Source organism: Meleagris gallopavo, unplaced genomic scaffold (genome assembly GCF_905368555.1).
Source record: "Meleagris gallopavo unplaced genomic scaffold, MGAL_WU_HG_1.1 scaffold_7, whole genome shotgun sequence".
Lineage (NCBI taxonomy): Eukaryota > Metazoa > Chordata > Aves > Galliformes > Phasianidae > Meleagris > Meleagris gallopavo.
This window is the reverse complement of record NW_028147021.1, coordinates 6477-143438: the sequence shown is the minus strand read 5'-3', so window position 1 is coordinate 143438 and position 136962 is coordinate 6477. Positions and strand designations below refer to the sequence as shown.

The 136962-nt window shown below is 59.3% G+C and overlaps 11 protein-coding genes and 2 long non-coding RNA genes across 19 annotated transcripts in view; 8 read left to right on the top strand and 5 right to left on the bottom strand.

Annotated features, from left to right (window-relative positions):
- Positions 1-30364, top strand: part of STAG3 (STAG3 cohesin complex component) — a 47509-nt gene extending 17145 nt beyond the window's left edge. Inside the window, 23 exon segments of the mRNA XM_085215150.1 lie at positions 91-214; positions 769-867; positions 3557-3636; positions 5013-5120; positions 6107-6182; positions 6897-6996; positions 7803-7906; positions 8855-8932; positions 9944-10033; positions 11231-11431; positions 13075-13151; positions 14437-14524; positions 14616-14696; positions 16219-16311; positions 17046-17202; positions 17832-17965; positions 18990-19091; positions 20645-20687; positions 20690-20789; positions 22382-22510; positions 27992-28082; positions 29440-29478; positions 30255-30364. Of these exon segments, the coding sequence (XP_085071276.1) occupies positions 91-214; positions 769-867; positions 3557-3636; positions 5013-5120; positions 6107-6182; positions 6897-6996; positions 7803-7906; positions 8855-8932; positions 9944-10033; positions 11231-11431; positions 13075-13151; positions 14437-14524; positions 14616-14696; positions 16219-16311; positions 17046-17202; positions 17832-17965; positions 18990-19091; positions 20645-20687; positions 20690-20789; positions 22382-22510; positions 27992-28082; positions 29440-29478; positions 30255-30260 (2200 nt within the window). The 3' untranslated portion in view covers positions 30261-30364.
- LOC146541982 (uncharacterized) lies at positions 9701-17195 on the bottom strand. The gene is made up of 3 exons (XR_014880794.1): positions 17067-17195; positions 11281-11433; positions 9701-9990 (listed from the first exon to the last, which is right to left on the bottom strand). It is a non-coding gene; the product is annotated as an uncharacterized LOC146541982 (long non-coding RNA).
- Positions 30365-31059: 695 nt separating the features above from the next.
- LOC146541980 (uncharacterized) lies at positions 31060-46145 on the top strand. Of its 2 annotated transcripts, XM_085215160.1 has the most exons (13): positions 31060-31214; positions 32917-33395; positions 33498-33990; positions 34078-34185; positions 35918-36036; positions 37216-37274; positions 37970-38109; positions 40100-40165; positions 42726-42888; positions 43479-43640; positions 44576-44682; positions 45471-45526; positions 46029-46145. In XM_085215160.1, the coding sequence occupies exons 1-13, from the start codon at positions 31160-31162 to the stop codon at positions 46065-46067; spliced, it is 2046 nt and encodes a 681-aa protein (XP_085071286.1). In that variant the 5' UTR covers positions 31060-31159; the 3' UTR covers positions 46068-46145. The 2 variants fall into 2 exon arrangements, with proteins under 2 accessions (XP_085071286.1, XP_085071285.1); XM_085215159.1 differs by having other exon boundaries at positions 32917-33990.
- Positions 46146-47009: 864 nt separating this feature from the next.
- LOC104916926 (uncharacterized) lies at positions 47010-60168 on the bottom strand (the record flags this gene model as incomplete). The annotated part of the gene is made up of 13 exons (XM_085215156.1): positions 47010-47221; positions 48170-48231; positions 49178-49269; positions 50285-50437; positions 51311-51473; positions 52174-52233; positions 53464-53600; positions 54645-54703; positions 55932-56047; positions 57493-57600; positions 57697-58855; positions 59205-59967; positions 60017-60168. Coding segments are annotated over 13 exons (3090 nt in total), but the record flags the coding sequence as incomplete, so codon positions are not given.
- A 1820-nt stretch (positions 60169-61988) lies between these two features.
- On the top strand, positions 61989-64516 carry LOC146541979 (uncharacterized). The gene is made up of 4 exons (XM_085215155.1): positions 61989-62019; positions 62096-63225; positions 63364-64398; positions 64487-64516. The coding sequence occupies exons 1-4, from the start codon at positions 61989-61991 to the stop codon at positions 64514-64516; spliced, it is 2226 nt and encodes a 741-aa protein (XP_085071281.1).
- Positions 64517-71423: 6907 nt separating this feature from the next.
- LOC146541978 (uncharacterized) lies at positions 71424-82691 on the bottom strand. Its single transcript, XM_085215154.1, has 10 exons — positions 82546-82691; positions 80587-81840; positions 77997-79844; positions 77390-77497; positions 76240-76355; positions 76084-76142; positions 74832-74962; positions 74002-74067; positions 72606-72768; positions 71424-71595 (listed from the first exon to the last, which is right to left on the bottom strand). The coding sequence occupies exons 1-10, from the start codon at positions 82610-82612 to the stop codon at positions 71424-71426; spliced, it is 3984 nt and encodes a 1327-aa protein (XP_085071280.1). The 5' UTR covers positions 82613-82691.
- An 8877-nt stretch (positions 82692-91568) lies between these two features.
- LOC146541977 (uncharacterized) lies at positions 91569-99361 on the top strand. Its single transcript, XM_085215153.1, has 4 exons — positions 91569-91617; positions 92825-95151; positions 95259-95333; positions 95713-99361. The coding sequence occupies exons 1-4, from the start codon at positions 91569-91571 to the stop codon at positions 98728-98730; spliced, it is 5469 nt and encodes a 1822-aa protein (XP_085071279.1). The 3' UTR covers positions 98731-99361.
- Positions 99362-99889: 528 nt separating this feature from the next.
- LOC104916025 (acetylcholinesterase-like) lies at positions 99890-109711 on the top strand. 5 transcript variants are annotated; one of them, XM_085215163.1, is made up of 6 exons: positions 100527-100971; positions 102025-102056; positions 104953-105164; positions 105355-107483; positions 108648-108811; positions 109527-109711. In XM_085215163.1, the coding sequence occupies exons 1-6, from the start codon at positions 100841-100843 to the stop codon at positions 109646-109648; spliced, it is 2790 nt and encodes a 929-aa protein (XP_085071289.1). In that variant the 5' UTR covers positions 100527-100840; the 3' UTR covers positions 109649-109711. The 5 variants fall into 5 exon arrangements, with proteins under 5 accessions (XP_085071290.1, XP_085071289.1, XP_085071291.1 ...); XM_085215164.1 differs by lacking the exons at positions 100527-100971; positions 102025-102056 and adding an exon at positions 99890-100062; XM_085215167.1 differs by lacking the exon at positions 104953-105164 and having other exon boundaries at positions 100922-100971.
- A 1497-nt stretch (positions 109712-111208) lies between these two features.
- BACC1 (BPTF associated chromatin complex component 1) lies at positions 111209-116661 on the bottom strand. Of its 2 annotated transcripts, XM_085215171.1 has the most exons (6): positions 116307-116658; positions 115543-115634; positions 113761-113862; positions 112478-112650; positions 112027-112127; positions 111209-111343 (listed from the first exon to the last, which is right to left on the bottom strand). In XM_085215171.1, exons 1-6 carry the CDS (start codon positions 116325-116327, stop codon positions 111215-111217), a joined length of 618 nt encoding a protein of 205 aa, XP_085071297.1. In that variant the 5' UTR covers positions 116328-116658; the 3' UTR covers positions 111209-111214. The 2 variants fall into 2 exon arrangements, with proteins under 2 accessions (XP_085071297.1, XP_085071298.1); XM_085215172.1 differs by lacking the exon at positions 113761-113862 and having other exon boundaries at positions 116307-116661.
- LOC146541975 (uncharacterized) lies at positions 116359-117007 on the top strand. Its single transcript, XR_014880795.1, has 2 exons — positions 116359-116498; positions 116819-117007. It is a non-coding gene; the product is annotated as an uncharacterized LOC146541975 (long non-coding RNA).
- A 172-nt stretch (positions 117008-117179) lies between these two features.
- RNASEK (ribonuclease K) lies at positions 117180-120647 on the bottom strand. Its single transcript, XM_085215173.1, has 3 exons — positions 120388-120647; positions 118455-118534; positions 117180-117515 (listed from the first exon to the last, which is right to left on the bottom strand). Exons 1-3 carry the CDS (start codon positions 120463-120465, stop codon positions 117377-117379), a joined length of 297 nt encoding a protein of 98 aa, XP_085071299.1. The 5' UTR covers positions 120466-120647; the 3' UTR covers positions 117180-117376.
- Positions 120648-121516: 869 nt separating this feature from the next.
- LOC104916152 (solute carrier family 2, facilitated glucose transporter member 4-like) lies at positions 121517-132647 on the top strand. The gene is made up of 11 exons (XM_085215168.1): positions 121517-122522; positions 125713-125832; positions 126416-126576; positions 127070-127194; positions 128079-128194; positions 128558-128717; positions 129235-129416; positions 129937-130041; positions 130721-130822; positions 131506-131706; positions 132243-132647. Exons 1-11 carry the CDS (start codon positions 122484-122486, stop codon positions 132480-132482), a joined length of 1551 nt encoding a protein of 516 aa, XP_085071294.1. The 5' UTR covers positions 121517-122483; the 3' UTR covers positions 132483-132647.
- Positions 132648-134110: 1463 nt separating this feature from the next.
- Positions 134111-136962, top strand: part of WRAP53 (WD repeat containing antisense to TP53) — an 8735-nt gene continuing 5883 nt past the window's right edge. The window contains exons 1-5 of the mRNA XM_085215169.1: positions 134111-134252; positions 134873-134971; positions 135077-135185; positions 135576-135664; positions 136634-136724. Of these exons, the coding sequence (XP_085071295.1) occupies positions 134170-134252; positions 134873-134971; positions 135077-135185; positions 135576-135664; positions 136634-136724 (471 nt within the window). The 5' untranslated portion in view covers positions 134111-134169. The remainder of the gene's footprint in view (positions 134253-134872; positions 134972-135076; positions 135186-135575; positions 135665-136633; positions 136725-136962) is intronic.

Here is a 136962-nt window from a genome sequence, read left to right as displayed (position 1 = left end):
GGGGCGTTGTGGGGCGCTATGGGGTGGTTATGGGGCGCTGTGGGGCGCTGTGGGTGCCGTGGGGCAGAGCTGTGGGTCGCGGCCCTGCAGGGACGTGGTGGCGGACATCAGGGCCGCCTGCATGGAGGAGCTGGGGGCGTGGATGCGGAGCTGCCCGGCCACCTTCCTCACCGATGGGCACCTCAAGTACCTGGGCTGGAACCTCCACGACAAGGTGGGGCGGGGGGGACATGGGGGCGGGGGGGGGAAATGGGGGCAAAGGGGGGGAAATGGGGGTCTGAGGGGGGGAAATGGGGGTCTGAGGGGGGAAATGGGGTGAGGGGAAATGGGGGTCTGAGGGGGGGAAATGGGGGCAGGGGGGGGGAAATGGGGTGGGGGGAAATGGGGTCTGAGGGGGGGAAATGGGGGCAAAGGGGGGGAAATGGGGGCAGGAGAGAGAAAATGGGGGCCCGTGAGGGGGAAATGGGGGCAGTGTGGGGCAATGGGGGGCAGTGGAGTTCATGGGAACATTGGGATCAGTGGGGCGCTGTGGGATCAGTGGGGCGCTGTGGGATCTATGGGGCGCTGTGGGGCGCTGTGGGACCAGTGGGGCGCTGTGGGATCTGTGGGGCGCTGTGGGATCAGTGGGGCGCTGTGGGATCTATGGGGCGCTGTGGGATCTGTGGGGCGCTGTGGGGCGCTGTGGGACCAGTGGGGCGCTGTGGGATCTGTGGGGCGCTGTGGGATCAGTGGGGCGCTGTGGGATCTATGGGGCGCTGTGGGGCGCAGGAGGCGGCGGTGCGGCTGCGCTGTGTGCGGTCTCTGCGCGCTCTGTACGCCCTGCCAGACAGCGCCGCACAAATGGAGCTTTTCACCGGGCGCTTCAGGGTGAGACACAAACAGCCCCAGACCCCAAACCCAAACCCCAAACCCCACAGCCCCAAACCCCACAACCCCACAACCCCACAGCCCCAAACCCCACAACCCCAAACCTCAAACCCCAAACCCCAAACCCCACAGCCCCAAACCCCAAACCCAAACCCAAACCCCACAGCCCCACAGCCCCACAACCCCAAACCCCACAACCCCAAATCCCAAACCCCAAACCCCACAACCCCAAACCCCAAACCCCACAGCCCCACAACCCCAAACCCCAAACCTCACAACCCCACAACCCCAAACCCCACAACCCCACAACCCCACAACCCCAAACCCAAACCCCACAACCCCCAAACCCCACAGCCCCACAACCCCAAACCCCAAACCCAAACCCCACAACCCCACAACCCCACAACCCCAAACCCAAACCCCACAACCCCAACCCCACAGCCCCACAACCCCAAATCCCACAGCCCCACAACCCCAAACCCCACAACCCCAACCCCCACAACCCCACAACCCCAACCCCAAACCCCAAACCCCACAACCCCAGAACCACAGATCCCCAAACCCCAGAACCGCAGCCCTGCCACCCCAGAACCCCAAACCCCAGAACAACAGAACCCTATAACCACCTCATAACCCCATAACCCTGAAACCCCATAAGCCCATAACCACAGTCCTGCAACCCCAAAACCCCCAAACCCCAGAACCACAGCCCATAACCCTGCAACCCCATAACCACAGCCCCATGACCCCTAAACCCCATAACCACAGCCCTGCAACCCAGAACCCCAAACCCCATAATCCCATAACCCCATAACCACAGCCCCATGACCCCATAACCACAGCCCCAGAACCCCAGAACCCTATAACCACCTCATAACCCCATAACCCCGAAACCCCATAACCCCATAACCACAGTCCTGCAACCCCATAACGCTGTAACTCAACCCCGTAACCACAGCCCCATAACCAAAGCTCCATCACCCCATAACCACAGCCCCATAACCAGAGCTCCATCACCCCATAACCACAGCCCCATAACCTCAGTCCCGCAGCCCCACAGCCTCACAACCCCAAACCCCAAACCCCAAACCCCACATCTGCGTTTCCGTATTTCACGTCCTGCATCCCGATGTCCTCATCTCCCACATCCCCAAACCCGCACCCCACACCCCGGCCCCATATCTCGTATCCCAAACCCCAATTCCCCCATATCCCCATCCCCCACGCCCCGTATCTTCGTACCCCGTATCCCAATGCCCCCATAACCCCACCCCATATCCCCACCCCATATCCCCACCCCATATCCCCACCCCATAACCCCACCCCCATATCCCCACCCCATATCCCCACCCCATGTCCCACACCCCATATCCCCACCCCGTATCCCCACCCCGTATCCCCACCCCGTGTCCCCACCCCGTATCCCCACCCCATATCCCCACCCCATATCCCCACCCCATATCCCCACCCCATATCCCCACCCCATATCCCCACCCCATATCCCCACCCCGTATCCCCACCCCGTATCCCCACCCCGTATCCCCACCCCATATCCCCACCCCATATCCCCACCCCATAACCCCACCCCACCTATCCCCACCCCGTATCCCCACCCCATAACCCCACCCCGTATCCCCACCCCGTATCCCCACCCCATATCCCCACCCCATATCCCCACCCCATAACCCCACCCCGTATCCCCACCCCGTATCCCCACCCCGTATCCCCACCCCATATCCCCACCCCATAACCCCACCCCGTATCCCCACCCCGTATCCCCACCCCATAACCCCACCCCGTATCCCCACCCCGTATCCCCACCCCATATCCCCACCACATAACCCAACCCCATATCCCCACCGTATAACCCCACCCCATATCCCCACCCCGTGTCCCCACCCCGTCCCCACCCCGTATCCCCACCCCATATCCCCACCCCATATACCCACCCCGTATCCCCACCCCATATCCCCACCCCATAACCCCACCCCACCCCATAACCCCACCCCATATCCCCACCCCATAACCCCACCCCATATCCCCACCCCATAACCCCACCCCATATCCCCACCCCGTGTCCCCACCCCCCACCCCGTATCCCCACCCCATATCCCCACCCACTAACCCCACCCCATATCCCCACCCCATATCCCCACCCCGTGCCCACCCCATATCCCAATGCCCCCATATCCTACACCCCACACCCCACATCCCCACCCCCATATCCCACACCCCATATCCCTCTTTCCACACCCCCCACCCCACCCCACACCCCACCCTACACCCCCCACCCCACGCCCCCCACCCCACAACCCCCACCTTCCACCCCCACCCCACCCCACCACCCCCCCCATATCCCACACCCCCCATCCCACACCCTACACCCCCCACCCTACACCTCACATCCCCCACCCCCCACCCTACACCCCACATCCCCCACACTCCCCCCATCCCACACCCCACACCCTCCACCCTACACCCCACCCTACACCCGCCATCCCACACCCTACACCCCCCACCCCCACCCTACACCCCACCCTACACCCCACATCCCCCACCCCCCCCCATCCCACACCCCCCCCCTATACCCCACATCCCCCACACACCCCCCCACCCCCCACATCCCACACCCCCCATCCCCCACCCCACACCCCCCACCCCACAACCCCCCCCACCCCGCTGTCTGTAGGACCGCCTGCTGGCCATGGTGTTGGATAAGGACCCCAAAGTGGGGGTGGAAGTTGTGGGGCTGCTGACTGAGATGTTGGGGTGAGTTATAGGGCCGGGGGGCTTTGGGGGCATCGCAGGGGGACCTTATGGGGTTATGGGGACGTTAATGGGGCCGGGGGGCTTTGGGGCATCGCAGGGATTTGGGGACCTTATGGGGTTATGGGGTCATGGGGTTGTTGTGGGGTCATGGGGACGTTATGGGGTTATGGGGACATTATGGGGTTGTGGGGATGTTAATGGGGCCGAGGGGTTTTGGGGGCATCGCAGGGGGACCTTATGGGGTTATGGGGACGTTAATGGGGCCGGGGGCTTTGGGGGCATCGCAGGGATTTGGGGACCTTATGGGGTTATGGGTCACGGGGTTGTTGTGGGGTCATGGGGACGTTGTGGGGTTATGGGGACGTTATGGGGATGTTATGGGGTTATGGGACGTTGTGGGGTTATGGGATGTTATGGGGATGTTGGGACATTATGGGGCCGTTATGGGATCATGGGGATCTTGGGAAGTGGGGACACGGGGACGCTGTGGGGTCCTGGGGATGCTGTGGGGACATGGGGACTTTGTGGGGCCATTATAAGGATGTGGGGACATTAAGGGGTTGTAGAGATGTTATGGGGTCTTGGGGACGTTCTGGGGACGTGGGGCCGTTATGGGGTCATAGGGCCGTTATGGGGTCATAGGGCCGTTATGGAGTCATAGGGCCGTTATGGGGCCGATCTGGGGATTGGGGAAACAGGGACATGGGGACATTATGGGGTCACAGGGATGTTATGGGGCCGTTCTGGGGTCATAGGGCCGTTATGGGGTCATAGGACCGTTATGGGGTCATGGGGCTGTTCTGGGGTCATAGGACCGTTCTGGGGTCATGGGGCTGTTATGGGGTCATAGGGCCGTTATGGGGTCATGGGGCTGTTATGGGTCATAGGGCCGTTATGGGGTCATGGGGCTGTTATGGGGTCATGGGGCCGTTATGGGGTCATGGGGCTGTTATGGGGTCATAGGGCTGTTATGGGGTCATGGGGCTGTTATGGGGTCATGGGGCCGTTCTGGGGTCATAGGGCTGTTATGGGGTCATGGGACCGTTCTGGGGTCATGGGGCCGTTATGGGGTTCTGGGGCGGTTCTGGGGTCATGGGGCTGTTATGGGGTCATAGGGCCGTTATGGGGTCATAGGACCATTATGGGGTCATGGGGCCATTATGGGGTTCTGGGGTGGTTCTGGGGTCATAGGGCCGTTATGGGGTCATAGGACCGTTATGGGGTCATGGGGCCGTTATGGGGTCATAGGGCTGGTATGGGGTCATGGGGCCGTTCTGGGGTTCTGGGGCGGTTGTGGGGCGGTTGTGGGGCGGTTCTGGGGTGGTTGTGGGGCGGTTGTGGGGCGGTGCCGGTGAGGCAGGCGGCGCTGCCCCCAGGACGCTCCCCGAGGCGCTGCCCCCGTCGGACCGGCACCGCGTTTACCCGGCGCTGTTCGGCTCACACCGCGCCTTGGCGGCCGCTGCCGGGCTCTTCCTGTACCGCAGGTACCGGCAGCACCCGATGGCTCCCATTGGCTCCCATTGGCTCCCATTGACACCCATTGGTTCCCATTGGCTCCCATTGACACCCATTGGCTCCCATTGGCTCCCATTGACACCCATTGGTTCCCGTTGGCTCCCATTGACACCCATTGGTTCCCATTGGCTCCCATTGACACCCATTGGTTCCCATTGGCTCCCATTGGTTCCCATTGGTTCCCATTGGCGCCTATTGGCTCCCATTGGCTCCCATTGACACCCATTGGCTCCCATTGACACCCATTGGCTCCCATTGACACCCATTGGCACCCATTGGCACCCATTGGCTCCCATTGGCTCCCATTGACACCCATTGGTTCCCATTGGCTCCCATTGACACCCATTGGTTCCCATTGGCTCCCATTGGTTCCCATTGGTTCCCATTGGCGCCTATTGGCTCCCATTGGCTCCCATTGACACCCATTGGCTCCCATTGACACCCATTGGCACCTATTGGTTCCCATTGGCTCCCATTGGCTCCCATTGGCTCCCATTGGCACCCATTGGCACCCATTGGCTCCCATTGGCTCCCATTGGCGCCTATTGGCTCCCATTGACACCCATTGGCACCCATTGGCTCCCATTGGCTCCCATTGACACCCATTGACACCCATTGGCTCCCATTGGCTCCCATTGACACCCATTGGCTCCCATTGACACCCATTGGCACCTATTGGTTCCCATTGACACCCATTGGCACCCATTGACACCTATTGACACCCATTGGCTCCCATTGACACCCATTGGCACCTATTGGTTCCCATTGGCTCCCATTGGCTCCCATTGACACCCATTGGCTCCCATTGGCTCCCATTGGCTCCCATTGACACCCATTGGCTCCCATTGGTTCCCATTGGTTCCCATTTGGCTCCCATTGGCTCCCATTGGCTCCTATTGTCACCTACTGTCCCCCCTTGTCCCCCATTGTCCCCCCTTGTCCCCCCGGCCCCCAGCCTCCTGCAGCCCCGCCATGATGCTGACAACCAGAGCTTCCTCCACGCCTTGCTGGACTTCTTCATCAGCAGCCAGGTGACGGGGGGGCGTGGGGGGCGTGGGGGGACATGGGGTGATATGGGGGGACATGGGGGGGCGTGGGGACATGGGGGGGCGTGGGGGGGCGTGGGGGGACATAGGGGGGCATGGGGGGACATGGGGGGACATGGGGGGGCGTGGGGGGGTCATTGGGGGGACATGGGGAGACGGGGGGGACAATGGGGTGACATTGGGGTGAGATGGGGTGACGTTGGGGTGACATTGGGGTGACAGTGGGGTGACGTTGGGGTGACGGGGTGACAGTGGGGTGACGTTGGGGTGACGTTGGGGTGACAGTCGGGTGACATTGGGGTGACATTGGGGTGACGTTTAGGTGACAGTGGGGTGACAGTGGGGTGACGTTGGGGTGACGTTTAGGTGACAGTGGGGTGACAGTGGGGTGACATTGGGGTGACGTTTAGGTGACAGTGGGGTGACAGTGGGGTGACATTGGGGTGACAGTCGGGTGACAGTGGGGTGACAGTGGGGTGACGTTTAGGTGACAGTGGGGTGACAGTGGGGTGACGTTGGGGTGGCGTTGGGGTGACAGTGGGGTGACATTGGGGTGACATTTAGGTGACGTTGGGGTGACATTGGGGTGACAGTGGGGTGACATTGAGGTGACGTTGGGGTGACGTTGGGGTGACATTGGGGTGACATTGGGGTGACATTGAGGTAACGTTGGGGTGACACGGGGCTGCCCCCCCCCAGCTCCATGAGCACAGCGCCTACCTGGTGGACAGTTTGTGGGACTGCGCCGGGGAGCGGCTGAGGGACTGGGATGGGATCAGCGCCATCCTGCTGAGGGACGGTGAGACTGGGGGCACTGGGACGGACTGGGAGGGACTGGGATAGCGCTGGGGTTTACTGCGCTGTGCTGGGAGGCGCTGGGATATACTGGGATGGCACTGGGAGGCACTGGGATCTGCTGGGATGGCACTGGGAGGGACTGAGGTGTGCTGGGATGGCACTGGGAGGGACTGGGATGGCACTGGGAGGAACTGGAGTGTGCTGGGATGGCACTGGGAGGGACTGGGATATACTGGGATGGCACTGGGAGGGACTGAGGTGTGCTGGGATGGCACTGGGAGGGACTGGGATGGCACTGGGAGAAACTGGAGTGTGCTGGGATGGCACTGGGAGGCACTGGGATCTGCTGGGAGGCACTGGGATATACTGGGATGGCACTGGGATACGCTGGGATGTACTGGAATGTACTGGGATGGCACTGGGCGGTACTGGGATGTACTGGGAGGCACTGGGATGTACTGCGATGGCACTGGGATACGCTGGGAGGTACTGGGATGTACTGGGATGGCACTGGGCGGTACTGGGATGTACTGGGAGGCACTGGGATGTACTGGGAGGCACTGGGATGTACTGGGATGGCACTGGGCGGTACTGGGATGTACTGGGAGGCACTGGGATGTACTGGGGCGCTGGGAGGGGTTGGGGCGTCACTGGGACGTCAGTGAGAGATACTGGGGTCTCCAGTCCCCCCAGTTCCCTTCTGGGTCCCCTCCCCGTCCATCCCAGTGCTCCCAGTCCCTTGAAGTCCTCCCCCAGTCCATCCCAGTCCATCCCAGTCCATCCCAGTCCATCCCAGTCCCCCCCCAGCCCTCACTGACCACCAAGAGAAGGTCCTCCTGGAGCTGTTGGCCGCCATCGCCACGCGGGTGACGCAGGGACGGCCCCCCCCGGGACGGAGGAACCCCAGGAAGGTAGCGGGGACAAACTGGGGACACCTGGGGACACCTGGGGGACACCTGGGGACATCTCAGGGCAACCTTGGGGACACTTTGGAGGCACTTTGGGGACACCCTGGGGACACCTTGGGGGCAGACTGGGGAAGCCCTGGGGACACTTTGGGGACACTTTGGGGGCAGAGTGGGGAAGCCCTGGGGACACCTTGGGGACACTTTGGAGGCACCTTGGGGACACTTAGGGGACACCCTGGGGACACCTTGGGGACACTTTGGGGGCACCTTGGGGACACTCTGGGGACACCCTGGGGACACCTTGGGGACACTTTGGGGGCAGAGTGGGGAAACCCTGGGGACACTTTGGGGACACTTTGGAGGCACCTTGGGGACACTTTGGGGACACCCTGGGGACACCTTGGGGACACTTTGGAGGCACCTTGGGGACACTTTGGGGACACCCTGGGGACACCTTGGGGACACTTTGGGGGCAGAGTGGGGAAACCCTGGGGACACTTTGGGGACACTTTGGAGGCACCTTGGGGACACCTTGGGGACAACCTGGGGACACCTTGGGGACATTTTGGGGGCAGACTGGGGAAGCCCTGGGGACGCTTTGGGGGCACCTTGGGGACACTTTGGGGACACCTTGGGGACACTCTGGGGCAGAGTGGGGAAACCCTGGGGACACCTTGGGGACACTTTGGAGGCACTTTGGGGACACCTTGGGGACACCCTGGGGGCAGAGTGGGGAAACCCTGGGGACACCTTGGGGACACCTTGGGGACACTTAGGGGACACCCTGGCGACACTTTGGGGACACCCTGGGGACACTTTGGGGACACGTTGGGGACACCTTGGGGACACCCTGGGGACACATTGGGGACACTTAGGGGACACCCTGGGGACACGTTGGGGACACGTTGGGGACGTGGATGTGGCGGTGTCACCGCAGCCCTTTGTCCCCAGCAGCCGCAGCCCCAGGCGGAGGAGCGCGCGAGGCTCAGCCACTGCATGGCGCCCGTCCTGCCACGGCTGCTGGCCAAGGTGAGGGGACACTGGGGGACACGGGGGGGCCTTGGGGACAGCTGGAGGTGACGCTTTGGGAGGACACAGAGAGGTGACACGATGGGGGCACTCGGAGGTGGCACTTCGGGGACACGTTGGTGACATTCTGGGGACACGCTGTGACACTTTGGGGACACAGAGGTGACATTTTGGGGACACATTGGTGGACCTTTGGTGACTCATTGGTGGCCCTTTGGGGACACGTTGGTGGCCTTTTGGGGACTCATTGATGGCACTTTGGGGACACATTGGTGACATTTTGGGGATATGCTGTGACAGTTTGGGGACACATTGGTGGCAATTTAGGGACACATTGGTGGCACTTTGGAGACACATTGGTGGCACTTTGGGGACATGCTGGTGGCACTTTGGGGACACATTGGTGGCACTTTGGGGACTCATTGGTGGCACTTTGGGGACACGCTTGTGACATTTTGGTGACTCATTGGTGGCCCTTTGGGAAAATGTTGGTGGCCTTTTGGGGATTCATTGATGGCACTTTGGGAAAATGTTGGTGGCACTTTGGGGACACGCTGCTGACCCTTTGGGGACACCTTGGTGGCACTTTGGGGGCACATTGGTGGCACTTTGGGGACACGCTGGTGACCCTTTGGGGACACATTGGTGGCACTTTGGGGACACGCTGGTGACCCTTTGGAGGCTCATTGGTGGCACTTTGGGGACACGTTGGTGACATTTTGGTGACTCATTGGTGGCCCTCTGGGGAAACGTTGGTGGCCTTTTGGGGACACGTTGGTGGCACTTTGGTGACTCATTGGTGACCCTTTGGGGACACGCTGGTGACCCTTTGGGGACACATTGGTGGCACTTTGGGGACACGCTGGTGGCACTTTGGGGACTCACTGGTGGCACTTTGGGGACACACTGGTGGCACTTTGGGGACACGTTGGTGGCACTTTGGGGGTTCATTGGTGGCACTTTGGGGACACGTTGGTGGCACTTTGGGGACACGCTGGCGCCGTCCCGCAGTTCTCGGTGGACGCCCACAAGGTGCTGGCGCTGCTGGAGCTGCTGGGCTGCATGGAGCTCAGGGTGTTCAGCGCCGCGCGCATGGAGCGGGTCAGCGGGAGCCCCATAGCGACCCCACTGCCCCATAGCGACGCTACTGCCCCATAGCGACACCACCGCCCCATAGCGACACCACCGCCCCATAGCGACACTACTGCCCCATAGCGACACTACTGCCCCATAGCGACGCTACTGCCCCATAGCGACCCCACTGCCCCATAGCGACGCTACTGCCCCATAGCGACGCTACTGCCCCATAGCGACACCACCGCCCCATAGCGACCCCACCGCCCCATAGCGACCCCACTGCCCCATAGCGACACCACCGCCCCATAGCGACACCACTGCCCCATAGCGACACCACCGCCCCATAGCGACACCACCGCCCCATAGCGACACTACTGCCCCATAGCGACACCACCGCCCCATAGCGACACCACCGCCCCATAGCGACCCCACTGCCCCATAGCGACACTACTGCCCCATAGCGACACCACCGCCCCATAGCGACACCACTGCCCCACAGCGACACTACTGCCCCATAGCAACCCCACCACCCCACAGCGACCCCACTGCCCCATAGCGACCCCACTGCCCCATAGCGACACTACTGCCCCATAGCGACACCACCGCCCCATAGCGACACTACTGCCCCATAGCGACCCCACCGCCCCACAGCGACACCACCGCCCCATAGCGACCCCACCGCCCCATAGCGACCCCACCGCCCCATAGCGACACCACTGCCCCATAGCGACCCCACCGCCCCATAGCGACACCACCGCCCCATAGCGACACCACTGCCCCATAGCGACACCACCGCCCCATAGCGACACCACCGCCCCACAGCGACACCACCGCCCCATAGCGACACCACTGCCCCATAGCGACACTACTGCCCCATAGCAACCCCACCGCCCCATAGCGACCCCACCGCCCCACAGCAACCCCACCACCCCATAGGGACCCCACCGCCCCACAGCGACCCCACCGCCCCACAGCGACACCACTGCCCCATAGGGACCCCACCGCCCCACAGCGACCCAACACCCTACAGGATCCCACTCCCCTATAGGGCCCCACACCCCTATAGGACCCCACACCCCTATGGGACCCCCCACCCCACGGACCCCACACCCCTACGGGTCCCCCCACCCCACAGGACCCCCCACCCCACAGGACCCCCCACCCCACGGGGTCCCGCACCCCACATCCCCCCCCACCCCACGGCCCCCCTCCGTCCCGCAGGCGCTGGCTCAGACCCTGGCGCAGCTGCAGGAGCTGCTGCTCAAACACACCCGGCCGCAGCTGCTGAGGGCGGCCGCCCGCGCCTTGGGCTCCTTCTGCGACCCCCAGCTGCCGCTGTGCGGGCGGGGGGATCTGGTGCGGAGCCGCCTGGTGGACGAACTGAGCCGGAAGTGGGAGCGGGACGGCGGGGAGCTGCTGGGCGTCTGTGGGGCGGTTATGGGGGTTATGGGGGGTTATGGGGGGTTATGGGTGGTTATGGGGGTTATGGGGGGGGTTATGGGGGGTTATGGGGGGGTTATGGGGGGTTATGGGGGGTTATGGGGGGTTATGGGGGTTATGGGGGGTTATGGGGGTTATGGGGGGTTATGGGGGGTTATGGGGGTTATGGGGGGGTTATGGGGGTTATGGGGGGTTATGGGGGTTATGGGGGTTATGGGGGTTATGGGGGGTTATGGGGGGTTATGGGGGGGTTATGGGGGGTTATGGGGGGTTATGGGGGTTATGGGGGTTATGGGAGGGTTATGGGGAGGTTATGGGGGGTTATGGGGGGTTATGGGGGATTGGAGTATGGGGGTTATGGGGGTTATGGGGGGTTATGGGGCGGTTATGGGGGGTTATGGGGGGTTATGGGGGTATGGGGGGTTATGGGGGGTTATGGGGGGTTATGGGGGGTTTATGGGGGTTATGGGGGGTTATGGGGCGGTTATGGGGGGTTATGGGGGGTTATCGGGGGTTATGGGGGGATTGGAGTATTGGGGTTATGGGTGGTTATGGGGGTTATGGGGCGGTTATGGGGTTGTTAGTGGGGTTATGGGATTCTGATCGGGGTTATGGGGTCATTGGGATTTTGGGATGGGGACATTGAGGTTGGGAGGGGGACACTGGGGTGAGGACACCAAAGTGGGGACAGTGGGGTTGAGTTGGGGACATCGGGGTGGGGGACAATGGGGAGGGGACACTGATGGGGACATCGGGGTGGGGGACAGTGGGGAGGGGACACTGATGGGGACATCGGGGTTGGGGACAATGGGGAGGGGACACTGATGGGGACATCGGGTTGGGGACAGTGGGGAGGGGACACTGATGGGGACATCGGGGTTGGGGACAGTGGGGAGGGGACACTGATGGGGACATCGGGGTGGGGGACAATGGGGAGGGGACACTGATGGGGACATCGGGGTGGGGGACAGTGGGGAGGGGACACTGATGGGGACATCGGGGTGGGGGACAGTGGGGAGGGGACACTGATGGGGACATCGGGGTGGGGGACAGTGGGGAGGGGACACTGATGGGGACATCGGGGTTGGGGACAGTGGGGAGGGGACACTGATGGGGACATCGGGGTGGGGGACAGTGGGGAGGGGACACTGATGGGGACATCGGGGTGGGGGACAGTGGGGAGGGGACACTGATGGGGACATCGGGGTTGGGGACAGTGGGGAGGGACACTGATGGGGACATCGGGGTTGGGGACAGTGGGGAGGGGACACTGATGGGGACATCGGGGTTGGGGACAATGGGGAGGGGACACTGATGGGGACATCGGGGTTGGGGACAGTGGGGAGGGGACACTGATGGGGACATCGGGGTGGGGGACAATGGGGAGGGGACACTGATGGGGACATCGGGGTTGGGGACAGTGGGGAGGGGACACTGATGGGGACATCGGGGTTGGGGACAGTGGGGAGGGGACACTGATGGGGACATCGGGGTGGGGGACAATGGGGAGGGGACACTGATGGGGACATCGGGGTGGGGGACAATGGGGAGGGGACACTGATGGGGACATCGGGGTGGGGGACAGTGGGGAGGGGACACTGATGGGGACATCGGGGCGCCCGCAGCCGCAGTCGGCATCCCTGGATGAGGAGGAGCTGTTCAATATGGCCGCCACCCTGCGGCGCCTGGCCGCCATCTTTGCGTGAGTGTCCCCAGTGACGTCCCCAATGTCCCCAGGGGTGCTGTTGTCCCCTCTGCCCCCGCAGGGTCCTCTCACCGTGTCCCTATGATGTCCCCACGTCCCCTTATCTCCATTGTGTCCCCACCCTGTCCCCATGTCCCCACGCTGTCCCCATTCTGTCCCCACACCGTCCCCGTGTCCCACACTGTCCCCAACTCAGCCCCATTCTGCCCCCATTCTGTCCCCATGTCCCTCACTGTCCCCATTCCCCACACTGTCCCCACTCTGTCCTCATGTCCTCATGTCCCCATTCTGTCCCCATTCTGTTCCCATGTCCCCATACCGTCCCCATGTTGTCCCCACACACCGTCCCCATGTCCCCCACTGTCCCCATTCTGTCTCCATGTCCCCCACTGTCCCCATTCTGCCCCTTTGCGCTCCCATTCTGTCTCCATGTCCCACGCTGTCCCCACGTTGTCCCCACACTGTCCCCATGTCCCCTACTGTCCCCATTCTGTCTCCATGTCCCACGCTGTCCCCACATTTCCCCACGCTGTCCCCATGTTGTCCCCACACCGTCCCCATGTCCCACGCTGTCCCCATTCTGTCCTCGTTCTGTCCCCATTCTGTCCCCATGTCCCCATTCTGCCCCCATTCTGTCTCCATGTCCCACACTGTCCCCATGTTGTCCCCACGCCGTCCCCACGTCGTCCCCACATTGTCCCCACGTTGTCCCCACACCATCCCCATGTCCCTCACTGTCCCCATTCTGTCCCCATTCTGTTCCCATGTCCTCACACTGTCCCCACGTTGTCCCCACACCGTCCCCATGTCCCACAGTGTCCCCATTCTGCCTCCATTCTGCCCCCCTTCTGTCCCCATTCTGCCCCCCTTCTGTCTCCATGTCCCACGTTGTCCCCACGCCGTCCCCACGCCGTCCCCACATTGTCCCCACGTTGTCCCCACACCGTCCCCATGTCCCTCACTGTCCCCATTCTGTCCCCATTCTGCCCCCATTCTGTCCCCATTCTGTCCCCATGTCCCCATTCTGCCCCCCTTCTGTCTCCATGTCCCATGCCGTCCCCACGCTGTCCCCACATTGTCCCCACGTTGTCCCCACACCGTCCCCATGTCCCTCACTGTCCCCATTCTGTCCCCATTCTGCCCCCATTCTGTCCCCATTCTGTCCCCATGTCCCCATTCTGCCCCCCTTCTGTCTCCATGTCCCACGCTGTCCCCACGCCGTCCCCACGCCGTCCCCACGCCGTCCCCACGTTGTCCCCACGTTGTCCCCATGTCCCCACAGCTCCCACAACCTGACCCCATGGCGTCTCCTCCCACGTCTCCTCCTCCTCCTCCAACGTTCGGCCGACACGGGCGAGGTGCCCCCTCAGGTGACACCGGGTGACGTCACGGTGACATCACGGTGACATCACGGTGACATCACGGCCGCCCCGGGTGCCACCAACCCCCCTCCCCCCCCAGGTTGTTGTCCCCGCCATCACCTGCGCCCACCTGCACCTCCTGTGGCAGCTGTCACAGCTCCGCGCCAGCGCCGCCACCGAGGTGCGGTGACAGCAGGGGGGACGGATGGCCCTGTCACCTCTGTCACCATCCCTGTGTGTCACCTCTGTCACCTCTGTCACCTCTGCCACCTCCCTGTGTGTCAGCTGTCACCTGTCACCTCTGTCACCTCTGCCACCATCCCTGTGTGTCACCTCTGTCACCTCCTGTCACCTCTGCCACCATCCCTGTGTGTCACCTCTGTCACTTCTGTCACCTCTGTCACCTCCTGTCACCATCCCTGTGTGTCAGCTGTCACCTGTCACCTCTGTCACCTCTGTCACCTCTGTCACCTCTGTCACCATCCCTGTGTCACCTCTGTCACCTCTGTCACCTCTGTCACTTCTGTCACCATCCCTGTGTGTCACCTCCTGTCACCTCTGTCACCTCTGTCACCATCCCTGTGTCACCTCTGTCACCACTGTCACCTCTGTCACCTCTGCCACCATCCCTGTGTGTCACTTCTGTCACCTGCCACCTGTCACCATCCCTGTGTGTCATCTCTGTCACCTCTGTCAGCTCTGTCACCTCCCTGTGTGTCACCTCTGTCACCTGTCACCTCTGTCACCATTCCTGTGTGTCACCTCCTGTCACCTCTGTCACCATCCCTGTGTGTCACCTCTGTCACCTCCTGTCACCGTCCCTGTGTGTCAGCTGTCACCTGTCACCTCTGTCACCTCCTGTCACCATCACTGTGTGCCACTTCTGTCACCTGTCACCCTTGTCACCTCTGTCACCATCCGTGTGTGTCACCTCTGTCACCTCTGTTCCATCTGTCACCATCACTGTGTCACCTCTGCCACCACTGTCACTTCTGTCACCTCTGTCGCTGTGTGCCACCACTGTCACCTCTGTCATCTGTCACTGCTGTCACCACTGCCACTGTGTGTCACCATCACCATATGTCCCCGCATGTCCCCACGTGTCCCTATGTGTCCCCATGTGTCCCCGTGTGTCCCCATGTGTCCCCACGTGTCCCCATGTGTCCCCACATGTCCCCATATGTCCCCACGTGTCCCCACATGTCCCCGTGTTCCCCATGTGTCCCCACGTGTCCCTACGTGTCCCTACGTGTCCCAACGTGTCCCCACGTGTCCCCACATGTCCCCGTGTTCCCCATGTGTCCCCACGTGTCCCCACATGTCCCCGTGTTCCCCATGTGTCCCCACGTGTCCCCACATGTCCCCGTGTTCCCCATGTGTCCTCATGTGTCCCCACATGTCCCCATGTGTCCCCACGTGTCCCCATGTGTCCCTGCGTGTCCCCATGTGTCCCAACATGTCCCCATGTGTCCCCACGTGTCCCATGTCCCCACCTGTCCCTACGTGTCCCCATGTGTCCCCGTGTGTCCCCATGTGTCCCAATGTATCTCCATATGTCCCCACGTGTCCCCATGTGCCCCAACATGTCCCCATGTGTCCCCCCGTGTCCCCATGTGTCCCAACATGTCCCCACGTGTCTCCATGTGACCCCCCATGTCCCCCCGTGTCCCCGTGTGTCCCCACGTGTCCCCCGCTGTCCCCAGGAGGAGCTGCAGTCCCTGCGTGGCACCACGGGCGCCTTCTGTGCGCTGTGTCAGAGCGCCCTGAGCGACGGCGACGCAGCCGTGAGGGAGGAGGTGGGGACAGCGGGGGACAGCGGGGGACAGCGGTGACGTGGGGTGACATCACTGGGCGGCGGTGGGTTGGGTGACGTTGGGTGACGTTGGGTGACATTCGGTGACATGGAGTGACCTCGATTGATGTTGGGTGACATTGGGTGACGTTGGGTTGGGTGACGTTGGGCGACGTTGGGTGACATTGAGGGACATTGGGTGACATTTGATGACCAAGTCACCTTGGTGTCCCCACGTCCCCCCACCCCAAAATGTCCCCAAGTCCCCTTGGTGTCCCCATGTCCCCCCACCCCAAAATGTCCCCAAGTCCCCTTGGTGTCCCCATGTCCCCCCACCCCAAAATGTCCCCACGTCCCCTTGGTGTCCCCATGTCCCCCCACCCCCCAATGTCCCCAAGTCCCCTTGGTGTCCCCATGTCCCCCCACCCCCCAATGTCCCCACGTCCCCTTGGTGTCCCCACATCCCTCCACCCCAAAATGTCCCCAAGTCCCCTTGGTGTCCCCACATCCCCCCACCCCCCAATGTCCCCACGTCCCCTTGGTGTCCCCATGTTCCCCCACCCCAAAATGTCCCCACATCCCCTTGGTGTCCCCACATCCCCCCACCCCAAAATGTCCCCACGTCCCCTTGGTGTCCCCATGTCCCCCCACCCCAAAATGTCCCCCCACCCCCCAATGTCCCCACGTCCCCTTGGTGCCCCCACGTCCCCCCACCCCCGCTGTCCCCGCTGTCCCCAGGCCTTTGTGGCGCTCAGTGACCTCCTGCTGGTGCTGGGCCCTGCGGTGACACGCGGTGACGCAGCTCTGATGTCCCCTCTGCGCATTGTCCCCGACGCGGCGCTGCGGGCACAGCTGGCGGCCTTCCTGCTGGACCACGTCTTCACCCACAGCGCCGGTGGGGGTCCCCTAAGTGTCTCCTAAGTGTCCCCAAGGTGTCCCCAAAGTGTCCCCTAAGTGTCCCCAACGTGTCCCCAATGTGTCCCCTAAGTGTCCCCAAGGTGTCCCCAGGGTGTCCCCAACGTGTCCCCAATGTGTCCCCTAAGTGTCCCCAAGGTGTCCCCAGGGTGTCCCCAACGTGTCCCCAAGGTGTCCCCAGGGTGTCCCCAACGTGTCCCCAATGTGTCCCCAACGTGTCCCCAAGGTGTCCCCAAGGTGTCCCCTAAGTGTCCTCTAAGTGTCCCCAACATGTCCCCTAAGTGTCCCCTAAGTGTCCCCAGGGTGTCCCCAGCGTGTCCCCAACATGTCCCCAAGGTGTCCCCTAAGTGTCCCCAAGGTGCCCTAAGGTGTCCCCTAAGTGTCCCCAAAGTGTCCCCATTGCCCCCATTGCCCCCAATGCCCCCAATGCCCCCATTGCCCCCATTGCCCCCAATGCCCCCAATGCCCCCATTGCCCCCATTGCCCCCATTGCCCCCATTGCCCCCAATGCCCCCATTGCCCCCAATGCCCCCAATGCCCCCATTGCCCCCAATGCCCCCATTGCCCCCAATGCCCCCAATGTCCCCCTGGTCCCCATTGTCCCCGCAGCCCCCCAGGACCCCGAGGGCCGCCTGGAGGCGCTGCACCGCCGCCGGACGCTGCTGGCTGCGTTCTGCAAGTTGGTGCTTTATGGGGTCCTGGAGCTGAGAGCCGCATCCGACGTCTTCAAGCACTACGACAGGGTGGGGTGGGGGCGGGGGGGCGGGGGGGCAAAGGGGGCAGGGGGGCATTAGGGGCAGAGGGGGCAATGGGGGGCAGGGGGGCACTGGGGGTATAGGGGGCAATGGGGGGCAATGGGGCATTAGGGGCATAGGGGGCAATGGGGGCAATGGGCATGGGGGCATGGGAGGCAATGGGGGGCAAAGGGGGGCAATGGGGGCATTAGGGGCAGAGGGGGCAATGGGGGGCAATGGGGGACATGGGGGCATTAGGGGCAATGGGGGGCAAAGGGGGGCAATGGGGGCATTAGGGGCAGAGGGGGCAATGGGGGGCAATGGGGGGCATAGGGGGCACTGGGGGCATAGGGGGCAATGGGGGCAATAGGGGCATAGGGGGCATGGGGGGCATGGGGGCATTAGGGGCATAGGGGGCAATGGGGGGCATGGGGGCAATGGGGGGCATGGGGGCATTAGGGGCATAGGGGGCAATGGGGGGCATGGGGGGCAATGGGGGGCATGGGGGCATTAGGGGCATAGGGGGCAATGGGGGGCATGGGGGCATGGGGGGCAATGGGGGGCATGGGGGCATTAGGGGCATAGGGGGGAATGGGGGGCATGGGGGCACTAGGGGCATAGGGGGGAATGGGGGGCATGGGGGGCAATGGGGGCATGGGGGCACTAGGGGCATAGGGGGGAATGGGGGGCACGGGGGACAGTTGGGTGAATGGGGGTCAATTGGGGTCATTGGGGTCATTGAGGCCGCAGTGGGGTCAGATGGGGGTCAGATGGGGGTAAGTTGGGGTCATTGGGGTCGTCGGGGTCTTTGGGAGGCAGTGGGGTCAGATGGGGTCATTGGGGTCATTGGGGTCGTTGGGGTCGTTGGGGTCGTCGGGGTCTTTGGGGCGGCAGTGGGGTCAGTTGGGGTCGTTGGGGCGGCAGTGGGGTCAGTTGGGGTCATTGGGGTCGTTGGGGTCTTTGGGGCGGCAGTGGGGTCAGTTGGGGTCATTGGGGTCATTGGGGTCATTGGGGTCGTTGGGTCGCCCTGCAGTTCTACGGGGACTTTGGGGACATCGTGAAGGCGGTGCTGGTGGCGGCGCGGAGGATGGACAGAGCGGAGTGGGCCAGAACCGTGCTGCTCTGCCTGCAGCAGGTCGGCCCTACAGCGGCCCTATAACCACGGCCCTATAACTACGGCCTTATAACACGGCCCTATAACCACGGCCCTATAACCACAGCCCTATAACCACAGCCCTATAACCACAGCCCTATAACCATGGCCCTATAACACGGCCCTATAACACAGCCCTATAACACAGCCCTATAACACGGCCCTATAACCACAACCCTATAACATGGCCCTATAACCACAGCCCTATAACCACAGCCCTATAACCATGGCCCTATAACACGGCCCTATAACACAGCCCTATAACACAGCCCTATAACACGGCCCTATAACCACAACCCTATAACATGGCCCTATAACCACAGCCCTATAACCACGGCCCTATAACCACAGCCCTATAACACGGCCCTATAACACGGCCCTATAACACAGCCCTATAACCACAACCCTATAACATGGCCCTATAACCACGGCCCTATAACACAGCGCTATAACACGGCTCTATAATGGTCCTATAACACGGTCCTATAACATGACCCTAAAACATGCCCATATAATAGCCCTATAACGCAACCCTATAACACAGCCCTATAACCTGACCCCATACCCCCTGTTAACCCATAACCCCTGTGACCCCATAACCTGACCCCATGACCCCATACCCCCGTGACCCCATGACCCCATACCCCTGTGACCCCATACCCCCATGGCCCCATAACCCGCCCCCATGACCCCATGACCCCACAACCCGCCCCCATGACCCCATAACCCCCGTGACCCCACAATCCGCCCCCATGACCCCATGACCCTGTGACCCCATAACCTGACCCCATGACCCCATAACCCCCATGGCCCCACAACCCGCCCCCATGACCCCATAACCCCCATGACCCCATGACCCCACAACCCGCCCCCATGACCCCATAACCCCCGTGACCCCACAATCTGCCCCCATGACCCCATGACCCTGTGACCCCATAACCTGACCCCATGACCCCATAACCCCCATGGCCCCACAACCCGCCCCCATGACCCCATAACCCCCATGACCCCATGACCCCACAACCCGCCCCCATGACCCCAAACCCCTGTGACCCCACAACCCTCGTGACCCCACAGCTCCCATGACCCCGTGACCCTACAACCCGCCCCCATGACCCCAAACCCCTATGACCCCATAACCCGCCCCCATGACCCCATGACCCCGTGACCCCACAACCTGCCCCATGACCCCATGACCCCATGACCCCACAACCCGCCCCCATGACCCCAAACTCCCGTGACCCCACAACCCACCCCCATGACCCCAAACTCCCGTGACCCCACAACCTGCCCCCATGACCCCATGACCCTGTGACCCCACAACCCGCCCCCATGACCCCATAACCCCCATGACCCCATGACCCCACAACCCACCCCCATGACCCCAAACCCCCGTGACCCCACGACCCGCCCCCATGACCCCATGACCCCGTGACCCCGTGACCCCGTGACCCCGTGACCCCACAACCCGCCCCCATGACCCCGTGACCCCGTGACCCCGTGACCCCAAGCGCCGCACTCCGCTCCCGCCCCAGGTGCTGGAGGAGCTGCTGCTGGAGCACGGCTGCGACCTCAGGGGGTTTCGGCCTTCGGGGCGCTGCGGGATTTGGGGCGGCGCCTGGCGCTGCACTTCGGACCCCGACCCCAAACCTACCGCAGGGAGCTGCTGGGGCTGCACCGGTGGGGCAGGGGTCAGGGGTCACGGGGCACGGGGGGTTGTGGGGTTATGGGGGATATGGGGTCATGGGGGCTTGTGGGGCTATGGGGGATATGGGGTCACGGGGGGCTTGTGGGGCTATGGGGGATATGGGGTCACGGGGGCTTGTGGGGCTATGGGGGATATGGGGTCACGGGGGGCTTGTGGGGCTATGGGGGATATGGGGTCACGGGGGCTTGTGGGGCTATGGGGGATATGGGGTCACGGGGGCACGGGGTCACGGGGGCTTGTGGGGTTATGGGGGATATGGGGTCACGGGGTCACGGGGGGGTTGTGGGGTTATGGGGGATATGGGGTCACAGGGTCATGGGGGGCTTGTGGGGTTATGGGGGATATGGGGTCACGGGGGGCTTGTGGGGCTATGGGGGATATGGGGTCATGGGGGGCTTGTGGGGCTATGGGGGGATATGGGGTCACGGGGTCACGGGGGGGTTGTGGGGTTATGGGGGGATATGGGGTCACGGGGTCATGGGGTTATGGGTTATGGGGTGGTTGTGGGGTTATGGGGTCATGGGTTATGGATTATGGGGGGATATGGGGTCACGGGGTCACGGAGGGCTTGTGGGGTTATGGGGGGATATGGGGTCATGGGGTCATGGGGTTATGGGTTATGGGGTGATTGCGGGGTTATGGGGTTATGGGTTATGGGGTGATACAGGGTGATATCTGGTGATACGGAGTTATGGGGTGGATATGGGATTATGGGGTTATGGGGTAACGGGTTTATGGGGTGGTCATGGTGTTATGGGTCAGTAGTGGGGGTTGTGGGTTATGGGGTCAGTAGGTGAAATGGGGTTGTGGGGTTTTGGGGTCAGTAGTGAGGGTTGGGGGGTTATGGGGTCAGTAGTGGGGGTTATGGGGTTATGGGGTCAGTAGGTGAAATGGGGTTGTGGGGTTTCGGGGTCAGTAGTGGGGGTTATGGGGTTATGGGGTCAGTAGTGGGGATTATAGGGTCAATAATGGGGGTTGTGGGGTTTCGGGGTCAGTAGTGGGGGTTATGGGGTTATGGGGTCAGTAGTGGGGGTTATGGGGTCAGTAATGGGGGTTGTGGGGTTATGGGGGTCAGTAGTGGGGGTTGTGGGGTTATGGGGGTCAGTAGTGGGGGTTGTGGGGTTATGGGGTCAGTAGGTGAAATGGGGTTGTGGGGTTTTGGGGTCAGTAGTGGGGGTTGGTAGGTTATGGGGTCAGTAGAGGGGGTTATGGGATTATGGGGTTATGGGGTCAGTAGGTGAAATGGGGCTATGGGGTTATGGGGTCAGTAGCGGGGGTTATGGGGTTATGGGGTCAGTAGTGGGGGTTATGGGGTCAGTAGAGGGGGTTATGGGGTTTGGGGTTATGGGTCAGTAGCGGGCATTATGGGGTTATGGGCTGGGTGTGGGGTTGTGGGTTTGGGGGGCATTTGGGGTTACAGGCTGTGGGGGGGACATGGGGTCGGGCGCTGTGGGGTGTTGGGGTGGTTATGGGGTCCGGGATGTTACGGGGTCGTGGACGTCGTCGGGTTTTGGGGGGTTTGGGGTCTGACCCCCAGCCCTGCCCCCGTTTCCTCCCCCCACAGGGACGGCATCGCCTTCGCCCTGCAGGGGGGGCTGGGCGGGGGTCCCGACGGGGCGCCCCTTTATCTGCCCTTCCTGGAGGTGCTGGCAGAGTTCTCACCGCGGCTGCTGCAGGGAGACAGGGCTGCTGTGTGAGGGGGGCTGGGGGGGGTTTGGGGGGCTATGGGGGGTTGGGGGGCTGGGGGGGGGGTTTGTGGGGGCTGGGGGGACTGGGGGGGGTTGGGGGGGGTTGGGGGGTTGGGGGGGCTGGAGGGGGTTGGGGGGAGTTGGGGGGGGTTGGGGTGGCTGGGGGAAGTTGGGGGGGCTGGGGGGCTGGGGGAGGCTAATGGGGAGCTGGGGGGGGTTGGGAGGGTTGTGGGGTCGGGGGGGGTTGGGGGGGCTGGAGGGGGTTGGGAGGACTGGGGGGGCAATGGGGGGGCTGGGGGACGGGGAGGGTTGGGGGGCTGGGGGGGGCTATGGGGGGGCCGGGGGGGGGGGTTGGGGAGGTTTGGGGGATTGGGGGGGCTATGGGGGGGCTGGGGGTGTTGTGGGGTCTGGGGGCTCTATGGGGGGGTTGTGGGGGGGTGTGGGGGCTGGGGGGGGTTGTGGGGATCTGGTGAAATGTGAAATAAAATGGAAGTGAAAAATGTGAAATGTAAAAGACTGGAAATGGAAATGTGAAAATGTGAAATATGAAATATGAAATGTGAATGACAATGTGAAACTGGCTTGTGACAAATGGCAAATGTGAACATGTGAAAATGTGAAAATGTGAAAATAAATGTGAAATGTGATGAAAATGTGAAAATGTGAAATGTGAAAATGTGAAATGTGAAATGTAAAATAAGCTGTGAAATGAATGAATGTGAATGTGAAAATTGTGAGAAAATCATGTGAAAATGTGAAAGTATGAAAATGTGGAAAATGTGAAAATGTAATGTGAATGTGAATGAAAGAATGTGAAAAATGATGAAAATGTGAAAATGTGAAATTAAATGGATGTCAAAAACTGTGAAAAGTGAAAATGTGAAAAGTGAAATGTGAAATGTGAAATGTGAAACAATGTAGTGAAATGTGAAAATGTGACAAATGTGAAAATGTGAAAATGTGAAAATGTGAAATGTGCAAATGTGAAAATGTGAAATGTGAAAATGTGAAAATGTGAAATGTGACAAATGTGAAATGTGAAAATGTGAAAATGTGAAATGTGAAAATGTGAAAATGTGAAAATGTGAATGTGAAAATGTGAAAATGTGAACAATGTGAAAATATGTGAAAATGTGAAAACTGTGAAAATGTGAAATGTGAAAATGTGAAAATGTGAAAATGTGAAAATGTGAAAATGTGAAATGTGACAATGTGAAAAATGTGAAAATGTGAAATGTGAAAATGTGAAATGTGAAAATGTGAAAATGTGAAATGTGAAAATGTAAAACAATGTGAAATGTGAAAATGTGAAAATGTGAAATGTGAAAATGTGAAAATGTGAAAATGTGAAATGTGAAAAATGTGAAAATGTGAAAATGTGAAAATGTGAAATGTGAAAAATGTGAAAATGTGAAAATGTGAAAATGTGAAAATGTGAAAATGTGAAAATGTGAAAATGTGAAATGTGAAAATGTGAAAATGTGAAATGTGAAAATGTGAAATGTGAAAATGTGACACATGTGAAAATGTGAACAATGTGAAAATGTGAAATGTGAAATGTGAAAATGTGAAATGTGAACATGTGAAAATGTGAAAATGTGAAAATGTGAAATGTGAAAATGTGAAAATGTGAAAATGTGAAAATGTGAAAAGTGAAAATGTGAAAATGTGAAAATGTGAAAATGTGAAAATGTGAAAATGTGAAAATGTGAAAATGTGAAATGTGAAAATGTGAAATGTGATGGAATGTGAAATGTGACAATGTGAAAATGTGAAAGGGTGAAATGTGAAAATGTGAAAAATGTGAAATGTGAAATGTGAAATGTGAAAATGTGAATGTGAAAATGTGAAAATGTGAAAATGTGAAAATGTGAAATGTGAAATGTGAAATGTGAAATGTGAAAATGTGAAAATGTGAAATGTGAAATGTGAAAATGTGAAATGTGAAAATGTGAAAATGATGACAATGTGAAAACATGTGAAATGTGAAATGTGAAACTGTGAAATGTGAAATGTGAAAATGTGAAAATGTGAAAATGTGAAAATGTGAAAAATGTGAATGTGAAAATGTGAAAATGTGAAAATGTGAACAATGTGAAATGTGAAATGTGAAAATGTGAAAATGTGAAAATGAAATGTGAAAATGTGAAATGTGAAATGTGAAATGTGAAATGTGAAATGGAAATGTGAAAATGTGAAATGTGAAATGTGAAAAAATGTGAGAAATGTGAAAATGTGAAAATGTGGGGAAAATGTGAAATGTTGAAATGTGACAATGTGAAAATGTGAATGTGAAATGTGAAAATGTGAAAATGTGAACCTGTGAACACTGATGTGCCACAATGTGACCAAGCCCATGTGCCCTTTGCCCATTGAACATTGACAATATGCCACATATCCCCATTCCCATATGCACATGTCCCATATCCCCATACCACCACCATTCCCCATATCCCCATATCCCCATTCCCATCCCATATACCCATATCCCATATCCCTATCCCCATATCCCCCATATCCCCATATCCCCATATCCCCATACCTCCCATATCCAACCCATATCCCCATATCCCCATATCCCCATATCCCCAATCCCCATATCCCCATATCCCCATATCCCCATATCCCCATATCCCCATATCCCCATATCCCCACCCATATCCCCATATCCCATATCCCCATATCCCCATATCCCCATATCCCCATATCCCCCATATCCCCATATCCCCCATATCCCCCATATCCCCATATCCCCCATATCCCCCATATCCCCATATCCCCATATCCCCATATCCCCATATCCCCATATCCCCATATCCCCATATCCCCATATCCCCATATCCCCCATATCCCCATATCCCCATATCCCCATATCCCCATATCCCCATATCCCCATATCCCCATATCCCCATCCCCATATCCCCATATCCCCCATATCCCCCATATCCCCTAATATCCCCCATATCCCCATATCCCCATATCCCCATATCCCCCATATCCCCATATCCCCATATCCCCATATCCCCCATATCCCCATATCCCCACATCCCCATATCCCCCATATCCCCCATATCCCCATATCCCCATATCCCCATATCCCCATATCCCCCCATACCCCCTTATCCCCCCACATCCCCATATCCCCCATATCCCCCTATCCCCATATCCCCATATCCCCATATCCCCCATATCCCCCATATCCCCATATCCCCCATATCCCCATATCCCCATATCCCCATATCCCCCATATCCCCCATATCCCCCCCACATCCCCATATCCCCATATCCCCATATCCCCCATATCCCCATATCCCCATATCCCCATATCCCCATATCCCCCCATACCCCCTTATCCCCCCCACATCCCCATATCCCCCATATCCCCCATATCCCCCATATCCCCCATATCCCCATATCCCCCCATATCCCCCATATCCCCCCCATATCCCCCCCATATCCCCTCCATATCCCCCCCATAACCCCATACCCCCTTATCCCCCCATATCCCCCCCATATCGCCCCACATCCCCCACCTCTCCCCACAGACTCCTGGTTGGGCAGCAGCCCCCTCCCCAGCCCCACATTGACCTCCACGGTTCTGCGGGGCCCCCCCGCCCCCCCCCGACCCCACGGAGCCCCCAAACCTTCGGCATGAGCAGGTGAGGATGGGGGGAGGTGGTGGGGACCCCAAAACGGAGACCCCGAAATGGGGACCCTGAAATGGAGACCCCAAAATGGGGACCCTGAAATCGAGACCCCAAAATGGAGACCCCAAAATGGGGACCCCAAAACGGAGACCCCGAAGTGGAGACCCCAAAATGGGGACCCCGAAATGGAGACCCCAAAATGGGGACCCTGAAATGGAGACCCCAAAATGGGGGACCCCAAATGGGGACCCCAAATGGAGACCCCAAAATGGGGACCCCAAAATGGGGACCCCAAAACGGAGACCCCAAAATGGAGACTCCAAATGGGGACCCCGAAATGGAGACCCCAAAATGGAGACCCCAAAATGGAGACCCTGAAATCGAGACCCCAAAATGGAGGCCCCAAGTGGAGACCCTAAAAATAGAGATCCCAAATGGAGACCCCAAAATGGGGGACCCAAAGTGAAGACTCCAAAATGGAGACCCCAAAACGGGGACCCCAAAATGGAGGACCCTTAAAATGGGGAACCCCAATATGAAGACCCTGAAATGGAGACCCCAAAATGGAGACCCCAAAATGGAGACCCCAAAAAGGGGGACCCTTAATATGGAGGACCCCAAAATGGAGACCCCAAATGAAGACCCCAAATGGAGGCCCCAAATAGGGGACCCTAAAATGAAGACCCTAAAATGGAGACCCCAAATAGGGGACCCTTAAAATGGGGGACCCCAAATGGAGACCCTAAAAGGGGGGACAGTAAAGTGGGGGACCCCAAAATAGAGACCCCAAATAGGGGACCCTAAAATGGAGACCCCAGATGGGGCACTGGGATGGAACTGGCGGATACTGGGAGCACTGGGAGCAATGGGGGGGGCACTGGGGGGGTTACTGGGATGGGACTGGGGGTTACTGGGAGCACGGGGGGGGTTACTGGGATGGAAGTGGGGGTTACTGGGAGCACTGGGGGGGTTACTGGGATGGAACTGGGGCTTACTGGGAGCACTGGGGGGGTTACTGGGATGGAACTGGGGCTTACTGGGAGCACTGGGGGTTACTGGGATGGAACTGGGGGTTACTGGGAGCACTGGGGGGGTTACTGGGATGGAAGTGGGGGTTACTGGGAGCACTGGGGGGGTTACTGGGATGGAAGTGGGGGTTACTGGGAGCACTGGGGGGTTACTGGGATGGAACTGGGGGTTACTGGGAGCACTGGGGGGGTTACTGGGATGGAAGTGGGGGTTACTGGGAGCACTGGGGGGTTACTGGGATGGAACTGGGGGTTACGGGGAGCACTGGGGGGGTTACTGGGATGGAAGTGGGGGTTACTGGGAGCACTGGGGGGTTACTGGGATGGAACTGGGGGTTACTGGGAGTAGGGGGGACTGGGATGGGATTGGGGGGCTCTGGGGGGGTAGTGGGAGCACTGGGGGGGCACTGGGACGGGACTGGGGTTACTGGGATGGAACTGGGGGGTACTGGGAGGGGTACTGGGATGGGACTGGGGGGTACTGGGAGCACTGGGGGGGGGCACTGGGGGGGCACTGGTGTTACTGGGATGGGACTGGGGGGCTTTGGGGGGGTACTGGGATGGGACTGGGGGTTACTGGGAGCACTGGGGGGGGCAGTGGTGTTACTGGGATGGGACTGGGGTTACTGGGAGCACTGGGGGGGCACTGGTGTTACTGGGATGGGACTGGGGGGCTTTGGGGGGGTACTGGGATGGGACTGGGGTTACTGGGAGCACTGGGGGGGGCACTGGTGTTACTGGGATGGGACTGGGGGGTACTGGGAGCACTGGGGGGGGCACTGGGGGTCCTATAAATCCCCCCCCCCCCCAGCATAATGGAGGAAGAGGAAGAAGAGGAGGTGACCCCCCCCCCCGGGGGGGGCAGCAGCAGCAGGGAGACCCCAGGAGAGCAGCTGGGCAGGGTGAGACCCCCCCCAAAAAACCCCATGTGAGACCCCCCCCAAAAAACCCCATGTGAGACCCCCCCCCAAAAACCCATATGTGACCCCCCCCAAAATACCCCATGTGAGACCCCCCCCCAAAAACCCATATGTGACCCCCCCCCAAAAAACCCCATGTGAGACCCCCCCCCAAAAACCCATATGTGACCCCCCCCAAAAAACCCATGTGAGACCCCCCCAAAATACCCCATGTGAGACCCCCCCCCAAAACCAATATGTGACCCCCCCCCAAAAACCCATGTGAACCCCCCAAAACCATATGTGACCCCCCCAAAAAAAACCCCATGTGAACCCCCCCCAAAAAAAACCCCATGTGAGACCCCCCCAAAAACCCCATGTGAGACCCCCCCCCAAAAAAAACCATATGAGACCCCCCCAAAAAAACCCCATGTGAGACCCCCCCCAAAAAACCAATGCATGTGAGACCCCCCCCAAAAAATAGACCCCCCAAAACCCATATGTGACCCCCCCCCAAAAAAACCCATGTGAGACCCCCCCCCAAAAAAAACCCCATATGTGACCCCCCACTGTCCCCCCAAAAAACCCCAGAACTCCCCATTTGTGCCCCCCCAAAAAAATCACATTTGTGACCCCCCAAAAACCCCAACCCCCCCCCAAGATCTCGTGTCCCCCCCCAACAAACCCAGACCCCCCCCATAATTGTGCTCCCCCCCCAACCCCCCCCATATTGTGCCCCCCCCCCACAAACCCCCCCCCATCCCCCCCCACCAAATCCCCCCATATTTGTGCCCCCCCCCACCAAACCCCCCCCATATTTGTGCCCCCCCCACCAAAACCCCCCCCACATTTGTGCCCCCCCAACCCCAAACCCCCCCCCAATATTCGTGCCCCCCCCACCAAACCCCCCCCCATATTTGTGCCCCCCCCACCAACCCCCCCCCATATTTGTGCCCCCCCCCCACCAAACCCCCCCCATATTTGTGCCCCCCCCCACCAACCCCCCCCATATTTGTGCCCCCCCCACCAAACCCCCCCCATATTTGTGCCCCCCCCACCAACCCCCCCCCATATTTGTGCCCCCCCCCCAAACCCCCCCATATTTGTGCCCCCCCCAAACCCCCCCCATATTTGTGCCCCCCCCAAACCCCCCCCCATATTTGTGCCCCCCCCACCAAACCCCCCCCATATTTGTGCCCCCCCCACCGAACCCCCCCCATATTTGTGCCCCCCCACCAAACCCCCCCCATATTTGTGCCCCCCCCACCAACCCCCCCCATATTTGTGCCCCCCCACCAAACCCCCCCCATATTTGTGCCCCCCCCACCAACCCCCCCCCCATATTTGTGCCCCCCCGCAGCTCCAGGACCTTTTTGATTCCGACGTTCTCAGCATTGAGGTGAAGGTTTTTTTTTTGGGGGGGGGGCCCAAATTTATGGGTTTTTTTTTGGGGGGGGTCCCATTTTTGGGGTGGGGGGGCCCTAATTTGGGGTTTTATGGGGGGGTCCCTATTTTCGGGTTTCTTATGGGGGGGGTCGCAGTGATGGGATTTGGAGGGGGGCATTAATTTGGGGTTTTGGGGCGGGGGGGTCCCCAATTTATGGGGTTTTTTTTGGGAGGGGGGCGTCTGGGTTTGGGGCTTGGGGTGGGGGGGGTCCCATTTTTGGGGTGGGGGGGTCCCTATTTTTGGGTTTCTTATGGGGGGGTCGCAGTGATGGGATTTGGGGGGGGGTCTTTTATTTGGGGTTTTGGGGTGGGGGGGTCCCGAATTTATGGGGTTTTATGTGGGGGGGGTCCCAGTATTGGGGTTTGGGGGGGGGGTCCCATTTTTGGGGTGGGGGGGGCCCTAATTTGGGGTTTTATGGGGGGGGGGTCCCTATTTTCGGGTTTCTTATGGGGGGGTCGCAGTGTTGGGATTTTGGGGGGGGTCTTTAATTTGGGGTTTTGGGGTGGGGGGGTCCCCAATTTATGGGGTTTTATGTGGGGGGGGTCCCATTTTTGGGGTGGGGGGGGGTCCCCATTTTAGGGTTTCTTATGGGGGGGGGGGCTTTAATTTAGGGGTGGGGGGGGTCCGGCTCTATGGGGTTTTGGGGGTGGATGATCTCATTTTGAGGATGGGGGGGGTCCCATTTTGGGGGTCTCACCGCCCCCCCCCCCATAATTTCCCCCCCCCAGGACTGAGGCCCCTTTGGGCGTTTTGCTGTTTTTTGGAGATTTGACCTCAAATTCGATGGCGGTTTTTTGGTTGTTTTTTTTTTGGGGGGGGGGGGGTCGGTTTTGAGGTGGGGGGGGGGCTGCTCAGAACCCCCCCCCTTAAATCCCCCCCCCCTTATTGACAGCCCCCCCCCCCCCGTTGGGTGAATAAAGGAGCAGAGTTCCGCTGGTCAGATTTGGGGTTTTCTATGGGGGGGGTGGGGGGGGGAGCCCCCAAATTGGGGGTTTTCTATGGGGGGGGGGGGTCCCCAACTTGGGGGTTATGGTGTGGGAGTCCCCCCCCCCCCCCATCTGTGTATCCCCATAACCCCCCACCCCATAACCTCCCTGTAACCCCACTGCCTCATAACCCCCCCCATAATCCCATAAATCCCCCCATAACCCCATAAATCCCCCCCATAACCCCATAAATCCCCCCATAACCCATAAATCCCCCATAACCCCATAAAATCCCCCATAACCCCACAACCCCATAAACCCCCCATAACCCCATAAACCCCCCATAACCCCTTAAAACCCCTCATAACCCCATAAAACCCCCACAACCCCATAAATCCCCCACGACCCCATAAATCCCCCATAAAACCCCCATAACCCCATAAAACCCCCACAACCCCATAAATCCCCCGCGACCCCATAAATCCCCATAAAACCCCCATAACCCCATAAAACCCCCACAACCCCATAAATCCCCCACGACCCCATAAATCCCCCATAAAACCCCCCTTTGCCCTCTGACCCCACAGCCGCTCCCCTTCCCGCCAATGGGGTTTGGATTTGGGATCGTTTCGGGTTCAGGTTTCCTCCCCTCCCCCTTTTATGGGGTCAAAGTTTCCCCCGCGCCCCGTCGCCATCCCATAATAGCAATGGGGCAGCGCCTGTGGGGCGCCCTGACCCTATTGATCCTCCTCGGCCCTACAGGTGGGATTTGGGGTCGGGGGGGATTTGGGGTCGGGGGCGGATTTGGGGTCAGGGGGGGTTATGGGGTTATTTGGGGGGGGGGGAATTGGGGAGGATTTGGGGTCTTTAGGGGCTCCTGTGACCCCATTAAACCCATTTGGGGTCTTTGGGGGACCCTGTGATCCTATAAACCCCATTTGGGGTCTTTGGGGGAATCTGTGATCCTATAAACCCCCTTTGGGGTCTTTGGGGTTCCTGTGATCCTATAAACCCCATTTGGGGCCTTTGGGGACCCTGTGATCCTATAAACCCCCTTTGGGGTCTTTGGGGGAATCTGTGATCCTATAAAACCCTTTTGGGGTCTTTGGGGTCCCTGTGATCCTATAAACCCCATTTGGGGTCTTTGGGGGAATCTGTGATCCTATAAACCCCATTTGGGGTCTTTGGGGACCCTGTGATCCTATAAACCCCATTTGGGGTCTTTGGGGGAACCTGTGATCCTATAAACCCCCTTTGGGGTCTTTGGGGGAATCTGTGATCCTATAAAACCCTTTTGGGGTCTTTGGGGTCCCTGTGATCCTATAAACCCATTTGGGGTCTTTGGGGGAATCTGTGATCCTATAAACCCCATTTGGGGTCTTTGGGGACCCTGTGATCCTATAAACCCCATTTGGGGTCTTTGGGGACCCTGTGATCCTATAAACCCCATTTGGGGTCTTTGGGGGAATCTGTGATCCTATAAACCCCATTTGGGGTCTTTGGGGCTCCTGTGATCCTATAAACCCCATTTGGGGTCTTTGGGATTCCTGTGATCCTATAAACCCCATTTGGGGTCTTTGGGGACCCTGTGATCCTATAAACCCCATTTGGGGTCTTTGGGGACCCTGTGATCCTATAAACCCCATTTGGGGTCTTTGGGGACCCTGTGATCCTATAAACCCCATTTGAGGTCTTTGGGATTCCTGTGATCCTATAAACCCCATTTGGGGTCTTTGGGGACCCTGTGATCCTATAAACCCCATTTGGGGTCTTTGGGGCTCCTGTGATCCTATAAACCCCATTTGGGGTCTTTGGGGGAACCTGCGATCCTATAAACCCCATTTGGGGTCTTTGGGGTTCCTGTGATCCTATAAACCCCATTTGGGGTTTCTGGGGCTCCCATGATCCTATAGACCCTATTTGGGGTCTTTGGGGTTCCTCCCGATCCCATAAACCTTATTTGGGATCTCTGGGATCTTCTATGATCCTATAGACCCTATTTGGGGTCTTTGGGGTCTCCTATGACCCTATAGCCTCAATTTGGGGTCTTTGGGGTTCCTCCCGACCCCATAAACCCCACTGGGGGTCTTCGGGGTCTCCTGTAACCCTATAGCCCCCATTTGGGGTCTTTGGGGTTAATCCTGACCCCATAAACCCCATTTGGGATCTCTGGGGTCTTCTATGATCCTATAAACCCTATTTGGGGTCTCCTGTGACCCTATAGATCCTATTTGGGATTTTTGGGGTCTCTTATGACCCTACAGCCCCCATTTAGGATCTTTGGGGTCTCCTATGACCCTACAACCCCTATTTGGGGTCTCCTATGACCCTACAACCCCTATTTGGGGTCTCCTATGACCCTATAGCCCCTATTCGGGTTCTTTGGGATTCCTCCCGACCCCATAAACCCCCACGGGGGTTTTTGGGGTCTTGGCTGCCGTTTATGGGATTTTTCCCCCTACAGCCGCTCCCGATCCGCGCGACCTCCCCCAGATTTGGGATCCTGACACCGACGACCCCATATCCGACGACCCCATATCCGACATCTCCACCCCATTATTTCTGTCCTCCCGCGGCTTCGCTCCACCCCACACCAGCGACGACGGCCCCATAAAGGCGACTTCCGACCCCATAAAAGGCGACTCTCCGTCACCCCATAAACCGGGGTCGTTCCCGACCCTAAAAGACGACGATGGGGACGAAGAGCTGAAGGTCGAATTCCTACCCGTGGATTTGGGGTCAAAAGGGAAGAAAAGGGGCAAAAGGAACCCCGGCCCTATTGGGGTCGACCCTATTGATCCTATTAGGGTCAAAGTTGGCCCCGTTGATCCTATTAGGGTCGGCCTTGGCCCCGCTGACCCTATAAGGGTCCAGGTTGACCCCACTGGTCCCAATGGGGCCAAGGCTGATCCGTTGGCCAACGTTGACCCCATAAGGGTTGGGGTTGACCCCATTGGGGTTGGGGTTGACGCCACTGACCCTATTAGGGTTGGGGTTGACCCCACTGACCCCATAAGGGTTGGAGTTGACCCCATTGGGATTGAGGTTGACCCCACTGACCCTATTAGGGCCAAGGCCGACCAGTTGGCCAACATTGACCCCATAAGGGTCGGGGTTGACCCCAATGACCCTATTAGGGTTGGGGTTGACCCCACTGACCCCATAAGGGTCGGGGTTGACCCCATTGACCCTATTAGGGTCGGGATTGACCCCACTGACCCCATTAGGGCCAAGGCCGACCCGTCGGCCAACGCTGACCCCGTAAAAGTCGGGGTCGACCCCACTGACCCTAATAGGATCGGGGTCGACCCCATTGACCCCATTGGGGTCAAGCCGTTGGCCAAGGTCTACCCCATTGTCACCGTGGCGCGTTTTGGGGTCGCGGAACTTTTGGGGGATCCCAATCTTTCGGGGGATCCCAATCTTTCGGGGGACATCAGCGGATCCGGGGACACCGATCTTCCCACCACCGTCATCACGACCCCAAAAACCCCAAACCCCACAACCACCCCAAATCCCAGCACCACCACAAAGCAAGGTGGGTTCCCTCTCCCCCGACCCTATAAAAAACCCCATTCTGGGGTTAGAGGGTCGCCATCCCGACCCTATTTCTCCCCCCCCCCAGGGTTGTGCCATAATGACGGGGTCTACATTAATGGGGTTTGTCACTGCACCCCATTATTTTATGGGGTCGAGTGTCAGTTCGCCAAGGAGAGCGTGGAGGTCACCGCCGGTATGGGGTCGGCCCTATAAGGTTATAGGGTGGGGATATGGGGTCGGGTTTGGGGTTGCCATGGGGTATGGGGTCGGCCCTATAAACTTATAGGGTGGGGATATGGGGTCGGGTTTGGGGTTGCCATGGGGTATGGGGTCGGCCCTATAAACTTATAGGGTGGGGATATGGGGTCGGGTTTGGGGTTGCCATGAGGTATGGGGTCGGCCCTATAAGGTTATAGGGTGGGGATATGGGGTCGGGTTTGGGGTTGCCATGGGGTATGGGGTCGGCCCTATAAGGTTATAGGGTGGGGATATGGGGTCGGGTTTGGGGTTGCCATGGGGTATGGGGTCGGCCCTATAAGGTTATAGGGTGGGAATTGGGGTCTGGGGGGGAGAAGTGTGGGGTTCTCACATGGGGTCTGGGGTCCCTATAGGGATGGATATGGGATCGGGGTCCCTATAGGGGCAGATATGGGTCTGGGGTCCCTATGGGACGGATATGGGGTCAGGGTCCCTATAGGGGCAGATATGGGGTCGGGGTCCCTATAGGGGCAGATATGGGGTCTGGGGTCCCTATAGGGCCTATAGGGGAGGATATGGGGTTGGGGTCCCTATAGGGGCGGATATGGGGTCTGGGGTCCCTATGGGGGCGGATATGGGGTCGGGGTCCCTATAGGGGCGGATATGGGGTCTGGGGTCCCTATGGGGACTGATATGGGGTCAGGGTCCCTATGGGGACGGATATGGGGTCGGGGTCCCTATAGGGGCAGATATGGGGTCTGGGGTCCCTATAGGGACGGATATGGGGTCGGGGTCCCTATAGGGGCAGATATGGGGTCGGGGTCCCTATGGGGGCGGATATGGGGTCGGGGTCCCTATAGGGGCAGATATGGGGTCGGGGTCCCTATAGGGACGGATATGGGGTCTGGGGTCCCTATAGGGGCGGATATGGGGTCGGGGTCCCTATAGGGGCAGATATGGGGTCTGGGGTCCCTATAGGGGCGGATATGGGGTCGGGGTCCCTATAGGGGCAGATATGGGGTCGGGGTCCCTATAGGGGCGGATATGGGGTCTGGGGTCCCTATGGGGACGGATCTGGGGTCTGGGGTCCCTATAGGGGCAGATATGGGGTCGGGGTCCCTATAGGGGCGGATATGGGGTCTGGGGTCCCTATAGGGGCAGATATGGGGTCGGGGTCCCTATAGGGGCGGATATGGGGTCGGGGTCCCTATAGGGGCGGATATGGGGTCGGGGTCCCTATGGGGGCGGATATGGGGTCGGGGTGCCTATAGGGATGGATCTGGGGTCTGGGGTCCCTATGGGGGCGGATATGGGGTCGGGGTCCCTATAGGGGCAGATATGGGGTCGGGGTGCCTATAGGGATGGATCTGGGGTCTGGGGTCCCTATAGGGGCGGATATGGGGTCGGGGTCCCTATAGGGGCAGATATGGGGTCGGGGTCCCTATAGGGGCGGATATGGGGTCGGGGTCCCTATGGGGGCAGATATGGGGTCGGGGTCCCTATAGGGGCGGATATGGGGTCGGGGTCCCTATAGGGGCAGATATGGGGTCGGGGTCCCTATAGGGACGGATATGGGGTCTGGGGTCCCTATGGGGGCGGATATGGGGTCGGGGTCCCTATAGGGGCGGATATGGGGTCTGGGGTCCCTATGGGGACGGATATGGGGTCGGGGTCCCTATAGGGGCGGATATGGGGTCGGGGTCCACTTGGGGGTCTCCACCCCACAGCCACGACTTCGGCCACGGTGACGATGAGCGCCAAGGTTCTCAACAGGGCCTTCAGCCCCGCGCTGCAAAACCCCAAAAGCCCCGAATTCGCCCAATTCCGCCTGGAGTTCGTCGAGAGGGTAATGGGGCCGGGCTGTGGGGCCGCCCCATAGCGGGATCGGGGGTTGTGGGGTCTGTAGGGTCGCCCCATAGCGGGGTCGGGGGTTGTGGGGTCTTGTAGGGTCGCCCTATAGCGGGGTCGGGGGTTGTGGGGTCTTGTAGGGTCCCCCCATAGCGGGGTCGGGGGTTGTGGGGTCTTGTAGGGTCGCCCCATAGCGGGGTCGGGGGTTGTGGGGTCTTGTAGGGTCGCCCTATAGCGGGGTCGGGGGTTGTGGGGTCTTGTAGGGTCACCCCATAGCGGGGTGGGGGGTTGTGGGGTCTTGTAGGGTCACCCCATAGCGAGGTGGGGGGTTGTGGGGCCGCCCCATAGCGTGGTGGGGTCTATGGGGTCTGTAGGGCCACCCCATAGCGGGTTGAGGGGCTGTAGGGTCGCCCCATAGCGGGGTCGGGGGTTGTGGGGTCTGTAGGGTCACCCCATAGCGTGGTGGGGTCTATGGGGTCTGTAGGGCCGCCCCATAGCGGGTTGAGGGGCTGTAGGGTCACCCCATAGTGGGGTGGGGGCTGGAGGGTCGCCCCATAGCGGGGTGGGGGGCTGTGGGGTCTGTAGGGTCGCCCCATAGCGAGGTGGGGGGTTGTGGGGCCACCCCATAGCGGGGTGAGGGGCTGTAGGGTCGCCCCATAGCGGGGTTGGGGGCTGTGGGGTTGCCCCATAGTGGGATGGGGAGCTGTGGGGTCGAGGCTGTGGGGCCGCCTCATAGCGGGGTGGGGGTTGTGGGGTCGCCCCATAGCGGGGTGGGGTCTATGGGGTCTGTAGGGCTGCCCCATAGCGGGGTGGGGTCTATGGTGTCTGTAGGGTCGCCCCATAGCGGGGTGCGGGTTGTGGGGCCGCCCCATAGCGGGGTGGGGTCTATGGGGTCTGTAGGGCCGCCCCATAGCGGGGTGGGGTCTATGGGGTCTGTAGGGTCGCCCCATAGCGGGGTGCGGGTTGTGGGGCCGCCCCATAGCGGGGTGGGGTCTATGGGGTCTGTAGGGCCGCCCCATAGCGGGGTGCGGGTTGTGGGGCCGCCCCATAGCGGGGTGGGGTCTATGGGGTCTGTAGGGCCGCCCCATAGCGGGGTGGGGTCTATGGGGTCTGTAGGGCCGCCCCATAGCGGGGTGCGGGTTGTGGGGCCGCCCCACTGAGCCGCTCTGTGCCGCAGATGGCGGAGCTGTACGGAAACCTGCAGGGATACGAAGGAGTGGAGATCCGGGAGCTGAGGTGGTTTGGGGTCGGGGGTCCTTATGGGGTCCTTATGGGGTCCTTATGGGGTCGGGGGTCCTTATGAGGTCCTTATGGGGTCGGGGGTCCGGTCCTATATGGGGTCCTGTATGGGGTCCTGTATGGGGTCGGGGATCCGGTCCTATATGGGGTCCTGTATGGGGTCCTATATGGGGTCCTGTAAGGGGTCCTGTATGGGGTCGGGGGTCCGGTCCTATATGGGATCCTGTATGGAGTCCTTATGGGGTCCTGTAAGGGGTCCTGTATGGGGTAGGGGGTCCGGGCCTTATGGGGTCCCTATGGGGTCCTTATGGGGTCCTGTATGGGGTCCTGTAAGGGGTCCTGTAAGGGGTCCTGTATGGGGTCGGGAGTCTGGTCCTATATGGGATCCTGTATGGGGTCCTGTATGGGGTCCTGCATGGGGTCCTGTACGGGGTCGGGGGATGTGATCCTATATGGGGTCCTGTATGGGGTCGGGGGTCCGATATGGGGTCTGTGGGGCTTGGGGGATCCGATATGGGATCCACCCCATAGCCGCCCCATAGCTGCCCCCACCCCATAACCATCCCACAACCACCCCCACCCCATAACCTCCCCCACCCCATAGTCACCCCATAGCCGCCCCACAACCGCCCCATAACCACCCCATAACCGCCCTCTCTCCCCTCCCCCCCCCCCGCCTTCTCGGACCATAGAGAGGGCAGCATCGTGGTGACCTACGAAGTCCTCCTTCGGGTCGGGGCGACGATTGGCGCCACCGCCGTCGTGGAGGACCTCGTGGAGGACCTCGTGGAAGCCACCGCCGCCAATTGCACTTCGTGCAGCAACGTCACGTGTGAGTGTGTGTGGGGGGGGAATCACGTGACGGGGGGAGCGGGCGGTGGGAGTCACGTGACTGGGGAGGAGGCGGGGTCACGTGAGTGGGGGGGCGGCCCCATACAGTGTCCCTATTTGGGGTCCTACAAACGCTTATGGGGTTTTGGGGGATCCTATATGGGATTTGGGGTCCCCCCAGCATCGCTTTGGGGTCGGCCCCCCATTTCCCCTATAACCGCCCCCATTTCCCCTATAACCGCCCCCCATTTCCCCTATAACCGCCCCCCTTTCCCCTATAACCGCCCCATTTCCCCTATAACCGCCCCATTTCCCCTATAACCGCCCCCATTTCCCCTATAACCGCCCCCATTTCCCCTATAACCGCCCCCCTTTCCCCTATAACCGCCCCCGTTTCCCCTATAACCGCCCCCATTTCCCCTATAACCGCCCTCCAACCCCCATTTCCCTATAACCGCCCCCATTTCCCTATAACCGCCCCCATTTCCCCTATAACCACCCCCATTTCCCTTATAACCGCCCCCATTTCCCCTATAACCGCCCCCTTTTCCCCTATAACCGCCCCCCTTTCCCCTATAACCGCCCCCGTTTCCCCTATAACCGCCCCCATTTCCCCTATAACCGCCCCAGTTTCCCCTATAACCGCCCCCATTTCCCCTATAACCACCCCCCGTTTCCCCTATAACCGCCCCCCATTTCCCCTATAACCGCCCCCATTTCCCCTATAACCGCCCCCCATTTCCCCTATAACCGCCCCCCATTTCCCCTATAACCGCCCCCATTTCCCCTATAACCGCCCCCATTTCCCCTATAACCGCCCCCCATTTCCCCTATAACCACCCCGTTTCCCCTATAACCGCCCCCATTTCCCCTATAACCGCCCCCCATTTCCCCTATAACCGCCCCCGTTTCCCCTATAACCACCCCCATTTCCCTATAACCACCCCCCTTTCCCCTATAACCACCCCCGTTTCCCCTATAACCGCCCCCATTTCCCCTATAACCGCCCCCGTTTCCCCTATAACCGCCCCCGTTTCCCCTATAACCACCCCCATTTCCCCTATAACCGCCCCCATTTCCCCTATAACCACCCCCATTTCACCTATAACCGCCCCCGTTTCCCCTATAACCGCCCCCCGTTTCCCCTATAACCACCCCCATTTCCCTATAACCACCCCCTTTCCCCTATAACCACCCCCCTTTCCCCTATAACCGCCCCCGTTTCCCCTATAACCACCCCTTTCCCTATAACCGCCCCCGTTTCCCTATAACACCCCGTTTCCCCTATAACCGCCCCCGTTTCCCCTATAACCACCCCCTTTCCCCTATAAACCCACACCCCTATAACCACCCCTTCATAACCACCCCCGTTTCCCCTATAACCGCCCCCGTTTCCCCTATAACCGCCCCCGTTTCCCCTATAACCGCCCCCCGTTTCCCCTATAACCACCCCCATTTCCCCTATAACCACCCCCATTTCCCCTATAACCACCCCCCTTTCCCCTATAACCGCCCCCGTTTCCCCTATAACCACCCCCATTTCCCCTATAACCGCCCCCGTTTCCCCTATAACCGCCCCCGTTTCCCCTATAACCACCCCATTTCCCCTATAACCACCCCCATTTCCCCTATAACCACCCCCCTTTCCCCTATAACCGCCCCCGTTTCCCCTATAACCACCCCCATTTCCCCTATAACCGCCCCCGTTTCCCCTATAACCGCCCCCATTTCCCCTATAACCGCCCCCATTTCCCCTATAACCACCCCCCTTTCCCCTATAACCACCCCCCTTTCCCCTATAACCGCCCCCGTTTCCCCTATAACCACCCCCATTTCCCTATAACCGCCCCCGTTTCCCCTATAACCGCCCCCGTTTCCCCTATAACCACCCCCATTTCCCCTATAACCACCCCCCTTTCCCCTATAACCGCCCCCGTTTCCCCTATAACCGCCCCATTTCCCCTATAACCGCCCCCATTGTGACCCCACAGGTGAGCTGTGCTTCAGTGCCTCCCACACCGCCGCCACCAACTACAGCATCCAGCCCCTGGATCAGGGTACGGCCCCATAAGTGACCCCAAAAGTGGCCCCATAAGTGACCCCATAAGTGACCCCATAAGTGACCCCATAAGTGACCCCAAAAGTGACCCCATAAGTGGCCCCATAAGTGACCCCATAAGTGACCCCATAAGTGGCCCCATAAGTGACCCCATAAGTGACCCCATAAGTGGCCCCATAAGTGACCCCATAAGTGGCCCCATAGCTGACCCCATAAGTGACCACATAGCTGGCCCCATAAGTGACCCCACAGCTGGCCCCACAGCTGACCCCATAAGTGACCCCACAGCTGACCCCATAGGTGACCCCGTAACTGACCCCATAGCTGACCCTATAAGTGGCCCCATAAGTGACCCCACAGCTGGCCCCATAGCTGACCCCATAGCTGACCCCAAGAGTGACCCCACAGCTGGCCCTATAAGTGGCCCCATAAGTGACCCCATAGCTGGTCCCATAAGTGACCCCATAACTGGCCCCACAACTGACCCTATAACTGACTCCGTAGCTGACCCCACAGCTGACCCCACAACTGGCCCCACAACTGATCCCATAGCTGACCCCGTAGCTGGCCCCATGACCCCATACCCCATGACCCCATAGCGACCCCATAACCCCATGACCCCATAACAACCCTATAAGCACCCCATTCCCATAATCCCATAACCACCCCATAACGCCCCCATAACCCCATAACGACCCCATAACACCCCCATATCCCATAATCGCATAACCACCCCATAACGCCCCCATAACCGCATAACGCCCCCATAACGCCCCATAACCCCATAACGCCCCCATATCCCATAACCCCATAATGCCCCCATAACACCCCCATATCCCATACCCCCCATAACCCATAACCCCATAACCCCATAACGCCTCCATATCCCATAACCCCATAACGCCCCCATATCCCATAACCCCATAACGCCCCCATAACGCCCCCATATCCCATAACCCCATAACGCCCCCATATCCCATAACCCCATAACCCCATTACGACCCCATAACGCCCCATAACCCCATAACGCCCCCATATCCCATAACCCCATAACGCCCCCATAACCCCATAACGCCCCCATATCCCATAACCCCATAACGCCCCCATAACCCCATAACGCCCCCATATCCCATAACCCCATAACGCCCCCATACCCCATAACCCATAACGCCCCCATAACGCCCCCATATCCCATAACCCCATAACGCCCCCATACCCCATAACCCCATAACGCCCCCATATCCCATAACCCCATAACGCCCCCATAACGCCCCCATATCCATAACCCCATAACGCCCCCATAACGCCCCCATACCCCATAACCCCATAACGCCCCCATAACCCATAACGCCCCCATATCCCATAACCCCATAACGCCCCCATAACGCCCCCATATCCCATAACCCCATAACGCCCCCATAACGCCCCCATAACCCCATAACGCCCCCATATCCCATAACCCCATATCCCATAACGCCCCCATAACCCCATAACGCCCCCATATCCCATAACCCCATAACGCCCCCATAACGCCCCCATATCCCATAACCCCATAACGCCCCATAACGCCCCCATATCCCATAACCCCATAACGCCCCCATATCCCATAACCCCATAACGCCCCCATAACCCCATAATGCCCCCATATCCCATAACCCCATAACGCCCCCATAACCCCATAACGCCCCATATCCCATAACCCCATAACGCCCCCATAACGCCCCCATATCCCATAACCCCATATCCCATAACCCCATAACGCCCCCATATCCCATAACCCCATAACCCCATAACGCCCCCATAACCCCATAACGCCCCCATATCCCATAACCCCATAACGCCCCCATACCCCATAACCCCATAACGCCCCCATATCCCATAACCCCATAACGCCCCCATATCCCATAACCCCATAACGCCCCCATAACGCCCCCATATCCCATAACGCCCCCATATCCCATAACCCCATATCCCATAACGCCCCCATAACCCCATAACGCCCCCATATCCCATAACCCCATAACGCCCCCATATCCCATAACCCCATAACGCCCCCATAACGCCCCCATAACCCCATAACGCCCCCATATCCCATAACCCCATAACGCCCCCATACCCCATAACCCCATAACGCCCCCATATCCCATAACCCCATAACGCCCCCATAACGCCCCCATAACCCCATAACGCCCCCATATCCCATAACCCCATAACGCCCCCATAACGCCCCCATATCCCATAACCCCATAACGCCCCCATAACGCCCCCATATCCCATAACCCCATAACGCCCCCATAACGCCCCCATATCCCATAACCCCATAACGCCCCCATAACGCCCCCATAACCCCATAACGCCCCCATATCCCATAACCCCATATCCCATAACGCCCCCATAACCCCATAACGCCCCCATATCCCATAACCCCATAACGCCCCCATAACGCCCCCATATCCCATAACCCCATAACGCCCCCATACCCCATAACCCCATAACGCCCCCATATCCCATAACCCCATAACGCCCCCATATCCCATAACCCCACGCGCCCCCCCCAGCGCTGTGCCAGCAGTTCGTCCCGCCGTCTCTCATTGGCTACTACAGCCCCGTCCTCTCGACCAATGGCGTTCTTTGCGTCAGCCGTTGCCACCCGCTGTCCGCCGAACCCTTCCCTTGCCTGCACGGAGCATGCGCAGTGAGCGGCGACGGGCCGCAGTGCGAGTGAGGCCTTAAAGGGGCAGCGACCCTAAATGGGGTCTGCGGGGTGGTTGTGGTTATGGGGTCTCTGTGGGGTTTTCATGTCTATGGGGTCTCTATGGGGTGTCTATGGGGTGACCATGGTTATGGGGTGTCTATGGGGTCTCTATGGGGTGTCTATGAGGTTTCCATGGTTATGGGGTCTCTATGGGGTCTCTATGGGGTGTCTATGAGGTTTCCATGGTTATGGGGTCTCTATGGGGTCTCTATGGGGTGTCTATGAGGTTTCCATGTTTATGGGGTCTCTATGGGGTTTCCATGTTTATGGGGTCTCTATGGGGTCTCTATAGAGTCTCCATGGTTATGGGGTCTCTATGGGGTTTCCATGTTTCTGGGGTCTCTATGGGGTCTCTATGGGGTCTGTAGGGCTGTGGGGTCTCTATGGGGTCCCTATGGAGTCTCTATGGGGTCTCTACAGCTGTGGGGTCCCTAGGGGGTCTCTATGGGGTCCCTGTGGGATCTCAATGGTGTCCCTATGGGGTCCCTATGGGGTCCCTATGGGGTCTCTATGGGGTCCCTATGGGGTCTCCACGGTTCCCCCGCCCGTCCCACAGCTGCAGTGACACCGCAGCCTTTTGGTACCTGGACTCGTCGTGCAGCTCCAGGCTGAGCAAAGTGGGGCTGGCTGTCGGGCTCCCCCTGGCGGCCCTTTGCGTCGGTGCGGCGGGCTGCGGAGCGGCGCTGCTGAAAGCCAGGAGGCAGCGCAGGGCGGACAGGTTATGGGGCGGGGGGCTTATGGGGCGGAGGTCCTCAATGGGGCGGGGGGCTTATGGGGCGGAGGTCCTCAATGGGGCGGGGGGCTTATGGGGCGGAAGTCCTCAATGGGGTGGGGGGCTTATGGGGCGGAGGTCCTCAATGGGGCGGGGGGCTTATGGGGCGGAGGTCCTCAATGGGGCGGGGGGCTTATGGGGCGGAGGTCTTCAATGGGGTGGGGGGCTTATGGGGCGGGGGGCTTATGGGGCGGGGGCCTTGTGGGACGAGGGGCTTATGGGCGAGGGGCTTATGGGATGGGGGGCTTATGGGGCGGGGGTCTTATGGGGCGGAGGCTTATGGGGCCGGGGCCTTATGGGTGGGGGGCTTATGAGGCGGGGGACTTAAGGGGCGGGGGTCTTATGGGGCAGAGTGGTTTGAGGCGGGGGGCTTATGGGGTGGGGGTCCTCAATGGAGTGGGGGTCTCTATGGGGTGGGGCTCCCTATGGGGGTCCCTGTAGGGTGGGGATCCTCAATGGGGCGGGGGTCCTCAGTGGGGGTCCCTATGGGGTGGGGGTCCCTATGGGGTGGTGGTCCTGAATGGGGTGAGGGTCCTGAATGGGGGTCCGTATGGGAGTCCCTATGGGGTGGGGGTCCCAATGGGGTGGGATTCCCTATGGGGTGGGGGTCCTTATGGGGTTCCTATAGGATGGGGGTCCTGAATGGGGCGGGGGTCCCTATGGGGTGGGGGTCCTCAGTGGGGGTCCCTATGGGGTGGGGGTCCTTATGGGGTCCCTGTAGGGCGGGGGTCCTGAATGGGGCGGGGGTCCCTATGGGGTGGGGGTCCCTATGGGGTCCCTGTAGGATGGGGGTCCTGAATGGGGCGGGGGTCCCTATGGGGTGGGGGTCCCTATGGGGGTCCTTATGGGGCGGGGGTCCTGAATGGGGCGGGGGTCTGCAGGGCGAAGCTGCTGTCCCGGGCTGCGCTGTACGGCAGCAACGAGGAGGAGATTTGGGGGGGGGGCAGCGCCGGATTCGCAGCCACCAACCGAGCGGCAGCGTGGGGAGGTGAGGGGGGGGGGGGGTCGAAAATTACGGGGGGGGGGGGCGAGAATTGGGGGAGGGGTCCGGGGGAGTGGTCGAAAATTGGGGGGGGGCCGGGGGTGGGTCGAAAATGGGGGGGGGTGGAAAATCGGGGGGGTGAGAGGGGGAGGAGGGGGGGGTCTAAAATTGGGGGGGGTCGAAAATGGGGGGGGGTCGAGGGGGGGTCGAGGGGGAGGTGGGGGTGGGGGGGTTCGAAAATGAGGGGGTCGGGGGGATCTGGGGGGTCTGGGGGTGTCGAAAATTTGGGGGGGGTCGGGGGGATGGGGGTGGGGGGGGTCGAGGGGGAGGGGGAGGGGGAGAGGGGCTCAAAAATGGGGGGGTCGAAAATGGGGGCGAGTGGAAAATGTGGGGGGTCAGAGGGGGGCGAGGGGGAGCTGGGGGGGGGTCGTAAATTGGGGGGGGGGGAGAAGGGGGAATTGGGGTTGGGGACCCCAATAATGGGGGCGTTGGAGACCCCAAAAATGGGGGCAGGGATTGGGGACCCCAAAAATGGGGGCGTTGGGGGTTGGGGACCCCAAAAATGGGGGCAGGGATTGGGGGACCCCAATAATGGGGGCGTTGGGGGTTGGGGACCCCAAAAGTGGGGAGATTGGGGTGGGGGGATCCTAAAAATGGGGCGCTGGGGGTTGAAGACCCCAAAAATGAGGGCAGGGATTGGGGACCCCAAAAGTGGGGGCGTTGGGGGATGGGGACCCCAAAAATGGGGGCGCGCAGTGATGCCCCACCCCCCTTTTTTGTCCCCCCCCCCGCAGAGCTGGAGGAACAGAACCCGAATTACATCAGTCTGCAGAATGTGGGCAGCGGGCAGGTGGGGGGGGCAGGAAATTTGGGGGGGGGCAGGAAATGGGGGGGGGCAAAAGGGGGGGACAGAAAATGAGGTGGGGGGGCAGAAAATGGGGGGGGCAGAAAATGGGGGGGGCAAAAGGGGGGGACAGCAATGGGGGGGTATAAAAGGGGGGGACATAAAATAAGGGGGGGGGCAGCAATGGGGGGGAAATGTGGGGTGACCTCAATGGGGGGGGGACAAAAAAGGGGGGGGGGATATAAAAGGGGGGGCAGCAATGGGGGGGCAAAAAGAGGGGGGGGGGACAGCAATGGGGGGGTATAAAAGGGGGGGGACAAAACGGGGGGGGACAAAAAGGGGGGGGACATTAAAGGGGGGGGTCATAAAATAAGGGGGGGGCAGCAATGGGGGGGGAAATGTGGGGTGACCTCAATGGGGGGGGCAAAAAGGGGGGGGGATATAAAGGGGGGGCAGCAATGGGGGGGACGTCGCTATGGGGTGACCCCCCCCCCCCCGTTGTCCCCAGGTCCGCATCCAACGGCCACAAATCTGCGCCCCCCCCTGAAGGGTGACGGCGGGGGGTCGCTGCCCCCAAATCCCCCCCAAGTGACCCCAAAAAGGAATAAACGTTCCCACAATGCAACGCTGCGAGTGTGAATGGGGGGGGGAGCATAAGTGGGGTCACGTGGAGCAGGGATTGGGGAGGGTCACGTGGTGGGGTCACGTGGTGGGGTCACGTGAGGAGCGTCGGACGGGGAGCTATGAGGGTCACGTGGGGGTCACGTGGGGGGTCACGTAGGTCATGTGGGGGCTATGAGGGTCGTGTGTGGGGTCACGTGGGAGGTCATGAAGGGCTCCGAGGGTCACATGGTGGGGTCACGTGTGTGTGTGTGTGGGGGGGGTCACTTGGGAGGTCACGTGAGGGCTCCGAGGGTCACGTGGGGGGGCCAGTTTCCATCCCCCTCCCTCTTCCACCTTCCCCCACACTTGCCCTCCCCCCCCCCCCAGAAATGGACCCCACGTGACCCAATTTTTTTGGGGGGGGGGTGATTTTCCTTCCACCCCCCCTTAATCCCCCTCCCCTTAATCCCCCCCCACCCCCAAATAAATTCTCATTTCCTCCCATTGCCGTTCATTTATTGCACAGAGTCCGGCCCTGAGGGGACTGGGGGCGAAAACAGAGGAGGGGGGGGGTCCCCAAAAAGGTTGGGGGTCCCCAGAAATGGACTTTGGGAGGGGGGGGGAGCACGAGGAAGGGGGGGGGAGCACCCCGAAAAATGACGTCAGCCCCCCCGAGTGACGTCATCACGGGGACAAAGTGCAATATTTGCAAAAGGGGGGGGGGGGCAACCCGGAAACAGCGGTTTTTTTTAGGGGGGGGAGGGGTTGGGAGCGAGGGGGGTGGTGACGCCCCTCAGGATGACGTCACAGTCTTTGTGGTGACGTCACAGCCCGTCATAAGGGCGGCAAAGCCCCCCCCCCCCCCCCCCCCCCCCCCCCCCCCCCCCCCCCCGTGGCGCCGTCACAACCCGCCCATCGTGACGTCACAACCCGCCCATCGTGACGCGGCGGCGCCCATTGTGACGTCACAAAGCCTTCCTCCCCGCCCCCTTTGTGACGTCACAAAGCCCTCCTCCCCGCCCCTTTGTGACGTCACAATCCCCTCCTGGCGGCCTCAGAATTCAGTTCCGGGGTTTTCTCAGGTCTCTGGAAATGGATCTGGGGGGGGGGAGGGGGGGGCAAAAAAAAAAAGGGGGGTCAATGGGGAATATTGAGGGGGGGGGAGGAAATAGCGGGGGGGTCGATGGGGAATATTGAGGGGGGGGGAGGAAATAGCGGGGGGGTCGTTGGGAAAATGGGGGGGGGTCTTAAAATATGGGGGGGGTCAAAAATATGGGGGGGGTCATATGGAAATTTGGGGGTGGGTCTTCAAAATATGGGGGGGGGGCAATGGGAAATTGGGGAGCTCCTAAAATATGGGGGGGGGGTGAATGGGAAATTGGGGGGAGGTCCTCGAAATATGGAGGGGCGATGGGAAGATGTGGGGGTCCTAAAATTTGGGGGGGGGGTCAAAAATATGGGGGGGTCAATGGGGAATTGGGGGGGGTCCTCAATATATGGGGGATCCATGGGAAAATGGGGGGGGGGCCTAAAATATTGGGGGATCAATGGGGAATGGGGGGGTCTTTAAAATATGGGGGGGGTCATTGGAAATTGGGGGGTCCTTAAAATATGGGGGGAGGTCAAAAATATGGGGGGGGGGCAATGGGAAAATGGGGGGGGTCCTCAATATATGGGGGATCCATGGGAAAATGGGGGGGGGGGTCCTGAAATATGGGGGGGGTGAATGGGAAATTGGGGGGGGTCCTTAAAATATGGGGGGGTCAAAAATATGGGGGGGTCAATGGGAAATTGGGGGGTTCCTAAAATATGGGGGGGGTCCTTAAAATATGGAGGGGTGAGTGGGAAACGGGGGGGGGGGAGTCCTCAAAATATGGGGGGGTCAATGGGAAATGGGGGGGGGTCCTTAAAATATGGGGGGGTCAAAAATGTGGGGGGGTCAATGGGAAAATGGGGGGGGGTCCCTGAAATATGGAGGGGTGAATGGGAAATGGGGGGGGGGTCCTTAAAATATGTTTTTGGGGGGGGGGCGGGGGGGGGTCGTACCGTAGCGGAGGTGTCCACTGAGTGCAGGTCCACACGCAGGGAGTCCTCGAGGGGGGGGGCGTCTGTGAGGGGGGGGCCAAGGGGGGGTTATTTGTTTATTTGGGGTCCCCCTCCCCCAATTCTGCCCCCTCCCCCCCACTCCGCCAATCGACCCTTCGTTAATATTAATGAGACCCCCCCCTTTACCTCCATTAATTGGGGCCCCCCCCATTAATCGGAAGCCCCCCCCCGCATTAATTTGGAGCCCCCCCCCACATCAACCACCCCCCTCCCCCATTAATTGGGAGCCCCCCCTCATTAATTAGGACCCCCCCATTAATTGGGAGCCTCCCTCATTAATTAGGACCCCCCCCATTAATTGGGAGCCCCCCCATTAATTAGGAACCCCCCCCACTAATTGGGAGCCCCCCCATTAATTAGGACCTCCTCCATTAATTAGGACCCCCCCCATTAATTGGGACCCCCCCCATTAATTGGGATCCCCCCATTAATTGGGAGCCCCCCGCATTAATTTGGACCCCCTCACACATCAACCACCCCCTCCCCCATTAATTAGGATCTCCCCCATTAATTGGGAGCCTCCCTCATTAATTAGGAACCCCCCATTAATTGGGATCCCCCCATTAATTGGGAGCCCCCCATTAATTAGGAACCCCCCCCATTAATTGGGAGCCCCCCCCATTAATTAGGACCCCCCCCACTAATTGGGAGCCCCCCCATTAATTAGGACCTCCTCCATTAATTAGGACCCCCCCCATTAATTGGGACCCCCCCCATTAATTGGGATCCCCCCATTAATTGGGAGCCCCCCGCATTAATTTGGACCCCTCACACATCAACCACCCCCCTCCCCCATTAATTAGGACCCCCCCCATTAATTGGGAGCCCCCCCATTAATTAGGACCTCCCCCATTAATTGGGACCCCCCCATTAACTGGGAGCCCCCCTCATTAATTAGGACCCCCCCCATTAATTAGGACCCCCCCCATTAATTGGGACCCCCCCCACCTTTATTCCACACCCCGAATTCCCACGTTGGGCTCCACCTCCTGTCCGTGTCTTCGTACCAGCGCTCCGTCACCTCCATCCCATAAGCGGCCCTATAACCGACCCGGCCCCATAGATGGGAACACAGACCCCATAGGGCCCCCCCACCCCATAGATGGGAACACAGACCCCATAGGGACCCCCACCCCATAGATGGGAACACAGACCCCATAGGGACCCCCTCCCACCCCATAGATGGGAACACAGACCCCATAGAGACCCCCACCCCATAGATGGGAACACAGACCCCAAAGGGACCCCCCACCCCATAGATGGGAACACAGACCCAAAGGGACCCCCCACCCCATAGATGGGAACACAGACCCCATAGGGACCCCCCACCCCATAGATGGGAACACAGATCCCATAGGGACCCCCTCCCACCCCATAGATGGGAACACAGACCCCATAGGGATCCCCTCCCACCCCATAGATGGGAACACAGACCCCATAGGGACCCCCCACCCCATAGATGGGAACACAGACCCCATAGGGATCCCCTCCCACCCCATAGATGGGAACACAGACCCCATAGGGACCCCCCAAACCCATAGCGACCCCCAACCCCATAGGATCTCCCCCACCCCATAGATGGGAACACAGACCCCATAGGGACCCCCCAAACCCATAGCGACCCTCCCACCCCATAGAGACACCCCACCCCATAGATGGAGGCATTGACCCCATAGAGACACCCCCACCCCATAGATGGGAACACAGCCCCCATAGGGACCCCCTCCCACCCCATAGCGACCCCCCAACCCCATAGATGGGAACACAGACCCCATAGGGACCCCCACCCCATAGATGGGAACACAGACCCCATAGAGATCCCTCCCACCCCATAGATGGGAACACAGGCCCCATAGGGACCCCCCAAACCCATAGCGACCCCTCCCACCCCATAGAGACACCCCACCCCATAGATGGAGGCATTGACCCCATAGAGACACCCCCCACCCCATAGATGGGAACACAGACCCCATAGAGACCCCCCCATCCCATATTCCCCCCCCAGCCCCATAAGGACCCCATAAGGACCCCATAAGGACCCCATAAGGGCCCCACCTGGCCGCTCTCCTGGCCCGGATGACGAAGACGAGGAGGACGATGGTGGCCAACCCCAAAATGGCCACAGCCGACCCCAAACCCACCGCCATTTTGCTGACCCTATTAGCGCAGCGATCCCCCGTATACCAGTACAGCTCCGGCTCGGTGCAGCTATGGGGTGGGATATGGGGTCGGTTATGGGGTCGGGGGGAAGGAAGGGGAGGTGAGATCCCCAACGCCCCCAGACCCCAATTCCGGTGGTTTTAGGGCAAAAAATCAATGGGTTTTTTTGGGGGGTAATCCCATTGACCCCATATAGGATCATCCCACCAGCCCCATATAGGGCCATCTCACCAACCCCATATAGGGCCATCCCACCCACCCCATATATGGTCCTCCCTTAGACCCATATAGGGCCATCCCACCCACCCCATATCGGCCATCCCACTCACCCCATATAGGGCCATCCCGCCAACCCCATATCGGATCATCCCACCCACCCCATATAGGGCCATCCCGCCAACCCCATATAGGATCATCCCATCAATAGGGCCATCCCACCCACCCCATATAGACCATCCCACCAACCCCATATAGGATCATCCCATCAATAGGGTCATCCCACCAACCCCATATAGGGCCATCCCACCAACCCCATATAGGGCCATCCCACCAACCCCATATAGGATCATCCCATCAATAGGACCATCCCACCCACCCCATATAGGGCCATCCCGCCAACCCATATAGGATCATCCCATCAATAGGGCCATCCCACCCACCCCATATAGGGCCATCCCACCCACCCCATGTAGGGCCATCCCACCCACCCCATATAGGATCATCCCACCCACCCCATATAGGGCCAACCCCATATAGGATCATCCCATCAATAGGACCATCCCACCCACCCCATATAGGGCCAACCCCATATAGAATCATCCCATCAATAGGACCATCCCACCCACCCCATATAGGGCCCTCCCCCCCCCCCCGATCCCACATAAGGCCGCCCCATAGCCCCCCTATAGGGCCGCCCCATACATGCACTGCGGGCCGCTCCGTGTGACTCTGCACTGCCCCACGCGGCACTCGATGCTCCCTGCAGCCTCGGCGCTGCAGTTGGTGAGGCACGAAACGCCGCCGCTGCTGACGTTGGGGTAAAAATAGGCGGCGAAATCCGGGGGGGCCACGGAGAGACAGAAGGCTGGGGGGGGGGAGACCCCAAATGGTGACGTCATGGGGGATCCCAAGTGGTGACGTCATGGGGGGGATCCCAAATGGTGACGTCATGGGGGATCCCAAATGGTGACGTCATGGGGGAGACCCCAAATGGTGACGTCATGGGGGATCCCAAGTGGTGACGTCATGGGGGACCCCAAGTGGTGACGTCATGAGGGAGACCCCAAATGGTGACGTCATGGGGGGACCCCAAATGGTGACGTCATGGGGGGGATCCCAAATGGTGACGTCATGGGGGGACCCCAAATGGTGACGTCATGGGGGATCCCAAATGGTGACGTCATGGGGGGGATCCCAAATGGTGACGTCACCGTGAGGGGTCCATTGTGGGCTGTCCCCATTTTGGGGTGTCCTATTGGGGTGACTCCATCGATGGGTCCCTTTTAGGGTGTCCCTTTTAGGGTGTCCATTTAGGGTGTCCCTTTTTGGGGTGTCCCTTTTAGGGTGTCCATTTAGGGTGTCCATTTAGGGTGTCCCTTTTTGGGGTGACCCCTTGATGGGTCCCTTTTTGGGGTGTCCCTTTTAGGGTGTCCCTTTTAGGGTGTCCATTTAGGGTGTCCCTTTTTGGGGTGACCCCTTGATGGGTCCCTTTTTGGGGTGTCCCTTTTAGGGTGTCCATTTAGGGGCGTCCCTTTGGGGTGCCCCCCTTCCCCCCAGTTTCTCACCGGTTGCGTTGAACTCAAAGGAGCCGTTCCCGATGCTGGCATCCGAGAAGCAGAGCTCAGCTGGGGACAAAAGGGACGGCGTGGCAGGGGACCGTGGGATGTGTCCCCGTGGGGAGCTGGCCCCAGTGTCCCCAACGTCCCCGACGTCCCCAAAGTCCCCAGTTTCCCAAGGTCCCCAAGGTCCCCAACGTCCCCAACGTCCCCAAAGTCCCCAGTGTCCCCAATGTCCTCAATAGAATATGATGTCCCCAATGAAAGCTGACCCCAAAGGACGGCGATGTCCCCAAGGGGAGCCGATGTCCCCAATGAAAGGTGACCCCAAAGGACGATGATGTCCCCAAGGGGAGCCGATGTCCCCAGTGAAAGCTGACCCCAAAGGACGGCGATGTCCCCAAGGGGAGCCGATGTCCCCAATGAAAGCTGACCCCAAAGGACGGCGATGTCCCCAGTGAAAGGTGACCCCAAAGGACGGCGATGTCCCCAAGGGGAGGTGATGTCCCCAAAGGATGGCGATGTCCCCAATGAAAGGTGACCCCAAAGGACTGCGATGTCTCCAAGGGGAGGTGACCCCAAAGGACGGCGATGTCCCCAAGGGGAGGTGATGTCCCCAAAGGACAGCGATGTCCCCAAGGTGACCCCAAAGGACAGCGATGTCCCCAAGGGGAGCCAATGTCCCCAAGGGGAGGTGACCCCAAAGGACGGCGATGTCCCCAAGGGGAGCCGATGTCCCCAAAGGACGGCGATGTCCCCAAGGGGAGCCGATGTCCCCAATGAAAGGTGACCCCAAAGGACAGCGATGTCCCCAAGGGGAGCCGATGTCCCCAAAGGACGGCGATGTCCCCAAGGGGAGCCGATGTCCCCAATGAAAGGTGACCCCAAAGGACAGCGATGTCCCCAAGGGGAGCCGATGTCCCCAAAGGACGGCGATGTCCCCAAGGGGAGCCGATGTCCCCAATGAAAGGTGACCCCAAAGGACGGCGATGTCCCCAAGGGGAGCCGATGTCCCCAAAGGACGGCGATGTCCCCAAGGGGAGCCGATGTCCCCAATGAAAGGTGACCCCAAAGGACGGCGATGTCCCCAGTGAAAGGTGACCCCAAAGGACAGCGATGTCCCCAAGGGGAGCCGATGTCCCCAAGGGGAGGTGACCCCAAAGGACGGCGATGTCCCCAAGGGGAGCTGATGTCCCCAAGGGGAGGTGACCCCAAAGGACGGCGATGTCCCCAAGGGGAGCCGATGTCCCCAAAGGACGGCGATGTCCCCAAGGGGAGCCGATGTCCCCGCGTCCCCACCTGAGCTGCAGTTGCTGCTGGCAGCCGCCTGGATCTCGCCCTGCAGGCTGCTGGAGATGTTCTGCAGCCTCTGGGCCGCGTCCGCCGTCACCTGCAGGGCCACCAGGACCACGTGGTCCACGATGATGCTGCCGTTCCTGAATGGGGGCGGGGGGAGGGGGAGGGGTCACGTGACGGGTGGGGCACCTGACATCCCACCAATGGGGTGGGAGGGGGGGCGCCCCGAAACTTTCACCCCCATTGAGAATTTATGGGGTGGGGTGGGGGACCCCAAAACTGCATCAGTGGGGTGGGATGGGGGACCCTAAAACTGCATCAGTGGGGTGGGATGGGGGACCCCAAAACTGCATCAGTGGGGTGGGATGGGGGACCCTAAAACTGCATCAGTGGGGTGGGATGGGGGACCCCAAAACTGCATCAGTGGGGTGGGGCGGGGGACCATAAACAGCATGAATGGGGTGGGATGGGGGACCCCAAAATTGCATCAGTGGGGTGGGGCGGGGGACCCTAAAACTGCATCAGTGGGGTGGGGTGGGGGACCATAAACAGCATGAATGGGGTGGGATGGGGGACCCCAAAATTGCATCAGTGGGGTGGGGGACCCCAAAACCTTCATCAATGGGGTGGGATGGGGGACCCTAAAAACTGCATCAATGGGGTTGGGATGGGGGACCCCAAAATAGCATCAGTGGGGTGGGATGGGGGACCCCAAAACTGCATCAGTGGGGTGGGATGGGGGACCCTAAAACCTTCATCAATGGGGTTGGGATGAGGGACCCCAAAGCCTCCTGCAATGGGGTTGGGATGGGGATCCCATTATCTGCACCAATGGGGTTGGGATGGGGGTCCCATTACCTGCACCAATGGGGTTGGGATGGGGGTCCCATTATCTGCACCAATGGGGTTGGGATGGGGGTCCCATTATCTGCACCAATGGGGTTGGGATGGGGGTCCCATTATCTGCACCAATGGGGTTGGGATGGGGGTCCCATTATCTGCACCAATGGGGTTGGGATGGGGGTCCCATTATCTGCACCAATGGGGTTGGGATGGGGGTCCCATTACCTGCACCAATGGGGTTGGGATGGGGGTCCCATTATCTGCACCAATGGGGTTGGGATGGGGGTCCCATTATCTCCGCCCCTCCGCCCCCCAGTGGGGTTTTTTGCCCCCCCCCCCACCTGAGCTGCAGCACCTGGACGCCGCGGTACCCAGGGATCCTCCTGTACACCTCGTCCATCTGCAGGAGAAGCGGCTTCGGGTCCCCCTCCCCACTTTGGGGTCCCACATCCCCCCCCCACAGACCCTTCATCCTTTTAGGGTCTCCCCCATTTTGGGGTCCCCCTCCCCATTTTGGGGTCCCCCTCCCCACTTTGGGGTCCCCCTCCCCATTTCGGGGTCCCAAATCCCCCCCACAGACCCTTCATCCTTTTAGGGTCCCCCTCCCCATTTCGGGGTCCCAAATCCCCCCCCACAGACCCTTCATCCTTTTAGGGTCCCCCTCCCCACTTTGGGGTCCCACATCCCCCCCCCACAGACCCTCCATCCTTTTAGGGTCCCCCTCCCCACTTTGGGGTCCCAAATCCCCCCCCACAGACCCTCCATCCTTTTAGGGTCCCCCTCCCCACTTTGGGGTCCCAAATCCCCCCCACAGACCCTCCATCCTTTTAGGGTCCCCCTCCCCGCTTTGGGGTCCCAAATCCCCCCCCACAGACCCTCCATCCTTTTAGGGTCCCCCTCCCCACTTTGGGGCCCCAAATCCCCCCCCACAGACCCTCCATCCTTTTAGGGTCCCCCTCCCCATTTTGGGGTCCCAAATCCCCCCCCCCACATCCCCCCCTTCCTTTTAGGGTCTCCCTTCCCCATGTTGGACTTCCCTCCCCATTTCTGGGGGGCTCTCCCTCATTTTTCCGGTCCCCCCTCCCCATTTTTGGGGTCCTTTTTCCCCCTTTTTGGGATCCCCTCCCCATTTTTGGGGTCCCTTTTCCCCCATTTTGGGATCCCCTCCCCATTTTGGGTTCCCCCCCCCATTTTGGGGTCCCTTTCCCCCTTTTTGGGGTCTCCTCCCCATTTTTGGGGTCCCTTTCCCCCCATTTTTGGGGTCCCCTCCCCCTTTTTGGGGTCCCTTTCCCCCCCTTTTTGGGGTCCCCTCCCCATTTTTGGGGTCCCTTTCCCCCCCTTTTTGGGATCCCCTCCCCATTTTTGGGGTCCCTTTTCCCCCTTCTTGGGATCTCCTTCCCTCCCCATTTTGGGGGGTCTCTCCCCCATTTTTCGGGTCCCCCCTCCCCATTTTGGGGTCCCTTTCCCCATTTTTGGGGTCCCTTTCCCCCCATTTTGGGATCTCCTCCCCATTTTTGGGGTCTCTCCCCCATTTTTCGGGTCCCTCCTCCCCATTTTTGGGGTCCCTTCCCCCCTTTTGGGGTCCCTTTCCCCCTTTTGGGGTCAGTTTCCCCTTTTTGGGGTCTCACCCGCCTGCTGAAGTCCCTCACGAAGTCGCGATAGACGTCGGACGTGTTGTCATGGAAACCCTCCTCAAAGTCGCGATTGGTGACCCGCAGCTCCACCGGCACCGAGCCGTTCGTCTCTTTTTTGGGGCGAAAAGCGTCAAAAATGGGGGGGGGGGGGAAAATCCCACTCAGAAAATCCCAAAAGAACCCCCCCCCCCCCCAAAATAGAGCAGAAAGGAATAAAACCCAAAAAAGGAGACCCCAAAAGAGCCCCTGACCCCAAAAGAGCCCCTGACCCCAAAAGAGCGCAGACCCCAAAAGAGCCCCTGACCCCAAAAGAGCACAGACCCCAAAAGAGCCCCTGACCCCAAAAGAGCCCCTGACCCCACAATTGGGGTCCTATGGGGCCAGGTGCACATTGATGACCCCAAATCCCAAATCTGGGTCCTATGGGGCCAGGTGCACATTGGTGACCCCATATCCCAAATCCGGGTCCTATGGGGCCAGGTGCACATTGGTGACCCCATATCCCAAATCTGGGTCCTATGGGGCCAGGTGCACATTGATGACCCCAAATCCCAAATCTGGGTCCTATGGGGCCAGGTGCACATTGGTGACCCCATATCCCCAAATCTGGGTCCTATGGGGCCAGGTGCACATTGGTGACCCCATATCCCCTAATCCGGCTCCTATGGGGCCAGGTGCACATTGGTGACCCCATATCCCCAAAATTGGGGTCCTATGGGGCCAGGTGCACATTGATGACCCCATATCCCCTAATCCGGCTCCTATGGGGCCAGGTGCACATTGGTGACCCCATATCCCCAAAATTGGGGTCCTATGGGGCCAGGTGCACATTGATGACCCCATATCCCAAATCTGGGTCCTATGGGGCCAGGTGCACATCGATGACCCCATATCCCAAATCTGGGTCCTATGGGGCCAGGTGCACATTGGTGACCCCATATCCCATATCTGGGTCCTATGGGGCCAGGTGCACATTGGTGACCCCATATCCCCAAAATTGGGTCCTATGGGGCCAGGTGCACATCGGTGACCCCATATCCCAAATCTGGGTCCTATGGGGCCAGGTGCACATTGGTGACCCCATATCCCATATCTGGGTCCTATGGGGCCAGGTGCACATTGGTGACCCCATATCCCCAAAATTGGGTCCTATGGGGCCAGGTGCACATTGGTGACCCCATATCCCCAAATCTGGGTCCTATGGGGCCAGGTGCACATTGGTGACCCCATATCCCCAAAATTGGGTCCTATGGGGCCAGGTGCACATTGGTGACCCCATATCCCATATCTGGGTCCTATGGGGCCAGGTGCACATTGGTGACCCCATATCCCAAATCTGGGTCCTATGGGGCCAGGTGCACATTGGTGACCCCATATCCCCAAATCTGGGTCCTATGGGGCCAGGTGCACATCGGTGACCCCATATCCCAAATCTGGGTCCTATGGGGCCAGGTGCACATCGATGACCCCATATCCCCAAATCCGGCTCCTATGGGGCCCTGTTTCCATCCCAGCCCCACGGATGGGGTTTGGGGTGACCCCAAAGGTTCGGTACCGGCTGTGGTGTCGATTCGGTCCACGGCGAAGCTGCACTTTTCCCCCGTGAAGCCATCGGGGCAGATGCAGCCCCCATTGTGCCAGGTGCCGCCGTGGTCACATGACCCTATAGGGGAAAAAATATAGGGGGCGGATTAATGGGGGTCGGAAAAAGGGGGGATGGGGGGAAAGGGGGGAAAAGAGTGGGGAGAAAAGGGGGTACCTGCGGTGGTGGCTGCGGTTGTTGTCCGGGTGGTTGTAGGGCGGGGGGTTGTGGGGCTGGTGGTGGTGGTGGTGGTTGTGGGGCGGGTGGTGGTGGTTGATGTTGTGGGGTGGGTTGTTGGAGCTGGAGTGGTTGTGGGGCTGGTTGTGGGGGTTGTGGGGCTGGTGGTGATTGGATTTGGGGTTGTGGGGCTACTGGTTGTTGGGGGGGTGGGGGTGGTTGTGGGGTGGGTGGTTGGGATGAGGGTGGTTGTTGGGGTTGGAGGTGGTTGGGGTTGTGGGGCTGCTGGAGGTTGTAGTTGCGGTTGTGGGGCTGGTGGTTGGGGTATCGATGGATGTGGGGTGAGTGGTTGGGGTGATGGGGGTTGTGGGGCTGGTGGTGGTTGGGGTGTCGGTGGTTGTGGGGTGGGTGTTGGGACGGGGGTGTGTTGTGGGGCTGGTTGTTGTGGGGCTGGTGGTGGTGATGGGGGTTGTGGGGCTGGTGGTTGTGGGGTGGTGGTGGTGGTGATGGGGGTTGTGGGGCTGGTGGTTGTGGGGCTGGTGGTGGTGGTGATGGGGGTTGTGGGGCTGGTTGTTGGAGTGGGGGTCGTTGTGGGGTGAGTTACTGGGGTTGTGGGGCTGGAGGAGGTTGGGATGTCGGCAGTTGTGGCGCTGGTGGTTGTAGTTGGGGTTGTGGGGATGGTAGTGGGGGTGGTTGTGGGGCTGGAGGAGGTTGGTGTTGGGGTTGTGGGGCTGGCGGTGGTTGGGGTAGAGGTGGTGTGGGGTGGGTGGTTGGGATGAGGGTGGTTGTGGGGCTGGCGGTGGTGGTGATGGGGGTTGTGGGGCTGGTGGATGTGGTTGTGGGGCTGGAGGTGGTCGTACCTGGGGTGGTGGGGCTGGTGGTGGTGGTTGTGGGGCTGGTGGTTGTGGGGCTGGTGGTTGTGGGGCTGGCGGTGGTGTATGGGGTTGTGGGGCTGGTGGTGGGTTGTGGGGCTGGCAGGTGGTGTTGGGGTTGTGGGGCTGGTGGTTGTGGGCGGCGTGTGGTGATGGGGTTGTGGGGCTGGTGGTGGTTGTGGGTGCGGTGGTGGGAGGTTGTGGGCTGGTGGTTGAGGCTGGCGGTGTGTATGGGTGGGCTGGTGGTGGTGGTGTGGGCGGGCGGTGGTGGTGATGGGGTTGTGGGGCTGGTGAGGTTGAGTGGGGTCGTTGTGGGTGATTACTGGGGGTGGCTGGAAGGTGTGGTTGGATGGGTGGTGTGGGGCTGGAGGTGGTCGTCCTGGGTGTGGGGCTGGTGGTTGTAGTTGGGGTTGTGGGGCTGGAGGTGGTTGGGGTGTCAGTGGTTGTGGGGTGGGTGCTTGGGATGAGGTGGTTGTGGGGTGTGGTGGTTGTGTTGGGATGGGGGGTTGTTGGGGTTAGTGGGGCTGTGGTGGTGGTGTTGGGATGTGGGAGTTGTGGGGCTGGTGGTTGTGGATGGGGTGGTTGGGTGGTTGTTGTGGGCTGGCGGTTGTGAGGTGGTTGTGGGTGGGTGGTTGCAGTGGAGGTTGTGGGGTTGTGGTGATTGTTGTGGTGTGTGGGCTGGCAGAAGTCGCGGTGTTGGAGTCTGTGGGGCTGGTGGTGGTCGCGGTGTTGGAGGTTGTGGGGCTGGTGGAGGTTGTGGGGCTGGCAGAAGTCGCGGTGTTGGAGTCTGTGGGGCTGGTGGTGGTCGCGGTGTTGGAGGTTGTGGGGCTGGTGGAGGTTGTGGGGCTGGCAGAAGTCGCGGTGTTGGAGTCTGTGGGGCTGGTGGAGGTGTGGGTGGTGGAGGTTGTGGGGCTGGTGGAGGTTGTGGGGCTGGCAGAAGTCGCGGTGTTGGAGTCTGTGGGGCTGGTGGTGGTGCGGTGTTGGAGGTTGTGGGGCTGGTGGAGGTTGTGGGGCTGGCAGAAGTCGCGGTGTTGGAGTCTGTGGGGCTGGTGGTGGTGGCGGTGTTGGAGGTTGTGGGGCTGGTGGAGGTTGTGGGGCTGGCAGAAGTCGCGGTGTTGGAGTCTGTGGGGCTGGTGTGGTCGCGGTGTTGGAGGTTGTGGGGCTGGTGGAGGTTATGGGGCTGGCAGAAGTCGCGGTGTTGGAGGTTGTGGGGCTGGTGGAGGTTGTGGGGCTGGCAGAAGTCGCGGTGTTGGAGTCTGTGGGGCTGGTGGTGGTCGCGGTGTTGGAGGTTGTGGGGCCGGTGGAGGTTGTGGGGCTGGCAGAAGTCGCGGTGTTGGAGTCTGTGGGGCTGGTGGTGGTCGCGGTGTTGGAGGTCTTGGGGCTGGTGGAGGTTGTGGGGCTGCGGTGGTGTTGGAGGTTGTGGGGCTGGTGGAGGTTGTGGGGCTGGCAGAAGTCGCGGTGTTGGAGTCTGTGGGGCTGGTGTGGTCGCGGTGTTGGAGGTTGTGGGGCTGGTGGAGGTTGTGGGGCTGGCAGAAGTCGCGGTGTTGGAGTCTGTGGGGCTGGTGGTGGTCGCGGTGTTGGAGGTTGTGGGGCTGGTGGATGTGGGGCTGCAGGCGCGGTGTTGGAGTTGTGGGGCTGGCAGAAGTCGCGGTGTTGGAGTTGTGGGGCTGCGGAGGTTGTGGGGCTGGCAGAAGTCGCGGTGTTGGAGTCTGTGGGGCTGGTGGTGGTCGCGGTGTTGGAGGTTGTGGGGCTGGTGGAGGTTGTGGGGCTGGCAGAAGTCGCGGTGTTGGAGTCTGTGGGGCTGGAGAAGTCGCGGTGTTGGAGTTGTGGGGCTGGTGGTGGTCGCGTGGGGTTGGAGGTTGTGGGGCTGGTGGGTGGGTGTGGGGCTGGCAGAAGTCGCGGTGTTGGAGGTTGTGGGGCTGGTGGTGGTCGCGGTGTTGGAGTTGTGGGGCTGGTTGTGGTCGCGGTGTTGGGGTTGTGGGGCTGGTGGTGGTTGTGGGGCTGGTGGAGGTTGTGGGGCTGGCAGAAGTCGCGGTGTTGGAGTTGTGGGCTGGTGGTGGAGGTGTGGGGTTGGGGGCTGTTGGAGGTTGTGGGGCTGGTGGAGGTTGTGGGGCTGGCAGAAGTCGCGGTGTTGGAGTTTGTGGGGCTGGTGTGTGGGGTGGCAGAAGTCGCGGTGTTGGAGGTTGTGGGGCTGGTGGAGGTTGTGGGGCTGGCAGAAGTCGCGGTGTTGGAGTCTGTGGGGCTGGTGGTGGTCGCGGTGTTGGAGGTTATGGGGCTGGTGGAGGTTGTGGGGCTGGCAGAAGTCGCGGTGTTGGAGTCTGTGGGGCTGGCAGAAGTCGCGGTGTTGGAGTTTGGGGCTGGTGGGGTTGGGGTGGGAGGTTGTGGGGCTGGCAGAAGTCGCGGTGTTGGAGGTTGTGGGGCTGGTGGTGGTCGCGTGTTGGAGGTTGTGGGGCTGGTGGAGGTTGTGGGGCTGGCAGAAGTCGCGGTGTTGGAGTCTGTGGGGCTGGAGGTGGTCGCGGTGTTGGAGGTTGTGGGGCTGGTGGTGGTGGTGTTGGAGGTTGTGGGGCTGGGTGGTCGCGGTGTTGGAGTTGTGGGGCTGGTGGTGGTCGCGGTGTTGGAGTTGTGGGGCTGGGTCGGTGTTGGAGGTTGTGGGGCTGGTGAAGTTGTGGGGTGGTGGAGTTGTGGGGCTGGCAGAAGTCGCGGTGTTGGAGTCTGTGGGGCTGGTGGTGGTCGCGGTGTTGGAGGTTGTGGGGCTGGTGGAGGTTGTGGGGCTGGCAGAAGTCGCGGTGTTGGAGTCTGTGGGGCTGGTGTGGTCGCGGTGTTGGAGGTTGTGGGGCTGGTGGGTCGCGGTGTTGGAGGTTGTGGGGCTGGTGGAGGTTGTGGGGCTGGCAGAAGTCGCGGTGTTGGAGTCTGTGGGGCTGGTAGTGGTCGCGGTGTTGGAGGTTGTGGGGCTGGTGGAGGTTATGGGGCTGGCAGAAGTCGCGGTGTTGGAGGTTGTGGGGCTGGCGGAGGTTGTGGGGCTGGCAGAAGTCGCGGTGTTGGAGTCTGTGGGGCTGGTGGTGGTCGCGGTGTTGGAGGTTGTGGGGCTGGTGGAGGTTGTGGGGCTGGCAGAAGTCGCGGTGTTGGAGTCTGTGGGGCTGGTGGTGGTCGCGTGTTGGAGGTTGTGGGGCTGGTGGAGGTTGTGGGGCTGCAGAAGTCGCGGTGTTGGAGGTTGTGGGGCTGGTGGAGGTTGTGGGGCTGGCAGAAGCTGGCAGAAGTCGCGGTGTTGGAGTCTGTGGGGCTGGTGGTGGTCGCGGTGTTGGAGGTTGTGGGGCTGGTGGAGGTTGTGGGGCTGGCAGAAGTCGCGGTGTTGGAGTCTGTGGGGCTGGTCAGAGTCGCGGTGTTGGAGGTTGTGGGGCTGTGGTGGTGGGGTGTTGGAGAATGTCGGGTGTGGAGGTTGTGGGGCTGCGAAGTGCGTGGTTGGAGTCGTTGTGGGGCTGGCAGAAGTCGCGGTGTTGGAGTGGGGCTGGTGTGGTGCGGTGTTGGAGGTTGTGGGGCTGGCGAGGTAGTCGCGGTGTTGGAGTCTGTGGGGCTGGTGGTGGTCGCGGTGTTGGAGGTTGTGGGGCTGGTGGAGGTTGTGGGGCTGGCAGAAGTCGCGGTGTTGGAGTCTGTGGGGCTGGTGGTGGTCGCGGTGTTGGAGGTTGTGGGGCTGGTGGAGGTTGTGGGGCTGGCAGAAGTCGCGGTGTTGGAGTCTGTGGGGCTGGTGGTGGTGGAGGTTGTGGGGCTGGCAGAAGTCGCGGTGTTGGAGTCTGTGGGGCTGGCAGAAGTCGCGGTGTTGGAGTCTGTGGGGCTGGTGGTGGTCGCGGTGTTGGAGGTTGTGGGGCTGGTGGAGGTTGTGGGGCTGGCAGAAGTCGCGGTGTTGGAGTCTGTGGGGCTGGTAGTGGTCGCGGTGTTGGAGGTTGTGGGGCTGGCAGAAGTCGCGGTGTTGGAGTCTGTGGGGCTGGTGGTGGTCGCGGTGTTGGAGGTTGTGGGGCTGGTGGAGGTTGTGGGGCTGGCAGAAGTCGCGGTGTTGGAGTCTGTGGGGCTGGTGGTGGTCGCGGTGTTGGAGGTTGTGGGGCTGGCAGAAGTCGCGGTGTTGGAGTCTGTGGGGCTGGTGGTGGTCGCGGTGTTGGAGGTTGTGGGGCTGGCGGAGGTTGTGGGGCTGGCAGAAGTCGCGGTGTTGGAGTCTGTGGGGCTGGTGGTGGTCGCGGTGTTGGAGGTTGTGGGGCTGGCGGAGGTTGTGGGGCTGGCAGAAGTTGCGGTGTTGGAGTCTGTGGGGCTGGTGGTGGTCGCGGTGTTGGAGGTTGTGGGGCTGGCAGAAGTCGCGGTGTTGGAGTCTGTGGGGCTGGTGGTGGTCGCGGTGTTGGAGGTTGTGGGGCTGGTGGAGGTTGTGGGGCTGGCAGAAGTCGCGGTGTTGGAGGTTGTGGGGCTGGTGGAGGTTGTGGGGCTGGCAGAAGTCGCGGTGTTGGAGGTTGTGGGGCCGGTGGAGGTTGTGGGGCTGGCAGAAGTCGCGGTGTTGGAGTCTGTGGGGCTGGTGGTGGTCGCGGTGTTGGAGGTTGTACGGCTGGCGTTGGTTGTGGGGCTGGCAGAAGTCGCGGTGTTGGAGTCTGTGGGGCTGGCAGAAGTCGCGGTGTTGGAGGTTGTGGGGCCGGTGGAGGTTGTGGGGCTGGCAGAAGTCGCGGTGTTGGAGTCTGTGGGGCTGGTGGTGGTCGCGGTGTTGGAGGTTGTGGGGCTGGTGGAGGTTGTGGGGCTGGTGGAGGTTGTGGGGCTGGTGGAGGTTGTGGGGCTGGCAGAAGTCGCGGTGTTGGAGTCTGTGGGGCTGGTGGTGGTCGCGGTGTTGGAGGTTGTGGGGCTGGCGGAGGTTGTGGGGCTGGCAGAAGTCGCGGTGTTGGAGTCTGTGGGGCTGGTGGTGGTCGCGGTGTTGGAGGTTGTGGGGCTGGTGGAGGTTGTGGGGCTGGCAGAAGTCGCGGTGTTGGAGTCTGTGGGGCTGGCAGAAGTCGCGGTGTTGGAGGTTGTGGGGCCGGTGGAGGTTGTGGGGCTGGCAGAAGTCGCGGTGTTGGAGTCTGTGGGGCTGGCAGAAGTCGCGGTGTTGGAGTCTGTGGGGCTGGCAGAAGTCGCGGTGTTGGAGGTTGTGGGGCTGGCAGAAGTCGCGGTGTTGGAGTCTGTGGGGCTGGTGGTGGTCGCGGTGTTGGAGGTTGTGGGGCTGGCGGAGGTTGTGGGGCTGGCAGAAGTCGCTGTGTTGGAGTCTGTGGGGCTGGTGGTGGTCGCGGTGTTGGAGGTTGTGGGGCTGGCAGAAGTCACGGTGTTGGAGTCTGTGGGGCTGGTGGTGGTCGCCGTGTTGGAGGTTGTGGGGCTGGCGGAGGTTGTGGGGCTGGCAGAAGTCGCGGTGTTGGAGTCTGTGGGGCTGGTGGTGGTCGCAGTGTTGGAGGTTGTGGGGCTGGTGGAGGTTGTGGGGCTGGCAGAAGTCGCGGTGTTGGAGTCTGTGGGGCTGGCAGAACTCGCGGTGTTGGAGGTTGTGGGGCTGGTGCTGGTTGTCGTGGTGGTTGTGGGGCTGGCAGAAGTCGCGGTGTTGGAGTCTGTGGGGCTGGTGGTGGTCGCGGTGTTGGAGGTTGTGGGGCTGGTGCTGGTTGTCGTGGTGGTTGTGGGGCTGGCAGAAGTCGCGGTGCTGGAGGTTGTGGAGGTGGTTGTGGGGTGGGTTGCAGTGGAGGTTGTGGGGTTGTTGGTGATTGTTGTGGTTGCTGTGGGGCTGGCAGAAGTCGCGGTGCTGAAGGTTGCGGTGGCTGAAGTTGTGGGTGGGGTGGTTGCAGTTGCGGTTGTGGGGCTGGTGGTGGTTGTGGGGCTGCCGGAAGTCACCGTGCCGGTGGCTGTGGGGCTGCTGGAGGTTGCAGTGTTGTCTGAAGTCGCGGTGTTGGAGGTTGTGGTGCCTGTAGCCGTGGGGTGGTTGGTTTCAGAGGAGGTTGTGGGGCCGGTGGTGGTTGTGGGGCTGGCAGAAGTCGCGGTGTTGGAGTCTGTGGGGCTGGTGGTGGTCGCGGTGTTGGAGGTTGTGGGGCTGGTGGAGGTTGTGGGGCTGGCAGAAGTCGCGGTGTTGGAGTCTGTGGGGCTGGTGGTGGTCGCGGTGTTGGAGGTTGTGGGGCTGGTGGAGGTTGTGGGGCTGGCAGAAGTCGCGGTGTTGGAGTCTGTGGGGCTGGTGGTGGTCGCGGTGTTGGAGGTTGTGGGGCTGGTGGAGGTTGTGGGGCTGGTGCTGGTTGTGGTGGAGGTTTTGGGTCTCTCACAGTTCGCATTGCTGGACGTTGTGGGGCTGGTTGTGGTTGTGGTGGTGGTTGTGGGGGTGGTTGTGGTTGTGGTGGTGGTTGTGGGGCTGGATGTGGTTGTGGTAGAGGTTGTGGGGCTCTCACAGTTCACATTACTGGAGGTTGTGGGGGTGGTTGTGGTTGTGGTGGAGGTTGTGGGGCTCTCACATCTCGCATTGCTGGAGGTTGTGTTGGGGGTTGTGGGGCTGCCGGAAGTCCCATTGGTGGTGGTTGTGGGGCTGTCACAATGTCTGGTGTTGGCGGCTGTGTTTCCCCCGCTGTCCGTCCCGGTGCTGCCGTTGCTGAAGCTCCGCCTGTTGTCCCCGCCTGTTGTCCTCCTTCCTGCCGTCCCTGCGTGGTGTTGGTGGCACCTGTCGGTTCTGTCCCCGCGTTGTCCCCTCCCTTCTCCTCCACCCCCCCCCCCCCCCCCTCCGTGTCCCCCTCCCCATTTTGTCCCCACGGCCACCCCATGTCACCGCCATCCCCAGCCCGTGCACAGCTGCGGTGACACAGGGGGACAAACACGCGGTGGGGGGGATGCGGGCACACGGGGTGACAGTGGGGACATGCGGTGACATTGGGGACATGCAGTGACAGTGGGGACACAGAGTGACACTGGGGACGTGCGGTGACAGCGGGGACATATGGTGACATTGGGGACATGCAGTGACAGTGGGGACACGTGGGGACACTGGGGACATGAGATGACAACGGGGACATGAGGTGACACTGGGGACACGCAGTGACAGTGGGGACACGTGGAGACACTGGGGACATGAGATGACAGTGGGGACACGTGGTGACACTGGGGACATGTAGTGACATTGGGGACAGGCGGTGACACTGGTGACACGTGACAGTGGGGCACACGTGAGGTGACACACATGAGGTGACACGTGCAGTGACATTGGGGATACACGTGAGGTGACACAGGTGTGGGGACACTACGGGGACACACACAGTGACACTGGGGACACACGAGAGGTGACACACGTGAGGTGACACACACATGGTGACACTGGGGACACACGAGAGGTGACACACGCGTAATGACACACGTGGTGGCACTATGGGGACACACAGTGACAGTGGGGACACACGAGAGGTGACACACGTGGTGGCACTACGGGGACACACACAGTGACAGTGGGGACACACGTGAGGTGACACACGTGAGGTGACACACACATGGTGACACTGGGGACACGAGAGGTGACACACGTGAGGTGACACACATGAGGTGACAGTGGGGACACACGAGAGGTGACACACGCGTGGTGACACACATGGTGGCACTATGGGGACACACGGGAGGTGACACACGTGAGGTGACACACACATGGTGACACACACATGGTGACAGTGGGGACACATGAGAGGTGACACACGTGGTGGCACTACGGGGACACACCCGGTGACACTGGGGACACACGGGAGGTGACACAGGCGTGGTGGCACTATGGGGACACACACAGTGACAGTGGGGACACACGAGAGGTGACACACGTGAGGTGACACACGTGAGGTGACACACACATGGTGACAGTGGGGACACACGAGAGGTGACACACGTGGTGACACAGGCGTGGTGACACAGGCGTGGTGACACACCCGGTGTCACTTCGGGGTGACGCACGTTTGGTGACACGTGAGGTGACACTGTGGGGACACGTGAGCTGCCCCCACGGCTGCCGCCCCGGGGTCAGAGGTCACGGCGGTGGCACTGTCCCCTACCGAGGGCGGTGTCACCTCCACCCCACAGATAAAACCACATATGGGGACATTTGGGGTCTATGGGGCTCTATGGGGACAAATGGGGACGTATGGGGTTCTGTGGGGCTCTATGGGGCTCTATGGGGACAAATGGGGACATATGGGGACGTATGGGGACGTATGGGGACATATGGGGACATATGGGGTCTATGGGGCTCTATGGGGCTTTATGGGGACATATGGGGACATATGGGGTTCTATGGGGCTCTATGGGGCTCTGTGGGGACATTTGGGATCTATGGGACTCTATGGGGCTCTATGGGGCTCTGTGGGGACATTTGGGGTCTATGGGGCTCTATGGGGCTCTATGGGGACATATGGGGACATGTGGGGTTCTATGGGGCTCTATGGGGCTCTATGGGGCTCTATGGGGACATATGGGGACATATGGGGACATGTGGGGTTCTATGGGGCTCTATGGGGCTCTATGGGGACATTTGGGGTTCTATGGGGCTCTATGAGGCTCTATGGGGACATTTGGGGTGTATGGGGCTCTATGGGGAGATTTGGGGTCTACGGGGCTCTATGGGGACATATGGGGACATATGGGGTTCTATGAGGCTCTTTGGGGCTCTATGGGGACATATGGGGTTCTATGGGGCTCTATGGGGCTCTATGGGGACATACGGGGTCTATGGGGCTCTATGGGGACATATGGGGACATATGGGGTCTATGGGGCTCTATGGGGACATATGGGGACATATGGGGTTCTATGGGGTTCTATGGGGCTCTTTGGGGCTCTATGGGGCTCTATGGGGACATTCGGGGTCTATGGGGCTCTATGGGCACATATGGGGACGTATGGGGTTCTCTGGGGCTCTATGGGGCTCTATGGGGACAAATGGGGTCTATGGGGACATTTGGGGACTATGGGGCTCTATGGGGACATATGGGATTCTATGGGGCTCTATGGAGCTCTATGGGGCACTATGGGGCACTATGGGGACATATGGGGCTCTGTGAGGCTCTGTGGGGACATATGGGGCCATATGGGATTCTATGGGGACAAATGGGGTTCTATGGGGCTCTATGGAGCTCTATGGGGCTCTGTGGGGCTCTGTGGGGCCAATGCTGACCCTATGGGGGCTCAGAGTTCCTCCCCCCCGAAACAACAAACCCTATGGGGCAGAACAACCCCGCTGGGACCGCCCCCTGCCCCTCATTTCTTCCTTTCACCCCACTTCCCCCCCATTTCCCCCCCATTTCCCCCCATCTCCCCCTTTTCGCCCCATTTTACCCCATTTCCCCCCGTTTTCCCCCTTTCCCCCCTTTTCCTCCCGTTCCCTCCCCATTCCCCCCCATCTCCCCCTTTTCACCCCATTTTACCCCATTTCCCCCCCATTTCCCCCCTCTTCACCCCATTCCCCCCCATCTCCCCCCATCTCCCCCCATTTCTCCCCTTTCCACCCCATTGCCCCCCCCAAAAACCAAACCCCACATCCCCCTTTGTACTCACCCACATCCCCCCCAGACCCGGCACAGAGGAGGAGGACGATGAGGACGAAGGCTGGAACCCCCCCCTTTTTGGGGTCGCCCCCATCTCACCGCCCGTCCCCGTCCCCGATGCGGGTGCAGCCGAGGGGACCTTTGCCCTTTTGAGATCTATGGGGCGGCGTCCCCCCCCCCTCCTTCCCCACCCCACCCTAATCTCAGTGATAAGGGACTGAACCCGAACCCTGAGATCCCATATGGGAACGAATCTCCTGCGGGGGGGGGGGGGGCTGAAATGGGGGGAAATCGGGGCTGGAGGGGGTTTGGGGGGGGGGGGGGAATTGGGGTTTATGGGGCCGTGTGGGGTGCTGGGATTTGGGGGAAGTTTAATTCCAAATAGGAGTTTTGCCCTAAAAGGAAATATCCCAATTCCAACCCCCCCCCCCATAAAAAAATAAAATAACGAAAATGTCCCATTTCTGCCCCGAAAGCAAAAAGCAGAAGTGACGTTTTCACCCCAAAGTGGGGGGGTGGGGGATTGGGGGGTGATGGGGTGACAGGATTATGGGGTGGTGGGGTGACAGGATTATGGGGTGACAGGATTATGGGGTGACAACTTGATGGGGTGACAACTTGATGGGGTGACAATGCAGTGGGGTGGTGGAGTGACAGGATTATGGGGTGACAGGATTATGGGGTGACAGTGTGATGGGGTGATGGGGTGACAACTTGATGGGGTGACAGGATTATGGGGTGACAATGTAATGGGATGTCAGTGTGATGGGGTGACAGCGTGATGGGGTGACAGGGTTATGGGGTGACAGGGTTATGGGGTGACGACGTAACGGGGTGACGGGGTGACTGGATTATGGGGTGACAATGAAATGGGGTGACGGGATTGTGATGGGGTGACGATGTGATGGGGTGACAACATGATGGGGTGATGGGGTGACAGGATTATGGGGTGACAAGGGGATGGGGTGACAATGTAATGAGGTGGTGGGGTGACAGGATTATGGGGTGATGGGGTGACAGGATTATGGGGTGACATTGTGATGGGGTGACAGCATGACCGGGTGATGAGGGGACGGGGTGATGGAGCTACGGGGTGACACCGTGTTGGGATGATGGGGTGATGGGGTGACAGGATGACAGGGTGATGGGGTGACAACATAACGGGGTGACAATGGGATGGGGCGATGGGGTGGTGGGGTGACAACGTGATGGGGTGACAGGGTGACCAGGTCATGGGGTGACGGGGTGACAATGTGATGGGGTGACAACAGGGCGAGGTGATGAGGTGACAGTGTGATGGGATGATGGGGTGACAACGTGATGGGGTGACAGGGTGACAACGTGATGGGGTGACAACGTGACAAGATTATGGGGTGACAGGGTGACAATGTGATGGGGTGACAGGGTGATGGGGTGACAACGTGACCAGGTCATGGGGTGAGGAGGTGACAATGTGATGGGGTGACGGCTTGGCAAGATTATAGGGTGACAGGATGACAATGCGATGGGGTGACGGGGTGATGGGGTGACAGGGTGACAATGCGATGGGGTGACAAGCTGACCAGGTCATGGGGTGACGGGGTGACAATGTGATGGGGTGACAACAGGATGAGGTGATGAGGTGACAATGTGATGGGATGACGGGGTGACAGGGTGACAACGTGATGGGGTGACAACGTGACCAGTCATGGAGTGATGGGGTGACAACATGGTGGGGTGATGGGGTGACAGGGTGACAACGCGATGGGGTGACAACGTGACCAGGTGATGGGGTGACAGGGTGACAACGTGATGGGGTGACAATGTGACCAGGTGACGGGGTGACAGGATTATGGGGTGACGGGGTGACAATGTGATGGGGTGACAACGTGACCAGGTCATGGGGTGATGGGGTGACAATGTGAAGGGGTGACAACAGGATGAGGTGATGAGGTGACAATGTGACGGGGTGACAGGATGACAACGTGATGGGGTGACAACGTGACCAGGTGACGGGGTGACAGGATTGTGGGGTGACAGGGTGACAACGTGATGAGGTTGACAGGTCGGGAGGGTGACAGGGTGACAACGTAACGGGGTGAAAATAGGGTGGGGGGCAGCGTGAAGGGGGGACAGGGAGTGATGGGAGACGGGGTGATGGGGTGACCCCCATTTGGGGCCTTCCCAGTTCCATTCCAGTCCTACTGGGGTCGTCCCAGTTCCATTACAGTCCTACTGGGGTCTTCCCAGTTCATTCCCAGTCCTATTGGATTCTTCCCAGTTCAATTCCAGTCGGGTTGGGGTCTTCCCAGTTCAATCCCCAAAATGCCGCGGATTCACCCCAAAACGGCGTCGTCCTGAGGGGGGGGAGGGGGGGAACCGCTTCCGTTGACGTGGTAAATGCTGGGATTGGGGCAAAAAGCGGGAATTTGGGAAAAGTGGGGGGGAAGGGGGGAAATCGGGGGAAAATGGGGGAAATAATGGGGGAAATCGGGGAAATTGGGGGAAAATGGGGGAAAAGTGGGGGGAAAAGGGGAAAATAATGGGGGAAAATGGGGAAAAAATGGGGAAATTGGGGGAAAAAATGGGGGGAAAAGGGGGAAAATTGGGGGAAAATGGGGAAATAATGGGGAAAAATGGGGGAAAAAGGAGGAAATTGAGGAAAATGGGGGAAATTGGGGGAAGTGGGGGAAAATGGGGGAAATAATGAGGGAAATGGGGAAAAATTGGGGAAATTGGGGAAATAATTGGGGAGAATGGGGGAAATGGGGGAAATAATGGGGGAAATTGAGGAAAATGGGGAAAACTGGGGAAAATAATGGGGAAAGTGGGGGAAAATGGGGGAAATAATGGGAGAAAATGGGGAAAATAAGGAAAAACTGGGAAAACGGGTGAAAATAATGCGGGAAATTGGGGGAAAGTGGGGGAAAATGGGGGAAAATGGGGGAAAATGGGGGGAAATTGAGAAAAATATGGGGACGTTGGGAAAATAATGATGTAAAATTGGGGAAATGGGGGGAAATCGGGAAAAATTGGGAAAACTGAGGGAAAATTGGGGGAAAAGATGGGAAATTGGGGAAAATAATGGCGTAAAATGGGGAAAAATGGGGAAAAATGGGGAAAATCGGGAAAAATTGGGAAAATTGGGGGAAAAGATGGGAAATTGGGGAAAACAATGGCATAAAATAGGGAAAAATGGGGAAAAATGGGAAAAATCAGGAAAAATTGGGAAAATTGGGGGAAAAGTGAGGAAATTGGGGAAAACAATGGCGTAAAATAGGGAAAAATGGGGAAAAGGAGGAAAATAGGGGAAAAAATGGGGAGGAAAAGTGGGAAGGGGGAATTTGTTCACCTGCTGGCCTTCCTCCCACATGGGGCGCAATGGAGGAGGAGGAGGAGGAGGAGGAGGAGGAGGAAGGGCAGCCCCAGCCCCACCCCCACCCCCACCCCCAGCCCCACTCGGCTGATTCGGGTCTGACATCGATCCCCGGAGGAGAGAAACCCCGAAACTTCGGGGCAGCTGTGGGGGAAAATGTGGGGTCCAGGGCGGATCCAGCCCTATAGGTTTGTCCCCGGGTGGGAATTGGGGTCAGGGGGTGGGAGTTGGGGTCAAGGGGTGGGGTTTGGGGTCAAGGGGTGGGATTTGGGGTTATGGGGTGGGGTTTGGGGTTAAGGGGTGGGGTTCGGGGTCAGGGGTTGGGATTTGGGGTCAAGGGGTGGGGTTTGGGGTTATGGGGTGGGGGTTATGGGGTTATGGGGTTGGGATTTGGGGTCAAGGGGTGGGATTTGGAGTCAAGGGGTGGGATTTGGGGTCAAGGGGTGGGGTTTGGATTCACCTATTGGGGTTTTGGTGTCAGAGGGTTGGGATTTGGGGTCACCTATTGGGATTTTTGGTGTCGGGGTGGGATTTGGGTCCAACTACTGGGATTTTTGGTGTCAGAGGGTTGGGATTTGGGGCCACCCATCGGGATTTTTGGTGTCAGGGTGGGATTTGGGGCCACCTATTGGGGTTTTGGTGTCAGAATGTTGGGATTTGGGGCCACCCATTGGGATTTTTGGTGTCGGGGTGGGATTTGGGGCCACCCATCGGGATTTTTGGTGTCAGAATGTTGGGATTTGGGGCCACCCATCGGGATTTTTGGTGTCAGGGTGGGATTTGGGGCCACCTATTGGGGTTTTGGTGTCAGAATGTTGGGATTTGGGGCCACCCATTGGGATTTTTGGTGTCGGGGTGGGATTTGGGGCCACCCATCGGGATTTTTGGTGTCAGAATGTTGGGATTTGGGGCCACCCATCGGGATTTTTGGTGTCAGGGTGGGATTTGGGGCCACCTATTGGGGTTTTGGCGTCAGAGTGTTGGGATTTGGGGCCACCCATTGGGATTTTTGGTGTCGGGGTGGGATTTGGGGCCACCCATCGGGATTTTTGGTGTCAGAGGGTTGGGATTTGGGGCCGCCCATCGGGATTTTTGGTGTCGGGGTGGGATTTGGGTCCGAGGCGAGGGGCTTAGGGCCGTGTGGAGGCACTCACAAACACCGCGGCCCCTGGGCTGTGACCCTGCAGATCCCGCCGTGGCAGTGGATGGCGCTGGGGAACCCGGGGCTGCAGCCGGTGATGCAGAGGAAGCTGTGGTTGACCCTGTAGGCGGAGTAGAATGGCCTGAAGTCGGGCGCCGCCTGTTTGCGGCACAGCTCTGCGGGGTGCACCGGCGTAAATCGGCTGTCGTGGTGTCGGGGTGTCGTGGTCTGCTGGTGGGGTGTTGGTGTGGGTGTTGTGGTGTTGTGTTGTGGTGGTGTTGTGGTGTTGTGTTGTGGTGTTGTGTCGTGGTGTTGTGTTGTGGTGGTGTTGTGTTGTGTTGTGGTGGTGTTGTGGTGTGTTGTGGTGGTGTTGTGGTGTGGTGTTGAGTTTTGTTGTGGTGGTGTTGATGTGGTGTGGTGTGGTGGTGTTGTGGTGTTGAGTTGTGTCGTGGTGTTGTGTTGTGTTGTGGTGTTGTGTTGTGTTGAGTTGTTGTGGTGTCATGGTGTGGTGGTGTTGAGTTGTGTCGTGGTGTTGTGTTGTGTTGCGGTGTTGTGTTGTGTTGAGTTGTTGTGGTGTCGTGGTGTGGTGGTGTTGAGTTGTGTCGTGGTGTTGTGTTGTGTTGCGGTGTTGTGTTGTGTTGCGGTGTTGTGTTGTGTTGCGGTGTTGTGTTGTGGTGGTGTCGTGTTGTGTTGTGGTGGTGTTGTGATGTGGTGTGGTGTCGTGGTGTTGTGGTGTTGAGTTGTGTCGTGGTGTTGTGTTGTGGTGTTGTGGTTTTGTGTTGTGATGCTGAGTTGTGTTGCGGTGTTGTGTTGTCATGTTGTGGTGTCGTTGTGTCGTTGTGTCGCTGTATTGTTGAGTTGTGTCATTGTTGTGTTGTGTCGTTGTGTCGTTGTGTCGTTGTGTCGTTGTTTCATTGTTGTGTCGTTGTGTTGTTGTTGTGTTGCTGTGTCATTGTTGTGCCGTTGTGTCGTTGTGTCGTTGTTGTGTCGTTGCGTCGTTGTGTCATTGTGTCATTGTTGTGCCGTTGTGTCGTTGTGTCATTGTGTCATTGTTGTGTCGTTGTGTCGTGTCATTGTGTCGTTGTGTCACTGTGTCGTTGTCCCGTTGTGTCGTTGTGTCGTTGTTGTGTCGTTGTGTCGTTGCGTCGTTGTGTCGTTGTGTCGTTGTGTCGTGTCATTGTTTCATTGTTGTGTCGTTGTGTTGTTGTTGTGTTGCTGTGTCATTGTTGTGTCGTTGCGTCGTTGTGTTGTTGTTGTGTTGCTGTGTCATTGTTGTGTCATTGTTGTGCCGTTGTGTCGTTGTGTCATTGTTGTGTCGTTGTGTCGTTGTGTTGTTGTTGTGTTGCTGTGTCATTGTTGTGTCATTGTTGTGTTGTTGTGTCGTTGTGTCGCTGTGTTGCTGCACTCACCGGTGGCGTTGAGCTCCAACTCAGAGGAGAGGGAGAGGGGGGAGAACGCCGAGATGCAAAGAGAGCCTGGAAGGGGGGGGGGGGGGAGAATTATGGGGTGGGGGTCCCAAAATCAATGGGGTGGGGGGACCCAAAATGTGGGGTGGGGGGTCCCAAAATATGGGGCGAGGGGAAATTGGGGAGGGGGTCCCAAAATATGGAGTGGGGGGAGCACAAAATGTGGGGTGGGAGGAGATTGGGTTGGGGACTCCAGAATATGGGGTGGGGGAGCCTAAATATGGGGTGGAGGTCCACAAAATATGGGGTGGGGGGAAATTGGGGTGGGGACCCCAGAATATGGGGTGGGGGTCCCAAAGTATGGGGTGGGGGCAAATTGGATGGAGGTCCCAAAGTATGGGGTGGGGGTCCTGAAATACGGGGTGGGGGGAAATTGGGGTGGGGGTCCCAAAATATGAGGTGGGGGAACCCAGAATATGGGGTGGAGGTCCACTCCCAAATGGGACGGGGGTCCCCAAATCAGTGGGGTGGGAGACCCCAAATGGGGTGGGGGTCCCAAAGGTGGGGTTACCCTGCAAATGGGGCAGGGGTCCCCATATCAATGGGGTGGGAGACCCCAAATCAATGGGGTGGGGGTCCCAAAGGTGGGGTTACCCTACAAATGGGACGGGGGTCCCCAAATCAATGGGGTGGGAGACCCCAAATCAATGGGGTGGGAGACCCCGAATCAATGGGGTGGGGGTCCCAAAGGTGGGGTTACCCTACAAATGGGGTGGGGGCCCCCAAATCAATGGGGTGGGGGTCTTCAAATCGATGAGGTGGGGGGCGCCCACCTGTGGTGTTGGAGCAGTTGTGGGGTCGGATGGCGGAGGCGGAGACCCCCAAAAGTTCCCTGGCGGTGATTTGGGGGGGTCCCGGGGGGCTCCGCAGGAGGACCCGGTAGGCGACCACCACGCTGCCCCGGCTGTGGGGCGCAGAAATGTGGGGCGGGGGGCGCAAAACTTCCCACCCCCATCCCGAAATCAAGGTTGGAGGAGCACAAACCCACCCCATAAAGACCCCACAGAGACCCCATGAAGACCCCACAAAGACCCCAAAAAGACCCCACAGAGACCCCATGAAGACCCCCTCAAAGACCCCATAAAGACCCCACAGAGACCCCACAGAGACCCCACAGAGACCCCACAAAGACCCCATAAAGACCCCACAGAGACCCCATGAAGACCCCATAAAGACCTCACAGAGACCCCACATACTCCCCGCAAAGACCCCACAACCATGCAGACCCCACAAAGACCCCACAGAGACCCCATGAAGACCCCATAAAGACCCCACAACCACAAAGACCCCACAAAGACCCACAAAGACCCCGTGAAGACCCCTCAAAACCCCATAAAGACCCCACAGAGACCCCACAGAGACCGCATGAAGACCCCATAAAGACTCCACAGAGACCCCATGAAGACCCCACAAAGACCCCACAACCACAAAGACCCCACAAAGGCCCCATGTAGGCCCCACAAAGACCCCATAAAGACCCCATAAAGACCCCCAAAGACCCCCCCAAAGACCCCACAAAGATCCCATAAAGACCCCACAACCACAAAGACCCCACAAAGACCCCACAGAGACCCCACAAAGACCCCATGAAGACCCCATAAAGACCCCATAAAGACCCCACAGAGACCCCACAACCACAAAGACCCCATAAAGACCCCATGAAGACCCCACAACCACAAAAACCCCATAAAGACCCCCCAAAGACCACCCCAAAGACCCCCCCAAAGACCCCATGTAGGCCCCACAAAGACCCCATGAAGACCCCATAAAGACCCCATGAAGACCCCATGAAAACCCCATGAAGACCCCATGTAGGCCCCACAAAGACACCATAAAGACCCCACAGAGACCCCATGAAGACCCCACAAAGACCCCCCAAAGACCCCACAACCACAAAGACCCCACAAATACCCCCAAAGACCCTCAAAGACCCCCCAAAGACCCCATGAAGACCCCATAAAGACCCCATGAAGACCCCCCAAAGACCCCACAACCACAAAGACCCCCCAGAGACCCCAGACCCACCTCAGCCCCAACACCCGCACCCCGCTGTACCCGGCGACGTTCCGGTAGACGCGATCCATCTGCCAACAGCAGCGACGACAGCGGTGACGTCGCAGCAACGCCGCGAGATGTCGCGACGACGTCGTGACGAGGTGAGGGGGGGGGGGGGGGTCTCACCGCGCGGCGGAACTGGGAGGCGAAGGCCCGGAACTGGGGGGACGAGGGGTCCCTCATTGGCTCCAGGAAGGGGCGGTTGGTGACGCGGGCCGACAGCAGCAGAGCAGCAGCCAGGTCTTGGGGACATCGGGGGTGTGGGGACAGAGGGGACAGTGGGGACATTGGGGACAGTGGGGGTGTGGGGACAGAGGAGACAGAGGAGACGTTGGGGACATTGGGGGTGTGGGGACAGAGGGGACAGAGGGGACGTTGGGGACAGTGGGGTAATGGGGACATCGGGGGTGTTGGGGTGATGGGGACATTGGGGACATTGGGGGTGTTGGGGACAGTGGGGATATTGGGGTGTTGGGGACATTGAGGACAGAGGGGACAGAGGGGACATGGGGACAGTGGGGACATTGGGGACATTGGGGTGTTGGGACAGTGGGGACATGGGGGACATTGGGGGTGTGGGGACAGAGGGGACAGTGGGGACATTGGGGACATTGGGGTAATGGGGACATCGGGGGTGTGGGGACAGAGGGGACATTGGGGACAGTGGGGACAGTGGGGACAGAGGGGACATCGGGGGTGTGGGGACAGAGGGGACAGAGGGGACAGAGGGGACATTGGGGGTGTTGGGGACATTGGGGTGTTGGGGACATTGGGGGTGTTGGGGTGATGGGGACATTGGGGACACTGGGGACACTGGGGATATGGGGACATTGGGGGTGTTGGGGACAATGGGGACATTGGGGACATTGGGGGTGTTGGGGTCAATGGGGACAGTGGGGACATTGGGGAGGTTGGGGACATTGGGGAGGTTGGGGAGGTTGGGGACGTTGGAGACATTATGGGGTCATTGGGGACATTGGGGTCTTTATGGGGTCATTGGGGACATTGGGGACATTGGGGACATGATGGGGGCATTGGGGTCATTATGGGGACATTGGGGTCATTATCGGGTCACTGAAGACTTTGGGGTCATTATGGGGACATTGGGGACACGTTGGGGATATTGGGGTGATTATGGGGACATTGGGGTCATTATCGGGTCACTGAGGACTTTGGGGTCATTATGGGGACATTGGGGGCACGATGGGGACATAATGGGGTCACTGGGGCCACGTTGGGGACATGGGGGACATCGGGGACAGGCAGCGCCCCCTACCGGCTGTGAGGTTGAAGGCGGTGGCCCCGAATTGGCAGCGAGTTCCGATGACGTTCGGGGGGCACAAACACAGCGACCCCGTCCACAGCCCCCCATTGAGGCACAGCCCTACAGGGACACCGACCCCGGCCCCCCCTGTCACCCCCCGCCCCAAAACCCGGACCCCAAAATCGCCACCCCCGCCTCTTCCTGGCCCAGGAAGACCCCGAAAGGATCCCAGGAAGACCCCAACCCCTTCCCCCTTAGAGGACCCCAAAACGACCCCCCCCCTTGGAGGACCTCAAGCCCACCCCATGAAGACCCCAAAAGGACCCCATGAAGACCCCAAAGGACCCCACGAAGACCCCAAAAAGGACCCCATGAAGACCCCAAAAGGACCCCATGAAGACCCCAAAAAGGACCCCAAGACCACCCCAGGAAGACCCCAAAGGACCCCATGAAGACCCCAAAAAGGACCCCATGAAGACCCCAAAGGACCCCATGAAGACCCCAAAAGGACCCCATGAAGACCCCAAAAAGGACCCCATGAAGACCCCAAAAAAGACCCCATGAAGACCCCAAAAAGGACCCCACGAAGACCCCAAAGGACCCCACGAAGCCCCCCCACCTGTGGTTGTGGGGACCCCCGTGCTTTGAGGGGTGACAGACGTCCTCCTCGTGGCGGTGGGGACATCAGTGGTGACAACGGTGGTGACATCTGTGGTGACATTGGAGGGGACATCCATGGGGACGGCGGTGGTGCCATTGGTGGTGATCTTGGTGGTGACACCCGAGGTGACACCTGTGGGGACATCGGTGGGGACATTGGTGGTGATGGTGGTGGTGACACCTGTGGTGACGCCAGTGGGGACATCCGTGGTGACATTGGTGGTGACATCGGTGGGGACATCAGTGGTGACACCTGTGGTGACGTTGGTGGTGACACTCATGGGGTCACCCGTGGTGACATCAGTGGTGACGTTGGTGGTGACAGCCATGGGGACACCTGTGGTGACACCTGTGGGGACATCCATGGTGCCATTGGTGGTGACATTGGTGGTGACACCCGTGGTGACATCTGTGGTGCCGTCAGTGGTGACGATGGTGGTGACACCCGTGGTGACACCTGTGGTGCCATCAATGGTGACGTTGGTGGTGACATTGGTGGTGACACCCGTAGTGACATCTGTGGTGCCGTCAGTGGTGACGGTGGTGGTGACACTCGTGGGGACACCTGTGGTGCCACCCGTGGTGCCATTGGCGGTGCCATCGGTGGTGCCGTTGGTGGTGACACCCATGGTGAAACCCATGGTGACATCTGTGGTGACACCTGAGGTGACACCCGTGGTGCCATTGGTGGTGACATCTGTGGTGCCATCGGTGGTGACATTGGTGGTGACACCCATGGTGACACCCGTGGTGACATCTGTGGTGCCACCTGTGGTGCCATTGGTGGTGACATTGGTGGTGACACCCATGGGGACACTCGTGGTGACATCTGTGGTGCCATCCGTGGTGCCATTGGTGGTGACATTGGTGGTGACACCCGAGGTGACACCCGTGGTGCCATCCGTGGTGACATTGGTGGTGACACCCATGAGGACATCAGTGGTGACACCCGAGGTGCCATCGGTGGTGCCATTGGTGGTGACACCCATGGGGACACCCGTGGTGACATCTGTGGTGACATCTGTGGTGACACCCGAGGTGCCACCCATGGTGCCATTGGCAGTGACATCAGTAGTGACACCCATGGGGACACCTGTGGTGCCATCCGTGGTGCCATCAGTGGTGACATTGGTGGTGACACCCATGGGGACATCAGTGGTGACACCCATGGGGACACCTGTGGTGCCACCCGAGGTGCCATCGGTGGTGCCATTGGCGGTGACATCTGTGGTGACATCTGTGGTGATATCTGTGGTGACACCCAAGGTGACACCTGTGGTGCCATCCGTGGTGCCATCAGTGGTGACACCCGAGGTGCCATCGGTGGTGACATTAGTGGTGACACCCATGGGGACATCAGTGGTGACACCCATGGGGACATCTGTGGTGCCATTGGCGGTGCCATCGGTGGTGCCATCCGTGGTGCCATTGGCGGTGACATCGGTGGTGCCACCCATGGGGACACCTGTGGTGCCACCCGAGGTGCCATCGGCGGTGACATCAGTGGTGCCACCCGCGGTGCCACCTCCGCTGTCCCCTGTCCTCTCGCACCTCGCCCCCCCGAAGCCCCCCGGGCAGTAGCACTCCGTCCCCACCGGTGTCCCCCCGTTGAGACAGGCCGTGTCCCCGTCGCGGAGGTGACACCGCTGTCCCCCCATGCCGGGGGGGCAGACGCACCGGGGTCCCACGGCGGTGCTGCCGGCGGCGCACAGCTGGGTGACGTCGCGGTGCTGGCAGGTGACACCGCCGAAGCCGGGGGGACAAAGGCAGGAGGTGACGTTGGGGACACCGCCGTTGTGACACACCACTGGAAGAGGGGCGCGGGGTCACCGTCCCGATGTCACCGTCCCGATGTCACCGTCCCGGTGTCACCGCCCCGTTCGCCCCCACCCCATCGTCACCATCCCGATGTCCCCCATCCTATTGTCCCCACCCCGCCGTCTCCATTCCATGGTCCCCACCCCATTGTCCCCACCCCAGTGTCCCCACCCCATTGTCCCCACCCCATTGTCACCACCCCAGTGTCCCCACCCCATTGTCCCCACCCCATTGTCACCACCCCAGTGTCTCCACCCCACTCTCCCCATCCTGATGTCCCCACCCTGATGTCCCCCACCCCCCCATCCCCACCCCAATGTCCCCCATCCCGATGTCCCCAATCCCATTGTCCTCCCCCATTGTCCCCACCCTGATGTCCCCCACCCCAATGTCCCCCATCCCACTGTCCCCAACCCCACTGTTCCCATCCTGATGCCCCCATCCCAGTGTCACCACCCTGGTGTCCCCACCCCATTGTCCCCCACCCCAATGTCCCCCACCCCAATGTCCCCCACCCCATTGTCCCCCACCCTGATGTCCCCCACCCCATTGTCCCCACCCCAATGTCCCCCATCCCATTGTCCCCCACCCTGATGTCCCCCACCCCATTGTCCCCACCCCAATGTCCCCACCCCATTGTCCCCACCCCAATGTCCCCCACCCCACTGTCCCCACCCTGATGTCCCCACCCTGATGTCCCCACCCCATCCCCCCCGCCCCCCCACACCCACATGCAGGCTGACACACGATGCTGACTCTGCTCCCATTGAATCCTGGGGGGGTCGGAATCGCAGTGCTGTTCTCTGGGGGGGTCAGAAGGGTCTCATTGATTTCTGGGGGGGTCAGAAGGGTCCCATTGATTCCTGGGGGGGGCAGAAGAGTTTCGTTGCTCGCTGTGGGGGTCAGAAGGGTCCCGTTGTTTCCTGGGGGGGTCAGAAGGGTCTCATTGATTCCTGGGGGGGTCGGAATCGCAGTGCTGTTCTCTGGGGGGGTCAGAAGGGTCCCATTGAATCCTGGGGGGGTCAGAAGAGTTTCTTTGCTCGCTGTGGGGGTCAGAAGGGTCCCGTTGTTTCCTGGGGGGGTCGCAAGGGTCTCATTGATTCCTGGGGGGGTCGGAATCACAGTGCTGTTCTCTGGGGGGGTCGGAAGGGTCTCGTTGATTTCTGGGGGGGTCATGAGGGTCTCATTGAATCCTGGGGGGGTTGTAAGGGTCTCGTTGTTTCCTGGAGGGGTCGGAATCGCAGTGCTGTTCTCTGGGGGGGTCAGAAGGGTCCCATTGAATCCTGGGGGGGGCAGAAGTGTTCCACTGATTTCTGGGGGGGTCGGAATCGCAGTGCTGTTCTCTGGGGGGGTCATGAGGGTCTCATTGTTTCCTGGGGGGGTCAGAAAGGTCCCATTAATTCCTGGGGGGGTCGGAAGTGTTCCACTGAATCCTGGGGGGGTCGGAATCTCAGTGCTGTTCTCTGGGGGGGTCAGAAGGGTCTCGTTGATTTCTGGGGGGGTCAGAAGAGTTTCGTTGCTCGCTGTGGGGGTCAGAAGGGTCCCATTGATTTCTGGGGGGGTCGGAAGGGTCCCATCTCCCCCTGGGGGGGTCGTAACAGCGACACCCCCCCCCACGACGAAACACTGACACCACAACCCCACCGTCCCGGGGGGGCAGCGACACCCCCCCCCCCCCACCGGCGTCCCCCCGTGGAGACAAAAAGCGGGGGGCTCTTCCCTTTCACACCTCCCCCCCCCAAAACCGGGGGGGCAAACGCAGGAGGTCCCGAAAGCGACCCCCCCGTGAAGGCAGGCCGTGCCGGGGTCCGGCTGCTGGCAAAGGGCTCCTCGAAATCCGGGGGGGCAAAAACATTTGGTGCCCACGGGGGTCCCCCCGTTCCGACAGGCCTGGTTTGGGTCGGGGGTCTCGCAGAGGGTCCCGTTAAAACCGGGGGGGCAGGCGCAGCGGGGGCCAACGGAGGTGCCGCCATTTTGGCACCGTGCTGGGAAAAAAAAGGGGGGGGGACAGGAAAAGTGAGGGGGGGGATAGGATCCATCACCCATGGGACCCCCCACCCATAGGATCCATCACCCATGGGACCCCCCACCCATAGGATCCATCACCCATGGGACCCCCCACCCATAGGATCCATCACCCATGGGACCCCCCACCCATAGGATCCATCACCCATGGGACCCCCCACCCATAGGATCCACCACCCATGGATCCCCCACCCATAGGATCCACCACCCATGGGAACCCCCACCATAGGATCCATCACCCATGGGACCCCCCACCCATGGGACCCCCCACCCATAGGATCCATCACCCATGGGATCCCCCACCCATAGGATCCACCACCCATGGATCCCCCACCCATGGGACCCCCCCACCCATGGGACCCCCCACCCTAGGATCCATCACCCATGGGACCCCCCCACCCATAGGATCCACCACCCATGGGACCCCCCACCCATGGGACCCCCCACCCTAGGATCCATCACCCATGGGATCCCCCACCCATAGGATCCATCGCCCATGGGACCCCCCACCCATAGGATCCATCGCCCATGGGACCCCCCACCCATAGGATCCATCACCCATGGGACCCCCCACCCATGGGACCCCCCACCCATGGGACCCCCCACCCATAGGATCCATCACCCATAGGACCCCCCACCCATGGGACCCCCCCCCACCCACTCACCCCTCTGCTCCCCCCCGGTGACAGGGCAGAGGACGACGATGGGGACGAGGACGAAGGCCACCTCCATGGCCACCACCTTTGGGTGCCGTGGCGCCAAACGGCACAGGAAGGATTTTGGGGGTTATTTGACCCCAAAAAGGGGGCGGGACGGGGGGGGGGGGGGGGGCGTCACCCCAACCTCAGCCCCACCCCAGCCCGAGGCCGTGATAAGATAACGGCGCTGGGTGACGTTGGGTCCCACCCTGAGGTGGGTGGTGGCACCTCTGTGAGTCACCTCCGGGGGTTGGTGGCACTGCTGGAGGTGGCTTATGGGGTTTGGGGCCATCCTATGGGGTCTGTGGGGTGATCTATGGGGTTTGGGGCCATCCTATGGGGTCTGTGGGGTGACTTATGGGGTTTGGGGCCATCCTATGGGGTCTGTGGGGTGACTTATGGGGTTTCCGACATCCTATGGGGTCTATGGGGTGATTTATGGGGATTGGGGCCATCCTATGGGGTCTGTGGGGTGACTTATGGGGTTTGGGGCCATCCTATGGGGTCTATGGGGTGACTTATGGGGTTTCCAACATCCTATGGGGACTGTGGGGTCACATGTGGGATTTGGGGCCATTCTATGGGGTCTGTGGGGTGACTTATGGGGTTTGGGGCCATCCTATGGGGTCTATGGGGTGACTTATGGGGTTTGGGGCCATCCTATGGGGTCTATGGGGTGATTTATGGGGATTGGGGCCATCCTATGGGGTCTATGGGGTGACTTATGGGGTTTGGGGCCATCCTATGGGGTCTGTGGGGTGATTTATGGGGTTTGGGGCCATCCTATGGGGTCTGTGGGGTGACTTATGGGGTTTGGGGCCATCCTATGGGGTCTGTGGGGTGACTTATGGGGTTTGGGGCCATCCTATGGGGTCTGTGGGGTGACTTATGGGGTTTCCGACATCCTATGGGATCTATGGGGTGATTTATGGAGATTGGGGTCATCCTATGGAGTCTCTGGGGTGATCTATGGGGTTTCTGACATCCTATGGGGTCTGTGGGGTGATTTATGGGATTTGGGGCCATTTATAGGTTCCGCCCCCCCCAGCCCTCCAAGCAAACCAATTAAGGGGTGCTAATGAATCCTGCTCATTAATTTATTGCTCTAATAAATAATAAATAAGTGTGGGGTCGATGCACGTCCCGCGTGCGGCTGTGGGGTCGCTGGTTTGGGGGGCGGTTGCAGCTGTGGGGTCGGCGGCCGTTTTCCCCTATAAGGCGACTCAGAAGCGCGTGCGCAGCGTGGGTCTGGAGATGTGCATCTGTGGGGCGAGGTGTGGGGTCAGGGGGGCCGGCCCCACAAGTGTGGGGCGCCCACCCCATAAGCGTGGGGTGCCGACCCCATAACCTTGGGGAGCTGACCCCATAAGTTTGAGGTTCCCATCCCATAAGTGTGGGGGGAGGTGTGGGGTCAGTGGGACCGGCCCCATAAGCTTGGGGCACCGACCCCATAAGTGTGGGGCGTCGACCCCATAAAATTGGGGCGCCAACCCCATAAGTGTGGGGTGTCGACCCCATAAACTTGGGGTGGGAGGTGTGGGGTCAGAGTGGAGCCGGCCCCATAAGTGTGGGGCGCCCACCCCATAAGTGTGGGGCGCTGACCCCATAAGCGTGGGGTGCCGACCCCATAAGTGTAGGGCGCTGATCCCATAAGATTGGGGCGCCGACCCCATAAGTGTGGGGTGGGAGGTTTGGGGTCAATTTGGGGCCGACCCCATAAGTGTGGGGTGGGGTGGGATTTGGGGTTTTGGGGGTTTTTGTGGGGTTTTGGGGGAACTCACCGGGGTGGAGGTGTTGACGGCGTCCAATGAGGGAGCGAAACTGCGGAGGGTGCAGCCTGTGGGGGATTTGTGGGGTTTTTATGGGGGATTTGTGGGGGATTTGTGGGGTTTTGTGGGGCTGCGGGGGATTTGTGGGGTTTTGTGGGGAATTTGTGGGGTTTTGTGGGGTTGTGGGGGATTTGTGGGGTTTTTGTGGGGCTGTGGGGGATTTGGGGGGTTTTTATGGGGTTGTGGGGGATTTGTGGGGTTTTGTGGGGTTGTGGGGGATTTGTGGGGTTTTTGTGGGGTTGTGGGGGATTTGGGGGGTTTTTATGGGGTTGTGGGGGATTTGTGGGGTTTTGTGGGGCTGAGGGGGATTTGTGGGGTTTTGTGGGGAATTTGTGGGGTTTTGTGGGGTTGTGGGGGATTTGTGGGGTTTTTGTGGGGCTGTGGGGGATTTGTGGGGTTTTGTGGGGTTGTGGGGGATTTGTGGGGTTTTGTGGGGTTGTGGGGGATTTGTGGGGTTTTGTGGGGGATTTGTGGGGTTTTGTGGGGCTTGGGGAAGTTTTTATGGGCTTGTGGGGGATTTGTGGGGTTCTTACGGGATTGTGGGGATCTGTGGGGTTTTTATGGGGCCATGGGGGATTTGTGGGGTTTTGTGGGGTTGTGGGGGATTTGGGGGGTTTTACGGGGTTTGGGGGAGGTTTTATGGGGCTGTGGGGGATCTGTGGGGATTTTATGGGGTTGTGGGGGATTTGTGGGGTTTTTATGGGCTTGTGGGGGATTTGTGGGGTTTTGTGGGGTTGTGGGGTCATATGGGGTGCGGGTGGGGTTATGGGGTGCTGGGGGAATTGGGGGATTTATGAGGTGATATGGGGTTTTGTGGGGTTATGGGGTCTGATGGGGTCTGATGGGGTCTGATGGGTTTTTATGGGGTCTGATGGGGTCTGAGGGGGCACTATGGGGTCTGATGGGTTTTTATGGGGTCTGATGGGTTTTTATGGGGTCTGATGGGGTCTGAGGGGGCACTATGGGGTCTGATGGGTTTTTATGGGGTCTGATGGGTTTTTATGGGGTCTGATGGGGTCTGAGGGGGCACTATGGGGTCTGATGGGTTTTTATGGGGTCTGATGGGTTTTTATGGGGCCTGATGGGGTCTGAGGGGGCACTATGGGGTCTGATGGGTTTTTATGGGGTCTGATGGGTTTTTATGGGGCCTGATGGGGTCTGAGGGGGCACTATGGGGTCTGATGGGTTTTTATGGGGTCTGATGGGTTTTTATGGGGCCTGATGGGGTCTGACGGGGCACTATGGGGTCTGATGGGTTTTTATGGGGCCTGATGGGTTTTTATGGGGTCTGATGGGTTTTTATGGGGCCTGATGGGTTTTTATGGGGCCTGATGGGGTCTGAGGGGGCACTATGGGGTCTGATGGGTTTTTATGGGGTCTGATGGGTTTTTATGGGGCCTGATGGGGTCTGAGGGGGCACTATGGGGTCTGATGGGTTTTTATGGGGTCTGATGGGTTTTTATGGGGTCTGATGGGTTTTTATGGGGCGCTGCCCCCACCTGCGGTGCTGTTGCTGTAGACGAAGCCGTCGGGTGACTCCCAGAAGTCGGCGTCCAACTCGTACCAATGGGTGCCGCCAGTGGGGGGCTGCGAGCTGTGGGGCAGAAAGGGACCCCAAACCCATAAACCCCACACATCCTACAGGCCCCACTGATCCTATAGGCCCCGTAGATCCCGTGGGCCCCACAGATCCTATGAGTCCCACACATCCTATGGGTTCCACTCCATAAATCCTTACCCACCCCATAGCCACCCCATAACCCCATATCCACCCCATAACCTCCCCATAGGACCCCATAACCACCCCATAGCCCCCCCATATCAACCCCATATCCACTCCATAGCCACCCCATAACCCCATAACCCCACACCCCATACCCACCCCATATCCACCCCATAACCCCATACCACCCCATAACCCCCCCACGTCCCCCCCACACCCCCTACCTTCCCCTCCTCCTCCTGATCAGCAGCGCCCCCAGCAGGACGCAGATCAGCAGCAAGATGGCGGCCAGCAGCCCCAGCCCGAAGCCCACTTTGCTCACGCGGCCCGAGCAGCGCGAGCCCGAGTACCAGTAGAGGGCGGGGTCACGGCATCTGGGGGGGGAGGTGGGGTCAGTGGGGTTGGGGGGTTATGGGGTCAATGGGGTTATGGGGAATTAGTGGGGTCAATGGGGATAATGGGGATCAGTGGGGGTCAATGGGAGTCAATGGGGGTCATTGGGGGTCAATGGGGGTCAATGGGGGTCAATGGAGGTCAATGGAGGTCATTGGGGGTCAATGGGAATCAATAGAGGTCAATGGGGGTCAATGGGGATCAATGGGGGACAATGGGGGTCAATGGGGTCAATGGAGATAATAGAGGTCAATGGAGGTCAATGGGAGTCAATGGGGGTCAATGGGGGTCAATGGGGGTCAATGGGGGTCAATGGGGGTCAATGGGAGTCAATGGGAATCAATGGGAGTCAATGGGGGTCAATGGGGTCAATGGGGTCAGGGACCTCAGGTGACCCCTCCCAGCCTTATGGGATATTATGGGATGTGGGGACCCCAGGTGACCCAAAATTCATCCCTGCCCCCCAGTATTATGGGATGTCAGGCTCCCTGTGGGGCCGGCACTCACTGGCACCGCGGCCCCAAAACCCTACGGGATATTATGGGATGTGGGCCGGCACTCACTGGCACTGCGGCCCCAAAACCCTACGGGATATTATGGGATGTGGGCCGGCACTCACTGGCACTGCAGCCCCAAAACCCTACGGGATATTATGGGATGTGGGCCGGCGCTCACTGGCACCGCGGCCCCAAAACCCTACGGGATATTATGGGATGTGGGCCGGCACTCACTGGCACTGCGGCCCGGCTGTGGACACCCTGCAGTCCCCGTTGTTGCAGTCGATGCTGTAGGGGGTGTTTGGGGCGCAGGCGGTGACGCAGCGAACGGTGGAACCCGAGGTGAGGGCGTAGTAATAGGGCTGGAAGGCAACGGGGGCAAGGGAGGAGCAGAGATCTGTGGGGGATGGATGGCGTTAATGGGGTCGGGGGGGTTATGGGGTTATGGGGTTATGGGGTTATGGGGTTATGGGGTCGGGGGGGAATAATGGGGTAATAGGGCTGGAAGGCAACGGGGGCAAGGGAGGAGCAGAGATCTGTGGGGGATGGATGGCGTTAATGGGGTCGGGGGGGGTTATGGGGTTAATAGGGTCAGAGAGGGTCAGGGGATTACGGGGTTATGGGGCTGGGGGCTTATGGGGTCAGGGGGGTTATGGGGTTATGGGGTCAGCAAGGGGAATAATGGGGTCAGGGGGTTACGGAACCCGAAGTGAGGGTGTAGTAATAGGGTTGGAAGCTGGATTTGGGATTTGGGGTGGGATTTGGGGTCAGGTTTGGGGTTTGGGGTTTGGGGTAGGATTTGGGGGGTCAGGTTTGGGGTTTGGGGTGGGGTTTGGGGGGGGATTTGGGGTCAGGTCTGGGGTTTGGGGTGGGATTAGGGGGTCAGGTTTGGGGTTTGGGGTGAGATTTGGGGTTTGGGGCGGGATTTGGGGGTTCAGGTGTGGGGTTTGGGGTTTGGGATGGGATTTGGGGGTTCAGGTGTGGGGTTTGGGGTGGGATTTGGGGTTTGGGGTGGGATTTGGGGTTTGGGGTGGGCGCCCACCATCGAAGGAGTCTGTGGTGGTCATTGGTGACACAACGGGGTCCGACGAAACCGTGAGGCAAAGGACGGCTGTGGGGGAACAGCGGGGTCAGCGGGGCTGGGGAGGCCATATGGGGCCGTATGGGGTCATATGGGGTTATTGGGGGCCATGCGGGGACTTTGGGGATCTTATGGGGCTGTACGGATCTATAGGGGGCCATATAAGGCCATATAGGGCTGTATGGGGCCATTTTGGTCCATTTAGGGCTATTGGGGGCCATCGGGGGCCATTTTGGTCTATATGGGGCCATACGGGGCCATATATTGCCTTCTAGGGCCATTGGGGGCCATTTTGTTCTCTATGGGGTCATATGGGGCCATTGGGGGCCATTTTGTTCTCTATGGGGCCATTGGGGGCCATTGGGGGTGATTGGGGGTCATATAGGGCCACATGGGGCCATATGGGGCCATATAGGGCCGTATGGGGCCATATGGGGCCGTTGGGGTGTGTGACCCACAGGCGTTTTGCTGGCAGTTCCCCTGGCTGCTCTCGGTCTGGCGGAGTTTCTCCACCAGGGCTTCGGTGACCCCAAAAATCTCGGCGGTGACATTGGGGCCGTCGGCGCTGGTGGTGATGACGACCCGGTGGGTCACGACGACGCCGATCCTATAAACGGCGACGGGGTGAAGTCAGGGATCCCAAAACACGGGACGGCCCCAAATCCCATCCCAAAAACACAGATCCTAAAAGCAAAAAGCCTAAAACCCCAAATAGGACCCTAAAACCTGAACCCCAAATCCTAAACCCCAAATCCTAAACCCGAAATATGAAACCAAATCCTAAACCCCAAATCCTAAACCCCAAATAGGACCCCAAACCCCAAATCCTAAAACTGACCCCAAATCCAACCCCAAACCCTAAACCTGATCCCAGCCCCTAAAACCTCAAATCCTAAACCTCAAATCCAACCCCAAACCCTAAATCTGATCCCAACCCCTAAAACCTAAATCCTAAACCCCAAATCCAACCCCCAAATCCTAAACCTGACCCCAACCCCCAACCCCACAACCACTCCTTCTTCCCTCATTTTGGGGTCACCTCACGTCCCCCGATCCCAAAATTGGGGTTTTTCACGCCTTCTGGGGTCACCTTACGCCCCCTGACCCCAAAACCCCAAATCCGTCCGTTTTTCCTCTATTTTTGGGGTCTCTTTACCCGAAATTGGTCTCCCTCCGAATGCGGGATCCTTGTGTGCGGCCGCTCGGCTCTGTGGGGCTGCAAGGAGGGATGTCACCCCAAATCCGACCCCAAATCCGATCCCAAACCCCAAATCCGACCTCAAATCCAACCCCAACCCCAAATCCAACCCCAAACCCAAATCCGACCCCAAATCCAACCCCAAACCCAACCCCAAACCCAAATCCGACCCCAAATCCAACCCCAAACCCAAGTCTGACTCCAAATCCGACCCCAAATCCAACCCCAAATCCCAAATCCGACCTCAAATCAACCCCAACTCCAAATCCGACCCCAAACCCCAAATCCGAACCCAAATCCGACCCCAAACCCAAATCCAAACCCAAATCCGACCTCAAATCCAACCCCAACCCCAAATCCGACCCCAAACCCAAATCCAACCCCAACTCCAACCCCAAATCCAAATCTGACCCCAAATCCAACCCCAAACCCAAATCCGAACCCAACCCCAAATCTGACCCCAAATCCAATCCCAACCCCAAATCCAACCTCAAACCCCAAATCTGACCCCAACCCCAAATCTGACCCCAAACCCCAAATCCGACCCCAAATCCGACCCCAACCCCAAATCCAACCCCAAATTCAACCCCAACCCAAATCCAACCCCAAACTCCAAATCTGATCCCAAATCCAACCCCAACCCCAAATCCGACCCCAAATCCAACCCCAACCCCAAATCCGACCCCAAATCCGACCCCAACCCCAAATCCAACCCCAAATTCAACCCCAACCCCAAATCCAACCCCAAACTCCAAATCTGATCCCAAATCCGACCCCAACCCCAAATCCGACCCCAAATCCAACCCCAACCCCAAATCCGACCCCAAATCCCAAGCCCCAAATCCGACCCCAATCCCTAACTCCAAACCCAACCCCAAACCTGACCCCAAACCCGACCCCAAACCCGACCCCAAACCCCGCCCCGCCCCACAGCCGCACCCGACGTCGAGGATCTTCACCCCTTGTAGCTGGGGACGCTGCCGTAGATTTTCCCGATCTGTGGAACCGACGAACAGAAACGAAACTGAAACCGGAAGTGACGCCCCGCCACCGGAAGTGGCTCCCGCCAAACAGGAAATGACGCCCGAACATCGGGAAGTGGCGTCCCAAATACGGAAGTGACACCCAAACCGATGGAAGCGAGACCCAGACCACCGGAAGTGAGACCACCAACCGCAGGAAGTGACACCCCAAATCCGGAAGTGAGACCCCAACAACGGGAAGTGGCGCCCCAAATCCGGATGTGGCACCCCAACCGATGGAAGTGAGACCCCAACCACGGGAAGCGAGACCCCAACAACAGGAAGTGAGACCCCAATCACCGGAAGTGACACCCCCAAAACCGGAAGTGACCCCCCCAACCTCCTCCCACCCGAGGAACGGTTCTCACCTCCTTCTGGAAGTGCTCCCCAAACTCGAGGAACGCTTCCGACTGTTGGTCCTCCAACTCCTCGGTGTAGTTGAAGTTGGTGATGGTGACGTCCAGATCCGCCGCAGCCACCGTGGTGCTGGAGGACGCTGTGGGGAGAAAAGGGTTGGTCCTCCAGGGGTGGGGGGAGGGAGGAAGAGGAGGAGGAAGAGGAGGAAAAGGAGGAGGAAGAGGAGGCAGAGGGAGACGGAGGGGGAAGGAGAGGGAGAGGGGGAGAGGGAGGGAGAGGAAGAGGAGTAGGAAGTGAAATATGAGGGAGAGGGAGATGAGGAGGAAGAGGAGGAGGAAAAGGGAGAGGAAGAGGGAGTTGGAGGAGGAGGAAGAGGAGGAAGAGGAGGAAGAGGAGGAAGAGGAGGAAGAGGGCGGAGGCACTCACAGAGGGAGGTGTCGATGGTGTCGATGGGGAACTCGCACTGCGGCCCATAGAAGTTGGAGAGGCAGAGGCATTTGATGCCGTCGTGGGTGCCACCGTTGTAACACACAACTGTGGGGACATCGGGGGGTCAGGAGGGGACGTGTGGGGACATCGGGGGGTCACGCAGTGACAGGAGAGGGGAGGTGACACGGGGGGACATCAGGAGGAATGGAGGTGAGGTGACATGGGGGGACAACATAAAGGGGAGCAGAGGTGACACACGGGGACATCGTGAAGGAGAACGGAGGTGACACGAGGGGACAATAAAAGAGAGAAGGAAGGTGACAATTGGGGAGGACATGAAGGGGAATGGAGGTGACACGAGGGGACATCACAAGGAATGGGGTGACATGGGGGGACAACACAAAGGGGAGCAGGAGTGACACAAGGGGATGTCACAAGGAATGGAGGTGACATGGGGGGACATGAAGGGGACAGAGGTGACACGAGGGGACATCATGAAGGAGAATGGAGGTGACATGGGGGAACATCATGAAGGGGACCAGAGGTGACACGTGGGGACAACACAAAGGGGAGCAGAGGTGACATACGGGGACATCGTGAAGGTGACACGAGGGGACATCACAAGGAATGGAGGTGACATGAGGGGACAACACAAAGGGGACCAGGGGTGACACGTGGGGACATCATGAAGGGGAGCAGAGGTGACACGAGGGGACAACACAAAGGGGAGCAGAGGTGACACGAGGGGACAGGGCTGCAGGATGGAGGTGGTGGGGCTGGGCATCACACAGAAGTAGGAAAGGGACAGAGGTGACAGTGGGGCGGGGGTGGCTGTAGGGTGGAGGTGACAATGGGGTAGAGGTGACAATGGGGCGGGGGTGGCCATAATGGGGCGGGGGTGGCAATGGGGCGGAGGTGGCAATGGGGCGGAGGTGGCAATGGGGTGGGGGGGGGTGACAATAAAACGGAGGTGACAACGTGATGGACGTGACGATGGGGTGGGGGTGACAATAAAACAGAGGTGACAATGTGATGGATGTGATGATGGGGTGGGGGTGACAATAAAACAGAGGTGACAATGTGATGGATGTGATGATGGGGTGGGGGTAGGAATGAGTTGGAGAGGGTGATGGGGTGGGGGTGGAAATGGGGTGAGGGTGGTTATAGGGTGGGGGTGACTTTGGGGTGGGGGTAGAAATGGGGTGGGGTGAGGATGGGGAGGAGGGACGATGGGGTTGGAGAGGGTGATGGGGTGGGGGTGACTGTGGGGTGGAAAGGATGATGGGGTGGGGGCGATGTTGGGGTGGGGGTGACGTTGGAGTGGGGTGACATTGGGGTGGGGTTGATTATGGGGTGGGGGTGACATTGGGGTGGGGGTGACATTGGGGTGGGGGTGATGACGGGGTGGGGGTGACATTGGGGTGGGGGTGATGATGGGGTGGGGGTGACATTGGGGTGGGGGTGATGACGGGGTGGGGGTGACATTGGGGTGGGGGTGATGATGGGGTGGGGGTGACATTGGGGTGGGGGTGATGACGGGGTGGGGGTGACATATTGGGGTGGGGGTGATGATGGGGTGGGGGTGACATTGGGGTGGGGGTGATGACGGGGTGGGGGTGACATTGGGGTGGGGGTGATGATGGGGTGGGGGTGATGATGGGGTGGGGGTGACATTGGGGTGGGGCTGATGACGGGGTGGGGGTGACATTGGGGTAAGGCTCACCTGAAGGGGTGGTGGGGGTGGTGGTCCTTGTGGTTGTGGTGGTGGTGGTGGTGGTGGTGGTGGTGGTGGTGGTTGGTGAAACAGACGAAACAGTGCTGGAGGTGACAGCAGTGGAGGTGGCACCAGTGGAGGTAACAGAAGTGGAGGTGGCACCAGTGGAGGTGACAGCAGTTGAGCCGATATCTGTTGAGGTGACATCTGTGGGGGTGGCAGCAGTGGAGGTGACATCTGTGGAGGTGACACCAGAAGTGATGCCTGTGGAGGTGACAGCAGTGAAGGTGACATCCGTGGCACTGGTGGCAGTGGAGGTGACAGCAGATGTGGCATCTGTGGATGTCACAGCAGTAGAGGTGACAGCAGAGGAGGTGACAAATGTGGATGTGGCTCCAGTGGAGGTGACACCAGAAGAGGTGACAGCTGTGGAGGTGACATCGGTGGTGGTGCTACCAGCGGAGGTGACATCTGTGGGAGTGACACCAGAGGATGTGACAGCAGTGGAGGGGACAGCTGTGGAGGTGACACCAGTGGAGGTGACAGCAGTGGAGGTGACATCGGTGGTGGTGCTACCAGCAGAGGTGACATCTGTGGCAGTGACACCAGAGGATGTGACAGCAGTGGAGGTGACATCTGTGGGGGTGACAGCAGTGGAAATTCCTTCAGTAGTAGAGGAGGCAGCAGAGGTCACTTCTGAGGTGGTGGCAGTGGAGGTGACAGCAGATGTGGCATCTGAGGTGGAGGCACCAGTGGAGGAGACAGCAGTGGAGGTGACAGCAGTGGTGGAGGTTTCAACGGAGGTGACACCAGACGAGGTGACATCAGCAGTGGAGGTGACAGCTGTAGAGGTGGCATCTGAGGAGGTGACATCTGTGGGGGTGACAGCGGTGGAGGTGACAGCAGAGGTCAGTTCTGAGGTGGTGGCGGTGGAGGTGACAGCAGTGGAGGTGACATCGGTGGTGGTGCTACCAGCAGAGGTGACATCTGTGGGAGTGACACCAGAGGATGTGACAGCAGTGGAGGTGACAGCTGTGGAGGTGACATCGGTGGTGGTGCTACCAGCAGAGGTGACATCTGTGGGAGTGACACCAGAGGATGTGACAGCAGTGGAGGTGACAGCAGTGGAGGTGACAGCTGTGGAGGTGACATCGGTGGTGGTGCTACCAGCAGAGGTGACATCTGTGGGAGTGACACCAGAGGATGTGACAGCAGTGGAGGTGACAGCAGTGGAGGTGACAGCAGTGGAGGTGACATCGGTGGTGGTGCTACCAGCGGAGGTGACATCTGTGGGAGTGACACCAGAGGATGTGACAGCAGTGGAGGTGACAGCAGTGGAGGTGACATCTGTGGGAGTGACACCAGAGGATGTGACAGCAGTGGAGGTGACAGCAGTGGAGGTGACATCTGTGGGAGTGACACCAGAGGATGTGACAGCAGTGGAGGTGACACCAGTGGAGGTGAGAGCAGTGGAGGTGACATCGGTGGTGGTGCTACCAGCAGAGGTGACATCTGTGGCAGTGACACCAGAGGATGTGACAGCTGTGGAGGTGACAGCAGTGGAGGTGACAGCAGTGGAGGTGACATCGGTGGTGGTGCTACCAGCAGAGGTGACATCTGTGGGAGTGACACCAGAGGATGTGACAGCTGTGGAGGTGACAGCTGTGGAGGTGACAGCAGTGGAGGTGACATCGGTGGTGGTGCTACCAGCCGAGGTGACATCTGTGGGAGTGACACCAGAGGATGTGACAGCAGTGGAGGTGACAGCTGTGGAGGTGACAGCTGTGGAGGTGACAGCAGTGGAGGTGACATCGGTGGTGGTGCTACCAGCAGAGGTGACATCTGTGGGAGTGACACCAGAGGATGTGACAGCTGTGGAGGTGACAGCAGTGGAGGTGACAGCAGTGGAGGTGACATCGGTGGTGGTGCTACCAGCCGAGGTGACATCTGTGGGAGTGACACCAGAGGATGTGACAGCTGTGGAGGTGACAGCTGTGGAGGTGACAGCTGTGGAGGTGACAGCAGTGGAGGTGACATCGGTGGTGGTGCTACCAGCGGAGGTGACATCTGTGGGAGTGACACCAGAGGATGTGACAGCTGTGGAGGTGACAGCTGTGGAGGTGACATCGGTGGTGGTGCTACCAGCAGAGGTGACATCTGTGGGAGTGACACCAGAGGATGTGACAGCAGTGGAGGTGACAGCAGTGGAGGTGACAGCAGTGGAGGTGACATCGGTGGTGGTGCTACCAGCAGAGGTGACATCTGTGGGAGTGACACCAGAGGTTGTGACAGCTGTGGAGGTGACAGCTGTGGAGGTGACAGCAGTGGAGGTGACTATCGGTGGTGGTGCTACCAGCAGCGGTGACATCTGTGGCAGTGACACCAGAGGATGTGACAGCAGTGGAGGTGACAGCAGTGGAGGTGACAGCATGTGGAGGTGACATCGGTGGTGGTGCTACCAGCGGAGGTGACATCTGTGGGAGTGACACCAGAGGATGTGACAGCAGTGGAGGTGACAGCAGTGGCAGAGGAGACAGCGGAGGTCAGTTCTGAGGTGGTGGCGGTGGAGGTGACAGCAGTGGAGGTGACATCTGTTGGGGTGACAGCAGTGGAAATCCTTCAGTAGTAGAGGATGGCAGCAGCGGTCACTTGAGGGTGGCACAGTGGAGGTGACATGCAGGTGTGGCATCTGCAGGTGGACAGGCACCAGTGGATGGTGACAGCAGTGGAGGTGACAGCAGTGGCGGAGGTTTCAACGGAGGTGACACCAGACGAGGTGACGTCGCAGTGGAGGTGACAGCTGTAGAGGTGGCATCTGAGGAGGTGACATCTGTGGGGTGACAGCGGTGGAGGTGACAGCAGAGGTCAGTTCTGAGGTGGTGGCGGTGGAGGTGACAGCAGTGGAGGTGACAGCTGTGGAGGTGACAGCTGTGGAGGTGACATCGGTGGTGGTGCTACCAGCAGAGGTGACATCTGTGGGAGTGACACCAGATGATGTGACAGCAGTGGAGGTGACAGCAGTGGAGGTGACAGCTGTGGAGGTGACATCGGTGGTGGTGCTACCAGCAGAGGTGACATCTGTGGCAGTGACACCAGAGGTTGTGACAGCAGTGGAGATGACAGCTGTGGAGGTGACATCGGTGGTGGTGCTACCAGCAGAGGTGACATCTGTGGGAGTGACACCAGAGGATGTGACAGCAGTGGAGGTGACAGCAGTGGAGGTGACATCGGTGGTGGTGCTACCAGCAGCGGTGACATCTGTGGGAGTGACACCAGAGGATGTGACAGCAGTGGAGGTGACACCAGTGGAGGTGACAGCAGTGGAGGTGACATCGGTGCTGGTGCTACCAGCAGAGGTGACATCTGTGGCAGTGACACCAGAGGATGTGACAGCTGTGGAGGTGACAGCTGTGGAGGTGACAGCAGTGGAGGTGACAGCAGTGGAGGTGACATCTGTGGGAGTGACACCAGAGGATGTGACAGCTGTGGAGGTGACAGCAGTGGAGGTGACATCGGTGGTGGTGCTACCAGCGGAGGTGACATCTGTGGGAGTGACACCAGAGGATGTGACAGCAGTGGAGGTGACAGCAGTGGAGGTGACAGCAGTGGAGGTGACAGCAGAGGTCATTTCTGAGGTGGTGGCAGTGGATGTGACAGCAGTGGAGGTGACAGCTGTGGAGGTGACAGCAGTGGAGGTGACATCGGTGGTGGTGCTACCAGCAGAGGTGACATCTGTGGGAGTGACACCAGAGGATGTGACAGCAGTGGAGGTGACAGCTGGGGGAGTGACACCAGAAGTGATGCCTGTGGAGGTGACAGCAGTGGAGGTTTCATCAGTTGGGGTGATGGCAGTGGAGGTGACAACAGATGTGGCATCTGAGGTGGATGCACCAGTGGAGGTGACAGCAGTGGAGGTGACAGCAGAGGAGGTGACATCGGTGGGGGTGACAGAAGTGGAGGTGACAGCAGTGGTGGAGGTTTCAACAGATGTGACTCCAGGCGAGGTGACATCAGCAGTGGAGGTGACAGCTCTAGAGGTGGCATCTGAGGTGGAGACAGCAGTGGAGGTGCCTCCAGTGGAGGTGGCATCTGAGGAGGTGACATCTGTGGGGGTGACGGCAGTGGACATTCCTTCGGTAGTAGAGGAGACAGCGGAGGTCACTTGTGAGGTGGTGGCAGTGGAGGTGACAGCTGTAGAGGTGACAGCTGTGGAGGTGACGTCTGAGGTGGAGGAAATGGCAGTGGAGGTGATGTGTGTAGGAGTTACAGCCGTGGATGAGACTGAAGTGGAGGTGACATCTGTGGGAGTGACAGCCGTGGAAGAGACAGCAGTGGAGGCTTCATCTGTTGGGGTGACACCAGTAGAGGTGACGGTGGAGGTGACAGCAGTAGAGGTGGCATCCGGTGTGGAGACAGCAGTGGAGGTGCCACCAGTGGAGGTGACAGCAGAGGATGTGACAGCAGAGGAGGTGACAGCAGAGGAGGTGACAGCAGAGGAGGGTCCTTCGGTTGTAGAAGAGGCTGTAGAGGACACTGCTGAGGTAGAGGGAGGGGTTGTTGGGGTGACAGCAGAGGAGGTGACATCGGTGGGGGTGACAGAAGTGGAGGTGACAGCAGTGGTGGAGGTTTCAATGGAGGTGACACCAGACGAGGTGACATCAGCAGTGGAGGTGACAGCTGTAGAGGTGGCATCTGAGGAGGTGACATCTGTGGGGGTGACAGCAGTCGGTGTGGTTCCAGTGGAGGTGACAGCGGTGGAGGTGACAGCTGTGGAGGTGACACCAGTAGAGGTGACAGTGGAGGTGACAGCAGTAGAGGTGGCGTCTGAGGTAGAGGCACCAATGGAGGTGCCACCGGTGGGGGTGGCAGCAGTGAAGGTGACGCCGGTGGTTGTCACTCGAGAGGTGGAATCACTGTGGGCTGACGGTGTCACCTGGGTGGCGGTGACATCCTTGGAGGTCCGTAAAGCGGTGGAGGAACCGATGGAGGCCCCGACTGAGGGGACAAATGTCTGCGTTGAGGTGACACTTGTGGTGGTGGCATCCGTGGAGGTGATGTTTGGAGAGGTGACACTTATGGTGCTGACACTTGTGGTGGTGACATTTGTGGTGGTGGCATCTGTGGTGGTTGCCTGTACTGTCACCGTCACTGCAAGGGCTGCAGGAGAAATCCACATGAGGTCCCATTGTCCCCATTTGTCCCCATTTGTCCCCTATTTGTCCCCTACTTGTCCCAATTGTCCCCATTTGTCCCCATTGTCCTCATTTTGGGCCATTTGTCCCCATTTGCCCCCATTTGTCCCCTATTTGTCCCTTGTTTGTCCCAATTGTCCCCATTTGTCCCCATTGCTCCCATTGGCACTATTTTGGGCCCATTTGTCCCCATTGTCCCCTATTTGTCCCCATTTGTCCCCATTATCCCCTATTTGTCCCCATTCGTCCGCATTTGTCCCCATTTGTCCCAATTTGTCCCCATTGTCCCCCACTTGTCCCCACTGTCCCCATTTTGGGTCAGTTTGTCCCCATTTGTCCTCATTTGTCCCCTTTTGTCCCCCTTTCTCTCCATTTCTCCCCCATTTGTCCCCATTTTCCCCCATTTCCCTCCATCTTTTCTCATTCTTCCCAATTTTTCCCCAATTTCTCCCAATTTTCCCACATTTTCCCCCATTTCTCCCAATTTTCCCCCATTTCTCCCAATTTTCCCCCACTTTTCCCAATTTTCCCACATTTTCCCATTTTTTCCCCATTTTTCCCCATTTTCCCCTCTTTTCTCCCCATTTTTTCCCCCATTTCTCCCAATTTTCCCCTATTTTTACCAATTTTCCCACATTTTCCCCATTTCTCCCCTTTTTCCTCCATTTTTTCCCTATTTCTCCACTTTTCCCTCAATTCTCCCCATTTTTTCCCTGATTCTTCCCTGATTTTTCCCCATTTGTCCCCATTTTCCCCCATTTATCCCCATTTTTTCCCATTTTCACCCATTTTCCCCTCATTTTTCACTCATTTCTCCCTCATTTCTCCCCATTTTTCCCCAATTTTTCCCCATCTCTCCCATTTTGTCCCCATTTGTCCCCATTTTTTCCCATTTTCCCCATTTTTTCTCCATTTCCCCCAATTTTCCCCCATTTTCCCCATTTCCCTTCCCATATTTTCCCATTTCTCCCCATTTTCCCCAATTTTCCCCTATTTCTCCCCATTTTTCCCTCATTTCTCCCCATCTCTCCCATTTCCCCCAATTTCTTCCCATTTTTTCCCCATTTTCCACCCATTTTTTCCCATTTCACCCACCTTTCCTCCATTTCTCCCCATTTCCCCCCATTTTTTCCCATTTTTCCCTATTTTTCTTCCTATTTTCCCCCATTTTCCCCCCATTTTTTTCCCCATTTTCCCCCCATTTTTTCCCCTTTTTCCCCCATTTTTCCCTCATTCCCCCCAATTTTTCCCCCATTTTCCCCCGTTTTTTGGCCATTTTCCCCCATTTTTCCCATTTTCCCCCATTTCCCCCCGATTTCCCCCATTTTTCCCCACTTTTCTCCATTTCCCCCCATTTTCCCCCATTTTCCCCCCATTTCTCCCATTTTCCCCCCATTTTTCCCATTTTCCCCTCATTTCTCCCCCTTTTTCCCAATTTGTCCCCATTTATTCCAATTTTGGACCATTTTCCCCCATTTTTTCCCCATTTTTTCCTCATTTTCCCCCCTTGTCCCCACTGCCCCCAATGTCCCCCCAGTGTCCCCACTGTTCCCATTGTTCCCAATGTCCCCCCAATGTCCCCACTGTCCCCAATGTCCCCACTGTCCCCATTTTCCCCCACTGTCCCCAATGTCCCCAATGTCCCCAATGTCCCCCCAATGTCCCCACTGCCCCCAATGTCCCCCCACTGTCCCCAATGTCTCCACTGTCCCCAATGTCCCCCCAATGTCCCCAATGTCCCCACTGTCCCCAATGTCCCCCCACTGTCCCCACTGTCCCCACTGTCCCCAATGTCCCCCCAATGTCCCCCCCTTGTCCCCACTGTCCCCAATGTCCCCCCTTGTCCCCACTGTCCCCTACCTGCCAGCAGCCACCCCAGCAGTGCCACCCCCGTCCCCATGGGACTCTTCCCCGTTGGTGACACGTCGGCGGTGACGGTGACAAATTGTCCCATCCGGGGTGACAGCGGCGCTATATGAGCTCGGGGACACGAGGGGACCTTTGTCCCCAACACCGGGGACATGGGGGATTCACCGACGGTGACAAACGGTGACGTGGGGACATCGGGGTGAAGGGTGTGGGGACACTGGGGACAGCGGTGTGAGGGTGGGGGGACACTGGGGACATTGGGGTGTTGGGGACATTGGGACATTGGGGGTCTGGGGACATTGGGGACATTGGGGACTTTGGGGACTTTGGGGACATTGGGGACATTGGGGATGTTGGGGACATTGGGGGTCTGGGGACATTGGGGACATTGGGGACGTTGGGGACATTGGGGACATTGGGGATATTGGGGACGTTGGGGACATTGGGGGTCTGGGGACATTGGGGACGTTGGGGACGTTGGGGACATTGGGGGTCTGGGGACATTGGGGACATTGGGGATGGTGGGGACATTGGGGACGTTGGGGGTCTGGGGACGTTGGGGGTCTGGGGACATTGGGGACATTGGGGGTCTGGGGACACTGGGGAGAATGGGGACAGTGGGGACATTGTGGGGTCATTGGGGACATTGAGGACAGTGGGGACATTGGGGAGAATGGGGACGATGGGGACACTGTGGGGACATTAAGGGGACATGATGGGGACATGATGGGGACGTTGTAGGACAGACATGGGGACATGATGGGCCATGATGGGACAGACATGGGGACGGACAGGAGGACAGACATGGGGACATGATGGGGCCATTATAGGACAGACATGGGGACGTTATGGGGCCATGATGGGACAGACATGGAGACGGACATGGGGACATGATGGGGACATGATGGGGACGTTATGGGACAGACGTGGGGCCGCGATGGGGACATGATGGGCCACGATGGGGCAGACAGGAGGACAGACGTGGGGCCAGACAGACAGCAGGACAAGATGGCCGGGCGGAGCCGCTGCCGGTTGTCCCTCGGTTGCCACCACAAACAGGCGGTGCCACCAACGGCCGGTGACGCAGAGGTGACACCCAAGGGTGACAGCAGCAGCCCGGGGTGGGGGAAACCAGAGGGCAAACAGGCGGGGCTGAACCGGGAGGGGGGAGGGGGACAGACGGACAGATGGGTGGGGACATGGGACAGAGGGACAATGGGGCGTGGGGACACGTATGGGGACATGGGGATGGGGGGGGGACAATGGGGGAGATGGGGGGACATGGGGACATGGGGGGGACAATGGGAGGAGATGGGGGGACATGGGGACGTGAGGACACGTATGGGGACATGAGGGGGGACAGTGGGTGGGGACAAGGGACAGAGGGACGGGGGGGCGTGGGGACAGGGGAGGGGACATGGGGACACATATGGGGACGTGGGGACATGGGGGGGCAATGGGACATGGGGGGGGATATGGGGACATGGGGACGTGGGGGGACATGGGGACAATGGGACATGGGGACGTGGGGGGGACAATGGAGGGAGATGGGGGGAGATGGGGGGGACATGGGGACACATATGGGGACATGGGGATGTGGGGGGGACAATGGGGACACGTGTGGGGTAGAAAAACCCCCCTAACTGCCCCATAGATCCCCTACAGAATCCCTATGGCTGCCCCACAGATCCCCTATAACTGCCCCAGGCAATTCTAGGGATTCTATGGGGCACTTATAGGGGATCTATGGGGGATCTGTGGGGCGGCCATAGGGGATCTGTGGGGGATCTGGGGGGCACTTATAGGAGATCTATGGGGCAGCCATAGGGGATCTATGGGGGGATTCTATAGGGGATCTACAGGGGATCTATGGGGCAGCCATAAAGGATCTGTGGGGGATCTGTGGGGGATCTATAGGGGATCTATGGGGCATCTATGGGGCAGCCGTAGGGTCTCTATGGGGCGCCCATGGGGTCGCTGCGCGGCTCTTTGGGGCCGAGGCGGCGCCGCTGTGGGGGAGGGGCGGCGATGCCGCAGCGGTGGGGGAGGGGCGGCGCCCAACCCCCCCCTCCCCCCCGCCCCCTCCCCCCCCTCAATTTAACCCCTCCCCCCCCCCCCCCCAACCCCGCCGGGGTTTCGCAGCCGCCGCAGCAGCGAAGGGCGCAGCCATGGAGGTGAGGAAGGCTCTGCCCCATAGCGCCCCATAGCGCCCCATAGCTCTGCCCCATAGCGCCCCATAGCCGCCCCATAGAGCCCCATAACCTCAATAACCCCCCATAGCTTCCATTCATCCTCCATCCGTTCCCATTGCCTCACATCCCTGCCCCACAGCGCCCCATAGCGCCCCATAGCTGCCCTATAGCCGCCCCGTAGCTCTGCCCCATAGCGCCCCATTGCGCCCCATGACCCCCATAACCCCCCATAGCCTCCATTCATCCTTCATCCGTTCCCATTGCCTTAAATCTCCGCCCCATAGCTCTGCCCCATAGCTCTGCCCCATAGCCGCCCCATAGCCGCCCTATAGCCACCCCATAGCTTTGCCCCCTAGCGCCCCCTAGCGCCCCATAACCCCACAGCCCCCCCACAGCCCCCCATTCATCCTCCATCCGTTCCCATTGCCTCACATCCCTGCCCCATAGCCGCCTCATAGCTCTGCCCCATAGCCACCCCATAGCGCCCTATAGCTCTGCCCCATAGCCGCCCTATAGCCGCCCCATAGCTCTGCCCCATAGCGCCTCATAAGCCCCATAACCCCACAGCCCCCCATTCATCCTCCATCCGTTCCCATTGCCTCACATCCCTGCCCCATAGCCACCCCATAGCCGCCCCATAGCTGCCCCATAGCTGCCCTATGGCCACCCCATAGCTCTGCCCCACAGCGCCCCCTAGCGCCCCATAAGCCCCATAACCCCCCATAGCCTCCATTCATCCTTCATCCGTTCCCATTGCCTTAAATCTCTGCCCCATAACTCTGCCCCATAGCCGCCCTATAGCCACCCCATAGCGCCCCATAACCCCACAGCCCCCCCACACCCACCATTCATTCTCCATCCATTACCATTGCCTCACATCCCTGCCCCATAGCGCCCCATAGCCGCCCCATAGCTCCATATAACCCCATATCAGCCCCATAGCCGCCCCATAGCGGCCCCCAATCCCACCTCGGCCCCATAACCCCAAATCCCCCCCATCGCCCCATATCTGCCCCACCCCCCCCAGTTCCCATTCTCCTGAGTCATCCTTTCCCTCTGCCCCACAGCTCCCATCCCTGCCCCATATCCACCCCATAACCACCCCATAACCACCCCATAACCACCCCATATCCACCCCATAACTGCCCCATAACCACCCCATAACCACCTCATAACTGCCCCATAACTGCCCCATATCCACCTCATTATTCCATACCTGCCCCATATCCGCCCCATTACCCCAGAACCCCGCCATAACTCCCTATCCGCCCCATAACCGCCCCATAACACCGTATCTGCCCCATAACCACCCCGTATTCACCCCATAACCGCATCCCTGCCCCATAGCCCTATATCCACCCCATATGGGGAGATCTACAGGGCCTGGGGTCTCCCAATGGGGTTCCCTATGGGGTGGGGTTCTATGGGGTGGGGGGTTTCCTATGGGGCAAGGATCTATGGGGTGGGGCTCTCTCTATAGGGCCGATCTATGGGTCTAGAGCCAATCTATGGGGCTGGAGCCCTTTATAGGGCCGATCTATGGGGCTGGAGTCAATCTATTGGGCTGGAGCCAGTCTATGGGGCAGGGGCTCTCTACAGGGCCGATCTATGTGGCAGGCCTCTCTATAGGGCCAATCTATGGGGCAGGGGCTCTTTATAGGTCCCATCTATGGGGCTGGAGCCAATCTATGGGGCAGGGGTTCTCTATGGGGCCGATCTATGGGGCCAGGGTCAATCTATGGGGCTGAAGCCAATCTATGGGGCCGGGCTCAATCCGTGGGGTCGCAGTGCCCCCCAGGTGCCCCCTTTCCACCCTCCCCCCCCCCCCATTTCCGCTGGGGGGATTTTTGCTGCTATTTGGGGTTTCTCCACCTGTTGTGGGGCTGGGGGGGGGGGGGGGGGGAAACTTCCGCCCACCCTGCGGGGCCCCACAGAGCGGCACCAGAAATTGGGGGGGGGGAGGGGGGCAGTGGGGGGCGGGGGTCTGCCCCATAGATCTGCCCCATAGATCTGCTCCATAGATCTGCCCCATAGATCGGCCCCATAGATCTGCCCTATAGAACTTCCCTGTAGATCTGCCCCATAGATCTGCCCCACAGATGGCTCTGCCCCATAGATCTGCCCTATAGATCGGCCCCATAGATCTGCCCCATAGATGTGCCCCGTAGATCTGCCCCATAGATCGGGCCCATAGATCTGCCCTACAGATGGCTCTGCCCCATAGATCTGCCCCATAGATCTGCCCATAGATCTGCCCCATAGATTGGCCCCATAGATCTGCCCCGTAGATGGCTTTGCCCCATAGATGTGCCCCATAGATCTTCCCTGTAGGTCTGTCCCATAGGTCAGCCCCATAGATCTGCCCCATAGATCCGCCCCATAGACGGCAGCCCTACAAGGCGCCCCTTTGGCTCCTCCTGCCGACCCCAAAAGTGGCACCGCGACCCCAAGCCCGGATTTTTTTTTCCTACAGCGCCCCCAAGTGACCGGCGGTGCGCATTGCATCGGCTTCCATCCGGGGCCTTTGAACCCCATCGCCTTAACCGCCCCATATCCACCCCATATCCACCCCATAACCGCCCCATAACTGCCCCATAACCGCCCCATAACCACCCCATAACCACCCCATAACCGCCCCATAACTGCCCCATAACCGCCCTATATCCACCCCATATCCACCCCATAACCTCCCCCACACCCCATAACCACCCCATATCCCCCCATATCCACCCCATATCCACCCCATAACCTCCCCCACACCCCATAACCACCCCATATCCCCCCATATCCACCCCATATCCACCCCATAACCACCCCACACCCCACCACTCCGCAGCCCCATAACAAAACCCCATAACGTCTCTCTTTCCCCCCACAGCCCTACAAGCTGCTGCCTCTCCTCCTCCTCCTCCTCCTCGCCGACCCCACATCAACCCACCCCATATCGGCCCATGCAGATTTTTTTTCCCTACAGTGCCCCCAAGTGGCCGGCGGTGCGCATTGCATCGGCCGATATGGGGCCGTGGGCCGATATGGACCACCATATCGGCCCACGCGGATTTTGCCTACAGCGCCCCCAAGCGGCCGGCGGTGCGCATTGCATCGGCTCCCATCCGGGGCCTTTGAACCCCATCACCACCCCATAACCGCCCCATATCCACCCCATAACCTCCTCCACACTTCATAATCACCCATAACCACCCCATAACCCCAACACCCACACCCCACCACCCCACAGCCCCATAACAAAACCCCACAACCTCTCTCTTTCCCCCCACAGCCCTACAAGCTGCTGCCTCTCCTCCTCCTCCTCCTCCTCGCCGACCCCACATCAACCGACCCCATATCAACCGACCCCATATCGGCCGACCCCATATCGGCCCACGCGGATTTTGCCTACAGCGCCCCCAACCGGCCGACGGTGCGCATTGCATCGGGTTCCATCCGGGGCCTTTTGCTCCCTGCCGGCTCTTCCACGGCCGCCGCCTTTTTGGGAATCCCGTTCGCCGTCCCCCCTTTGGGATCTCTCCGCTTCCGCCCCCCGATCCCGATCCCGAAGCCCTGGCCCGGTATCCGTGACGCAGATTCTCAGCCATTCGCTTGTTACCAAATCGTAGACACCACGTTTCCGGGTTTTCCCGACTCCGAAATGTGGAACCCTAATAGGGAAATGAGCGAGGATTGCCTGTATCTCAACGTCTGGACCCCGAAAAGGCGACCCTACAAAGCCCCCGTGATGGTTTGGATTTACGGGGGGGGGTTTTACAGCGGTTCCGTTTCTCTGGATGTTTACGACGGGCGATTCCTGGCCGTGGCCGAGGGCGCCGTGGTGATTTCCATGAATTACCGCGTGGGATCTTTAGGATTTTTAGCCCTGCCGGGTCAGCGGGACGCACCTGGGAACGTGGGTTTGTGGGACCAGCGCTTGGCTTTGCAGTGGATAAAGGAAAACGCCGAGGCTTTCGGGGGAGATCCGAATCTGGTGACCCTGTTTGGCGAAAGCGCCGGCGCCGCTTCTGTGGGATTTCATCTCTTGTCGCCCCACAGCCAGGGGTTGTTTAATAGGGCCGTCCTACAGAGCGGTTCCCCTAACGGACCTTGGGCCAGCATCGGGGCGGCCGAAGGGAGAAGGAGGGCGATGCTTTTAGGGCGGGTGGTGGGGTGCCCCTATGGGAACGAGACGGAATTATTGGGGTGCCTACGGGGGAAGGAACCCGGGGAGCTTTTGGAGGGGGAAGGGATGGTGATGCCACCCCAAAGCGTTTTTAGGTTCGCTTTCGTTCCCGTCGTGGATGGGGAGTTTTTGGTTGACAGCCCCGATGTTGTTTTAGGGGGTTACGGGGCGGGTTATGGGGTCAGGGGGGGCCGGGAGGGGGATGGGGTCGGGGGTCGGGGGGTGCAAGGGGGGAGGGAGGGGGATGGGGTGGAGGGTCATGGGGTTGGGGGTCACGGGGTCGAACGTCGGGAGGCTGAGGGTTATGGGGTCGGTTACGGGGTCGGGGGGGGGAGGGAGGAGGATGGGGTCGGCGGCTATGGGGTGAAGGAAGAGGTAGGGGGGGGTTATGGGGTGGGGGAGGGTTATGGGGCTGGGGGTTATGGGGTGAAGGAGTCGTCTGATGGTTATGGGGTCAGCGGGTTGTCTGGAGGCCACGGGGTCAAGACGGCCTCCAGACCCCAAAGGGACGAGGCGTCACCCGACGGTTACGGGGTCAAGGGGTCATCGGATTCTTATGGGGCCAAGACGGCCTCCAGGCCCCACAGGGACGAGGCGTCACCCGACGGTTACGGGGCCAAGGAGGGCTATGGGGCCAAGGAGGGCTATGGGGCCAAGGAGGGCTATGGGGCCAAGGAGGGCTATGGGGTGAAGGGTTCGTCGGACTCCTTCGGGGCCAAGACGTCCTCCGGCCCCCACAGGGAGGTGGAGGTTCTCCTTGGGGCCGTTAGGGACGAAGGTTCCTATTTCCTGGTCTACGGGGTCCCGGGTTTCGGGAAGGACAACGAAAGCCTGATCAGTAGAGAGGAATTCCTGGGGGGGGTCCGGATGGGGGTCCCTCAAGCCAACGACTTGGCAGCCGAGGCCGTGGTCCTTCATTACACCGACTGGATGGACGCCGACAACCCGATCAAAAACAGGGAGGCTCTGGACGACATCGTGGGGGATCACAACGTCGTCTGCCCCCTGATGGCCTTCGCCCAGCGCTGGGCTCAGAGGGGGGGCAGAGTTTACGCTTATCTCTTCGACCACCGCGCTTCGACCCTGCTGTGGCCCCCTTGGATGGGGGTCCCGCACGGCTACGAGATCGAATTCGTGTTCGGGCAGCCGCTGGATCCTAAAAAGAATTACACCAGGGAGGAGGTGGAGCTCAGCAGGAGGATCATGCGGTACTGGGGGAACTTCGCCCGAACCGGGTAGGGTGCATGTAGGGGGCAGGGGGTAATGGGGGGCGAGGGGGGTGGGAGTAATGGGGGCAATGGGGGCAGGGGGGTAATGGGGGGCGAGGGGGGTGGGAGTAATGGGGGCAATGGGGGCAGGGGGGTAATGGGGGCAATGGGGGATTGGGAGTAATGGGGGCAATGGGGGCAGGGGGGTAATGGGGGCAATGGGGGCAATGGGGGCAATGGGGGCAATGGGGGGTTGGGAGTAATGGGGGCAATGGGGGCAGGGGGGTAATGGGGGCATTGGGGTCAATGGGGAAGTTGGGGTGAATGGGGGCAATGGGCTCAATGGGGTCAATGGGGGCGTTGGGGTCAATGGGGAAGTTGGGGGCAATGGGGGCATTGGGGTCAATGGGGGCAATGGGGTCAATGGGGGCAATGGGGGCATTGGGGTCAATGGGGACAATGGCGACGATGGGGTCAATGGCGGCAATGGGGTGAATGGGGGCATTGGGGTCAATGGGGGCAATGGGGGCAATGGGGTCAATGGGGTCAATAGGGAAGTTGGGGTCAATGGGGTCAATGGGGAAGGTGGGGTGAATGGGGTGAATGGGGGCAATGGGGTCAAATGGGGGCATTGGAGCCAATGGGGTCAATGGGGGCGATGGGGGCAATGGGGTGAATGGGGACGTTGGGGTCACTGGGGTCAAATGGGGGCATTGGGGTCAGTGGGGAACCGGGTTTCCATTGGGTTTCATTGGGCTCTATGGGGCCAACAGAGCTCTATGGGGACATCGGGGTCCAGTGGGGACATTGGGGTCTGACCCCACCGACCCCCTTTGACCCCATTGACCCTTCCCTGACCCCTACCTGACCTCTGACCCCACAGTGACCCCAGTGGGGGGAGTTGGTGGTTCACACTGACCCCAGTGACCCCCATTGATCCCACGGATCCCCATTGACCCCCATTGACCCCCAGCTGACCTCTGACCTCTCCCTGACCCTTTGCTGACCTTTGACCCCGCAGTGACCCCAAAGGGGGGGGGGTCAGGGATCCCATCTGGCTGCTGCTGACCCCACTGACCCCCATCGACCCCATGGAACCCCATTGACCCCACCGACCCCAGCTGACCCCCAGCTGACCCCCAGCTGACCTCTCACCCCTGTCTGACCCCTGTCTGACCTTTGACCCCACAGTGACCCTAACGGGGGGGTCGGGGGTCCCTCCTGGCCGCCCTACACGCCGTCAGGTCAGCGCTACGCCCACCTCAACGCCCGGCCCCTGGCTGTGGGGCAGGGATTGAGGACCCAAATCTGCGCCTTCTGGACCCGATTCCTGCCCAAGCTGCTCAACGCCACCGGTATGGGGGCCTTAGGGGGGCTTTGGGGTCTTTATGGGGTCTTTATGGGATCAGGGGGTCCTATGGGGTCTTTATGGGGTCAGGGGGATGTGGGGATGCGGGGTCACAGATCTGCACCCAATTCCTGCCCAAGCTGATCAACGCCACAGTATGGGGTCTTTATGGGTTCCTTATGGGGTTTTTGTAGGGTCAGGGGGTCCTATGGGATCAGGGGGTTTATAGGGTCGGTTTGGGGTGGTTATGGGGTCAGGGGGACGTTGGGATATGGGGTCACAGATCTGCGCCTTCTGGACCCGATTCCTGTCCAAGCTGCTCAATGCCACCAGTATGGGGTCCTTATGGGGTCTTTATGGGGTCAGGGATCCTCTGGGGTCCTTATGGGGTCCTTATGGGGTCCTTATGGGGTCAGGGGACTTTTATCGGGTCCTTATGGGTTCAAGGGGGGCTTATAGGGTCCTTATGGGGTCCTCACGGTATCAGGGGGTCCTTATGGGGTAAGAAGTGCTTATAGAGTCTTTATGGGGTTTTTATGGCGTCTTTATGGGGTCCTTATGGTGTCAGGGGGTCCTTATGGGGTCAGGAGGCTTTCATAGGGTCCTTATGGGGTCAGGGGGGGCTTATAGGGTCCTGATGTGTTCGGGGGCGATTTATAGGTTCAGAAGGTCCTTATTTAGGGTTCCCCCCCCCCCCCATTTTTGGGGTCCCTGGGCTGCAGGTCCCCCGGAGGACGCGGAACGCGAATGGCGGCTGGAATTCCACCGCTGGAGCTCCTACATGGGCCGCTGGAGGACTCAATTCGAGCACTACAGCCGCCAGCAGCCCTGCGCCACCCTCTGAGACACCGCGGCTGCAACCCCAGGGTCCCCAGCACCCGGAGCTGTCACCAACAGTGTCACCAACAACTGTCACCAACGACAATGTCACCAACACCGTCACCAACACCTGGACCTGTCCCCAACACCCGGAGCTGTCACCAACACCCGGAGCCGTCCCTGTTGTTGTCACCAACCCCAAAACCCAGAGCTGTGATTGCCCCCATAGTTGCTCCACAGTGCCCCACAACCACCCCACAGCGCCCCACAGTGCCCCATAACCACCCCATAACACCCCATATCCACCCCACAGCACCCTACAACCACCTTACAGCGCCCCATAACCACCCCACAGCGCCCCATAACGCCCCATAGCACCCCACAGTGCCCCATAACCACCCCACAGTGACCCACAGCACCCCATAACACCCCACAGTGTCCCATGTCCACCCTACAGCATCCCATATCCACCCCATAACCACCCCATATCTACCCCACAGCACCCCAGTGCCCCATAACCACCCCACAGCTCCCCATAACACACCATAGTGCCCCACAGCGCCCCTTAACACCCCACAGCACCCCATATCCACCCCATAGCGCCCCATAACCACCCCACAGCGCCCCATAACACCCCACCCCACCCCACAGTGCCCCACAACCACCCCGTATCCACCCCACAGCACCCCATAACCACCCTATAGAGCCCCACAGCACCCCATAACACCCCACAGCACCCCATATCCATCCCATAGCGCCCCATAACCACCCCACAGTGCCCCATACACCCCATAGAACCCCATAACCACCCCATAGCGCCCCATAACCACCCCACAGCACCCCATAACCACCCCATAGCACCCCACAGCGCCCCATAACCGCTCCGTAGTGCCCAATAACCACCCCACAGCGCCCCATAACACCCCATAGCACCCCATATCCACCCCACAGCACCCCATAGCTCCCCACAGCACCCCATAACCACTCCGCAGTGCCCAATAACCACCCCACAGTGCCCCATAACCACCCCATAGCGCCCCACAGCACCCCGTAACTGCTCCGCAGTGCCCCACAACCATCCCACAGCGCCCCACAACCACCCCAACAACCCGGAGCTGTGGCTGTTGTGTCACCCCAATAAAGACTGAACTCAGCGCTGCGTGTCCCTGTGGGGGGGGGTCCTCATAAATGGGGGGGGGTCCTTATAAAGGGGGGGGGTCTTCATAAAGGGGGAGTCCTCATAAAGAGGAAGGGGTCCTAATAAAGGGGGGGGGGTCCTCATAAAGGGGGGAAATCTCATAAGGGGGGGGGGCTTCATGAAGGAGGAAATCTCTATAAAGGGGGGGGTCTCCTTATAAGGGGGGGTCTCATAAATTGGGCAGGCGGCTTTCATAAAGGGGGGGGGTTCCTGATAAAACGGGGGGTGTCCTCATGGAGGGAGGTGGGGGTCCTCATAAAGGGGGGGGTCCATAGAGATGGAGGGTCTCCATAAAGGGGGGTTGCTCATTAATGGGGGGTCTTCATTAACGGGGGGGGTCCTCATTAAGGGGGGGAGGAAAGAAAACATCACAAAATATCAGGGGGGCCTTTTTTATTGGGGTGCAAATATTGGGGGGGGATTTGGGGGTTTCGGGGGGGGGGGGGGCGGCGTCCGTTGGTCGTTTGGGGTCCTTTTAGGGAGGGGGGGGAGGAGGGGGTCCCACGGAGGGCTGCATTCACACTGCGGGGGGGAATTAAAGATTTATGGAGAGAAAACAGCGCCCCCTAGAGACCCATAGGGACCCACAGAGACCCATAGGGACCCCATAGAGACCCCATAGAGACCCACAGAAACCTATAGGGACCCATAGGGACCCATAGAGACCCCACAGAGAACAATTGAACCTCATAGAGACCCATAGCGCCCCACAGCGCCCCCTAGAGACCCATGGGGACCCATAGGGACCCATAGAGACCCATAGAGCCCAATAGAGACCCATAGCGCCCCACAGCGCCCCCTAGAGAGATCCCCTATAGACACCTATAGCAACCATAGGGACCCATAGAGACCCATAAATACCCCATAACTGCCCCATAGAAACCCATATCCACCCCATAACCACCCCCCCATAACACCCCCATAATCCCCCCATAACCCCATTACCCCCCCACAACTCCCCCCCATAACCCCATATTCCCCTCATAACCCCATAACCCCCCCAAGACCCCCCATAACCCCATAACCCCCCCCATAACTCCGTAACCCCCCCCACAACCCCCCCCATAACGCCATAACCCCATAACCACCCCATAACCTCCCCCCATAACCCCATAAACCCCCCCCACGCCCCCCCATAACCCCATATCCCCATAACCCCCCCATAACCCCGTAACCCCCCCCACGACCCCCCCAGCCCCCCTCACCCATTTCCTGGGGGCTCCTTTTAGGGTTTTGGGGGGTTCCCCCAACCCTTCCACGTCCACCACGTCCCCCCCGGGGGGGTCGGCATCAGTGGGGGGGGGCTCTAAAAAAAAAAAAAAAAAGGGGGGGGATCAGAAATTGAAGGGGGGGGTCCCAAATTTGGGGGGGGGGATTCCTAAAATGGAGGGGTCCCAAAACTGGGGGAGGAGTCCTAAAATTGGGGGGTGGGGGGGGTCTCTGATTTGGGGCGCTCCTAAATTACTGGGGGGGGTCCCAGAATTGGGAGGGGTCCTAAAATGGGGGGGGTCCCAAATTATTGGGGGGTCCTAAAATGGGGGGGTCCTAAAATGGGGGGGTCCCAAAATGGGGGGTGTCCCAAATTATTGGGGGAGTCCTAAAAGGGAGGATCCCAAAATGAGGGGAGGTCCCAAATTATTGGGGGGGGTCCCATACCGGAAGTGGATTTGGGTCTCTTCGGGGGGGGTTCCGGTGACGCCCCGCCCCCCGCCGTTCCCCCCCCCCCGGGGCGTCGCTGCCCCCGTTTGGGTGAATCGGGGGGGGGGGGCGGAACCGCGAGCCCCCCCTCTTCGTACGCCTTCCGGCGGGCGGCGCCGCGGAGCTGAGCGCTGATTGGACGAGAGAGAGAAAATGGGCGGGGTTAGGGGCGGAAGCGGAAGTGAGGGGGGAGGAAAGGGCAGGGTGGGGGAATTTGGGATGAAAAATGGGGATTTTGGGGGTGGAGTTCTGGGAATTTGTGTCATTTTATGGGGATTTGGGGTGAAGTTGAGGGATTCAGGGGGAAATTGGGAGTTTTGGGGTTGTTTTGGGGGTGAATTTGAGGGGGGGACCGCGAGGCCCCCCCCCTTCGTGCGACTTCCGGCGGGCGGCGCCGCGGAGCTGAGCGCTGATTGGACGGGGCAGAAAAAGGGGGAGGGACAAGGGACGGAAGCGGAAGTGCGGGATGGGGAAAAAGGGGGAGGAAAGGGAGGGGATTTGGGGGCATTTTGGGGTAAAATCCGGATGTTTTGGGGGCATTTTGGGGCATTTTAAGGGAATTTCGGGAGAAATTGGGAGATTTGGGGTCATTATTGGGGCGAAATTGGGGGATACGGGGGGGGCACTTCCGGACCCCCCATTCGTACGACTTCCGGCGGACGGCGCCGCCGAACTGAGCGCTGATTGGACGGGAGAGGAAAAGGGGCGGGGTTAGGAGCAGAAGCGGAAGTGGGGATTGGGGGACGGGATTTGGGAGCATTTTGGGGTAAAATTGGGGGATTTTGGGTCATTTTGTGGTGAAATTAAAGGAATCTGGGGGCATTTTCATGGAATTTTGCGGTGAAACTGGGGGATTTTTGAGGGAAATTGGGAATTTTGGGGTATTTTAGGGGGGAATTAGGGGTGAAATTGAGGGATTTTGGGTCATTTTGGGGTGAATTTAAGGGATTTTGGGTCCATTTTGGGGCAGAATTTGGGGATTTTGGGGCTGAAATCCGTGGGATTTGGGATCAGGAGAGGGTGGGAGTGGGGGTCAGTGGGGTCTTTGGGGTCGATTTGGGGCATTTTGGGTCCAACTGGGTCCATTTTGGGGTCAATTTGGATTCATTTTGGGGCAGAATTTGGGGATTTGGGGGCTGAAATTTGTGGGATTTGGGGTCAGGAGGGGGTGGGGGGGGGGGTCAGTGGGGTCTTTGGGGTCGATTCGGGGTTTTTTGGGGGCTTTGGGGCCGCCCCCTTACAGCGTGCGCTCCCTGATGATGGCGCTGATGCGCTGCAGGTCGTCCCCAAAGCGCCGCACGGCCGCGCGCAGCAGCTCCAGCTCCGCCGGCGTCCACTTGGCCCTGCCCCACAGCGCCCCATAGCTGCCCCATGGCTGCCCCACAGCGCCCCATGGCTGCCCCACAGCGCCCCACAGAACCCCATATTTCTTCCTAGAACCTCACAGAACTCTATAGTGCCCCATAGAAACCCACAGAGACCCATATTGCCCCATAGCGCCCCCTAGAGTCCCATAGGGACCCACAGAGTGACCCTGCCCCACGGCGCCCCATGGCTGCCCCACAGCGCCCCATAGAACCCTGTAGTGCCCCATAGAAACAGAGACCCATAGAAACCTATAGAGACCCATATTGCCCCCCTAGAGCCCCATAGGGACCCACAGACTGACCCTGCCCCACAGCGCCCCATGGCTGCCCCATAGCGCCCCCTAGAGCCCCATGGAGCCTTATAGCGCACCACAGAAACCCATAGAGACCCATAGGGCCCCATATTGCCCCATAGCGCCCCATGGCCACCCCATAGCGCCCCCTAGAACCTCAAAGCTGCCCCACTGCACCCCATAGAACCCTACAGTGCCCCATAGAAAGACACAGAGAACCCACAGAGCCCCATAGCTGCCCCATAGCACCCCATATTGCCTCATAAAATCCCGTATCCCCCCAAATCCCCCATATCACCCCATAGCTGCCCCATATCATCCCATATCCCCCCATCTGACCCCATATCACCCCATAGCTGCCCCATATCACCCCATATCTCCCAATCTGACCCCACAGCTGCCCCATCTGACCCTATAGGACCCCATAATGACCCATAACGACCCCCCAGAGCCCAAAGCCCCCCAGTGACCCCATATCACCCCATAGCTGCCCCATATCACCCCATAGCTGCCCAACCTGACCCTGTCTGAACCCATATCACCCCATCTGACCCTATATGACTCCCCAGACCCCATAGGGACCCCATAAGGGCCTCATAAGGACCCCACAAGGACCCCACAAGGACCCTCCAGACCCCACAAGGACCCCATAAGTACCCATAAAGACCCCATAGGGACCCCATAGACCCCATAAGGACCCATAGATCCCCCAGACCCCACAAGGACCCCACAAGGACCCCCCAGACCCCATAAAGACCCCACAAGGACCCCACAAGGACCCCAGAGACCCCATAAGGTCCCCATAAGGACCCCAATGACCCCCCAGACCCCACAAGGACACCATAAGGACACCCCAGACCCCATAGGGACCCCACAAGGACCCCATAGATCCCCCAGACCCCACAAGGACCCCACAAGGACACCCCAGACCCCTAAGGACCCCACAAGGACCCCATAAGGACCCCCCAGACCCCATAAGGACCCCACAAGGACCCCCCAGACCCCATAAGTACCCATAAGGACCCCATAAGGACCCCATAGATCCCCCAGACCCGACAAGGACCCCACAAGGACCCCATAAAGACCCCATAAGGACCCCATAGGGACCCCACAAGGACCCCATAGATCCCCCAGACCCTACAAGGACCCCAGAGACCCCAGAGACCCCACAAGGACCCCACAAGGACCTCATAAGGACCACATAAGGACCCCACAAGGACCCACCAGACCCCATAAGGACCCATAAGGACCCCATAAGGACCCCATAGATCCCCCAGACCCGACAAGGACCCGACAAGGACCCCATAAAGACCCCATAAGGACCCCATAGGGACCCCATAAGGCCCCCATAGGGACCCCGTACCCCGCAGGGCTGTCGGCCATGGGGTGCAGCTGCATCGTCAGCTCCCCGAGGCGGGAGAAGGCGGCGCCGGCGGCAGAGAAGATCTCACCGACCTGTGGGAGCAACTGGGATGGACTGGGAGGGACTGGGAGGGGACTGGGAAAGACTGGGATGGTCTAGGAGAATACTGGGATATACTGGGAGGGACTGGGAGGGACTGGGAGAATACTGGGATATACTGGGATGGACTGGGAGAGGACTGGGAAGGACTGGGAGGGACTGGGAGAATACTGGGATATACTGGGAGGGACTGGGAGGGACTGGGAGAATACTGGGATATACTGGGATGGACTGGGAGAGGACTGGGAAGGACTGGGAGGGACTGGGAGAATACTGGGATATACTGGGATGGACTGGGAGAGGACTGGGAGGGACTGGGACGGACTGGGAGGGACTGGGAGAATACTGGGATATACTGGGAGGGACTGGGAGGGACTGGGAGGGACTGGGTGGCAACATGTGGGGCTGAAGGGGTTCTATGGGGTTTCTATGGGGCTGAAGGGGTTCTATGGGGTTTCTATGGGGCTGGGGGAATTCTATGGGGCCAGGGGGGTCCCTATGGGGTTTCTATGGGGCCGAGGGTTTTCTGTGGGGTTTCTATGGGTCTTTGGGTCCTTGTGGGGTTTTTATGGGGCTGAAGGGGGGGGGGGGGGGGGCGGCTCATCGTGGGCCCCAGAGCCACCGGAAGTCCCTTCAGCCCCACACCGGAAGTCCCTCCCTCTCACCTTGGTGGACGCCGATGTCATGGCGGCGGGCCCCGCTGTTGTTCCTCCTCCTCCTCCGCCGCCGCTTCCGCCTTCCGCGCGCCGCCGCCGCCGCTCCGCGTCCGCCTCAATGGTGGCGGCGGCGCGGGGCGCTCAGCCCGCTTCTCCCGGTGGCGGCCGCGCCCACCTCCGGTCTTCTCCTTTCCGTTTCCGGTATGTCCCTTTCTCTCTTATGGTCTTCTCCTTTTCTACTTCCGGTCGTCCTGCCTTACTTTCGGCCTATCGCTTCCGTGGGATGAGCGCTCCTGCCGCTCTAGCAGCGCGATTCTATGGTTTTATCCCCCCTCCGGCTCATCGCAAGCTACTTCCGGTGGGATGAGGGCTCCCGCCGCTCTAGCCGCGCGACTCTATGGTTTTATCCCTCTCCTCGACCTCGTAAAAACAAAAAGACCCTCAAAAAAGCCCCAAATGTCCCAAAAATGGCAGCAAAATCGGTTTGTTAACAGAGAATAATGTTTTTTATTGGGATCCAGGGTTGGAACGTCGTAAGTAAGAGAGAAACCAAACCAGTCGGTCCTCCAAGCACCACCTACGGGTCCTCCAACCACCACCAACAGGATCAGAACCAGGACATGGGGGGAAATGGGGTCTTTTGGGGGGTCTCCATGGTAACAGACCCACAGAACTGCATACAGGTGTACAATACAGCATTTTTTATTACAGTGTTTGGGTTGGAACGTTGTAGGTAAGATGAAAATCAAACCAGTCGGTCCTCCAAGCATCAGCTCCGGGTCCTCCAACCACCACCACCGGGATCAGAACCAGGATATGGGGGGCAAACGGGGTCTTTTGGGGGTCTCCATGGTAACAGACACCCGAAACTTTACACAGCAGTAGGGAACAACATCATTTATTACACCGTGTGGGTCAGAACATTGTAGGTAAGAGAGAAACCAAACCAGTCGGTCCTCCAAGCACCACCTCCAGGTCCTCCAACCACCACCACCGGGATCAGAACCAGGATATGGGGGGCAAATGGGGGTCTTTTGGGGAAGCAGCGGGGGTCTTTCTGGAGTTGGTTGCCACGACGACTAGCGGACGAGGTACTCCTTCCTCTTATTGAGCCGCGCCTGACACAAAGCAAAGCCTCCCAACAACAGGTAGAGCCCAGCAGCCACGAAACAGTTGGTGCCCACGCGTTCGTACAGCCCATAAATGCGCTCCGGACCGCTGGGATGGACGGAAATTAAGGTTAGAAATGGAGGTTGTGGGGTTGTGGTGTGGTGTGGTGTTGTTGTTGTGGTGTTGTGTCATGTCTTTGTTGCGTCGTTGTGTCATGTTGCTGTGTTGATGTGTCGTGTCGCTCTTGTGGTGTTGTTGTGTGGTGTTGTGTCGTTGTGGTGTTGTGGTGCTGTGTTGTTGTTGTGTTGTTGTGTGGTTGTGATGTTGCTGCATTGCTGTGTTGTATTGTTCTGGTGCTGTGGTGTTGTGTCGTTGTTGTGTCATGGCATCGTTGTCATTGTTTCATTGTGTCGTTGTGTCACTATTGTGCTGTTGTGTCGTTGTGTCACTGTTGTGTGGTTGTGTGGCTGTGTCGTCGTGTGGTTGTGTGGTTGTGTCACTGTTGTGCTGTTGTGTGGTTGTCTTGTTGTGTGGTTGTTGTGGTTGTGTGGTTGTGTGGTTGTTGTGTGGTTGTTGTGCGGTTGTGCGGTTGTGTTCTTGTGTGGTTGTGTTGTTGTGCGGTTGTGCGGTTGTGTGGTTGTGGTTGTGTTGTTGTGTGGTTGTGCGGTTGTGTTGTTGTGTGGTTGTTGTGCAGTTGTGCGGTTGTGTTGTTGTGTGGTGGTTGTGCGGTTGTGCGGTTGTGTTGTTGTGTGGTTGTTGTGCAGTTGTGTGGTTGTGTTGTTGTGTGGTTGTTGTGCGGTTGTGCGGTTGTGGTTGTGTTGTTGTGTGGTTGTTGTGCAGTTGTGTGGTTGTGGTTGTGTTGTTGTGCGGTTGTGCGGTTGTGTTGTTGTGTGGTTGTTGTGCAGTTGTGTGGTTGTGGTTGTGTTGTTGTGCGGTTGTGCGGTTGTGTTGTTGTGTGGTTGTTGTGCAGTTGTGTGGTTGTGGTTGTGTTGTTGTGCGGTTGTGCGGTTGTGTTGTTGTGTGGTTGTGACCCCAAGCCCAACTCACTCATTGAAGTCCTCCTCGGTGAAGGGCACGTCCTCGATCAGCACCGCCGAGTGCACGTTGAAGAAGATGCCCAGCAGCACCTGGGGGGGGGAGGAGGAAGAATTAAAATGGTTGTCACCCCCCCCCCAAGGTGTCACCTCCCCGGTGTCACCTCCCCTGTCACCCTGTCACCCCATCCTGGTGCCATTTGTCACCCCCTCAGTGCCACCCCCCGGTGTCACCTCCCCTCTGTGTCACCACAACCTGCCGGCATTGTCACCTCCCAGTGTTACTGTCAACCCCCAGTGTCACCCCCCTGGTGTCACCCCCCGGTGTCACCTCCCTTTCATGTCACCCTGCCATGCCACCCCCCGGTGTCACCTGCCCTCTGTGTCACCACATCCTGCAGGCATTGTCACCTCCTCGTGTCACTGTCACCACCCCAATGTCACCCACCTGGTGTCAATCACCCCCCCCAGTGTCACCCCTCCTTCATGTCACCCCCCCCCCGATGTCACCTCCCCCCCAGTGTCACCTCCTCTCTGTGTCACCACATCCCACTGGCATTGTCACCCCCGTCGTGTCACTGTCACCCCCCCAATGTCACCCCCCCATTGTCACCCCCTGCCAGTGTCACCTCCCGTGTCATCCCATCATGGTCATTGTCACCCCTCAGTGTCACCTCCCCCCAGTGTCATCCCCCCTTCATGTCACCCCCCCCCCTCCATGTCACCTCCCCTCTGTGTCACCACATCCCGCTGGCATTGTCACCCCCTTCACCCCCTTCGTGTCACTGTCACCCCCCCCCGCGTGTCACTTCCTGCTGTCCCCTCCCCCCCCCTTAGAGGTGACAATGTCACCCTACACAGCGCCACTGTCACCACCCTGCAGGGCGGATGGGACCGGAATGGGGTGGTGACAGTGGGACGAAGGGGACAACGGGGACAGTGGGGACAATGGGGACAAGTGGGGACAATGGGGACAATGGGGACAAATGGGGACAATGGGGAGAGTGAGAACAAATGGGGACAATGGGGACAAATGGGGACAATGGGGACAATGAGGACAATGGGGACAAATGGGGACAGTGGGGACACACAAATATGGGGACAGTGGGGACAAATAGGGACAAATAGATCAGATATGGGGACAATGGGGACAATGGGGACACAGACATGGGGACAATGGGGACAGAATCCCCCCAGGATCCCCCCCAAACCCCCCCCCAGATCCCCTCAAAACCCCCAGAGGTCCCAAAGAAGCCCCACAAAAACCCCCCAGGACCCCCCAGACCCCCTCAAATCCTCCACAGACCCCCCAGAAGCACCCAGAAGGCCCCCAGGACCCCCTTAGACTCCCCCAGAATCCCTTTAGGGCCTGCAGAACCCCCCCAGACCCCCCCAAAATTCCTCCAGACCCCCCAGAACCCCCTTAGACCTCCCAGAATCCCCCATAGACCCCCAAGACCCACCCAGAAGCCCCCCAGAACCCCCATAGGCCCCCCAGAACCTCCACAGATCTCCCAGAACCCCCCACTGGCCCCCCAAAACTCCCCCAGAAGCCCCTTAGACCCCTCATACCCCCTCCAGAACCCTCCATAGACCCGACAGAACCCCTCCAGAGCCCCCCAGAACCCCCTTAGACCCCCCAGAACTCCCCCAGACCCCCCACAGACCACCGAGATCCACCCAGAATCCCCTCAGAACCCCCACAGCAACCCCAAAACCCTCCTAGAACCTTCATAGACCCCCCAGAAGCCCCCCAAGCCCCCCCAGAACCCCCATAGACCCTCCAGAACCCCCCAAAACTCCCCAAGACCCCTCCAGAACCCCCTTAGACCCCCCATACCCCCCCGAACCCCCCATAGACTCCCCAAAACTATCCCAGACCCCCCAGACCCCCCCATAGCCCCCCCAGACCGCCCCCCAAACCCCCTCCTCCCCCCTCCCCTCACCAGCATGACGACGCCCCAGGCGCTCAGGACGATGCCGCACGCCGCCAGCTTGGGCCCGCAGCACAGCAACGACACCATGGCGACCCTCTCGGTGGGGAGGTGGAAAATGACGTCACGTTCTACGTCGCGATGGCGTCAGAACGACGTCAGAGCGCGGCGACGAGCGACCCCCTCCCCCGGAGCTGCTGCGCGGCCGGGCCGCTGCAGCAGAATGAGGAAGCGCTCTGGTGTGACGTCATAAAAGCGCGACGGTGGCGCGCGTGGTGACGTCGCGGCGAGAGTTGCGGTGCCGGCCTCGCGAGAGGCGGGAATTGCGCTGGGGGAGGGGCAATGGGATAATTAATGCCGGGGATAATTAATTAAGGGGATGGGGAATTAGAGGGGAAAGCAATAGCAATGAAGAGTAACGTGGGCGTGGTGTAATTAACGGGGTTGGGTTAATTAAGAGTGTAAGGTAACGGGGTAATTAAGTGGCAGAGTAATTAACAGAAAGGAATAATTCAGGGGCTGGAATAATTAGGAAGGTTGAGTTAATGAATTGGACGGGTTAATTAAGGGGATAAGAGATTAGGGTAATTAAGGGGGCGGGATAATTAAGGGGGAGGGGAGGATTTAAGGTGCGGGGCAATTAAGGGGGTGGGGTAATTAAGGGGGTTGGGTTAATTAATTGAGCGGGGTAATTAAAGGGATACGGAGATAGGGTAATTAAGAGGCAGGGTAATTAAGGGGATGGATTATTTAAAGGGGCGGAGTAATTAAGGGGTGGAGTAATTAGGGGGCGGGGTATCTAAGGGGGCACATAATTAGGAGACCATTACAACTAAGGGGGTGGAGCAATTAAGGGGGATGGATTAATTAACGGGATGAGATCATTAATGGAATAAGTGAAAGAATAATTATAATGGCAGGTGTTAATTAAAAGGGCAATAGCAGAGGTGGACCCCACACACAGTTTCACACCCCCCACGGCTTCAGCGCCACTTTAAGAGCCGCCCCTCCCCCACCGCTGTGACCTTTCCCTAAAAATAACTCGGAGGGGGGAGGGGAGGGGGGCGCGGCAGTGACGTCACTGCGTGACCTCGAGTGACCCCGCTGAGTTTGGGGGCGTGGCCTAACTTTTGCTGGGCGTGGCTTTCTTAAAGGAAGGCGTGGCCTAAAAGGGGGCGTGGCCTCCGGAGGCCCCCATTGCGGAGCCCCAGAGCGCAGCAACCGGACCCCAATTAACGGCCCTTAATTAACAGCCCTTTAATTAATTAACCCCTGGATTCATAAGGATTTAATGAGCCCCAGATCGACTCTCATTGGTCCCTTAATTAATGCTGACTGCGTCCTTAATTCACGCTGAGCACCCCATTAATTCACGCGGAGCACCTCATTAACTAATGACCCTTATTAATTAGCCCTTTAATTAATGGCGCCTTGATTAATAATCCCGCCTTTCACTAAAACTGCATGAAATTGTTTCACTAATTAAGGCTATTAATTATTGCGCTAACGAATTAATTTCTCACTAATCGCCCCTCCTCGTTACCCCAAAAATTGCCCCTATTAATTACCCCCTCTAATTAATACCCCCTTAACGACCCGCTAATTAACTCCCCACACTAATTACCCAATCATTACCCCGCAGCCACCTCCCTTCCTCATTACCCCAATTAATTACCCCCATTAACTGCCTCCCCTTCATTAATTCCTCCCCTAATTACCCCTTAATCACTTTTATTAATTACTCCCTCCACTAATTACCCCCCTTAATTGCCCCTCCCCCTCCCATTGCCCCGCCCCCCCCCGGGATCTGCCCAACCCGGGGGGGTCGCGGCGCTGCTAATCACCCCCGCTAATTAATTAACCCCATTAACTACTCCTTCTTAATTACCCCTCATTAATTACTCCCTATTAATTAACCTCCCTCATTAACTCCTTATTCTCCCCTCAACCCCCAAACTCGCGCTTAATTACTTAATTACCTACTAATTACTCATTAACTGCTCCCCGTTAATTAATCCCTATTAACTACCGGCTGCTCATTAGCGCTTATTAATTGTCACTCGTTAATTACCCCCCCGTTAATTAATTAATTTAATTAAGTCCCCACGATGCCGAGTGGATTCCAGCAGATCCAGAATGAGGAGGAGGTACATGGGGGGGGGGGGGGGGGGGGTTAATTAATGGGCTTAATTAAGTCAAGGGAGCTAATTAAGGTGTTAATTAGTGGATATTTGGAGGTGAATGGGGGCGGTGTTATGCTAATTAGGGGCAATTAATAGTTGTAGGGCTAATTAGGAGGGCAATTAGGGGAAAAATGAGGGCTGAGGGTTTGGAGGTAATTAATTAATTAGGGGGGGTTGGAGGTTATTAATTGGGTGATGAGAGGCTAATTAGGAATTGGGGGCAATTAGGGCTGGGAGAGTAATTATGGGGGTAATTAGCGGTATGGGGGATAATTAGGGGTTAATGAGGGGGATGGTAATGAGTAATTAGGGAGTAATTAGGGATTAGGAGATAATTAAAGGGGTAATTAAGGAGAGCGGGTAATTAAAGGATAATTGGGGGGGATTCGGGGGTTAAGTTGGGGGTAATTAGGCGTAATTAGGGGCTAATTAAGGCATAATTAGAGAGATTTAGATTTGCGGGTAATTAAGGGATAATTAGTGGGCTATTAGGGGTAATTAGGTGGTAATTAGGGGGGTTATTAGCGGTTGGGGGTAATTAGGGGGTAATTAGTGGGGCGTTACCGGAGTAATGAGGGAATAATTAAGTGATTAATTGGTGCCTCATTAGCAGGCAAGTGGGATTTAGGGGATAATTAGGGAGGTAATTAAGGGGATTAATTGGGTTTGGGGGGAATTTGGGGGGAGGTGGGCGGTAATTAGGGGTTAATTAGGGGTTAATTGGGACTGAGAAGGTCATTAGGGGTTAATTGGGGGGTAATTGGAACTGAGAAGGTCATTTGGGGTTAATTAAGGGGGTAATTAGAGGGCTAATTAGGGGCTTAATTAGGTTTGGGGGGGTGTAGGGGAGTAAATGGGGGATATATGGGGTGTGGGGTAATTAGGGGGTTAATTGGGGGTTAATTAGGGGTTAATTGGGACTGAGAGGGTCATTAGGGGTTAATTGGGGAGTAATTGGGACTGAGAAAGTCATTTGGGTTAATTAAGGGGGTAATTAGGAGGTTAATTAGGGGCTTAATTAAGGTTGGGGGCCATTTAGGAGAATAAATGTTTGGGATGTGGGGTGGGAGGTAATTAGGGGGGTAATTAGGGGTTAATTAGGGGTTAATTGGGACTGAGAGGGTCATTAGGGGTTAATTAAGGGGGTAATTACAGAGTTAATTAGTGGCTTAATTAGGGTTGGGGGCCATTTAGGGGAATAAATGGGATGTGGGGTGGGAGATAATTAGGGGGTTAATTAGGGGTTAATTGGGACTGGGAGGGTTAATTAGGGGTTAATTAGGGAATAATTGGGACTAAGGTAATTAGAGGGGCAATTAGTGACTAATTGGGGCTGAGATGTCATCAAGGGGGCAATTAGATAATTAGAGGGACAATTAGGGAGATAATTAGAGGGATAATTAGTGAGTAATTGGGACTGAGAGGGTCGTCAAGGGGGCAATTAGAGGGGCAATTAGAGAGCTAATTAGAGGGTTAATTAGAGGGGCAGTTACAGGGTTAATTAAAGGGGTAATTAGAGGGGCAATTAGTGGCATAATTCAATTGGGGGGGTGAGGGTAGTGAGGCTCATTAAGGATTCATTAACACAGAGGCGGTTAATTAACGCTAATTAGAGGGGGTTCATTAAGGCCCCCCCCTTCCCTACCTGCGGGGTCCAATGACCCCGGACGTCGCTCCCCCCCTCGCGGCCCCCCGCCCCGCAGCTCCGCTCGGTCCTTATAGGGGCAACGCTCGGCCCGGGGCCCCACTAAGGGGGGGCGAGACGGGCGACACCAATGGCACCCCCCAATGTCACCCCCCCCCAGTGTCATCCCCCCCAATGGCACCCCCCATGGCACCCCCCAATGTCATCCCCCCCCAGTGTCATCCCCCCAATGGCACCCCCCAATGTCACCCCCCCCAATGTCATCCCCCCCCAGTGTCATCCCCCCAATGGCACCCCCCAATGTCATCCCCCCCCAGTGTCATCCCCCCCAATGGCACCCCCCAATGGCACCCCCCAATGTCACCCCCCCCAGTGTCATCCCCCCAATGGCACCCCCCAATGTCATCCCCCCCAGTGTCATCCCCCCAATGGCACCCCCCAATGTCATCCCCCCCCAGTGTCATCCCCCCAATGGCACCCCCCAATGTCACCCCCCCATGTCTCATCCCCCCAATGGCACCCCCCAATGGCACCCCCCAATGTCATCCCCCCCCAGTGTCATACCCCCCAATGGCACCCCCCAATGGCACCCCCCAATGTCACCCCCCCCCAGTGTCATCCCCCCAATGGCACCCCCCAATGGCACCCCCCAATGTCATCCCCCCCCAGTGTCATCCCCCCAATGGCACCCCCCAATGTCACCCCCCCAGTGTCATCCCCCCAATGGCACCCCCCAATGTCACCCCCCCCAGTGTCATCCCCCCAATGGCACCCCCCAATGTCACCCCCCCCAGTGTCATCCCCCCCAATGTCACCCCCAATGGCACCCCCCAATGTCACCCCCCCAGTGTCATCCCCCCAATGGCACCCCCCAATGTCACCCCCCCCAGTGTCATCCCCCCAATGGCACCCCCCAATGTCACCCCCCAATGTCACCCCCCAATGTCACCCCCAGTGTCACCCCCCAATGTCACCCCCCAGTGTCACCCCCCAGTGCCACCCCCCATGTCACCCCCCAGTGTCCCCCCATGTCACCAATGTCCCCCAATGCCACCCCCCAATCACCCCCACAATGTCCCCCATTGTCACCACTGACCCCCCATGTCACCCCCTCAATGTCACCCCCTTGTGTCACCCCCCCAATGTCCCCCATTGTCACCAATGTCCCCCAATGTCACCCCCCAATGTTCCCCAATGTCCCCCCCATGCCACCCCCTCCATGTCCCCCTCATATCCCTCATTGTCACCAATGTTCCCCCCATGTCCCCCATTGTCCCCCCATGATCCCCAATGTCCCCATTGACCCCATTGTCCCCAAATGTCCCCAGTGTCCCCACTGTCCCCAATGTCCCCAATGTCCCCAAATGTCCCCAATGTCCCCATTGACCCCACTGACCCCAATGACCCCAATGACCCCAATGTCCCCATTGACCCCAATGTCCCCCACGTCCCCAGTGCCCCCAATGTCCCCAATGTCCCCACCGACCCCGATGTCCCCACTGTCCCCAGGACGCAGACGCCCCGCCCCGCCCCGGGCTGACCCCCACCCTGGCCATGGCTGTGGGGACGGCAGTGTTGGGGTCCCTGCAGGTCGGATACCACGTGGGGGTCATCAACGCGCCCCAAAAGGTGGGGATGGCGACGGGGGGCCGTGGGGGGGCTGTGGGGGGGCACACTGGGTTCCCACTGGGGGGTCGTATGTGGGGGTCCCATTTGGGGTTCCATATTGGTTCCATATTGGGTTCCATATTGGGTTCCCATTGGGTTCCATTGGGTTCCATTGGGTTCCATATTGGTTCCATAGTTGTTCCCATTGGGTTCTATTGGGTTCCATATGGGTTCCCATTGGGTTCCATATTGGGTTCCTATTGGGTTCCATACTGGTTCCCATTGGGTTCCATATTGGTTCCCATTGGGCTCCATATTGGTTCCATATTGGTTCCATATTGGGTTCTCATTGCGATCCCTTTTGGGGTTCCATATTGGTTCCCATTGGGCTCCATACTGGGTTCCATATTGGTTCCCATCGGGTTCCATATTGGGTTCCATACTGGTTCCCATTGAGTTTCATATTGGTTCCTATTGGGTCTCATATTGGTTCCCTTTGGTTCCCATTGGGCTCCATATTGGGTTCCATATTGGTTCCATATTGGTTCTCATTGGGATCCCATCGGTTCCCATTTGTCCCCCGCCATCTTGCCCCCCCCCGCAGGTCCTGGAAGATGAATACAACGCCACGTGGACGCAGCGCTGGGGGGAGCCGCCCACCCCCTCCGCCGTCTCCACGCTCTGGGCTCTGTCGGTCGCCATCTTCTCTGTGGGGGGGATGATGGCGTCGCTGGGGGTGGGCGTGGTGGCTGAGCGCCTCGGCAGGTGGGCGGGGCTTCCGGTGGGGGCGGGACTTCCGGTGGGTGAGGTTTCCGGGAAGGGCGGGGTTTTTCTGGAAGCTGACGTGCTTTAAATGGGGGCGGAGCTTCAGAAGGGGGCGGGGCCTACAGGGGTGGATGTGTTTCTAAAGGGGCGGGGCTTCAAGACTGGATGGGGATTCAGTGGGGGTGGGGCTTTCGGTGGGGGCGGGGCTTTTGGGGGACGGGGCTTCAGTAGGGGCGGGGCTTAATGGGGTCACTGGGTTTAATGGGGTCAATGGGGTCATTAGGGTGAATGGGGTCATCAAGATTAATGGGGTCAGTGGGGTCATAAAGGCTAATGGGGTCAATGGGGTCATTAGGGTGAATGGGGTCAATGGGGTCATTGGGGTCAATGGGGTCATTAGGGTGAATGGGATCAACGGGGTCATCGATGTTAATGGGGCTGAACGGGGCTGCGGCCATGTGCTGGGCGTGGCCTGACGTGGCCCCGCCCCCAGGAAGCACGCCATGATCGCCACCAACGCGCTGGCCTTTGTGGGCGGGGCCATGATGGGCGCGGCCAAGTGGGGCCCCTCCTACGTCCTCATCATCATTGGTCGGTTCCTGCTCGGCGCCTACTCAGGTATCGGCCAATGGGAAGCAAGCGTGGCTCTGCCTAGCCCCGCCCCTTAAAAGAGTGAGGGTTACTCTTAAAGGGGGAATGCTTGATCTTAAAAGGGCAATGCTATCCCTCTCAGGGACGTTGTCACCTGTTGGAGGGGCATTGGTGTCTCTTAAAGGGGCAACGCCACCTCTTAAAGGGGCGATGTCACCTCTTAAAGGGGCAACGACATCTCTTAAAGTGACAGCACCGCTTCTTAAAGGGGCAACGCCACCTCTTAAAGGGGAAACGTTACCACTTAAAGAGACAATGTCACCTTTCAAATGGATGATGTCATCTCTTAAAGCGACAGCATCACATCTTAAAGGGGCGACACCAGCTCTTAAAGGGGTGATGTCATCTCTTAAAAGGGCAACGAATCTTTTAAATGGGCAATGCTACATCCTAAAGGGGCGGTCATCTCTTAAAGGGGTGATGTCACCTTTCAAAGGGATGATGTCATTTATTAAAGTGATGGCCCCACCTCTTAAAGGGGAAATGCCACCTCTTAAGAGGATGATGTCACCTTTCAAAGGGACAATGTCACATTTCTAGGAGATGATGTCTTCTCTTAAAGTGATACAACCTCTTAAAGGGGCAACGTCACCCCTTAAAGGGGCGATGTCACCTCTTAAAGTGACAATGCCATCTCTTAAAGGTGCATTATCACCTCTTAGAGGGCCAACATCACCTCTTAAATGTGCATTATCACCTCTTAAAGGGGCAATGTCACCCCTTTAAGGGGTGGTGCCACAATTTAATGGGGCAATGACACCTCTTAAAGGGGCGACGCCACCTCTTAAAGGGGCGATGCCACGTCTTAAAAGGGACGGAGCTGACATGCTTTTCCCTCTCCCCACTCTCAGGGCTGGTCTCAGGGCTGGTTCCCATGTATGTGGGGGAGATCGCCCCCACCCACCTGCGGGGGGCTCTGGGGACCCTGCACCAACTGGCCGTCGTCATCGGCATCCTGGGGGCACAGGTATGGGGGTGGGGAGGCAGGGAAGGAGGGCTTGGGGGGGTTCTGAGTGGGATTTGGGGCCAAAAGGAGGGGATTTGGGGGGGTTCTAAGGCGGTCCGTGGGGGGGTGTGGGGTTTAAGGCGGGTCATAGGGTGAATGGAGGTAAATAAAGGGAATCTGGGGGTCCCTCAGGTTTGTCAGGATGGGATTATGACCCCTTAGGATGGGATTATGGCCCCATAGGACGGGATTACGCCCCTTTAGGTTGGGATTATGGCCCCATAGGACGGGATTCCGCCCCCACAGGACAGGATTACGCCCCTTTAGGTTGGGATTGTGGCCCCATAATCCCAACCTAATCTCCACCCCCTTCGTCCGTTGCAGGTGCTGGGCCTGGGCGCCCTGCTGGGCACGGCGCGGCGCTGGCCGCTGCTGCTGGGATTGGGGCTGGGCCCGGCCGCCCTGCAGGCCCTGCTGCTGCCGCGCTGCCCCGACAGCCCGCGGTTCCTCATGGCCGCGCAGCGCCGCGGCGCCGCAGGGCACGGTGAGGCCTCTTCCTCTTCTTCATCCTCATCCTCATCCTCGTCGTCTTCGTCGCTGCCGTCACTGCTGTCCTCACTGTCGTCATCCTCCTCATCCTCATCCTTGTGGTCTTCACTGTTGTTGCCATCCTCATCTTCATCCTCATCATCCTTATCTTCATCTTCATCCAAATTATCATCATCCTCTGTATCCTCATCATTGTTGTCATTGTTGTCGTCATCCTCATCTTCATCCTCATCCTAATTATCATCATCCTCCTTGTCCTGTGTGCCCCATAACCCCACACACCCCACATCTGTGCCCCTTAACCCCACACACTGCCTCACTTATTGACCCCCACCCCGTAGCCCCGCCCCTCCCAGCATCCCTCACACTTTTATTCTCCCCCCACCCCGTAGCCCCGCCCCTCCCAGTATCCCCCTCCCTCCTATTGGCCCCCCACCCCATAGCCCCGCCCCTCCCCACAATCCTCACTCTCCTATTGGCTCCGCACCCCATAACCCCGCCTCTCCCCACAGCCCTCACTCTCCTATTGGGTCCGGAGGCGGCGGAGGCGGAGCTTGAGGCGCTGGGGACGGAGCTTCGAGGTCCCACCCCCCGATTTGGGGTCCTGCGCCTCCTGGGGACCCCCCGCCTGAGGCAGCCATTGGTGGTGGCCATTGGGCTGCAGCTGAGCCAGCAGCTCTCCGGCATCAATGCGGTACGGGGTCAAAGGTCACAGGGTCAGGGGTCACAGGGTCAGTGGTCATTGAGGGTGTGGCTTTAGGGTCATGTGGGTGTGGCCTTATGGTTCGCGGGTGTGTCCTGGTGGACGTGGGCGTGGCTTTCGGCTGTAGGTGTGGACTGAGGGGTGGTGGCTGTGGCTTTGGGTCGATGTGGGCGTGGCCTTGTGGTTTGTGGGTGTGGCTTGTGGTCTTAGGCCTATCCTGATGGATGTGGGTGTGGCTTTTGGGTCGTGGGTGGGGCCTGAAGATGTGGGTGTGGCCTAAGGGGGGTGTTGGATGAGGCTTTTGCCTTGTGGGCGTGGTCTGAGTTGTGGGCGTGGTCTGGTGACAATGTGGCTTAGGAGATGTGGGCGTGGCCTGAGGTTTGGTGGGCAGTGCTCTGGGTTCGGTATGGGCGTGGCTTGGGATCTTGGGCCAGTCCTATTGGATGTGGATGCGGCTTCTGCTTTGGGGGCATGGCTTTGGGGTCGATGTGGGCGTGGCCTTTCCACACAGATCTTCTATTACTCCACGGCCATCTTTGAAAGCGCCGGTGTGGGGCAGCCGGCCGTGGCCACCATTGGGGTCGGGGTGGTCAACGTGGCCGCCACGCTGCTCTCGGTGAGACCCCCAACCCCCAACCCAGCCCCTGGGACACGCCCCCTCTTTCATGACCAGGCCCCATTCTGACCACGCCCCCGATATCTGACATGACCCCCCAAACCTGGACCACGCCCCCCTCCAGCTGACCACGCCCTCTATTTTCCAACCACGCCCCTCCATCCTGACCCCGCCCCCTCAATTCTGACCACGCCCCTCCTCCTAACCACGCCCCCTTCATTCGTCCCGCCCCCTCCATTCTGTCCACACCCCCTCCATTCTGTCCACGCCCCCTCCTTCCTGACCACGCCCCCACTCAGACCCCGCCCTGTCTGCCCTGACCATGGCCCCTCCCATCTGACCTCGCCCCTTTCCCCTGACCACGCCCCCATTGAGACCATGCCCCCTTTTACCCCATTTCCCCCCATACCCCATCGCCCCCCCATCTCCCCCCCGCCCTCCATTTACCCCCCATTTCCCCCCTTACCCCCCCTATTTCCCCCCCATTTCCACCCCTTTACCCACCCGTTTCTCCCCATACCCCCCACCCCCATTTATCCCCCTATTTCCCCCCATACCCCCCCGCCCCCCCATGTACCCCCGTTTCCCCCCATTTACCCCACCGACCCCCACCGCCCCCCATTTACCCCCCCATTTCCCTCCATACCCCCCGCCCCCCATTTACCCCCGTTTCCCCCAGCTGTTCCTGGTGGAGCGCTGTGGGCGCCGCACGCTGCAGCTGCTGGGGATCGCGGGGATGTTGGGCTGCGCCCTCAGCCTCAGCGTCAGCCTGCGCCTGCAGGTCAGACCCACTGCGCCCCATAGCGCCTCATAGCGCCCCATAGCGACCCATAGCGTCACAGAGACCCATAGTGACCCATAGCTGCCCCATAGCTTCTCCATAGCACCCCATAGCTGCTCCACAGCGTCCCATAGCGACACATAGTGACCCATAGCTGCCCCACAGTGCTCCATAGCACCCCATGGCTGCTCCATAGCGCCCCATAGCGACCCATAGCTGCTCCATAGCGCCTCATAGCGACCCCTAGAGCCCCATAGCTGCTCCATAGCGCCCCATAGCTGCTCCATAGCTACCCATAGCGACCCATGGCTGCCCCATAGCGACTCATGGCTGCTCCATAGCGCCCCATAGGCATCGATAGCTGCTCCATAGCGCCCCATAATGACACAGAGACCCATAGCAACCCATAGCTGCTCCATAGTGCCCCATAGCGACACATAAAGACCCATAGCGACCCATAGCTGCTCCATAGCAACCCATGGGTGCCCCATAGCAACCCAGAGCTGCACCATAGTGCCCCATAGCGACCCATAGCTGCTCCATAGCGCCCCATAGTGACCCACAGCGCCCAATAGCTGCTCCATAGCACCCCATAGCATCCCATAATCCCACACCCCTTAAGCCACTACAGCCCCATAATCCCCTATATTCCCCCCTAACCCCCCATAATCCCGTACTTCCAGGACTCCCCGGGCGCGGGCGCTGTCAGCCTGCTGGGAGTTTTCCTCTTTGTCACCTTCTTTGAGCTGGGCCCCGGCCCAATCCCGTGGTTCCTGGCGGCCGAGCTCTTCCCGCAGGGACCCCGACCCGCAGCCGTGGCCTTGGCTGGAGCTGCCAACTGGGCGGGGAATTTCGTGGTGGGGATGGCCTTCCCTGGGCTGCAGGTATGGGATTAGGGGGGATTATGGTGAGATTATCTGGGATTAGGGGGGTTATGGTGAGATTGGGGGATTTGGGGGGACTTGGGGGGTTTATGGGGGGATAAGTGGGGATTATAGTGGGATTATGGGGGACTATGGGGGATCAGGGAGGGATTTGACAAGATGAGGGGGGATTGGGGGGCTTATGGTGGGGTTAGAGGGGGATTAGGTGAGATTAGGGGGATTTGGGGGGAATCTGAGTGGATTATGGCGGAATAATGGGGGAATACGGTAGGATTAGGGAGGATTAAGGGGGACAAGGTTAACCCCCCTAATAACTCCCCCCACGACCTAATTAACTAATTAACTAGTTAGCTAATTAACTAATTACACCCCCTCAGTCCACTCAGTCCCCTATTCATCCTTGGGGGGGGAAGAGGAGGAGAATTGGGGGTCTCCTATGGGATTTTAACAAACAACCCCCCCAAACAGACTCAGAACCCCCTAATTAACCCCCCCACGACCTAATTAACGAATTAACTAATTACCCCCCCCCGCAGCACGCTCTGGGCCCGCTGGTCTTCGTTCTTTTCGCCGCCACGCTGGGAGCTTCGTGGCTCTTCGCTTTCCTGCTGCTACCCGAAACCAGGGGGAGACCCTTCGAGGGGGAGGACAACCAAGTCCTGGCCTCCCCCCCACATCATCGCCCCCCCCACGGGACCCCCCCGTTACTGGGGGGCGGGGGGGAAGGAAAAGGAGGCACCGAACTGCAGCCGCTGAGAGGGGGAGAAGATGGTTGATGGACCCCCCCCCCCCATGGGAATAAAAGGGGGGACCCCCCCCACCTATGTAAATAAATGGGGACCCCCCCCATATGGAAATAAAAGGGGAGACCCCCCCCAAATGGACATAAAATTGGACCCCCCCATGTTAATAAAGGGGGACCACCCCCCTATACGACCCCCTCACATGGGAATAAATGGGGACCCCCCCCATATGGAAATAAAAAGGGAGACTCCCCCCCATGGGCATTAAGGAGGATCCCCCCACAATAGTAAAAAGAGCCCCCCCACCAATGGAAACAAATGGGGACCCCCTCCATATTAAAAAAAGGGAGAGAACACCCCCCACCAATGGAAATTAAAGGGGGGCACCTTGGGGGGGGACACAAACACTGGGGGGGGCAATGAAAGAAACACGCGGATCCTCTTGGCTTCGCGTCCCTATTGGCCACGCCCCCTTGTGGCCACACCCACTTTCGGCTTCGTGCCCTTATTGGTCACTCCCCATTTGACCACGCCCCTACGGCCACCCACCCCCAACCGATTGGCTGCGCCCAATTCGGCTTTCGCGCCGCCATTGGCCACGCCCCCTTTAATCAAAGCCCGCTATTGGCCGCGCATCCCTATTGTCCACGCCCCTTTTGACCACGCCCCCTTTACGTCAAATCCCCCTTTGGCCACGTTCGGTTCTGACCACGCCCCCTTTTGGTCCCGTCTCATTTGACCACGCCCCTTTCAATTGGGCCACGCCCCTTTCAATTGGGCCACGCCCCTTTCAATTGGGCCACGCCCCTTAAAGGGGCAGCGCCGCACTGCCGCGCAGCCACATTTTCCAGTCCATAATAACACAGCCGCGCCATTCGCCTCATTTAAAACCTATTCCAACTTTCCGAATGAGAATCAATCAGTCAGTCGCTACGGCTTTAAAATACGCCATTAACATAAACGACATTTCTACTGCTTCGCACCCGCTCTAAGAGCGGAACCCAAATCACACCACGATTCACTCCGCTCCTTCAGCTCCACCCCCCTTCCGGATCCCCAGATCCAACATCCGCCTCCCATCCCCAAAGCCGGTTGGGTTACGGGAGGCGGCTCCTCGGCTTACAATACAACCAACGGGTCCTTTATTCGCCCTGCGGGCTCAGGGTTTATTTTTCACCCACCAGGACCCGCAGGTCCTTGCAGCGCTGCTCTCGGCAGCCGCTTCTCACAGCACTATAGGCCTCAAGCCGCCGACCCGGCCTTCCCGACCCGCTCCTCCCCCACACAGACCCGCATTTCCCCCAGCTCGGCGTCTGGATGCGTTCGGAGCCATTCTGGGGATCTTTCAGCGCTGTTTTGAGGCGTTTTGAGGCGGCCGCGCGGAACTGCCGACCCAACGCGCCGCAGCCCAAAATGGCGGCGGGCGGTGAGGTGACGTCTCGCGAGAGCTCCAGTGGAGCGGGAAGAGAGGAAATCCCGCGACGTTGAGGTCCCGGCGAACTCTCGCGAGATGCGAATGGTCGAATAGAGCGGCTGGCTCAGCTCTCGCGAGATCTGAGGGTCGTGGTGCGGCGGTGTCATGGCGGCGCCCATTGGGGAAGGTAGTGGAGGGAGCTGGGCCGAGTCTGGGGGGGCGTCTTTATGGGGGGGAGGGGGAGGTCGGTCGGCTCAGCCCTGATCTGACCCCATTCTTGCAGCCCCCCTCGCTGAGTCCCCCCTTATGGAGTCCCCCGAGATGGAGCCCCCCCCAGGCTCAGAGCCCCCCCCGGAGGAGGAAGCGGCGTCCATGGAGATGGAGGAGATGTAGGGGGGGGGGTTGGGAGGTGGGGGGGGCGTGGGAGGATGGAGGAGTGTACGGAATGGGGGGAGGAGGTGGGGGGGGGGGCACTTGGGGATATGGGGGGGGACCTGAGGATGGCGGGGGGGGCAGTTGGACATATGGGGGGGGAGCTAAGGATTGGGGGGGCACTTGGAGATATGGGGGGGGTCTGAGGATGGTGGGGGGTGCTTGGAGATACGGAGGGGGATATCTGGGGGAGGGGGCGGGGGGGGGCCTGGGAGGATATGGGTTATACCGGGGGGGTGAGGGGGGAGCACTTGGGGACGTGGGGGGGGTGGGGGGGGGGAGCAAAAATGGCGGGGGGGCACCTGGGGGTGACCTGAGGGTGTGTGTGGAGGGGGGACATGAGTGTGTGGGGGCCACCTCTGTTTCTTGTTGTCCCCTTCCCTCCCCCCCCCCTAAAAAAAATCCATTTTTGGAGGGCGCTCTGGCAGATGCAGCACCATTTTGTTTTCCAGGGGGTGGGGGTTTAATAATTTCTTCCCACCTCCCACCATCTTTTTTTTTGGAGGGGGGGGGGGTTGGGGCGGGGGGTGGGTGGGGAAGGCCTTAATAATTTGCTCCCCCCTCCTCCCCCATTTAGCTTTCCCCCCTATGAGCTGAGCCGCCCCCCAATCCTGGCAGGGGGGGCCTGGCAGGAGTTCAACCTCCGTCCCGAAAACTTCCTCAAGGGCTGCAAATGGTGAGCAAACGAGCCCCCCCTTCCGGGGGGGGGGTGAGTTGGAGATGGGGGAGGGGGGGGCAGCACGGACCCCCCCCCCGTTATTTTCTCCTCCCCCCCCCCAAGGGCCCCCGATGGCTCCTGTGTGCTGACCTGCAGTGACGACAACGTCCTGCGTCTCTTCGACCTCCCTGCTGAGCTCTGCGCCCCCACCCGCGGCCCCCGGCCCGACCTGGTGAGGGGGGGGTCTTAAAAGGAGGAGGTTTAGGGGGGTCTTTGTGGGGGGGTGATGGAATCTCAGGGAGGGTTTAAGGGGTTACCGTTTGATGAGGGGGGGGTAGGAGAGTTTAGGGGATCTTAAAGTGGGGGGGGGAGGATGAGGGCCTGGGAATACGGGGTCCTTGGGGGGGTTGGGGGGGAATGGGGGTTCGGGGAGGGTTTGGGGGGTCATTGGGGGGGTTGGGGGGGGAATTGGGGGTCCTGGGGGGGGGAGGTTGGGAGGTGTTTAGGGGGTCCTGGGGGGGGTTGGGGGTCCCTGGGGGGGGTTGGGGAAGAATAGGGGGTTCTGGGGGGGCGTTTAGGGGGTCCTGGGGTGGTTGTGGGTGCTGAGGGCTGTGGGGCGCAGGCGCCGTCGCTGCGGGTGCCGTGCGGTGACACCGTGTACGACTACGTCTGGTTCCCCGGCATGGACTCCGCTCTGCCGCACACCTGTCTGTGAGCGCCGGGCTGCTGGGGGCACTGGGGGGGAACTGGGAGCACTGGGGGGGCAGCTGGCGGCACTGGGAGCTACTGGGGGCACTGGGGTGCAACGGGGGGTACTGGGGAGTAACTGGGGGCACTGGGGGGCAACTGGGGGGGCTGGGAGCACTGGGGGGGCAACTGGGAGCAACTGGGAGGGGCTGGGGGGGTAACTGGGGGCACTGGGGAGCAACTGGGAGCACTGGGGGGCAACTGGGGGCACTGGGAGCTACTGGGGGAACTGGGAGCACTGATTCTTATTGGTGTCCCTGGTCCTTACTGGTGTTACTGGTTGTTACTGGTCTTTACTGGGCCTTATTGGGCCTTAACGGTGTTTTTGCTCCTTACTGGTTATTACTGGTGCTATGGATTCTTACTGGTGTTTACTGGTCCTTACTGGATGTTGCTGGTGTTTCTTACTGGTCCTTAGTGGTCCTCACTGGTCATTACTGGTGTTCCTTACTGGTGCTTACTGGTCCTCACTGGTCGTTGCTGGTGTTCCTTACTGGTCCTCACTGGTCGTTGCTGGTGTTCCTTATTGGTGCTTACTGATTCTTTCTGGTCCTTATTGGTGTTCCTTACTGGTCGTTACTGGTACTTACTGGTCGTCTCTGGTCCTTACTGGTTGTTGCCGGTGTTCCTTATCAGTGCTTACTGGTCCTCACTGATCATTGCTGGAGTTCCTTACTGGTGTTTCTGGTCCTTTCTGGTCATTGCCAGTGTTCTTACTGGTGCTTACTGGTTGTTGCTGGTGTTCTTACTGGTGCTTGCTGGTGCTTACTGCTGCTTACTGGTTCTTTCTCGTCCTTATTAGTGTTCCTTACTGGTCCTTACTGGTTCTTGCTGTTCCTTTCTGTTTTTTTCTGGTTGTTGCCGGTGTTCTTACTGGTTCTTACTGGTGCTTATTGGTGTTTAGTGGTGCTTACTGGTGCTTACTGGTTGCAGCGCCGCCAGCAGCAGCCGTCACAGCCCGGTGCAGCTGTGGGACGCCTACGACGGCCGCCTCAGGGGGAGCTTCCGGGCCCACAACCACCTGGTCAGGGGGGGCTGCCCCCGTTGTGCCCCCCCCCATTGTGTCTGTGCCCCCCCCCATTGTGTGCCCCCCCATCGCGCCCCCCCATTGTGTCCCCCCCCATTGCGTTACCCCCTCATTAAGCCCCCCCCACTGTTCCCCTGCCATTGCATCTCCCTCATTCTGTGCCCCCCCCATTGCGCCCCCCCCCCACTGTGTGTCCCTATAATCAATGGCTGCCCCCCCCCAATCAATGGATGCC

Excerpts from the sequence above, each read along its gene's own strand:
- LOC146541980 (XM_085215159.1), top strand. The coding sequence starts at position 31,160 with ATGGGGCAGCGCCTGTGGGGCGCCCTGACCCTATTGATCCTCCTCGGC. Across the intron at positions 36,037-37,215 it reads GCCTGGAGTTCGTCGAGAGG|ATGGCGGAGCTGTACGGAAA; the intron begins GTAATGGGGCCG and ends TCTGTGCCGCAG. Across the intron at positions 37,275-37,969 it reads GTGGAGATCCGGGAGCTGAG|AGAGGGCAGCATCGTGGTGA; the intron begins GTGGTTTGGGGT and ends CTCGGACCATAG.
- LOC146541979 (XM_085215155.1), top strand. The coding sequence starts at position 61,989 with ATGTCGGGTGTGGAGGTTGTGGGGCTGCGAA. Across the intron at positions 62,020-62,095 it reads GGAGGTTGTGGGGCTGCGAA|GTTGTGGGGCTGGCGAGGTA; the intron begins GTGCGTGGTTGG and ends GCGGTGTTGGAG. Across the intron at positions 63,226-63,363 it reads CAGAAGTCGCGGTGTTGGAG|GTTGTGGGGCTGGCAGAAGT; the intron begins GTTGTGGGGCCG and ends GGGCTGGTGGAG.
- LOC146541978 (XM_085215154.1), bottom strand. The coding sequence starts at position 82,612 with ATGGAGGTGGCCTTCGTCCTCGTCCCCATCGTCGTCCTCTGCCCTGTC. Across the intron at positions 81,841-82,545 it reads CACCGGGGGGGAGCAGAGGG|CACGGTGCCAAAATGGCGGC; the intron begins GTGAGTGGGTGG and ends TTTTTTTCCCAG. Across the intron at positions 72,769-74,001 it reads GTTGGAGCTCAACGCCACCG|AGCTGTGCCGCAAACAGGCG; the intron begins GTGAGTGCAGCA and ends TGCACCCCGCAG.
- LOC146541977 (XM_085215153.1), top strand. The coding sequence starts at position 91,569 with ATGAAGGGGACAGAGGTGACACGAGGGGACATCATGAAGGAGAATGGA. Across the intron at positions 95,152-95,258 it reads TGGAGGTGACAGCAGTGGAG|GTGACATCGGTGGTGGTGCT; the intron begins GTGACTATCGGT and ends CAGCATGTGGAG. Across the intron at positions 95,334-95,712 it reads AGGATGTGACAGCAGTGGAG|GTGACAGCAGTGGAGGTGAC; the intron begins GTGACAGCAGTG and ends GTGGCGGTGGAG.
- LOC104916025 (XM_085215163.1), top strand. The coding sequence starts at position 100,841 with ATGGGGCAGACAGGAGGACAGACGTGGGGCCAGACAGACAGCAGGACA. Across the intron at positions 100,972-102,024 it reads CAACGGCCGGTGACGCAGAG|CCGCCGCAGCAGCGAAGGGC; the intron begins GTGACACCCAAG and ends GGGGTTTCGCAG. Across the intron at positions 105,165-105,354 it reads GCGCCCCCAAGCGGCCGGCG|CCCTACAAGCTGCTGCCTCT; the intron begins GTGCGCATTGCA and ends TTCCCCCCACAG.
- BACC1 (XM_085215171.1), bottom strand. The coding sequence starts at position 116,327 with ATGACATCGGCGTCCACCAAG. Across the intron at positions 115,635-116,306 it reads TGACATCGGCGTCCACCAAG|GTCGGTGAGATCTTCTCTGC; the intron begins GTGAGAGGGAGG and ends TTGCTCCCACAG. Across the intron at positions 111,344-112,026 it reads AAGGAGCCCCCAGGAAATGG|TGTGAATGCAGCCCTCCGTG; the intron begins GTGAGGGGGGCT and ends TCCCCCCCGCAG.
- RNASEK (XM_085215173.1), bottom strand. The coding sequence starts at position 120,465 with ATGGTGTCGTTGCTGTGCTGCGGGCCCAAGCTGGCGGCGTGCGGCATC. Across the intron at positions 118,535-120,387 it reads CCTGGGGCGTCGTCATGCTG|GTGCTGCTGGGCATCTTCTT; the intron begins GTGAGGGGAGGG and ends TCCCCCCCCCAG. Across the intron at positions 117,516-118,454 it reads ACCGAGGAGGACTTCAATGA|CGGTCCGGAGCGCATTTATG; the intron begins GTGAGTTGGGCT and ends CGTCCATCCCAG.
- LOC104916152 (XM_085215168.1), top strand. The coding sequence starts at position 122,484 with ATGCCGAGTGGATTCCAGCAGATCCAGAATGAGGAGGAG. Across the intron at positions 128,718-129,234 it reads CCGCGGCGCCGCAGGGCACG|CCCTCACTCTCCTATTGGGT; the intron begins GTGAGGCCTCTT and ends CTCTCCCCACAG. Across the intron at positions 131,707-132,242 it reads TGGCCTTCCCTGGGCTGCAG|CACGCTCTGGGCCCGCTGGT; the intron begins GTATGGGATTAG and ends CCCCCCCCGCAG.